At 36.2% G+C, this 144,179-nt stretch overlaps 1 protein-coding gene and 2 pseudogenes across 2 annotated transcripts; all 3 read right to left on the bottom strand.

The window, feature by feature from the left end:
• Positions 1 to 34,432: 34,432 nt before the first annotated feature.
• Positions 34,433 to 38,914, bottom strand: LOC101970038 (COMM domain-containing protein 2 pseudogene; annotated as a pseudogene).
• A 5,719-nt stretch (positions 38,915 to 44,633) lies between these two features.
• Positions 44,634 to 46,937, bottom strand: LOC101970626 (endoplasmic reticulum chaperone BiP pseudogene; annotated as a pseudogene).
• A 30,609-nt stretch (positions 46,938 to 77,546) lies between these two features.
• LOC120890846 (glycogen debranching enzyme) lies at positions 77,547 to 143,910 on the bottom strand. 2 transcript variants are annotated; one of them, XM_078026806.1, is made up of 34 exons: positions 143,580 to 143,908; positions 142,859 to 143,008; positions 132,178 to 132,388; positions 131,497 to 131,663; positions 130,237 to 130,440; positions 126,886 to 127,067; positions 126,612 to 126,723; positions 122,845 to 122,968; positions 122,415 to 122,517; positions 122,229 to 122,326; positions 120,708 to 120,847; positions 119,659 to 119,846; positions 117,712 to 117,835; positions 116,949 to 117,112; positions 116,544 to 116,645; positions 116,284 to 116,439; positions 116,019 to 116,169; positions 114,455 to 114,579; positions 114,253 to 114,365; positions 114,004 to 114,138; positions 111,035 to 111,165; positions 107,431 to 107,567; positions 107,001 to 107,134; positions 106,119 to 106,294; positions 101,585 to 101,687; positions 99,774 to 99,999; positions 98,199 to 98,310; positions 91,843 to 91,978; positions 90,768 to 90,880; positions 89,873 to 90,084; positions 88,649 to 88,746; positions 86,879 to 86,966; positions 86,643 to 86,776; positions 77,547 to 80,679 (listed from the first exon to the last, which is right to left on the bottom strand). In XM_078026806.1, the coding sequence occupies exons 2-34, from the start codon at positions 142,938 to 142,940 to the stop codon at positions 80,562 to 80,564; spliced, it is 4,599 nt and encodes a 1,532-aa protein (XP_077882932.1). In that variant the 5' UTR covers positions 142,941 to 143,008; positions 143,580 to 143,908; the 3' UTR covers positions 77,547 to 80,561. The 2 variants fall into 2 exon arrangements, with proteins under 2 accessions (XP_077882932.1, XP_077882933.1); XM_078026807.1 differs by lacking the exons at positions 77,547 to 80,679; positions 86,643 to 86,776; positions 86,879 to 86,966; ... (1 more) ...; positions 89,873 to 90,084; positions 90,768 to 90,880 and adding an exon at positions 92,741 to 92,780 and having other exon boundaries at positions 91,867 to 91,978; positions 143,580 to 143,910.
• Positions 143,911 to 144,179: the final 269 nt, after the last annotated feature.

Genomic DNA, 144,179 nt, shown 5'->3' with positions numbered 1-144,179 from the left:
GTTAACAGGAAAACATCACTTTTCATCAATTAGGGTACAAGTTTCTTTCTGTTGAATAGAATAAAATAAAAGAAAGCAAGAACTACTATTGAGCCCAAGTTACTCAACTCAGATCACACTGCTGGAAGAGAATCCAGAGTATTATTAAAATGCTCAGGGGACCTGGGCGAAGTTCAGGAACTATGGGTCACAATTTATGTCCTGCATGAACTACAGAGAATACCTGGGTGCTCCGGTCGGCCTCTGGAACTGGCATCCACTTTACTGCCAGTTCTGGGAATCTCTAGTGCACCCCAGTTCCCAAGCAACCCGTGTGAACCTTCACCGTGCCAGCCCACCTTGTTCACCAGAAGCATATCCACAGCTGTGTCCTGCCAGGTGGCACAGAGCTCCTGCTGCACGTTCTTTTTAAGCATTTATTTTCCTCTGAAGAGCCGCAGCCTCTGCTGCTCCTGCTGTTTTCTCCTGGATCTGCCTTTTTTTGTTTGTTTGTACATACTTAACCTGAGTCTAGTCATAAAGAAATATCAGTCAGTTGTACCTTGAGGTACAGATTCTCATAATCCCAGCAGACTCTCTAAATGAGCTAATGTTATGAACAATTTTTGAAAATATTAAGGAATTCCTAGTTCATTTATTTATTATTATTTTTATTCTATTTTGTTATACACAATGACAGTCATTTCATATTACACATATAGAGCACAATTTTTCAAGACACTGATTGTACACAGAGTATTTTCACACCATTCATGTCTTATACATGTACTTGGGGTAATGGTGACTGACTCATTCCACCATCATTCCTACCCCCTGGCCCCCTTTCTCCCCTCCCTCCCCTTCCCAGCCTGCTTTTGAAGACCAATGTCTTTCCACAGTGAGCTCGACTTCACACACAGGGTGCCATGTCCCCAAATGCTGAGATCACAGTGGCTTCCCCTGTGCAGCTCATCTAGATCTCCCTCGCAGGTTTTGCCCTTGTTAGGGGAGATTGAAGACTTTGGATGAGAACATTCTAGAAGCAGGGCAAACAGGAGGCATGCTCAGGTACATTGAATATGAAACATTTTAGCAAAAAGAAAGAAAGAAAGGAAAAAACCCTCCCCAACCAGCGGTACTGGCTCTAAGTAATAAAACAGTGAGAAAGGTCTATGATAATTGCTCCCGAGAGTCTCAAGCATTCTCTCACATATTCACTTCTGTTTGAGCTTTTAAAAACCACTTCATAAAATACAATATAAAAACAAATTGGTTTCATCTTTGTTTGGTTCTGATTGGTTGTTTGTACTACCGGGGACTGAACCCCAGGGTGTTCTAACACCGAGTCACATCCCCAGCTCTTCTCAGTTTTTATTTTGAGAGAAAATCTCACTGAGTTGCCCAAACTGGCCTGTTTTTTTTTTTTTTCAGGGGTGGGGCTACTGAGGATTAAACTCAGGGACACTCAGCCACTGAGCCTCATCCCCAGCCCTGGTTTGTATTTTATTTAGAGACAGGGTCTCACTGAGTTGTTTAGTGCCTCACTTTTGTTGAGGCTGGTGTTGAACTTGGGATCCTCCTGCCCTAGCCTCTGTAGCTGGGATTATAGGCATTTGCCACCAAGACCCACACAAACCATTGTTTATTTATTTATTTATTTATTTATTTATTTATTTATTTATTTATTTATTTATTTTTGGTACCAGAGTTTGAACCCAGGGCTGCTTTACCACTGAGATACATCCCTATCCCTTTTATTTTTTATTTTGGGACAGGGTCTCACTAAGTTGCTGAGAGCCTTGATAAATTACTGATGATCTTTTTTGTGATCTTCCTGCCTCAGCTTCCCAAATTGATAGGATTATAGTCATAAGACACAGCACCTGGTGAAAAATGTTTTTAATATATATTATATGACAGTAACTACTTTTAAAAACTCCATGATAACTAGATTCATTTATTTACTTACTTATGGTACTGGCATTTGAAATAAGGCTTTTTTAGTTTGGCTCTGCCTCCCCAGCCCCCACACTTTTTTTCTTCTTTTATTTTAATTGACTTTTAAAAAATAAATGACAGTAGAATGCATTACAATTCTTATTACACATATATAGCATTTTTTTATATCTCTGGTTGTATATAAATTATGTTCATGCCAATTCGTGTCTTTATATATGTAGTTTGAATGATGAAGTCCATCTCATTCCACCATCCTTGCTAATACCCTGACCCTTCCCTTCCCCTCCTGCCCCTCTGCCCTATCTAGAGTTCATCTATTTTTCCCAAGCTCACCCTCCCTACACCACTATAAGTCAGTCACCTTATATCAGAGAAAACATTAGAATGGCATTTGTTTTTTGGGGATTGGCTAACTTCACATAGCATTATCTTCTCCAATGCCATCCATTTACCTGAAAATGCCATAATTTTATTCTCTTTTATTGCTGAGTAAAATTTCATTGTGTATATAGGCCACTTTTTTTTTTTTTAATTCCTGCTCCAATGCCGAGGCCCGGAGCCCTTTGCGGGGTCACAGCCCTGGTGATTTCTGTGGAAAGCAGCTGTTTAAGAGTCCTCAAACACTCTCTGAAATGCAGTATTCCAACTAGGTGAGATCTGGATCATGGACCGACACAGAATTCTGCCGTCCTCTAGCCTGCCATCTTCGTTCTCTCCACCCTTTTTAAATGCTGGTGATGGAACCCAGTGATGCTTTAACACTTAACTACCTCCCCAGTTCTTTCTTTTATTTTGATACAAGTTCTGGCCAAATTGCTAAGAGCCATGATAAATTGGTAAGGTCAGCCTTAAATTTGCAGTCCTCCTTCCTCAGCCTCCGATGTGGCCAGTGTTATAGGTATCTGCCACCACACTTCGCTCTGGTGGCAGATACCTATAACACTGTATCTACTTTACCAAATAAACCTCTCTCTAAGCCACAGAGAGAGGTTTATTTGGTAAAGTAGATACAAATTCTAGGGATAGTGGTGCAATCTCAAGGAATATGCCTTTGGGGTTAAAGCAAGGAATACTCACCCAAGGCAGAGTGCAGGCTATCTCCAGAGGGAGAGAAAAATCTCTGGAACTAGTTTTATTTATCACTGAAGAAGAAAGTTGGGATCAAGCATTAAATATTTCACTAGTGTTAGTTCTGGGGAAAGTGGTGAGTTAGGGGGCTTTACAGATTCCAGAAGAATCTTTAGATTCACATTTGGATTTCTTGCTGGGAGCCTGCCAGCCTTGAGATAAGCCTGGGTGTCCCAGTTCAGGTTTCTGGTGTTAGCAGAAACTTTTAAGTCAAGTTGACATTTTTTTTTCTGACTTTGAGGTCTGGATAAATTTGCCTCCGACAGTCAGGCAAGGTGGCTCATCCCTGTAACCCCAGAAACTCAGAGAAGCTGCCAGGAGATGGCAAGATCCAGGCTAGCCTCAGCAGCTTAGTGACACCCTGTCTCAGAATAAAAAAAAAAAAAAAAGATAAAAAGGGCAGAGATGTAGCTTGGTGACAGAGAACTCCTGAGTTCAATCCTTCATACAGGGGGAAAAAAGAAGGAAGAAAGGAAAGGAGGGAGAGGGGGAGGGAGAGAGGGAAGAAAAAAGAAAGAAAAAGAGGGTGAGGAAAAGAAAGGAGAAAAAAGAGGAAAATAGAAAGAAAGAAAGGGTAGGTGAGGAGAAAGGAAGAAAGGAAGAAAGGAAGGAAGGAAGGAAGGAAGGAAGGAAGGAAGGAAGGAAGGAAGGAAGGGGAAGAAAGAAATTGCCTCTGGCAGTATATGGACCAAGACCAAGCAAGATTGGTTAGGGTTGAAAATCCATCAGGAATGCAAGATTGGTTTAACCTTTGGAATGCAAATCTCCTTTGATATTTGAATAACAATTTCATTGATTAACCATATCAATGGAATAAAGCAAAAAAAATCATCTTAATTGACACAGGGAAAAATATTTGTCTGCCAGGTATGATGGTGCATGCCTGTTAACCCCAGCTACAGGAGACTAAGGCAGGAGGACTACAGGTTCAAAATTAGCCTCAGCCACTTAGTGAGACCCTGTCTCAAAATAAAACATAAAAAGGGCTGGGGACATGGCTCAGTGATTAACTGCCCCTGGATTAAATCCCAAGTATCCGGCCACCCCACAAAAAAATATATGGGAGATTCAGAGAGAAAGGAGGGAATGCTAAGAAAGTCCCCTAGGCAGGAATGAATTGGTGGCTGGGTGGGGTGAGGTGTGGAGAGTGAGAAAGGTTTTTCTTTTTTATTATTTTCTTTCTTGTTTTCAATGGAAAATTGTTTCTAAATTGGCAAAAATGATCTATGAGAGAAGATGAAACAAGATTCAAGAGAGATAAAGCTAAAAACAGGGAGAAGACATCAAGAAGCCAAGAGGTACCCATGCTTGGAAACAGGATGAAGGGCAAGGCCAGGGAAGGTGTCTGCATTACTGCACCTTTTACAGGGAGAATGTGGTTGTGCATTATATTAGGGAAAGAACATACAAAAACCGAGTGAAGGTTGCCCACATGGGGGGGCCCCTTAGGATTGCTGGACTTTCATACACACACACACACACACACACACACACACACACACACACACGTGCACACACATACACACACATACACACACACACTCACACACGCACATACATAGTGATGACAGCCTCAGGTTCCATGCTCAGCTCCAAGGGAGATGGAGACACAGCTCCTGCCCTTCAAGGGGCAGCTCCATCTATCAGGTGAGATTGTCCAGTAAACAATAGGAAAACATCCTTAGCCCATGATCCAGTCCTGGAGCTCCAGGTATTCACCACATGAGTGAAGCTGCCCCGGGGGTCGGGTGGGGACCCCAGCTGCTCTGTTCAGTGGCACAAGATGTCCTGCAGTTGGGGAATGGAAACACACACAGTGGTCCACACAGCTGTGAAAAGATGCAGGGGACCTTAAATGCAGTCACCAGGGAGGGAAGCCAACCAAGGGTGGTGTACTGTAGACATTCCTGAAGACAGAAAACCAGGGGCACAGGATGAAGCCCAGTGGTTGCCAGGTTTGGGTGGGAGAGAGGGCTGAACAGCTGGAGCACCAAGGGACTGTAAGCTGTGAATTATTCTGCGTGACTCTATAATGGTGGATACAATGTCGGTGGGCATTTCTAACCCCAGAAGTGTAGACTCTAGAACCGGAGTCAACTACGGACTTCACATAACACTGATGTGTCATAGTAGAGGTGTAATGCCAGATTCGAGGAACCCCAATAGACCTCCAGGAGCTGAATCCGACACAGTCACACAAGAGTCTTTATTGCAAGCTAGAGCCTGGACTCACAACCATTTCCAATGCAGCTGTCCCAAGAAGTGAGTCCTGGTCTTTTGTTCAGTGAGATTTTATAAGTTTTGGGAGATATTCTATGTATTACAACATCACACAGCAAATCATCACACACCGTGGGAAAATCAAACAACTCTTAATACTTAACTCTTAACACTGGCAGGAACAAATTGGGTAGGAGTGATTGGTTAGTTCAAGAGGGGGATTCCTTTGAACTGATTGGTTTAATCCATGAGGGGTGCATGTGCTAAACTACATGGTTTCCCAACATGTTATCAACCACCAAGACTACTGGGGGGTCTTCTGGCATTCCAGGTATTTTCCCTCTCTCATGCTAATTTGTGGTTGCTAGGGGGTTGCTATGGGTTCTCACCTAGCCTAACTGAGTCAGGGACACCTGGTGCTACAGATCTCTCCTGTTACTTGAAGACAAACAACTTAGCGGGGTGGGTATGTGCTTAGGAGTACTTAGTGGGCTTTTCCAAGGACAAGGGTCACGCCCCCTCCCTCTGGACAGGCCTTGAGGTCGAAGCTGTTTTCAAAAATGGAGTCACATCTGTTTCTCAGAGGCATGAATTGCAGCAAAGGTACCACTCTGGTGTGAGATGCTGGTCCTGGAGGAGGCTGGGTAGGCAGAGGGATTTGGGAACCATGGAGCTTCTGCTCAGTTTTGATGTGGTTTTAAAACTACTCTAAAACAAAACAAACAAACAAAATCCAGCCTATGTTTTAAAAAGGGGGGGGGGATAGGATTCCAGATCTAATGTTGATCTCTCCTTCTGTTTACCGGGGAATCCTTGCTTCCCCAAATGCCGAAGTATAATGCCAGAGAGGCACATCCAGGCAAGGATGGAGGGGACAGTGGAAGGTGATGAGCCCAGCCTAATTCCATCTTAAGTTGGAAGCCATCTTGTCACAAAGACATGAAAAGGTAATTTCTGTTTTACTATAAATTACTGTGATTTCTAAACTTGCTTGTAATGCCTGCCCGTGCCTGGAACTCACTCATGCCTGGCTTTCCTGACCATAATACAACCCTCTCTGAAACCTTAGTGGTGCCTCATAAATTCTGGTGTTGGGATCTAAATTTACTCCCTAACTTGAAATGTTGAGCCATGTAGATCATTAACCTACTACCTGCCTTTGTATTATGCTTGTGAAAATCCTGTAATCTGTAAGTTTCCAAGACCCTCCCCCACCTTTTGCAACATTTTGTGCTATAAAACCTTGTTTCTAGAGAGCTGGGGGACTGTCCTCTAACCCACAGGTTTCAGGAGAGACAGTGCTGGCTGGCCAGAATACAAGCTTGCTTTAATTTGATATAAAATTGGAGCCGGGGGCCTTCTTTGCCTCAGACTCCCGAGTTGCTGGGATGACAGGCATGAGCCACTATGCCCAGCTAACATTTTACTATTCTGAATGCTTATTTAAAGAAATAAATCTCACTCATTTATGTCTAAGATTATTTTTTTAAGTTTTGTTTGCTTTGAGAGAACAAATCAAGTTAGAAAATTATTTTAAATATCCTATTGTAGTATTTGAAAGTACTCATTATGGTTCGGATCTAGAAATGTTCCCCTAGAAGCTCACATTTTGAAAAAAAAATGTAATCCCCAGTGCAGCAAGTTTGGAGGTGGGGCTAAGGCAGTGATCAGGGCTGCAGTGCCTCATAGTTTAATCTACTGGATGGGCTACCAATTTGAGTGAGTTACTGAGCTGTAACTGTAAGGGGGAGGGCATGCCTGGAGCAGGTAGGTCACTGGGTAGCTGGCCCATGGGGGGTTGTATCTTGTTGCTGACTTTTTCTTGCTTCCTCTGCTTTTGGTTTCCAGGAGCTGAGCAGCTCTGCTCCACTAGGCCTTTGGGCCATGTTGTTCTGCCTCACTCAGGGGCCAGAACAATGGAGCTGGCTAACCCTGGCTGAGGCTCTCCACCTGTGAGCCAAAAGAAATCTTCTGCCTTTTTTCTTTTCTGGTACTAAAGATTGAACCAGGGGTTCCTCCACCATTGAGCTACTCCCCAGTCCATTTTTATTTTATTTTTTAAATTTTGAGACAGTATTTCACTGAGGTTCCAAGCTGGCCTGGAACTTGTGATCCTCCTGCCTCAACCTTCTGAGTTTACAGGTGAGCACTTTTATGCCCATTTAATTAATTAATTAATTAATTAATTAATTAATTAATTAATTTATTTATTTATTTATTTGGTCGTGAGGTTCCAGGGATTCAACTCAAGGGCACTCAGCCACCCAGTCACATCCACAGCCCTATTTTGTATTTTAGATACAGAGCCTCACTGAGTTGCTTAGTGCCTCACTTTTACTGAGGCTGACTTTGAAGTAGTGATCCTCCTGTCTTAGCCTCCTGAACCACTGGGATTACAGGCGTGTGCCACCCTGCCCAGCACTGTTTTAAGTTCTTTATGGTCAGGCATTTTGGTTACAATAACAAAAGCTAACCCAGTACTAAATTTCCCTTACAATTTTGAAACCAATTAATATTAACATTATTTAAAAAATCACAGCACAAATATTTATACTCAAACATCATTTTACAGTACTGGGTTTTGAAAAATACCACTCAAAAATAGTCATGTCACAAGTTCTGAGCTACCAGCAGGTGGCGTGTGAAATCTATTACTTGGAAAAGTTTATCTTGAGATCACTGCAGGTAAACAGTCTTGAGCTCCTCAAATCCATCCTCTTCTGGCTGCTGAACGCTAATTTTCCTTAAAACTTTATTTTTTTATTCTTTTTTGGTATTGGGGACTGAACTCAAGGATGGTTAATTACTCAGCCACATCCCTAGCCCTCTGTATTTTTTATTTTGAGACAAGGTCTTGCTAAACTGGTTAGGGCCTCATTGAATTGCTGAGGCTGGACCTGAACTTTGAATCCTCCTGCCTCAGCTTCCTGAGCTGCTTGGATTACAGTCATGTGTCACCATGCCCAGTCCATTTATTCATCTTTCATTCATTTTTGTGGTCCAGGGAATGAACCCAGAGGCTCTCTACTACTGATCTATATCCCCAGCCCTTTCATTTTTATTTTTAAACAAATTTTTGGTACTAGGGATGAAACCCAGGGGTGCTCTACCACTGATCCATATCCCTAGCCTTCAACTTTTTTCAGACAGGTTCTCACTAAGTTGCTGAGAGCCTGGCTAACTTGCTGAGCTGTGAATGCAGCTCAGGGGTACTGTGTTTACCTAGCTGGCAGGAAGCCCGAGTCCTATTCCCCACCCCAGGAAGGGGGAAATCCTTCACCTCAGTCTTTTCCTAGCTACCCTGAAGCCAGGGTTCTGTGTCCTCTACATTTGCAGCTACATGCTAAGTTTCATTTCTAAGTGCCCAGAGAAAAGCTTTTCCTATGCACCCAACTGGGAAGCACACAGTAGTGGCACAGCTGCTTCTTGACAGGTACCTGGGCCATGAAACATCCAGTTCCACCAGGTTAAAAGGAACCTGTCTGCCCAGTAAGCACAGGAGAGGGTACAGGCCGAATGTCCCTCAGTATCCCCATCAGCTTATCACAAAGCTGGACAAAGCTCCAACGTGGAGAGTAGGACACTGATTGGTCTATAGAGGGGCAGCACACACGCTCTAGGCTTAAGTGGCTCAGCCTGGCAGAGTGCAGCAGGTGGTTCTCCAGGATTGACATGGGGAGGCACCATAGAAGCTGAACATGGTGAGCTGGGAGCATCGGTTCAGGGAAGGGGTGTGGCATGGAGCTGTGAGTCCATGACCTCACAGTCCTGCAATTCCAAGGTCTGCAGAGTAGCTACAACTTTCTGTAGAACTTGGAGGGGCACAGGACTTCAACTGGATGATTTTGGAGGAAGGGGAACTGGAAATTGAACCCAGGGGTGTTCTAACACAGACCTATATCCCCAGTCCACTTCCTTTTTTATTTTGAGACAGGCTCTTGCCAAGTTGCTGAGGATCTAAGTTACTGGGGCTGGTTTGGAACTTTTGATCCTCCTGCCTCAGCCTCCTGAGCCACTAGGATTAGAGGTGTTCACTACCACACCTGGATTTAAATTTTGATGCCATCAAGATCCATGTGCTTCAGCTGACTGATACCCAGGCACAGGGACATATGCTTCAACTCTGATTCCAAGTACAGGGAGTTAGTAATTGAGAGGGTCTGGTGGGAAGGGTTGCCTAAAGAGACACCAGGCAGTTAGTTCTGAGGAGCAATGTCAAGGTGGGAGAAAACAAATTGGCCCAAGCCCAAGGTCACCCTGACCCTCTGATGATGGTCAACACCCAGGATTCTGCCTGTTGCAGAATCTGCTCATTCACATTACCCATTTCAGGGTGAGCCTTACACCAGGTAGGTCCACCATCTGCAAGGCCTCCATCCCTGCTCCTCACCCTCAACTCCGAATCACCACCTGAGGCTCAGAGCAGCCTACCCCAGGGGGGCATTGGAGGTAGCTCCTCTGCTCCCTGCTGGAGAGCACAGAGCTTTCCTGTTGCAAGGTACAGGTGTGGGGGCTTCCCTCCTCCAGCGCCTTCCCCTCTACCCTGCTGCTCACCACCTTTGCTGGACAGGCCTCCCAGGGAAGGAACCTCATACTCACCTCACTAGCTCCTCTCCCCACCACCTGGCTTCCCAGCAGCGTTCCACTTCCAGACCACAGACCCCTGTTTAGCCCTCTAATTCTGTGTTTGTGGTGATGAGTCCATCCTTCCAGACTGAACAGGGGACCACACTCAGGTCACTCGGTCACTCTCCAGCATCTCTTTCTGTGACATCACCAGCGGCCGGGGTACAGCCACTGCAATTTATTTGTTTATTTATAGTGCTGGGGATGGAACCCAGGGGTGCACTACCACCGAGTCATATTCCCAGCCCTTTTTATTTTTTGAGGCAGGGTCTCCCTAAATTGTTGCAACTGGCCTTGAACTGATGATTCTCTTGCCTCAACCTCCTGAGTTGCTGGGATTTTAGTTCTGTGCCATTGCGTCAAGCAGCTCAGGCAACTGACCCTACCTCAAAATAAAATTATTAGAAGGACCGAGGTTGTATTTTAATGCTAGAGAGCCTCGGGATTCTATCTCAAGTACTGAAGAAAACTTTTAGAGTGATGTCGGAGACCAGCTCCAACAGGGGGTCTCAGGAGACGAATGGATGGTGAGGAGTCGGCGAAAGAGGGGGTGGAGAAACAACACAGACACCAAAGTGAAGGTGTTGATCCCAATCTTTACTTGTAAAGTTGATCATATATACTTTTCATTTTGGCAGGTTTACAGTACTTTGTGGTTACAAAACAGGAATCATTATTAAAACAAAACAAAATATTATGTAGCTACAATTAGAATAGAAGAATGTATCTTGGCTTATGCATAAGCAAGCATTTGTACTTTCAGTTAGCGTTTTGCTTTGAGCTGTTCTGCTTAGTTAACTTTTAATAATAGTTACAAATGTCCCAAACTATTGGCCTATACCTTGACTATTCTTTCTTGACTTACTGACTGGAACCGGTGCCATGGTTACGGCAAGTAGTTGATTTGTTATTACTTTTAATCAAACAAAAGTAAGAGCACAAACCATTGTGCACAGGAACAAGAACAAGTTGCCCAGTACTAAGCACTAATCTATCTTCTTAACATTAATTTTTCTTCTCTAGATTTTAATTTAATTTCTCAAAAACTTCCTTGACAGGAATACAGGGAGTTTTTCTTTAGACATTAACAATTTACACTCCACAGCTAAATCATTGCATTTAGAGCAAACAGATCTATGCTTTAGAAGTAGTTGCATTAATTGGGAAAGTCATGATTTTTCCTTCATACTTAATGGTCATATGAGAAATCGCAACCATACTTATTAAAGGAATACAAAAACAAATCAGCCCATTCCCAGAAACATACTGCACTCCTCCAGAAGATGGATGCCTTGCGCCATCCACCTCAGTAGGGCCTTGCCATTGCCTGAGTCAGGGGAGGGGCGCAGCAGAGTGAAATTTTAAAAGCTGGGTTACAATATCAGAGGATTTGGATCTTAGAGATGAAAGGGAAACCTCTTAATTATCTCAGTTCTGGGTTTAGGGAGACCTAGGATGTCTTTTCTTCTTCAGGTAAGAGGGAAATTTTCTGCATAATCAGAGCATAACCTAAGTAATAGACTTTTTCTTTTTTTGGGGGGGTGGTGTACCAGGGTTTCACTCAGGGGTACTCGACCACTGAGCCACATCCTCAGCCTTATTTTGTATTTTATTTAGAGACAGGGTCTCACTGAGTTGCTTAGTGCCTCACTTTTTGCTGAGACTGGCTTTGAACCTGCAATCCCTCTGCCTCAGCCTCCCGAGCTGCTGGGATTACAGGAATTTGCCACCACTCCAGGCTGTAATGGACTTCTTCTGCAGAGAACTCAAGTTAATCCAAGGAGGTCTTATGGCTCTCATTCGCCACCTGCTGTTAAAGGTGAAGAAAAACTATTTTAGAATCCTGTGCCATAGGAGACCATAAAACAAATCATTTGCAAATTGAGTGAGAGGCATTTCTAGGACATTGTATGGTTGAGAGGTCTTGGCATGATGCCGGAGAGGGGTGATGTAGGGTTTCAGGGCACACTTGTAGATTCCCAGACTGGGTTTATTGCTGATTTTTCAGAAGGCAACAGTGTTGGCTCTGCTTATCACCTGGGTACCAGAGACACCAGAGTGAAGGTGTCTGATGTGAACCATTTGGAGTCTGCAGGCCCATTAGATGACAGGTGCTGGAGTTTGGAATTGCAGGAAATCTTGCTTTTATGATTTTATCTATTGCATCTAACTCTTGGGTACATGTCCAACCTCGCTTTGGGTTTCTTGACTTATGGGTTGTTAAATTTTACAAGGATTTGTAAGTCGTATTCTATGAAGTTCTCTACAATAGTAGGGCACCCTTGGGTTCAATCCCCACCCCCCACCCCCACACACACACATTGTATTTTTCCCTGAACCTCAGTCCTTGTGGATACAGCTGTGGTCCACTATGACCTGAGTAACTCAGATAGAAGTCTCATATTATCCCCAAATAAACTCTTTTGGAGAGCAGGTTAGTGTTCTCACTTCTGTGGGCAACCACAGGCACATTACCCCAATTAACAGCAACATGCATTGGAAGGAAAGACACCCAGAGAGAAGTAAAGAGTGGAGGGTATACTCAGAATGGCCCTGCATTATTGTGATTCCATGAGGTCCTTGGCTCCAGTGTCACTGATCAGCACTGATCAGCCACTGGGTCAGCTTCCTGACCTTTAAGCTGAAAACCCTGGAGGACAGCAGAGGCTCTGCCGCAAGTTCCCCAAGTCGCTCATTTGCAACCATCCATGCAGGTGTAATGCCCTGTGTACCTCTCAGCACAAATATACTTCCAGAAATTCAGATACCTGTTTCTGACTCCTAAGACACATGGCCCCATGGGTCCCAAGTCTCCCGATGGGAACCAAGCCCCTGTGGCCCAGGCCTCCTGCATCAGCTTTTTTGTTCCCATTCATGTTAAGCAGTGCCCTGGCATCCTGTTTCTAGTTCCAGTTGGAGAGACACTTGTGTCTTACCATTATTTTCAAGTGCACAGGAGAACTTTTCTGATATATGCATCCCACTAGGCAGGCAGCCAAAAGTGACACAGACTGGAGTGCAGGTTATAGATAAACCAGTTGCCACATCTATGGCAGGGTTTAATATAGAAAAGGACACCTGTTGACTCTCTCACATCCCTCAGTATCCCCATCAGCTCATTGATGAGTTGAAAAAGTCTCCCTGTGTGGATGGCAGCCTGGGCATCATAGCTCTCCAGAGGGGCAGGGTATCTCTCTAGATTCAATGAGGTCAGCCTGAAAGTGTGAAGCAGCAGGTTGCTAGGATCCACATGGAGATGTCATTCCCACTGAAGCTCAAGATTCTGAGCTGGGAGCAGCAGCTCAGGACAGGTAGATGGCCTGGAGCTGGGAGTTGGTGATCCCATAGTCATGCAAGGTTAGGGTCTCAAGGGTGGCTGCAGCATTCTCTAGCAGAATTATAAGGGGCTCAGGACTGAAATTTGTCAATTTGCTGTCCCACACCATCAGGTGTATTAGCTGATCAAGGTTTGGAGACCCAGACAAATCATTCCAGTCTGGATCTGAGAGCTGGCAGTTGGTTATTGAGAGGGTCTCCAGGGGGGTCTTCAGGAGTGTAAGCAAAGATCAAGCAGTTAGTTCTGAGGAGTGATGTCAAGGTGGGAGAAGACAAATTGGCCCAAGCCCAAGGTCACTCTGACCTTCAGATGATGCTCTCTATACAGGAGTCTGCCTGCTGCAGAATCTGCTCGTTCATGTCACCCTGTTTCATGCTGAGCCTTTCACCCCCACTTGAGTGACCAGGTGGGTCCATCATCTCTAAGGTGCCCCTCCTCACTACCAAGCAGAAAGCCACAGCTGTAGCCAGAGGGGGTCAGGGTGAGACATGCACAAATAACAAACCCAGGCAAGATGGAGCAACACAAACTGGGGTTGTCCTCCTGTGGGGCTCACACCCTGTACCCTCCACCCCTGCTCCTCACCCTCAAGTTCAGAATCACTACCCAGAGCTCCAAGCAGCCTTCCCCAGGGGGCATTGGAGGCAGCTCCTCTGCTCCATGATGGAGAGCACAGAGCTTCCCTGTTGAAAAGTGAAGTTGTGTGGACTTCCCTCCTCCAGCACCCTGCCCTCTACCCTGCTTCTCACCACCTTCGCTGGACAGGCATCCCAGGGAAGGAACCTCACACCCACTCACTAGCTCCTCTCCCCCCACACCTGGCTCCTCAGCAGAATTCTGCTCCCCAGACCATGGATCCCTGTTTAGGTCTCTGCTTCTCTGTGGAGGTTTATGTGAGACCTTGCTTCAGAACAGAGTAGAAACAAACACTTCATTAATTTTCTAACATCTCCACAAATGTTAAGTCACCATGGCTGGCACAAAGCAGGTGCCTACTGAAGTTTCATGTAACAAAGAGTTTTCTCTCATCTCCTAAGAAAGTTCCCTCTGCTTCCTCACCTGAGCACCTGGCACAGATGGCCATCTAGGAGAAACAAACCATCCAGGTACAGCCTCTTGCAGCTGTCCACCTTGGCAAACTGTGAGGTAATATCATCCATCAACTGATCTTTCTCCTCCTGGGAAACATAGGCAGACACATAGGGGAGAAAAAGAGCTTCCTCAGGTTGCTCATCTGCCCCCAATAGGTAGCAAAAGTAGACAAAGTAGACAGTCTCCAGGAACACTATATGTCCACTTGCTGGATAAAGTCCAGATCCAATCTCTCCAAGATCCTCTTGATGCTATAAATGGGCAAAGAGCACCTCTGCAGACCCTTCCTCTCATCCACCCACTGAAAGAGGAAGGAGAGGAATGCATTCAGGGGTCTTTGCTGAAAGCACAGGTTTAGTAACACCTTCAAGGGCAGAGTTGGCCCTGTGTCTAGAGAGGCCATCACTGTTTGCCTCTCCTTCATGATTCCTGGTGACCAGGCATGGACCACAGCTCCAGACCACATTCTCCAGAAGTTTCCATGAACCTTCCGCACATCCAGCAGCTGCAGTTTTCACCTCCTGCGGGGACGACAGCAGAGTCTCAGCCCTGAGGCCCCTTCCTTCACCTCTCAGCTGCTGCTCCCTGCTCCATCTCTTCCTTCTGTCTCACTTTTCTCTACTTCTTGCCCCTCCAATCCAGCCTGGTGCCCCCACCTGTACCAGCTGAGGAAGGGGCAGGTGCAATCTCCTTAAGGGGTCATGGCAGCTGCCACAAGCACCCTCCACATTGGGAAGCCACTCCCAGGTGGGGCTCAGCATGGCCAAGGCCTCTCCAACCCTCCTTGCTGGCAGCACAGGAAGCCTGTTGGGCACACTTCAGAAACTACTCTCCCTGCCCATAGCCATCACTTCCCTGGCCACCCAGGGCACTCCCTTCCAGGGTTCCCTCTCACCTGGGGCGATCCTGCTGAAAAGCCAGCATATCCAGCCCATCCAGTGCCACTCGGATCATATCCAGCTGTGGCTTCTCATCAGAGACCCCAAGGGCAGGCAGGTGAAGAGCCAGGCCTGCACCATTTTCTTCAGGACCTCAGTGTGTCCCCCGCTGAAGGCCTCCATAAAGAGTGGTGGGAAGAGCTGTATGGGCAGGTCCTCCAGAGCTAGGATGGCCCTGGACTTGTCCTTCAGGAGGCTGCACCCTGCCCACTCCTGGATCGAAGGTGTGGCCAGCTGCTCATCCTCTGGAGTCTGTATGAAAAGCATCGTGGGGGAATGCCCTTCCCAAACACTTCATTCACAGCCAAGCTCTGCAGCTCTACCTTATACCCATCCAGAGGAAACAACTCAGCCGAAGTGGCTGTTTTGGCAAACGATTGATCCAAATTCACCCATTGGGTGCCAAACCAGACCTGGTGGTTCAGGCCTGTAACCCCATGGCTTGGGAGACTGAGGCAGGAGGATCATAAATTCCAGGCCAGCCTAGAACTTAGTGAGATCATGTATCAAAATGAAAAATAAAATAGGATTGGGCATGTAGCTCAGTAGTAGAGTGCCCCTGAGTTCAATCCCTAGCTTCAGTAAATAAATAACTAAAGTGGGTATCATCAGTTTTCATTTTTAAAATGAGCAATTTTTAAATTAATTTACTTGTACTTTTCTTTTTTGGGTAATACTAGGGATTGAAGCAAGGGGTAGCTTACCACTGAGCTACACCCTTACACCTTTTGGTTTGTATTTATCTACTTATTTATTCACTTTGTGGCACAGGATTAAACTCAGGGTGCTTTATCTTTGAGCTACATCCTCAGCCCTGTTTGTTTTTGATAACCAAAGATTAAACTCAGGGTACATAATGACTGAACCACAACCTCAACTCTTTATATATATATATATATATATATATATATATATATATATATATATATATATATATATTTTTATATTGAGGCTGCTTAGGGCCTTGCTAATTTGCTGTGGCTGGCTTTAAACTTGTGATCCTTCTGCCTTAGCCTCCCAAGCCACTGGGATTACAGACACCCTTCACTCACCACACCCGGCTCCCAACCCTGGTTTATTTTGAGAGAGGATCTCACTAAGTTGTCCAGATAAGTCTCAAACTCATGATCTTTCTGCCTCATCTTCATGAATAGCTGGATTACAGACAGGTACCACCATGAACAGTTTAAATGTAAGCAATGCTAAAAGCCACATATAGTATTTGAGAGCATTTGGAAGTAAGAGATGGAAAATGCAAACTCTGAGATGAGGCTTAATTGTCATGTATATCTTATACACGCAACAGCGTGCCACGTTGTAGTGCAGTCCAAAGAAAGAAATAGATCAGAATAGAGTGCAGCCTATGAAAAATATTGTGTAGTTCCAGGTTTGGTGACCTGCAGTTGTAATCCCAGCTACCTGGGAGGCTGAGGCAGGAGGATTACAAGTTCAAGGCCAGGTTCAGTAATGTAGTGACAGCCTAAGCAATTTAGTGATATCCTGTTTTAAAATAAAAATATTTAAATAAAAAGGGTTGGAGATGTAGCTCAGGGGTATAGTGCCCCTGGATTCAACCCTAGAGACAAAATAAAAACAAACAAAACAAAAAATAGAAAAAGAAAAAAAAATTCTAAGTTGTTGAGAGCCACAGTCGAAGGGGCCCCAGCAAACTTCCAGCTGCCAGCAAACTTCCATCTGGCAGCTGATGATTGGCTCACAGTGGCCCCAGCAAACTTCTAGCTGCCAACTAATTGGCTCCTCTGCAGTGATGCTCATTGGGCTCTTTCCTTGCCCTTTCAGACCATGGAGCTGCTCATTGGGGGACTTTTTTGGCTCCGCCCATGCAACCCAGCCAATTGGCCTCAAGATTAGGAGGGGTGGGGGAGGTTGAGAGGCTTGTGGGAAGCCGGTGGTGGCAGTTGGGCTCTGAGGGAATTCCTGAAGAGCTGTGTGGTGCAGTGTGTATGTTCTAAAAATAAAGTTTGTTTCTTTTGACAAGTGGCTCCTGAATTGTGCCAAGCCAGACTGTGGCATTTGGTGGCCAGTACGAGGAACGAACCCACGACCTTGGTGTCATCAGCGCCATTTAAAAGGAATTGCCCCATAGGAGGAGGGTTTAACAAAACTAGGTATCAAAGGAGTAGAATACTGGGTATTTGCACATGATGCCATAGAGGGAGACATTGGGCTAATGAATGCCGTTCTCAAACCAACACAGAGGGTACTCCATTATCAAAAAATGAACAAGGACCAGGTGTTTATCCACGATATTGTGAAGAAAGACATCAGGCTCCATTGCCAAAAAATGGACAGGGGGGCCCAATGCTCCGGGGCCCAAGACCACAAAAATACAGAGCACTGGAGGAACCCAGCAACCCTATCAGGGTAGTGCCAAGGACACATTGTCCATTAAATCCCCCACTAGACAAACCAGAGGTGGCACAGGATTGGACATCTGCACCTCTGCCAGAAAAGTACTAACTCCAGAGATGGGAGTTCAAATCATTCCCAGAGGGGTAAAAGGACCTCTTCCCAAAGGAACAGTAGATTTATTATTGGAACACAATTCTTCTACTCTAAAAGGACTTATGATAAGTCCTGGGGTAATTGATCCCAATTATGAAGGTGAAATAAAAAATATAGCCAGTTCTCCAAAGGGTATATCAGTAATTTCACCAGAAGATAGAATACCACAGTTACAAATAATACCCAACCTAGATGATAAATTTTCCAGTCATACTGTAGAAAGAGGTTCCCGGGGATTAGGCTCCACAGGTGTAGATTGGGCTATGCTGTCTTTAAATTTAGATTCTCGCCCCATGCTAAAACTAAATATTCAAGGACATGAATTTAATGGGCTACTGGATACAGGTGCATACCTTAGCATCATCTCTCGTCAAGAATGGCCAAAACATTGGCCATTACAACAAGCCACTCAAACACTTCGAGGCCTAGGAGTGGTGACTAATCCCCATAGAAGTGCAAAGGTATTAGATTGGAAGGATCCTGAAGGATGTGAAGGAACTATACAGCCATATGTATTGGATCATCTTCCCATTAATTTATGGGGACGAGATGTCCTAGATCAATTAGGACTAACATTAACAAATAACATCAATCCAAATGCGCCCACTATTATGGTTAGACAAGGATTTAGGAAAGGAAAAAGATTAGAAAAACAAGAACAAGGTATAGCAGCACCAATACAAATAGATCAAGGAACAGACAGACATGTGTTGGATTTTCAGAAGGGGACACTGAGACAATAAAAATTACTTGGAAATCAAAAAGACCAGTATGGGTTCCTCAGTGGCCCCTGACTAAAAAAAAGATACAAGCAGCTCATGACCTGGTCAAACAACAATTAGTGGAGGAACATATACAACCTTCTGTATCTCCCTATAATACTCCCATTTTTGTCATCAAAAAGAAATCTGGTAAATGGAGATTATTGCAAGATTTAAGAGGTATTAATAACGAGATAGTTATTATGGGACCTGCTCTATTGGGGATTCCTCAATTGTCTGATTTGCCAAAAACCTGGTATGTTTTAGTTATAGCTATTAAAGTTTTATTTTCTATTCCAATTCATCCTAAGGATAGTCCACGTTTTGCATTTACTGACCCTGCGTTGAATCATGAAGGTCCTGATCAGACATATGAGTGAAAAGTACTCCCTCAAGGGATGGCTAACAGCCCAACTATGTGTCAAATTTATGTTAACAAAGTAATCCAGCCACTTAGGAATCAAAATTCTGAACTACAAATATTTCACTATATGGATGATGTATTATTAGCACACAAAGATAAAAACACATTGCTAGAATGTTATGCCACACTTACAAACTTATTAAAAAATTATTATCTAGGGATAGCAATAGCTAAAGTACAATTAAATTTTCCAATTAATTATTTAGGAGTTCTATTATTCTCAACTATGGTCCATCCACCAAAAATTCAAATATGAGTAGATCAACTCAAACCACTTAATGACTTTTAAAAATTATTAGGAGACATAAATTGGATAACGCCTTATCTAGGTATACCAACAGGAGAGTTGGGACCTTTATTTGATATCCTAAAAGGTCCATCAGATTCAAATTCACCCCCCATGTTAATGCCTGAAGCAAGAAAGACATTAAAAATCATTGGAACATACATGAAAAATATGCATTTGGATAGAATTGAAAAAAGTTTGCCTTTATTATATATTGTACTACCAATAAAAAATATTCCTACAGGAGTATTTTGGCAAGAAGGTCCATTATTATGGATACATTTATCTTATTCTCCTAACACTATTCTTACTAGGTATCCTGAGGCTGTAGGACAATTAATACTCAAAGGAATAAAAGCAACAAAGGGAGTGTTTGGAATTTCTCCAATAAAATGATTACTCCATATACTATGAATCAAATTGATGAGTTAGCTAATGAGTTAAATACTTGGGCAATAATCACATGCAAATCTAATTAGATGGTAAGTGGTTTCATTTGATAACCACTTACCATCTAATTATTTTTGTCTTTTTGGTCATTGCATCCTGTAATTTTTCCAAAAATGACAAGAAAAACACCTATTATGAATGCTCCAAATATATTCACTGATGGGTCAAATAACGGTACAGCAGCAATAGTTACACTTGATCAAAATTTTAAATTTTTAGTACCCAAACAATCAGCTCAAAAGCTAGAGCTTAATGCAATATTACAAGCTTTTGTGATGTTTAAAGATTCTGTACTTAATTTATTTTCCAATAGTCAGTATATAGTTAATGCTATAGTTTCCCTTGAAGTTGCTGGTAGGATTTCCCCTTCCTCTACTGTTTTCTCTTTGCTTTCCACTATACAAAGTCTAATCTGGGACAGAAAAGATCCATTCTTTATAAGACATATCAGGGCACATACAGGATTTCCTGGAGCCCTTAGTTTGGGCAATGATTTAGCAGATAAAACTACACATGACATACATATTTTCTCTACACTAGAAAAAGCTACAAATTTTCATAAAAGGTTTTATGTCAATGCTAACACTTTACAAAAGTGTTTTAAAATAACTAAGGAACAAGATAGACAAATAATAAAACAATGTCAAAATTGTGTGACCTTTTCACCACAAGTTAATCTTGGAGTCAATCCTAGAGGACTGATACCTAACCATATTTGGCAGATGGATGTCAGACACTTGCCAGAATTTGGAAAATTAAAATATTTGCATGTTAAAGTTGATACTTCTTCCGGATTTTTGATGAGCTCCCTTTATGCCGAAGAAAAAACTAAAGATATTATAGCTCATTGCTTACAAAATTTTGCCACTGTGGACATTCCAAAACAGTTAAAAACAGATAATGCCCCTGGTTATACTTCTTCCTCTTTTAAACAATTTTGCTCATCATTTGGTATTACTCATATAACAGAAATCCCATACGATCCATAGGGACAAAATATAGTTGAAAGAGCTCATCAAACTATTAAAATGTGCTTATTAAAGCAAAAAGAGGGAATTGGGAAGGGGTATATATTCCCCAAAGATAAACTTAAAATAACGTTTTTTACTCTAAACTTTTTAAATTTGGATTCATCAGGACTTAGTGCAGCGGAATAGTAATTTGGAAGGATATTCTAATAGGACAATGTAAAAGTTCTGAACCAGTAATTGTCTGGAGTCGGGGGTCTGTTTGTGTGTTTCCACAGGGAGAACAGCAGCTGATTTGGATTCCAGAGAGATTAACTAAAGCGATTTCTACAGACCAAAAACAATATGATTTGGCTCAAATCCATAACAGCTAATATTCAGAACTCCAGTTTGGCTATCCTTACATCTGTGACAGAACCAGGATGCTTTTTTTAATATCTATTTTATTATTACCCTTTCCCACATCATGAAGTTCTATTTTGTTTTTTGAGCTCATACAGACCTAGGTTAATGTTTTGCTGATCAGTTCTATTTTTTGACTAAAGAGTTTTTAAACATTGCAATGGAGATTTCACCTGTAAAAAGTTATAAGGCCTTTACTATTATGTGTTGTATGTATTATATTATGTGTGCACACTTGTGTTTTATGTTGTATGTTTGTATGTACATATGTCCATATATCATATATGATGAGTGCTCATGAAAAAAATGGATCCAAATACTTTTTTTTATTCATGTGATTTAAATGGTTTAATTTAAATTGGGTAAACAGCTGTTGAGGATTGTTTTAATATGTGAACAAAAAAGGAGGTTAATAGATCTGTTTGTTTACTTTCACCTTTCCTTTTCATTATATTTAATAATTCTGTTAAGATAATGTAAATTGTTAAAAAAATTGTTTTCTTTTAGTGCCTTCTGGAATGTTACATAATTTTTTCTTTAGCCATTATTGCCAGAATTCCTATCTTCATCCCAGTGCCAGTGAAGACAAAGATAAAACCAACCTACAGCTTCTGCAATAGCTATCACTGAACTGCTTGCAGTACTTGCCTGGACTATGTATCACTTGTATGCATTGTGAATTCACTTACATGCATTGTGAACTATCTGTTGGTACAGCGAATTGTGGTAGTGTTGGGGTATTTTTGCTGATGGTGTCATTGGTGGTACAATTTTTCCAAAAGGAGCCATCACTGAACTACTTGCAGAACTTGCCTGGACTATGTATCACTTGTATGTATTGTGAACTCACTTGTATGCATTGTGAACTATCTATTGGTGCAGTAACTTGTGGTAGTGTTGGGGTATTTTTGTTGATGGTGTCATTCAATTTTTCCAAAAGGAGCTGTCAATTGGCTTGGTGTATCTTCCTCCCTTCTGCTTGTGATGGTCGTTCAGCTAAAATTTGGGGGCCAACAGAGGTGAGGCAAATAACCTCACCCCCGCCCCCCGCTGGTACAAAGACCTATCCACAGGTGTGGCTATATGCTGGACCAGTAGTCAATGATGGGTAAGATCCAATTGCAATGGTACCAACCTAAGATAGGAGGCTGATGCCTTGAGGTCAGCTCATCCAATGACAGGTAAGGACCATATGTAGTATTGGACAACCTAAGGCAGGCAGGGTCTCTAAGCCACATGCTTGTTGTTTAAACAGAGAGGGGGAGATGTTGAGAGCCACAGCCGAAGGGGTCCCAGCAAACTTCCAGCTGCCAGCAAACTTCTAGCTGCCAACTGATTGGCTCCTCTGCAGTGATGCTCATTGGGCTCTTTCCTTACCTTTTCAGACCACGGAGCTGCTCATTGGGGGACTTTTTTTGGCTCTGCCCATGCGACCCAGCCAATTGGCCTCAAGATCAGGAGGGGTAGGGGAGGTTGAGATGCTTGTGGGAAGCCAGTGGTGGCAGTTGGGCTCTGAGGGAATTCCTGAAGAGCTGTGTAGTGCGGTGTGTGTGTTATAAAAATAAAGTCCATTTCTTTTGACAAGTGGCTCCTGAATTGTGCCCAGCCAGACTGCATCACTAAGTGAAGACAACTAAGCCCAAGCATGAGAGTGTTAAGAAACTTTGAGGTACTGAGTGGCTGAATGTTAAATAAGAACATCAGTGCTTTGTTCTGAATAAGGGTTTCCTTACTCTTCATTCATTCAACAGATATTTACTGAAATGCCTGCTCCAGTCCAGCAACCATTAAAGATTTGTCAAATTATTTAAGAAGAGACTTGTCTTATGAGTATAAGACCCAGAGAGAAGAAAGGACAATTATGTTTGAAAAACTGCTGTAGCCATTTCTCTGAGTCCCACCTACTTTTTGAGTCTGTTTCTCTAACTGGAATCAAAGTTACCATGAAGATGCAAAGGGAGAAGTATTTTGAAATTAAAATTGATAAATAGATGGAAATTCATTTTTTTAAAAAAAGAAAAACATAAGAAAAAAAATTTAATATGACCTAAACCAAAGCAGAAATCAGAATTATTGGGATTAAGGCAAAACTGCATTTAGAAACACAAAATGCAGACATCTGATCTTTTGGAGAGACAGAATATGATACCCTCTTTGCCATCACAAACTATGTGTCACCATTTTTTGTTTCTTTTTTGGTACTGGGGGCTGAACCCATTGGTACTCTAACACCAAGCTACATCTCCAGCTCCTTTTCTTTTTATTTTGAGACAGGATCTTGCTTAATTGCTGAGGCTGGCCTTCAACTTGTGCTTCTCCTGCCTCAACCTCCAGAGTTGCTGGGTTTACAGACATGTGATACCTCTCCTAGGCTGTATATCACTGGGTAAGACTGGCTGAGAGTAGACCCCATAGAGTTTCTGTTTTGTGTTCAGTTGTCCAAGCTCATCTTGAACTTGTGGGCTCAAGCAATCCTTCTGCCTCAGCCTCCTGAGTAGCTGCAATGAAAAGTGTATGCCACCAAGCAGCCTGAATGGGGTCTCTGTGGGGTTTGGTGACTTACCAGAGCTGGATGATTGGCAGGGAGTTCTGAATCCTAGCAGTGCCAGACAGTGACACAGGGCTCCAGGCTTCTGTGTTTCTATGGCTCCTTGAAGCTTTTATGGGGTCTTTCTAATCCCACCTCCTCTTTTCAACTCCTGGCTCCTATCAGTGTTATCTGGTTAAATACTTGAATCTCCACCCATTTAATCTCACTAAACTTCTTTTTTTTTCCAAATTAACTGATTTAATCAAATGTCCATACCTGAAAGGGAATAACTGAAGAGTAGGAACACATTAATTGTTCACTCTATATTATTGATTGATTTTTATTAGTATTTGACTTTTAAGTCCTGAGTGTGAGACAGGAAAGAGTTAAATCTGTTTTGGGTCTTAGGGAAAAACAACTGAATGCATAATTCTTGGGATTTCTTTGGCTATGCCCCTCTCTCTCATTCTCTCTCTCTCTCTCTCTCTCTCTCTATATATATATATATATATATATATATATATATATATATAGATAGATAGATAGATAGATAGATATAGATATAGATATAGAGATAGAGATAGAGATAGAGATATATAGATATATAGATATAGACATACAAATGATTTTTTTTCGGTACTGAGGATTAAACCTTGGGACACTTTAACAATGATCTTCATCTCCAGCTCCTTGTATTTTTTTCCAGAGACAGAATTTCACTCAATTGCCAAGGCTGGCCTTGAACCTGGCATCCTCTTGCCTCAGTCTCCTGAGTTGCCAGGATTATAGGCATGCACCACCATACCCAGCTGGCCACATTGAATTTACACAAATATGTCAGAGTTACTCAGTGTATTAACTCTCACTTGGGTTTTATTTTTCCTAAAATTTCAGCTCATGTGCCCACTCAGGGAGGGAGAGAGAAACCCCTAAGGACATGGCTGATCTTCTAAAACTTGGTCCAGAGGATTAGGCTGCAGCTATAATGGGAGCAGAGCTGGGGACTGGGCCACCAAGGCTGTGTGTGGACACTGGAACTCTGGATCACCAAGGCAGTGGTAAGTACATGCAGCTGTTTTTGGTGCCTGCCTGGGGCTTTGTTTTGGTAGGGTGCAGTTCTCTTGGGTGGAGGGCATGGAAAGATTAAAATATCTGTTTTAGAAAGAGTTTAGAGATCAGAAGGGAAGTAGCTACAAGAGGGACAACAGAGACCCTTCCATCTCAGTGCTGTCTTTGAGATCAAGGAGGGAAATGCCTTCTTTGATTCCCCAAGAAAGAAAAGGGAGTCTCTATCTGGGATTAGCACTGTAAATTTGCTGGGCAAGATTAGCTCCAAAAAAGTGAATTGACACAGAAAGCCAGAGATCAGTTTCATGGTCAGAACCAGGGGAAGAGAATCTAGACAAAAAACTACCAAGAGCCAGACATAGTGACCCACACCTGTAATGCAAACAACTCAGGCAGCTGAGATTGGAGAATTGTGAGTTTGAGGTCAGCATGGGCAGCTTAGCAAGTCCATACCTCAACATAAAAAATGAAAAGGACTGGGCATGGAGCTCAGTGGTAGAGCACTCGCCTAGTGATCCTGGGTTCTATCCCCTGTACTGAGACAGGAAGGAAAGAAGCAAGGAAAGAAAGATAGACCTGAGTGAACACCAGGAGTGAATGATGGACTCTTAGGAATGCGAGATAGAAACAGGGCCAAAGGCATCTGTCCCTGTCTCCATGGTAGCTGTCACCTGGAGCCTTTTGGTTCTTCCCAAAGTGGGGTATTTCCCAGGCTGCATCAACCCTAATCAATTTCTATGTCTCTTGAGCCCATAAGGGAATTCTCTGTAGCATAATGAAAGGTGAGAGTTTGAGTAAAAGCCAATCAGGAATTGGGGAGCATCAGGGTTAAAAAGTTGAGCACATTCATGCAACCTGTCAGACGCAAGTGCCTATGGGAAAATGCAAAAGAGATCTTTGTTGGTGTGTGTTGGTGTTGCAGCTCCAGGAATTGAATCCAGAGGTGCTGTCCACTGAGCTCCACCCCCAGCCATATTTACTTATTTATTTATCGGACCTATTTATTTATTTATTTATTTATTTATTTTACCTTCAGTAAAATTTTATTCTAATTCTTTGAAAATTGACAAAACATATCATATTGTAAAACTCAAATCACCAAAACATTCTTTCCTGTTCCCCATATCTCCACTCTCTGTTGTCTCAGTTAAATGACAGTCTCCATAATGAACCTCAACTAACTAGAACTTTCTTTCTTTAAGTATCTACCTATTTATTTACTTATTCTTATTAGGCATATATGACAGGAGAATTCATTTTGATTCATTGTACACAATTGCAGCACAAATTTTTATCTCTCTGGTTGTACAAATGTATGTTGCAGTCATATATGGCTACAGTCCTTTTTAAAATTTCAGATAGCCCTGGATAAGTTGCCAAGGCTGGCCTGGAAATTGTGATCCTCCTGCCTCAGCCTTCTGCATTGCTGGGATTACAAGTGTGCACCACCAAACACAGATAGTTGCTTTTTTTTGTTTTTGTTGGTTTGGGCTGGCTTTTTTCTTAAGTGTTTAGCAGAAATAACCCATTTTCATTTCACTTATGTTTGCAGTTGAAGCATGCTTAGGATTATTTTTAAGATATAAATGAGGGTTTTTGTTGAGAAATGTTTGAAGCCCAGCCTTCAAATTTGACATGTCTTTACCTCTTTCTTGCTTTGGGGCATCTCTTGAGGCAGCTGAGCAAGAGGGTTGAAATGGCAAGGTGTCACTCTCGGCTGCCACCCTTGACTTGGTGCTTGGGACTAGAGAGAGAGGTAGATGTTTCTGCCACCCAAATAACAATAGAGTGGCACTCCAAAAACTGACTTTAGAAGGGACAGAAAATGCACAACCCCAAGTAAAGTCAGGCCCATCCAGGAGGCAAAGGAAGATAGGGTTTCAGAGGCTGCATAAGGTGCTTTGAAACCATTATCATTGGCTGCAAGGATTTAGTAACAAGGGTGGCCTTGGTCCAGGATGACAGGGACCTGCTGCATGGATATCTTCTCAGAAAAAAATAATTGTGAGCAGGATGCAGTGGGAGGCAGAGGCAGGAGGATTTGAAGTTCAAAGTCAGCCTGAGGAACTTATTGAGGCCCTAAGATTTTGCATAAGGCTGTGGTTCTGTGAATCTTTTGTGATGGCTCCTGTTAGCAGGCAGTTGTGGTCCAGGATGCCCACTTCCTAGCACCCTGCCATCCCTGTTGTGTTGGAGTGGTGTCATTTTGTTGGAAAACTTTCACCATTAGCTTCACCTGTAAGTACACAGGAGATCCCGGCTGATAGACATCCTTAGCAAGGACACAACCAGTATTAGTTTCCTTGAGTTGTCTGAAACTGATGGCAATAGTTTGGAGTAAATATGGTTATAGGAAAGTATTTAAAACTCTTTAAAACCAGGAAAGAAGCATGGGGACTATAAAGGACCACTGGCCACTGGCCTAGGGAAAAGTATGCTCATCCTGCTTTCTTGCTTATTTATTTATTTTTTGTATCAAAGATTCAACCAGGGGGGTTATACCACTGGATATCAAAAGCTCTGTCCTTCACCCTGATGACAATTCAATAACAAGGACACAGTTTTGAGAAAAAGAAAAAAGAATGTTTATTACTTTGCTCACAAAAGAGGAACACAGGGGACTCCTGTCCCAAAGATTGTGATTCTGCCCATCAGCAGGAACAGGTTGTTTTTAAAGAGGTGTTTAGAGAAAATGAGATTAGAGAGAAACCAGGAAGGAGATCATAGAAAAGAAGATCATGTTGGGAAACCATGTAGTTTAGCACGTATACCCCTCATGGTCTAAACCAATCAGTTCAAACAAATCCCCTTTTTGTACTAACCAATCACGCCTACCGAACTTGTTCCTGACATTGAATGTGCTAATCAATGTTAAGAGTTGTTGTTTGACGTTCCCGTGGTATAAAATAATTTGCTGTGTGATGTTGTGACACATACAGTATCCCCCCAAAACCTACAAAATTTCACTATACAAAGGATGAGGACTCACTCCCTGGGACCACTGCGTTGGGAATGGTTGTGAGTCCAGGCTTGAGTTTGCAATAAAGACTCTTGTGTGATTGCATTGGATTTGGCTCCTGGAGGTCTATTGGGGTCCCATGAATCTGGCATAAAATTAGCAGTTTTAAGATCTCTTAGCTCATTCAAAATCTCAGAATGACACTCTTGTTCTGCTTCTTTCCAACCCAAATGGCTGTGCAATCTTAGGTAAAAGGCAACTTCTTTGCTGTTTTCCTAACCTCCTAAGTCAGTTTGCCTTGGGGCTCAATTCTTGAGCTCCCTGTGTAAATCTTTCCCTGAGACATTGTTCAGTCTCCTAACCTTGGATGCCACATCTAAAACAATAACTCTACGCCCAGGTTCTTTTTCTAGCCCTATTTTTCCTCTCAGTCTTTCTTTTATGGAGTATTTTCCATCCTCCGATCATGACAGAAAATCTTCAATAGGAAATATCACAATTGCCTTATTTTGTAGATGAGGAAACTGAGGCACAGAGAGTAAGAAAGCTGAGTGTAAAGTCAAGTGAGAGCCCCAGGTCTGTATTCTTAACAAATGTACCAATCCACCCAATATGGCCAGTGAATGTCTTAGGAGAGGCAGTGATTAATTCTTTTTAGTTGCTGGGTGTTGAGGGCCACAGCCCAGTCGGGATGAAGCATGGCATTTTTGCCAGAATGGAGTGGTTGAGAGGTGATGCCAGCAAGCCATTGAGATGATGATGGATATGTTAAGCTGTGTATTCAATTGCATATTAGACCCTTCGGTCCACCTAGGCCTGCTACTTTTGGAGTTCTCTTGGGGATTCCTGGGTAGTTTGCATTGGTTGGGGAAGTTCCGGAGGAGGTATTTCTGGAGGAGGGATTTTCTAGTTGGTGTGCTGTGTCCTGGAGAAGGCTACATGCATGGCATTCCTGGGAGTTCAGAAATAAAGTTTGTTCCTGCTTCAGTGGCTCGTGATTTGTGCTCAGCCAGACTGCAGCAGCTGGGAAGTGATTTTCCTCTCCTCTGTACCACCACCCATTTGTTGGCTTTGTCCATTCAGGAAATAATTTTCAATGTTGACGTTTGTTTTGTGGAGCTTGCATTTGCACTGTACTTTTTAGTCTCCAGGATGATCTTTTTTTTTTTTCAGGGAAATTATTACAATTATTTTTTATTTTATTTTATTATTATTAATCTCTTTTTTTAGCTTCTCATTTTTTAAAATTTATTTTTATTGACTTTTTAAAAAATAAATGACAGCAGAATGCATTACAATTCTTATTATACATATACAGCATAATTTTTCATATCTGGTTGTATATAAAGCATGTTGACACCAATTCATGTCTTCATACATGTACTTTGGATAATGATGTCCACCACATTCCACCATCCTTGCTAATCCCTTGCCCCCCCTTTCCCTCCCATCCCTCTGCCCTATCTAGAATTCATCTATTTCCAGAATGATCTTACTGCATTTTTCCAACAGATCCTAGGGTAGGTAGGGAAGGAATTGTGAGTTTTTCTGTCATTTCCATTCTAGGAGGTGTCTGAACCAGCTTGGTATTCCTCGACCCTCTCAGGAGCTAAAGGTACCTAAGGAGAGGCCTGGGAACTCTGCTTCCCTAGGAAGGCCTCACGCTTCTCTGTTTCTCATCATGGTCCACACCTCTGTCCTCTAAACCCTCACCAAAGACTCTCAGATCACCTCTTGTTTTGCATTCTCCATGCTAGCCCCAGGACAACCAGAACTTTGGAAGGTCCCATTCCAGCTCATGGACAGATCTCTTCCTGAGAAGCTGCCTCCATCAACCTCTCTCACTCTTACATGTGTCCTCTCTGCCTCAAAGAAACAAAATCTAACAGCAAACGATGCACACACTCACCCCTGACAGGCAGAGTTGGGGCTAGAAGCTGGGTCAATTGAGAGTCTTTGGGGGCCTTTCCAGGAAGATCTCCTGGAGCATGGTCCCTGATCTGTGCCAATGGCAGATGTTGCTTTACCATGCAAGACATGGCTTGCAGCCTTCTTGCTTAGGTAGCTGGATTTTTATTACATTTTTATTTTTAGAGCCAGAGTAGACATGATCAATGTAATTTCAATGCTCTGATCATAAACCTCCATGTTAATATTTCCCCTTTAAATTGAGTATTTATGAGTCCTTTAAGAACCACCTAGATATTCTATCTTGAGGTCCCAAAGTCATTTAGCTATAAATTATCAAAATTCTCTTTTTTTGATAAATTCTCTTTTATCTTTGTCTTACCTTCTGGAAACATGTGCTGGCCTCTCACCAAACTCCATGAGCAGTGCCTGGTGATATCTCTTAAGCCAGTTCCTTATAAACATATTTAAATGTGGTATGTAGCATGGTCCCAAAAACAATGTGGGCTCATCTTTACCTTCAGAGGTCAGGACAGTTGAGTTTTGCCAGGCTGCCATGTAGCCGTCTCTACAACCTGGTGTGACTCAGACTCGCTCTTGTGCTGGAGCCAGGCCCAGGCTCTCATCCCTACTACTCCTGACACCTCCTGACATGCCTGCCTTCACACAGCTCTTCTGGCAGACTGAGCAGCTGCAGATACTGGTGCTGAGTCCATCAGAAGGTGCAGGCTGCCAAAGCACAGTTACAGGGAGGCGAGAGGCAGGGAAACTTCTGACTGGGCCCTGAACTTTTCTGTTCTGAGCTCTATTCCAGAGCCAGTGACCTGACAGAGCAGTGGCCCAGGCAACCATCTTCTCCTCATATGATCTCACAAACCAGAGATGCTTTTCCTCTACTCCCAACTCCCTTAAAAAATCCTGACATATTTCTGAGCTTAATTTGGCAAATATTTGTGCTTGGGGCTGCGGGGGGCCCTGGAGCCAGAACTTGCAGCTCTTCACCTGGGTACCTGTCCATGTGCTGTCTAGTCAAGCTGCAGCTCTTGAAGGTTGTTTCCCACCCCCTGGATTATTCCTCCTCCATGCTAAGGATCTTAAATAAATCATCAGCCAGGAGGAGATGGGAAGTCCATAATAAGAAAGCAGAAAAGAGTGAAAGGAAGTCTTTAAGCCTCACCCTGCCTCCAGAAAAGGAGGAGAAATTGGAAGATTTGAACTGCAAGTTAGATTTAGAAACTTTTGCTCTTCAGTTTCTTTCCAAATAAAATGTGATAATCTTCAAAAGACGTTTTATTGAAGTCATAATAACTAGGCTTTCTATAACTATGTCATGAATTAATGAAAGATTAAATTTTTAATTTGATTTTAAATCATCATTAGATTTATTAATATTAAAATTACTCTGCTCATGAATACCTTTTAGATGGTTTGCTGTGACACTGTGAACTAAGGGGAAAAATGTTATTTGCTAATTACTTTATGTGACAATTCAACAGATCCTCACTTTTTGTTTAAAAACAGATAAAATAAAACCAAGAAGATGTTCATGGGACTACACCAGCATTTTGGAAACCTGAAGACAGAGGTGAGTGCAACTGGCCCCATGGAACAACTCATGAGAAGTCTCTGGGTTTCATAGTAAGCATCAATCCTGCTCTCTAGAAAAGCTGTGCCACCAATAGACATGGCACAAGGAACCAGAGAATGAGAAGCAAAGTTTCCTGAACAGCCCTCTGGGAGGAAACACACAGATCACCCATTGCTTTTATTTAAAAAAATTTTTTTTTGAAGCAAGGGTACCAGGGATTGAACTCGGGGTCACTCAACCACTGAGCCACATCCCAGCCCTTTTTTGTATTTTATTTAGAGACAGGGTCACACTGAGTTGCTTAGCATCTCACTTTTGCTGGGGCTGACTTTGAACTCAGGATCCTTCTGCCTTCTGAGCCAATGGGATTACAGGAATATGTCACCACACCCATCATCACTCATTGCTTTTAACCTTCTCTCAAGCCATCTAATGATTAACAAATATTTTTCTGCAGCAAAGAGTTCCTAGGTGCTGCAAAGCTGGCACATCAAAGGTCCAGGGGTTCCAATCTGCTCACCATCACTAATTATCACAACCTACCTAATCACCAGCTTGAAATCCTGGGTCCCACCAGACACCCCTGAGCATCTTTCCCTCTTGGCCTCCACACCCCACAGTCAGCACATTTGCTTCCAAATGCCTCACCTTTCTCCAAAGCCACCAAGAAGGGAGTCCAACTGCCTTGCAACTGCCAGCCTGTCTTCTTGATCATCTCTCCTCTACCCTCTGCCCTGTACTCTTTGTACAAAGCAGATCTGGTTGTGCTCTTCACTTGCTTGAAACTAACTTTAAATAAGGGCTCAGACACCTGCAGCCTGAGAGCATCCTGTCCCGCAGGGAGTCCCAGACCTGTACTGAGAACCCCTTGGTGAGCCTTCAGATATGTCCTTTCCTAAACTCATTCTAAGGCCAATAAATTTGGATGTCTGGGGGTGAGATCCAGGTACTAAGACTTCCAGGTGACTCCAGGGACAGCTAAGATTCCACAGTTCTGTTCTCTGGTCAGATGACTGAAAAATGAGCACAGGTGTGGGAAAGTGCCTCTCCTCAGCATGTGGCCTTTGTTTTCCTCTTCCATCCCCATCCACTGCCACCAGAAATCCATGCACATCATTGAAACATTGATTACTAAATTTCTCATGTTTCAAAAGATATCAGATGCCAAAGATTCAACTTCATATAACTCACATTGATAACACACTTACATTGTCCATACTGGCCTGCTTTTATAAAGTTTTTAGTTATTTCTCATAAACCTATCTTGAAAATTCAAGTGTAACAACTTTCATGGAAGTATACGCTTTCCCCTGCCTCCTTTCACCTTTAGGAGTCCTTATGCTCTCACTTTCTTTGAAGTTTTATTGCAGCTGTTAGTATTCCTAACATTATATGTGTATGTGTATGTGTTTGTGTGTGTGTACAAATGCATATAAATGTATAACATTTTAGTGATCCTTTAATTTAACAAAAATATTCTGTTGAATGTATCTGCATTCTGTGTAGTCCGGGAAGAGATAAAGAGAGAAAGAATGGGAGACAGATTAGTTTTGATGTGTTGTTTCATATTATGGGAGCAGACCATCTGAAATCCATGGCACTTGTCAGCAGGCTGGAAATTTAGGAAAAAGTAGATGCTGCAATCTGGAGTCAATTCCAAAAGTTAGCCGGTTGGAAACTCAGATGAGTCTTCTATGTTGCAGCCTTGAGAAGAATCCTTTCTGCTTTAGGAACCTCAGTTCTTGCTCTTAAGGCTGTCAACTGATTAGATGAGGCACATCTACACTATAAAGGGTGGCCTATGTTACTCAAAGTCAATGTTACTCATAGCTGAGAAATATTTTTCCACATCTAGACTGATGCTTAACCAAACAACTGGAACCATAACCTTGCCAGCTGGACCCATAAAAATAGCCATCAAAGAGTGGTGGTCCTTAAACTCACCCATTGTGCTCACTGGTTTTGACTGGAGTCAGCCTTTAGATGTACCTGGTTGCCTTGCTCACTCTCCTGCTTATGCACTTTTGAGAGGTCTTCAGGTTTTTGCTGCTCCAAACCTCATTGCTACGAGCTTTAGACACAGGCCTCCCTTGTGTGGGACTGTCCCTGGTATATGTGCTGGGAATGTGGCTGCTGGTCACAGGGCATATGAGAGGTCAGTCCAGGGGTCACACCCAGCTCTCTTTCTAGAAACATCATCAGTTACCACAAGTGTCAATCACATGTGAGATGCCCTTGGTCTAGTCTCCTTGGAGGTGTCCTGGCACTTTCTCATAGTCTCTTAGCTTTTGGCAATAAAACTTTCAGAAGCTATTTTATTATGAGGTCTATACTTATTGTCATTGATAATGTTACATTCCTTTTCTGTGTTTGATAGTCATTTGTATTCCTTTGTAAAATTTCTGGACATATATTTTGGTCATTTTTAACTAGACTAATTATATTTTTCTTACCAATTTGTAGGTTATCTTTACATATTTTTAATTTTCAAGTGTGTTAGTTATATTGAAACTCTATCAGTTATGTTGAAAATATATTCTTAAATTTATAAACATTTTTAGTTTAAGACATCTTTTTCCCCCAGATAATCAAGCATTGATTACATTATTCTTGTATCCATTATTTATAAATGTAAATGACAGTGTGTCTCTTAGTTGCTTTGGGTATATGGGAAAAATTAATCCTTTTGAAAATATTATGAACAATCACACAAAATTGAGTACTACTTAAGTCAATGAACCATAAGTCAAATTTCAGCAATATGGTAAAAACTACTTATCTTTACATTCAAAGAAAAATGTATGAACTTCCTATAACAATATGGGCATATAATTTAAAAAACTCATACTCATTTTACATTATTCTGTAGCTAGTAACATTATGAGATTCTTTTAAAAGTCAGAAATATTGTACTATTTATAAATACTCTGAATAGGAAAGGAATTAGATGTAAATTTTATTCTCAAAATTGATCAATAAGGAGGAAAATACTAGTTAAGCAGACAAAAATGTACCAAAAACAGGATATTGCTCATATATACAGAAGATATGAACAGTATAGATTCATTTCTAGTTGATTCAATCCTATTTACACATTTAAAATACAAAATTACATTTCAATCTGTCAAGAAGCTGACCACATTTTGCACCAGAAAAGGAACTTGACTTTAGCTTCTGATCATAACCTCAATATCCTGGAATAGGAAAAGGAATTTCATGGAATCTAGATGCATTTATCAACACCAATTAATAAAAATTAATTCTGAAAAGTAATTCCTGAATGTCATCCATTCACAAATGAGTCAAAGGCATTAGACCTTAACTTGAAGTTGTGAGCTACTCTCCTACAGTGGTTTGTTTTTATCTCCTCCAAGGATTGTTACAGTTGCTGAACTAAATGAAGTAGGGTGGCTGAGTCTGTCTGCGGAACTTTGGTGTTGTGGTCTCCTTTCTAATTTAGGTGTAGTTTTATAGTTACTGCTGGCTGAATCTGTTGCCTGAGACTTCTGCTTGCAAGCTGTACATCTAGTCGCCACTCAAGGACTGAGAAGGCTGGGTGCCAATTCACCCAGAATAGTCCTGATCTCTTTTCTGTTGTCCAGGTAAAGCTGAAGCAATAATGTGTTCAGTTCTTCAGAGAATCCCAGAACAAAAACAGAGTCTTGGAAATCCACTTCAGAAATCATGAGCTTGGAGCTCTTGGTGAGCAGGTAGGTCAACCCTTCCACACCATGCTGGACAATGTTGCTGCTCACGTTGAGCTTTCTGGCAGCATCCTTGGGGATGGTCCTGCACCTCAGAAACTCCACCCAATCCACCCAAACTCCGCCACAACTTTGGCAGCAAGGCCAGGTGCTCCTTATGCTCTTCCGACAAAGTCCAGCAGCATCTTCACTGGGCACACTTTTTAACCCAGCAGCACCCGGGTCTTCCTGTTTAAGACATCTTTGGACATACAAGATGTCTTTATTTTTAAAAAAAAATATATATTTTTTAGTTATAGTTGGACACAATACTTTTATTTAATTTATTTATTTTTATGTGGTGCTGAGAATCAAACCCAGCACCTTGTACATGGTAGGCAAGCACTCCACCGCTGAGCTCCATCCCTAGCCCTAGATGTTTTTAATTTTATGTGCTCAAATTACTAATCTTTTCTCATGTAATCATGTGTTTTCATGCGTGCATTCTTAGGAAATATTTTGTAAGATCAAGTTTTAAAAGCTATCCACAATATTTTCCACTAATCTTTTTAAAATTTCCTTTAAAATATTAACATGATTAACATATCTAGAGTTGGCAATGCATATGGAATGATGTAGGAATGCAAGTGTGTATTTTATTTGTGGAATGTCAATTCTCCAGTCCCATTTGTTAAATAATTCTCTCTTTTCCTACTTCTCTATGATGCCATCTCCACCATGAATCCAAGTTGTCCATGTGGACAGTTCTGTTTCTGGGATTCTTAAGAATTTGTTGATAAACTTCTGTTTTTATTCTATTGATAAATGATTCTTTCTACATCGGTTGAGAATGTTTCCTTCCACTACAGAGTAAAAAGAAAAAATATGATAATAAGACATCCACTTGTATAGAAGGGTAATAATAGTAACCTGTGTGATAGAGCTTTCCTTGGGAAGAATATATGTTGGACATATTTTTTTTAATGTGGGAGTATCAGAACACTGCTTATAGAATCCACTCAACATAAGGTAGCAATGAAGCAGAGACCTGTCCCCCTACCAATGAACAGCTCTTTCTTTTTTTTTAATTTATTTTTTTTAATTTTTTATTTTTTTATTGGTTGTTCACAACATTACAAAGCTCTTGACATATCATATTTCATACATTAGATTGAAGTGGGTTATGAACTCCCAATTTTACCCCAAATGCAGATTGCAGAATCACGTCGGTTACACATCCACAATTCTACATAATGCCCAATTAGTAATTGTTGTATTCTGCTACCTTTCCTATTCCCTACTATCCCCCCTCCCCTCCCCTCCCATCTTCTCTCTCTACCCCATCTACTGTAATTCATTACTCTCCTTGTTTATTTTCCCATTCCCCTCAATTCTACAATATGTACTCAGAAAAAGAGAAATTATATCCCAACTACGTATAATATATCAAAGTATATAAGTGCATTCCACTGTCATGTATAACTAATTAAAACAAATTAAAAATTTAAAAAAAAGAGAGAGAGAATTGTGGCTTTGACCAATAGCGTTGCCCCTGCATCTCCCAAAAGAGCAAGAGTGCATGGCTCTTGGAAAACTCGCTCTGCTGAGAAGCCTCGCTTACCTTCAGTCTGGTCCTCACAAGTAACCTCTTACACTGTTACCGAGAAAGCCTAATGTGTGCATGGGCATGGGTATGTCATGAGGAATAGAACATTCAGACATTTAGATTGTATATTGCTTCCATTCTGCATTCTTCTTGCTCACTACCCTAGTGTGTAATTTTGGAATGAATTTCCTCTTGCATTTTACTGAACATTTTTAAATTCTTCGAAAACTCTGTAATTATAGAATGCTGAGTTGTTTTGTGAGCCTCTGTGTTTTCATGCAAAATGGAATGTCAAATTGATAGGGGTTGCTGTTATATCAATGTAGTTTTGTACTTAATGTAATTTCTACATCTGCACCAGCATTATACTATTTTAATCAGAACAACTTTATAATGACAATAGCTTAATTTATAATAATAATAGCTAAATAGTTAATTGATAGGCCAGACCCACTCCAGGTTCCTCTTTAGATTTCATGGTGTTTTAGCCTTCAAAATACTTTTTGGTTTTTTTGGGGGGGAGGATGTGCTGGGGATTGAATTTAGGGGCACTCTACCATGGAGCCACATCCCCAGCCCTATTTTGTATTTTATTTTAGAGACACGGTCTCACTGAATTGTTTAGTGACTGCTTTTGCTGAGGCTAGCTTTGAACTCATGATCCTCCTGACTCTGCCTCCTGAGCTGCTGGCATTACATATGTGCGCCACCGCACCTGGCTACCTTAAAAATACTTTTAAAAATTACTTAGACTAAGTCTTATATTAACAAATGTAGTATATGCCTTTATGTGTTTATGTTCTTTTGAACATCCCCTAATAAAATTTTATAATTTGTCTATAGAAGTTTTAAGTCTATTATTTGATTATTTAGGCAATTTCAGTCTCTGATACTATTGTAAATAGTATATCCTATTCAATCACAATTTCTAATCATTTGCCACTGGAATATAAAACTTTAATTTTACTTTTATACCTCCAGCTTTTATTCAGGAACTTTGACAATTTCTATAGGTATTTCCAATAATCTTTCTGAAGATTACATTTTTTTTTCAAAATAAAAATAGTTTGGACTGGGGATGTTGCTCAAGTAGTAGTGTGCTCGCCTGGCATGCGGGAGGCACTGGGTTTGATCCTCAGCACCACATTAAAAAAATAAAATAAAGATATTGGGTCCATCTAAAATTGAAAAAATAAAAAATATTTTAAAATAGTCATTTTAAAATAATGCAAGTTTAAGTTTTCTATATTTTAGTATTCCTTTCTTCTACATTCTTTTATTCTCATTATATTTTACTCATGAGGATCTCCAATACAAATTTGATTAAACATGGTGATACCAGGTATGATTATTCTGATTTTAAAGTAAATATTTCTAGGGAGGAGCAATGCTAGCAAGAAGTCTGACTAGAAGCCCTACCATCCTTCCTCCCACGAAGACAATTCCCAAAATAAGCAATGCATTTTGGTGAGGGTAAGTGAAGAGAGCCTCAGAGCACATCTAAGGATCAGCAGAAGCCAGATAGAGCATGGGAACCTGGGATGTTCACACAGAGAATAGGACACACTTAGTGTCTGACATGCCATCAACAGCCAGGAGCAGCTCAGAACAAGGGAGACTCCTCCCTGTGTGGACTAATCAAGCAAGAGGACCCCAGCAGCTCCCACCCAAACCTTGGACACCTTCCATACTCACTACTAGAACTCTTGTATTCTCACGCCACTCAGCTCTCCTGAGGGGACTGCCTGGAGTCCACACATCTGAGCTCCCAGAAGATAAGGAGGTGATGGTGTTTCCCCACTCCTGTGGCCAGCACAGCTATTAGATCATGGCACCTGTGGACTGGAAATACTGCTGGATTGTGTCTTGCTCAGGTGACAATCAGCCATGGCACCCCACCTTCCCTGAGACTTAGGCACTGCTAAACCACCCACATTTGGTGGCCTGCCACTCCTGAGCTCAGCCCCTGTCACAGCCTACCCCATGGGGCCAGGCTGCAGTGAAGCCACACATCAGTGCTCCCAGGCTCTGGTGCAGCCTGCCTCTCAGAGCCTTGGCTGGGACTGTAGGCTGCCTCCTGGAAGAGGCATCTGAGTGCCCACAGTAGTCATAACCCACGTCTGACTAAAGTTTCACATCACTTCTTGGGACCTAGCTGAGCAGCTAGACTTGCAAGGGCTGAGATGAATGTATTGCCATGGGTTCAGAAAACAGAGCATTGGCTGAGCTGAGTCCTCACCCTACAGGTCAGAAAACCCTACAACTCTGGGTAAGAGCCAGGACCCTGCAATGCTGGAACTGTGTGAGCTTCCTAGACCTTCCAGTCCTAGAACTGGATAGGCCTCTGTGGGGGGCTGTTGCTCTGAGTGACCAGCATCTTCCTTCCCTGATTGGTTACAGCTCTGTCAGTCACTTCCAGTGTGGCCAGATCACAGATGGCTGCCCTGATCCTGGAAGTAGCAGAATGTGTCTTCATGCTTAGGCGTGCCTTCCTATAACCTCAGGGGTCGAATTACCTTACCTGTCCTTGTAACCCTGACCCTCTTGACATTTTTGGGATGGAATTTTCTAAAGAATGAGAGTCTCCCCAGTAAAAGTCCACTCTTGGACATGCTCACTCTCACCAGCCCCTCGTGACATTCTTTGCTCTCCCATTTGGGGAGCTTGAGGCAGAGGAGCTGTCCTGGGTGTTTTATTTGGTGTCCTAGGAAATTCACTGGAGCAACATTTAGTTTGGCTGCCTGCGCTGCTGGGGGCCGCAGGCCTCCCAAGATTCTGCAGTCCTGGAACTGGATAAGAATCCTAGACCCTACAATGGAGTGATCTCCCAGAACCCTGCAGTTCTGGAACTGGATGAGTTTTCTGGACCCCCCCTCCCATTCCTGGAACTGGGTGACCCCCAAGCTGCTGAGCTGCTGAGCCACTCCACTCCCTAGAGAGGAGTTATTATATTTGTTTCTCTTCCCTTGGAAGTACAGCACTATGGGAGTCCATCCTTGAACTGACTGAGTTTACTCCCTGGCTAGGTATGAGATGCTCAGACACTTTTAGTGTGGAAGAGCTCTCCCCACCCTTCTTGGGTTTGAGAGTTTTTCCGTGTGGAGGCGTGTCTCACCACTGCCCCAAAGATCCAATCATTGCACCTGACCTTTCCACATTGCCCCCCCATTGACCTTCATTGGATGAAATTTTCCCCAGAATTTTTTGTTCCCCAATAAAAGCTTTATCCATAGCGTTCTCTCTCTCTCTCTCTCTCTCTCTCTCTCTCTCTCTCTCTCTCTCTCTCTCTCCCTCCTCTTTAGTAAAACCTCACTGCCCCCCTGGGGAGCTGGAGACTGAGGGTTCAAGGACTCATCTCAGAGCTGGTTTAAAGGTAAAATGGTGTCTGTGTCTTTAATTTAAACTCCCTAAGGATTTCCCCATGTGACCAAACTGTTCACACCATCTGCACTGGCCTTGGACTAAATAGCACCACAAACTCTTCTTGCAATCACAGAATGAGAAAGGGCCAACTCTTATGCAGATCAACTAGGAGTTCCTTTGAGTTTGTTGAGATGAAAAGTGCTTAGAACAGTACCTGACCTATTAAATTCTCAGTACACTTCACTACCACCTGGTTAAGATCAACATTTCTTATTGTGTACTATATATCCTGAGATAGTGGAACTGTGTGCCTTGCCAATGGTCTGATGGCTTTCCAATGGCCCTATTGATAGCCCATGGTTCTCATCCCTGCCACCTGCTCCTTCTCCCACATCCTTGGGCAGTGGTTTGCAGAAAGGTGCACACCAGCATCACTTGAAGGTCATCATTTAATCTGACCTCCTTCTTCACCTGAGGCTGCTGGCCTTTCTTCCCTGGTTCCCAGGCAGTGCTCATGTGGTTTGCTCTCCTGGGCCCTTTTCCACATTGATAGAAGGGAGCTGAGCCATTGTGGTTGGATGGTAAACACCAGAACATATTTACAGTCCTGCAGAACTTCTAGCACCATGAAGAGTTCAGGCTCTGCAGCCAGCTGCCTGGGTGCTGGCTCAGCTCCTGCTCCAGTTCTGCCCTGGGCAAGTCAACTGCACTAGCCCTACCTGCCTTCCTCTGTCAAGAATGACTCCTATGTGGAGATATGTTGGCATGTGGTCTTAATGATCTACTAAGGAACAGGCTTAGAATTACTTGGTATGTAATAAGCAGTCAAAATGAAAAATTTTAATTTATCTTTTCTTAATATTCCTCATTAGGAGCTCTAGATCTTGGGATAGTAAAATTAATGGAAGCTAGCTGGGTTCAAATTCTGACTGAAGGACTCATTGGGAGCACAATTTGGAGCACATTATTAAACTAAGATCAGCCTGTTAGGCTATAGGTTTAATACTACCTACTTCATAACACACAGTTGTTACAGAAGTAAATAAAATAAATGGAATTAAGCACTTTGTATAATGCCTAGCATGTAATAAATAGGAATTACTAAACTTCAGTGCAGTGGTTTTTAGACTTTATGATTACTGATACCAGATTTAAGATCAAAGATATTATATAGGACCCTATTTTCATATATCAATTGGAATTTAGCTCTACTAGTATCTAGAACTTCATTAGCAAGAAGTAGTTTTTTTAAATCAGTGTTTATGAACTCTTACAACAAAAATATATTAGAAAAAATTGAGTGAAATATAGTTAAAAAAGTATATTCACATATGTATATTCACTAAAGGCAGACCACAGTCAAAAAAAGTTAGAAAATTCCTTATGAATTTCAAAAGTCTAGTTTGATCCCTATTGAGCAGTTAGTCAAGAAAGAACTTTCATTGTGTTAACACACCCCTCACTTGGCTTTGTTTCATGGAAGAAGTTCCAGTCTAATATTTTAGTGCTGTGCTATTATGCATTAGATAAACTAGTTTTCCTGGTTGGTTTTCTATTTGTAACATTCAATTGATAATCAACCCAGATTTGTATACAAGTGTTGGGACTTTTAAACTCATTATGATGCTTTTTTGTATATACACAGCAAAGAGGCTATTTTCCAAATGATGTTATTTTGCCAACATCATGAATGAGATGCTGCCGATTTGACTGCCTTGTTAAGAAGGTCCTTTTTTTTTTTTTTTTTTGTTTCAGGATGTCCTCTTGTAGGTCACAATTTGCTAAGTTTTTTTTTCTTTTTAACATGTATGGTGTTTAATTTTATTGAATATTCTTTAACACTTCCATAATACCAGTATCTTGATGTGATGCTTCCTCTTTATCAGTGTTGTCCAATAGACCTTTTTGCCATGACAGAAATATACAGTATCTGCACTGTACTGTCAGGTTTGATAGCCACCAGCCCATGAGCCCATGTGGTTACTGAGTTCTTGAAATAAGTGGTGGGACTGAGATACTGAAATTTGATTTTGTAGAATTTTAATTAATTTAAATAGTCATACAAGGGCATTGGTTCCTGTATTGAATGACTAATATGTAGGTTAGCAGAAGACCTTTTAATTGGTGTTCATTATAATTTTCTCTTCCTGATCTTTTTCCTTGCCTGCCTTCCTTTCTTTGTTCCTTCCTTCCTTCCATTCCTTTTTCCTCCCTCTCTCTATCACTTTTCCCTTTCTCTTTCTCCCTTTCTCTTCTTCCCCATTTCTTCCTTCCTTCCTTCCTTCCTTCCTTCCTTCCTTCCTTCCTTCCTTCCTTCCCTTCCTCCTTCCTTCCTTCCTTCTTTCCTTCCTCCTCTCTAGCACTGCAGCTCAATCCCAGGGCCTCAGCATGCAAGGAAAGTGCTCTACCACTGAAACACATCCCAGCCTTCAGAAGAGTTTTAAATTAAAGTCTTCTGAAAGAAAGCTGGGTGCACAAATATAATAATTACAATTTTAGAAATGGGAGGTCTATGCCTTTAATCCCAGTGGCTTGGGAGTGTGAGGCAGGAGGATCATAAGCTCAAAGCCAGTCTCAATAAATTAGTAAATCCTCAGCAGTTAAGCTCCCCAGGGTTCACTCTGCAGTTCCAAGGGGAAGATAAGAATTTTACAAATGGGAAATAACATTTTTGAAATAATACAAGTTACATAATTTTAGCTTCAATTTAAAAGTTTACTCCTATTCTCAGACTTTACTTACAGGACTTTCTGCTATCTTTTTTTGAAAACATGGTATTTAAATAAATCTGACTTTGTCAAATGTGAAAATAGAATCCACTGAGAGTTAGCTGCCAATTCCTGATAGTATTTAGTTGTAAGTTCCACAAATACAGAAATGTTTTTTGTTTGTTTTTAGTACAGGAAATTGAATGCAGAGCCTCGCACATGTTAGGCAAGCATTTAACTGTGAGCTTTATCCCAGCCCAGAAAGTGTTTTTAAAGATTGTCTTGTCTCTGTTATATAGCATGGTGATGGTATATTGTAATTAAATATCAACAACCTAAAGCTTTAAACTACACAAAAGGCCTTAAATCCTACAATCCAATAGTGAAATCAGTTTATGTTAGTAGCAAGATGGAGATGGGAACCAGGGCCACAGTGCAGTGATCCCTGGCTGGTAGTTGAAATCTCAGGATGCAAGCTCTATCAGCACAGGGCACTGCCATGTGTATGGACGCATATTTGAAAACAGCCCACTAGACTCAAGGTCTATTTACCCTATAGTCTTAGGTTTAGAGTTAGAAAGGACTTTCCACATGATTTAAACCAACATTCTTTCCCCAGAAGGATTTCTCTTTACCGTGTATTAAACATGGTTGCTATGGTCTGAATATGTTCTTCCCAAATGTATATGTTGTGACAATCACTATTGTGACACCAGCAAAAGGGACAATGAGACTTACTATACTCTCAAAATCAACTTAAATGAATTATTTCTCATTTCTAATGACATATACGTTTTCACTGGTTGATAGTCCAGATAGAAAAAGTATGTAAAGTGATTTATAAGTCAAAACCTTTCATACAAAAAGATTTTTGGGAGGGTTACTGGAAACTGAAACTAAGGGACACTCAACCATTGAGCCGCATCCCCAGTCTTATTCTGAATTTTATTTAAAGACAGGGTTGCTAAGAGTTTCGCCATTGCTAAGGCTGGCTTTCTACTTGAGATCCACCTGTCTCAGCCTCCCAATCTACTGGAATTTCAGTCATACATCCAAAGGAATAGTTTTAACCAAACCCTCATAATGTCAAGAGAAAATGCTTTGAAATTAAAAATATCTGAAGCAAGCATTTTTAAAGACCATTATAAAAAATACAAAAAAGATTAAAAATGTCATAAAGTAAATTTTATACAGATAAAGGTAAGAGGTTAAAAACTATCAAATGTATTAAAATCATCTAAAGTCAAATAAGACATAATTTATCTATATAATTTAAATTATAATATTATATAAATATATTGCATATTATATAATACATATATAATATAAATTAAATACAATATATTTATATAACATTCTAATTTATATTATATTATATAATACATTTATTTTATCATATATACATATAATAAAAATAAATAAATTATATATATATAAATTTTATGTATATTAATATATAAATATATTATATATTCATATTATATATTCAGAATATATATATAATTTATATAATATATTTACATAACATACTTATATATTTATATATAAATTATATATATTAATATATAAATATATAAGTATATATATTGTATAAATTATATATATTACATATCAAAATGTTTATGATTTATATGTATTTAATATAAATTATATATAATATATGAAATACATGTATATTATATACATATAATAAAATAATATATAAATTAAATATATAAATATTATTTTATTATATATAACATATTTATTATATATCATATAATATATTTATATTTTTATTAATTTATATTATATTGCATATCATTGTAATGTAATTATATAATAATGAAATTTCTATTATTAATAAGATAATAATACAATTATTATATTAGTATAATTAATATTAATGTAATGTATAAAACATGGATAATATTATAATTATATACACACAATTTATATCATATAGATATATGTAAATCTATAATATGTAGTATATAATATACAATACATAATATATAATATATAAATATATTATAATTTAAATTATATAGTTTAGTTATTTGGCTTTAGATGTTTTAATGCCTCTGATAGTGTTTTATCCCTTAGCTTTATCTGTACAAATTTTTATTTTATGACAGTTCCAAACTTTTAGTATCTTTTTTTTAAATAACAAACATTTTTTGATGTCACTTATGGTAGAAAAAAGTTCCTACACCAGGTGTGCATGACCCAATCGTTAAATAGAACATTTCTGAGGTGAACACACATCCTGACCCACATTTTTATATCCAGTTTTTAAGATAGCCAATTCCTCCTCTCTCTCTTCCCCAAAATATGTGAGCAACTGCTAATGGAAAGCAGTAAACAGCCACTTGGGCTATAGCATTTTCAACTCCACTCTGAGGTGAAGATTCCAATTACATTCGAGACTTAAGATCTCTCAGTTTTCTCCTAATGAAAGTTTCAAGTCCAGTATTTACAATATTACAGCACTAGAAGATCAGTGTCTTCAACTCCTCCCTTTCTGCTGTATCCTCTTCACCAGTTGGGGGAGGGCCTACACTTTCATTGAGTTTGCTGATAATTGGCTGAACAATTTCTTCTAGTTCCTTCTTTTTAGTTTTGAAGTCTTCAATGTCAGCTTCTTGGTGGCTTTCCAGCCATTCAATCTTTTCCTCTATAGCTTTTTCCGTGGTCTCCTTATCTTCAGAGGAAAGTTTGCCTCCCAACTTTTCTTTATCTCCAATCTGATACTTTAGAGAGTAGGCATAGCTTTCCAACTCATTCCTAGTATCAATGCACTCCTTGAGTCTTTTGTCTTCCTCAGCAAACTTCTCAACATCATTAACCATCTTTTCAATTTCTTCAGGTGTCAGGCAATTTTGGTCATTGGTAATTGTAATCTTATTTTTGTTCTTTTTACCTTTATCTTCAGCTGTTGCCCAAAGAATAACATTCACATCTATCTCAAAAGTGACTTCAATCTGGGGGACCCCACAGGAGGAATTCCAGTGAGATCAAATGTACCTGGAAGGTGGTTGTCTTTTTTCAGGGGTTCTATATCTTCATAGACCTTGATTGGAACAGTAGGTTGATTATCAGAAGCTATAGAAAAGATCTGAGACTTCTTGGTGGGTACCACAGTGTTCCTTGGTATCAGTTTGGTCACGACACCTCCCACAGTTTCAATACCAAGTGTCACGGGACATACATCAAGGAGAACTAGGTCATCTGTATCTTGATCATCAAAGAGTACACCAGCCTGGACAGTGTCACCATATGCAACAGCCTCATCTGGGTTTATGCCACAGGATGGATCCTTGCCATTGAAGAACTTTTTAACAAGTTGCTGAATCTTTGGAATTTGAGTAGAGCCACCAACAAGAACAATCTCATCAATATCAGACTTCTTAAAGTCAGAATCCTCCAGTACTATCTGAACAGGCTTCATAGTAGACCAGAACAGGTCCATGTTTTCTCTTCAAATTTTGCCTGAGTCAGGGTTTCAAAAAAGTCTTCTCCTTCATAGAAGGACTCAATTTTAATTCTTGTTTAATGTTGAGCAGACAGGGCCCACTTGGCCTTTTCTGCTTCATGCTGGAGTTTCTGCAAAAGCTCTGTTTTCTTTCCTAACATCTTTGCCAGTCTTCTTTTTGTACAGCCTGATGAAATGTTCCATAACACACTAGTCAAAGTCTTCTCCACCCAGATGAGTATCTCTATTGGTGGCCATGACTTCAAAGACATCAATTTGTCAATGGGGAGAAGAGACACATGGAAGGTTCCAACACCCAGATGTTCTTCTCTCCCTCCCTCTTATCCAGGCCATAAGCAATAGCAGCTGCTGTAGGCTCATTGATGATTCTCATAACATTCAGGCCAGCAATAGTTCCAGCATCTTTGGTTGCTTGCCAGTGGCATCATTAAAATAGGCTGATACAGTAACAACTGCATAGGTAACCTTCTTTCCCAAATAAGCCTCAGCAGTCTCTTTCATTTTAGTGAGAATCATAGCAGAGATTTCTTCTGGAGCAAATGTCTTAGTTTGCCCACCTCCAATATCAACCTGAATGTATGGTTTATGTTTATGTTTCTCTTCAAACATTTTGAAAGGCAAGAACTTGATATCTTGCTGCACAGAAGGGTCATTCCCAGTGCTGCCAATGAGCCGCTGGTCATCAAAGACTGTGTTCTCAGGATTGGAGGTGAGCTGATTCTTGACTGTATCATGGATCAGATGTTCTTCTTCAGGGTTGAAGGCCACATAATACAGCCTGATGCACTTGCCCTAATCGTTGGAGATGATCTCCAGTGGCCATTCTTTAACACCCTAATGCAGGAGTAAGTGGTCCCCAGGTCGATGCCGACCACAGTACCCATGTCCTTTTCTTGTCATCCTCCTTAGCCGTGCTGCACAGAGAGAACCGTGGCCACCAGAGAGAGCTTCATCTTGCCCAAGCTGTTGGTCACTTGCTCTCCTCATCAGACAGCCAGAAGTCGCAGGCAATCCAGGAATAGGCTGCAGCTGAGAGCAGTGAGGTTACAGGTCTCTTACACTTGAGATGCCTCAACTCTGTCCGTTTGTGTTGTCTTTGCCAATGTCTCAAACTTTTTAGTATTGAAGTGCCTTTTCTTTCTACAATTGTATTAATTACCATATGTAAAAACTGACAAGTAGAATGCTAGTAAACACAGATTCACAAGCTTTTAGGCCACTATGTAAATATTTAAAAAGTTAAGTGCATGCTATAATAACACAAGTGGTCAAAGATGCACTAGAACATGTGGGGAAAAATATATATCCATAGCCAATCAAGATTTTTTAGGCACTTGCATTCAGAAGCATTTTATGAATCAGCACCAGGTTTGCTCCAAAATAAAGCTCATTTTCCCCTACTGACCCTATTTGTTGAGAACAATATTATACATTAAAGATGCATTTACATGAATCATTTTATAGAGAAAATTATTTTAAATTTAAAATTATAATACTTATTTTATGCATAACTTCAAAAACACAGAATTTAAAGACAATACCAGTGAGCACTATCATTCTATATGACTAAAACACTATCATTCTATATGACTAGCAAACACAATACAAGGCCAAAAGGCAAAATATACACTTTAGCAATCCTATACAAATGGGGTTCTGTTGCAACATTCTTTCATAAAATTAACACAATACATAAAAACGAAACAAGAAAATGAAAAACTGAATTTTGACAACCTACACAAACTGCGGCATTTCAAATTCAAGGTCTTGTAACTCTTCCATTTGTTTTAGCCTGAGTCCCTGGCACATTGGATTCATGTCAGGCAGGCCTAGCTCCTCAGAGTTCTCTTTAGGCTCAGCAGCTGGTTTCAAAGCATAAGCTGATGTGCTGTCTGCCTCTGGAACAGATCTCTCCACATGACTCAGGGGAGTAAGAGCTGTGCTAGGAGGCACTGCTGCTGAAGGCAAAGCTGGCCTCTCCTCAGTCCCCCTGACTTTGCTGGTCGGGGTAGGTGGTTTGTAAAATGTCCCAAGATGGGGTTGCAGTATTCTGGGTGCTCTTGCAGGAGCAAGATGGTGAGAATGAGAGGACCATCTCACTGGTGTCTCTCTTGCTGAACTGGCTGGTGTGTTGGGCTGTGTGGCACTGTTGGAATGGTCACCACTAACCTTGATGTTCATTGTCACTTTTTCCTGGAGTACACTTAGCACAATCACTGCACTCCTGCCAGTTAAGTTCTTTAGTTCACATTGTTGTTCCTGAGTTTTTTGTGGAATCTGCTTATCAAAACCATTAATTTGGGAGCTAACAGTACTAGAGGTATCTTTTCTATTAAGTCCTTCAAAGGTAAGATTCTAGCAAAACTTGTGTGAATTGACATTTCCCACATTTCTGCTGTTTTTCTCATTAGGAGAGCTTGCAAGATGGATCCTATCTACAGGCAAACAGAAACATCTGATCTTGGAGCTTGGGATAATCCTCTGTATATCATTGGTTGTCACATCAGATTTCAGACTAAGTGGTTTCATGGTTGTACACATATTGTCCATATTTTGTGATGATGATTCAAGTTCTTTGTGATCTGAAAAAGAAGAGTTTTTTTTTTTAACTTCATGAAGCTTGGTTAATAAGGAAGTGTGGTTATTTATGAATGAGCATTCTCTCAAACAACAGAGTCTTACATATTTTTTCCAACATTATTTTCTCAGTCATCTATGCAGAGGAATTAAAAATCCATATAATATTAAAGGCACATTTTTAATTAAAGCATTACTTTTTAAAATTTATCTTAATAGACCAAATAGTCACAAAGCACATCAAATTAAAAAAAAACACTTCCTGTAGTAACTTGTTTTAATATGCTACCCATGAATGAATATTTTCTGTGTTAAGACTTTCCTGATTTCAATAGGCAGGCAATGGTAACTCTAGAACAGTAACACTATTCTGTACACCAACAAACGCCATGTCCTGAATCCCAAGGACTTTGCCTGTCACTTAATCTGCTTTCCAGCTACATTCTGTCCATTCTGAGGACAACACACCAGAAAGTGCTTGGATGCTGTCCCAGCTGATCCACTAATACATGGCAACATCCTCTGGACAAAGTAAGGTTGAAGAGCTGTCAAAATTGCCATTGTGCTACTGGTCCTGGAGACTCCAGATTTACCTCCTTCTCTTTATCCTCTAGTCTGGTCCCAAGGTCCCTGTTTTCTCACCTAGAACCCTAGCATCTCCCACTCTGTCTTTGCTGCATGTACCCCAGAAGCTCTTGTTTCTAGAAACGTACAGCCATCTGGCCATGATCCTCGTCTCCCTGTTGAGAAACATAAGACAACTGTGTGCCTTGCCACTGGTCTGATGGCTTTCCAATGGCCCTATTGATAGCCCATGGTTCTCATCCCTGCCACCTGCTCCTTCTCCCACATCCTTGGGCAGTGGTTTGCAGAAAGGTGCACACCAGCATCACTTGAAGGTCATCATTTAATCTGACCTCCTTCTTCACCTGAGGCTGCTGGCCTTTCTTCCCTGGTTCCCAGGCAGTGCTCATGTGGTTTGCTCTCCTGGGCCCTTTTCCACATTGATAGAAGGGAGCTGAGCCATTGTGGTTGGATGGTAAACACCAGAACATATTTACAGTCCTGCAGAACTTCTAGCACCATGAAGAGTTCAGGCTCTGCAGCCAGCTGCCTGGGTGCTGGCTCAGCTCCTGCTCCAGTTCTGCCCTGGGCAAGCCTAGTGCACCAGCCCTACCTGCCTTCTTCTGTCAAGACAAACTCCTATGTGGAGATATGATGGCATGTGGTGTTAATGATCTTCTAAAGAAAAGGCTCAGAATTACCTGGTATGTAATGAAAATTTCAAATATTTTTAAATTATTTATTGTTATTACTATACCTACCTGGTAATCCAATTTCATTGGACAGTGAAACAAGGTTACATTTAGGAATGAGACAGGATGAGGTTCAAATCCTGAATCAACAATAATTTAGGGACATTACCCTTGGCATTATTTACCTTCCTCAGACTGTTAGCTATGGCTTAAATGAGGCCAAGTTTTAAGGCAAAGAAGTGCTAATAAGATCAAATCAGATAAATGGAATCAGTGAGTCCAGTGCTTTTCTTTGCAGAGAGGTAATGGACTGTCTTTGTTTTCAGACTTTCTCTGGCTACACTCATTGATATTTCATTAATTTTATATATCAAATTTAACATTTATAACTATATATTGAAAAATTCGGATTTAGCTCTACTAAAGCAGTAACGAATGAAAGGTTTTCAACCCCCTTACCAGAAACCATTCACTGAAATAAAACAATCAAAAAACAGTGAGCAAAAAGACTGGAGCCAAGAAAATGGAAGCCATGTGTGCTTAATGTGCTAAAGTTAGGCCACAGGTAAAAGGACATCAAAAAACTTTAGGAGTCTATTTTTTTTTTTTTTTGAGTTTCAGGAGTCCCTCTTTTTTCTGTTTTGACTTTAATTGATGACAAAGAAGTAAAAGTGAAAACAAATCTCAGCAAGAGAACAAAAATAATTTATGAATTTCAAGATATCTTTTTACAAGAAAGAAACAAAGCATGATATTAACTTAAATAACATTCATTAAACTTTCTCAATGGCTAGAAAAGTTAACTAATAAAACCTTGAAGTTTGAACTTACCTCAACTTAATACACCTTGTTTTTTTTAAAGGATGAGTATTGAAGATGGACATAATATTTTTATCTTTATTTATTTGTTTTATATGGTTCTGAGGATCCAACTCATGGCCTCACACATGCCGAGGCAAGCGTTTTACCACCGAGCTACAAGCCCAGCCTTCACCTTGGTTTTTAATCAGAACTTCTTGGCAAGGTTTGAAATATGCAAAGATAGATGTTACATGACCACTCACCAATGAGACATGCATCCCATTTTTCCAATGCATTTTGCTTGCATTCTGATTCCTCAAATGATGTAGCCAATTCATAATTTTTAATTTCAATATCTGCAGTGTGAATATCCTATTGATACAAGAAAAGTTTTAAACTAAAAGCAAAACACATCTCAAAACAAACAGTTCAAAGACTATTAACTTGTTAACATAAACATCACAAATTTAATCCAATTCTGTAATGGTCAAAACTCACTTGCTTTGTAGAAAAATATTGTGACTTTGTGGAATGTTCTGTTGATATTACGGGTTTGGAAGGAGGGCTTTTATCCACCTCAGGTGCAACAACGTCAGTACTAGATGAAACATTTTGTGGCTCTAGGGACCCATCGAAGATCATCTGTGTATTGGTAATGAGGAACTCTACCAACAGGGCCTGATTGGCATATGCAACAAGGGAGGAGGTACCAGGAGTGGTTGTTGGCCTGGGCCTCATCAGACAGGGTCCAAAGACCACCCCCAAGTTTTTTGAGTTCATCAGGTTTACTTCAGAATGGTCTACAACCCTGAAAAGAAGAACACATAAAGTGTATGAGATTTGACTAATAGATGTCCTTAATGGTAGTTTACTATGACTTGAGAAGGTTGGAGAAAACTCGAGCTACAGAAGACTACAAAATGTTTGTCAAGGGTCAAGTTTGGTGGGTCTAGGGAAAGAATCCTTTGTTTCATTATGATACTTACCACACACCAAACTGAGTTTCAGAGTACTATATTAGGATAAAATGCATGTAAGCAGAAGGAAGAAAAACACCTCTAAAAATTGCTCTATCTTTGTATGTGGGATATACTCCCCGTTTCTTATACTGGAAACTGAAACAGCACTGTCAATTTCTCTCTCACTGCCCAGTTAGTTTTCTTTTTTAAAAAATAATTTTTACCTAGAGATGGACACAATACCTTTATTTTATTTATTTATTTATTTTTATGCAGTGCTGAATATCAAACCCAGGGTCTCACATGTGCTAGGCAAGTGTTCTATCACTAGCCACACTCCCAGCTGCCCACAGTTAGTTTTCTAGCCTAGATGATTCTCTCTCCTGAACATCTCTCTGTTCTATTGCCACTATCAATGTTCTGGTTTTACTTCAAACACACTCAGCTTGTTATTTCTATGATTATCCAAAGAAATCTGTCTCTGCCTGGTTTAGCTATCAGGATGATACTAGATTCATCTATGGGTAAAAAAGCTGTGAGATATATATATATATATATATATATATATATATATATATATATATATATATATATATATATATATATATATATATAGTGAATGGGGTAGTTTTGCTATTTGTCTTTCAGAGGATTCATCACTGATGCATAGAAATGCATTTGATTTATGGGTATTAATTTTATATCCTGCTACTTTGCCAAATTCATTTATTATTCTAGAAGTTTTCTGGTGGAGCTTTTTGGATCCTCAAAGTATAAAATTATGTCATTGGCAAAGAATGGTAATTTAAGTTCTTCTTTTCCTATTTGTATTCCCTTGAATTTCTTTCATCTAATTGCTCTGGCTAGAGCGGCAAGAATTATGTTGAACAATTTTTAGATGGAATGCTTCCAGTTTTTCTTCATTTAGAATGATGTTAGCCTTAGGTTTAGCATAGAGAGCTTTTACTATATTGAGGTATATTCCTACTACCCCTAGTTTTTCTAATATTTTGAAGATGAAAAGGTACTGTATTTTGTCAAATGCTTTGTCCGCATCAATTGATATAATCATAGGTTTCTTCTCTTTAAGTTTATTGATGTGATGAATTACATTTATTGATTTCTGTATGTCGAACCAACCTTGCATCCCTAGAATACACAACATGATCATGGTGCATTGTTTTTTTTTTCATATGTTTTTGTATGTGATTTGCTAGAATTTTATTGAGAATTTTTGCATCTATGTTCATCGGGTAGATATGGGTCTGAAATTTTCTTTTCTTGATGTGTCTCTGGCTGATTTGGGTATCAGCATCGTGATACTAGCTTCACAGAATGAGTTTGAAAGGGTTTTCTCCTTTTCTATTTCATGAAATAATTTGAAGCCCTTCAAAATATGAATAGTTAAAAAACTGTGGTATATATACACAATGGACTACTACTCAGCATTACAAGAGAATAAAATAATGAAATTTATAGGTAAATGAATGAAGTTGGTGAATATCATGAAGTAAGCCAATCCCCCAAAATCAAAGGCCAAAATTCTCTCTGATAAATAAATTTTGATACATAATTGGGTCTCTGGGTATGGAGGAATATTGATTGGACTCAGGAGAGGGAAGGAAGAGGAGGGATATGGGGTAGGAAAGATGGTGGAACGAGAAAAACATCATTACCCTAAACATGTATGATGGCACATGAGGTATGACTCTACATCATGTACAGAGAAATGAAAATTTGTGCTCCATTTGTGTACAATGGATTGAAAAGCATTCTGCTGTCATGTATGACTGATTTGAACTAATAATTTTTTAAAAAATTTTATTTTATGTATTTATTTGTATGTGGGGCTGAGGTTCAAACCCAGGGCCTTGCACATGCGCTACTGCTGAGCCACAATTCCAGCCACAAAAAATAAATTAAAAATTTTTTTAAAAAGGAGAACTTAATTGCTGTCATAAAGGTCTAGCAGGAAAATCTGAATATATAAAATTCCTGATTCCAAGTTCTTTAGTGGGTATAGAAACAACATGGTCAACTAATCTGCCAGGGAGGTAAGATTTTTATCAAGTCTCTAGGAAAGGTAGCACAGTTCCTGCTACTGCTTGCTATATTGTAGCCTAATGAAATCAAATTTTCTAAATGCAAAATGTCTTCTTGTGTCTCCATGTCTGTTTCTCTCTGCCTTGTATGCTCTTCTGCATATTCACTACCAAATCATCACTCAGTTCTTAAAATCAGACACAAGGCCTTTTGCCTCTTCTGCTCTATTCCTACCCCCCAAAACTTCCTCTGCATGCCTACAAGCTGTGCACATCTACTAGAAAAAGGATGATGGTGAACTGTGATTATATATAGATCTGTAACCCAAGAGGATAAGCCCACAAATAGCAGAAATCCTATATTTCCATCCTAGTTTCCCCAGCCAGAGCCTGGCACACAGGAATCATCTGAGGGAACCATGTTTGCTGCATGAACATGTATTCAATGTCTCCCTCTCCCAATACATAATAAAAACATCCTAAAAATCATTTTTAAAACCATAACACAAGAATATAAATGTACTGAATACTATTGCCCTGTTCAATTAAAAATGGCTAAGATGGTATAAAAATTCTTACCTCTTAAGATGGATGATAAGGTAATGTAAAGTGTTAAAATTGGACAGTGGCAATTGTCTTAGAAGGTCCTTGATTTTGAGAAAAATTTGGTTGATTTCCATACACATATTTGGAGATGTGTTGTCTTCAGAGTTGTCCCTTTTGGTGTCCTGTTCTTGGTTAATATGTTGGATAACATTTGCAAGCTCCATAAATTCCTGGTACCATTGGAATAAAACCAATGGTTCTGGTAGCTAAAAAAACAAAATTATATTAAAAATACATTTGGGCTGAGGTTGTGGCTCAGAGGTAATATGTTTGCCTAGCACATGCGGGGACCTGGGTTTTATCCTCAGCACCACATAAAAATAATAAATAAAATAAAGATATTGCATCCTGCTACAACCAAAAAATAAATATCTTGACAAAATCTTCTGCATGTTTTCTTTGTTAAAGTCAACTATAAGTGAGAATTACTCAAATAATTTAGCATGTCCCTTTAGATTAACAAAATTTTCTAAAGTCAATCTGTATTTATTGATATATTTTTTAGTACTGGAGATTGAACCTAGGACCTCAAGCATGCTCTGCAAGCACTCTAGTACTGAGCTTCATCCCTGCCCATAAAATAAAATATAGATGTTTGGTAGAGAAGTGACTTAGAAAGCAAATAAAAATCTTGACTATAAATTATATTTATGTTAATAACAAATTAATAGATAATGAGTGAAATTCTAAACTTTAAATGAAGTTTAAGCTTTAAGCTTCATTATGGGATTTTAAAACTCTTCATCTCTATCCTAAACACGTTATATTCACATCTGCCCCCCCAAATAGCATAATCTTCAACTGTTTTACTGGAACAAACATAGAATAGTGAACAAAATCTATAAAATGAATCAGAAACCCATGGACTTTATGAGTAAGGGGTAAAAATATCAAAGTGCTAAAGGGCACAGATTTTACTTGGGCAAGAATGAAAATCAGCACAAGATAATATGACCTACAAAAACATACTGTCAACATCTCATGAAACTTTAAAACAGGCTGATTTTCCATGAATAGATCAAAAGAAGTAGTTCTTACAACAAATATCCACTGCCATAATGAATTTCAATGTTTCTACTGATCCACAATAGAAAATTCAGTGAACCATTAGCTACCTGATGTCCTATAATATATGTGGGAAGTTAAGGTGTTGCACTGTGATCAGTTTCTATCTTCACCACTCTGGAATCTGAAGCAAGTCACATCATCTCTTGGAGCTTTAGGTCAATGAGTCAGATAAAGGCTACTCTCTAACACTATTGCAAGAATTGAGCACACTTTCCCAAATGAAAGTCTTAGACATACAAAATTCCTCAACAGAATGCAAGTTGATTGTATTGGACCCAATTCATCTCCTCTCCCTGACTGACTAAAAAAGATTTAGGATGACACATTATGAGACTTCCAGTCATTCAAAGGTATCAACCTCCATTTCTCAGTTGAGGGGTCTGTAGAATGTAATTAAAGGGTTTTCAATGCTTTCCTGGGCTAACATTGTAGATCCAGCAATTTATACTTAATTTCTTTCCCTCCTGCAATTCCACTAAAATACAGTAGGCTCATAAGGACTAGGAAAATAGAGAAAACAAAAAGCAACAATTCACAAGTAGAAGAGCAGATGAATAAGTCCTGATGCAGCATTTCCAAGAGAACTGACCCTTTGTCACTCAACATGATTTTCAGAATCCTAAAGGGATGTGGACAATCACTACCAGGTCCTCTGATCTTGGCTTAGGTTGCAGGTGGGCCAGCTGAGAAAGCTTAGCTCTCTATAGAATCCTGTCTCCACTCCATGTACTAGGGCAATCTCCTTTCTAAAACTCTGGAAAATTTTTCTCTGGGCAATGGGATACAGAGGCTCTCTGAATTGAGGAAATGCCAAACATAAGGAACAGAGAGGTAACTGTTTTCAAATAGGGATATGTTGGCTACATGCACACTGAAAGAACAGATCCTACAGTCCTAGTAACCCTGGTTCCCACAGTATTGGTACTGTATCTCTAGGCAAGGAAAAAAAACCCTTTCCTGGGGGACTGGGGTTGTGGCTCATGGTAGTGCACTCATCTGGCATGTGTGAGGCACTAGGTTTGATCCTCAACACCACATAAAAATAAATAAATAAATTAAAAGTATTGTGTCCATCTACAATTTTAAAAAAATGCCTTCCCAGGAGGATCACAGCAGTGCCAGAACAGGGAATTAGAGACATGTAGTTAGGCTTATAGCAAACAGTCCACCTAGACCACTTGATAGTAAAGTTCAAAGTTTTAAAAAGCCTTGATATGTTCAAGTGCTTCCAAAGTGATTTGAAGTACAAACTTTAACATAACTAGACACCATGAAAGACAAAAATCAAAATGGGTGGAAGAACAACAAAATGAAGGTCTAAAATGATGCTGTCAATATGCTGGCAACTAGTCAGATATGGTGAAAAAATACTGGAAATGCAACTGATCTAAATTGAGATGTGCTCTAAATGAAAAATAGATACCAGATTTCAAAGAAGAAGAGCTGCAATACAAATAAATAAATAAACAAAATACCTCATAATTTGAAAAACTAGATATTCAAAATGTTAAATGATATATTAAAATTCGCTTCACTTTATTTTTAATTTTTATGTTGCCATAGAAAATTTAATGTTATATATGAGGGTCACATTGTATTTCTACAGAGGTTAGAGGCCAAATAGAGAAAAGAACCCTTAATGAGAAAAAATCTATGAATATCCACAATAAAAGAGCATCATATAATCATTTAAAAATGTTATCAAAAGAATAGAAAATCAGACTTCTTGAATATTAAAACATGATCTCACAAATGGAGTAATTTACTTATTCAAGAAGAAAAAGACAAGGAAATGTCTTAGAAAGTTTTTGAAAAAAAAAAGAACAATAAAGAAAAAGTAAGGGAACTGGAGAACAAGTATGCTTGCCAAGAAAGTGCAAGACCCTGAATTTTTAATCCCCATGAGTACAAATAACAAATTTATAAATATTTATATGTGTGTTTGTGTATGTGTACACACACACATCTAAAAACAAGAGCTTCAAGTACAAGGGAGGGAGAATGGCAATAAAAATCAAGAAAAGTTCCAAGAACTAAACCTGATGGAGCTCGTGGAGTGGCCAGAATACTGGATGGAAACATCTCCACATCAAAGTACATCATTATAAAATCTTAGAATAATGAGGGGGGTGATGACATAGTCTATAACAATGAAAAATATGAAATATAAAATATTTTTGCTCTTTGCATTTGATGGTAGGTTTAGAATAAAACTTTAACCTGTTGAAGGTAAAATTTTAACACATCACAGATATCGTGTGAAGAAAATTCGGACAGATCTACTAAATGCCTTCTGTTTTCCAGAGCTTGACACAGTATTGCGATTTTTGCCTTGTTGCCACTGACTCGATAAATTCCCTTGAAGAAAAAAGAAAAACAGAATGCAATATTTTACTTTAGCACAAAGGGCTAAATGCAGAAATCTAGACAGAGTTGATGTATCTACTTCAATTTTTATTAGTATTTAAAAAATACAAGTTGAAGTCAAATAAATTAACATTTTCCAAATAAATGTAAATAAATTTAGTTATTACAAATAGAGAGTGCTGATTTTCTTAAAATCTCCTTTTCATTAAAACAAATCACAAAGGCATTTATGTTTTTAGAGTTTTAAGTGTAAACAACATACTTGTAAACACAAGGCAGACTTTTCAATTTCTAAAGTACACATTTTGATTATGAAAGGAATGCCATCTGGCTCCTTTTTGGAGACACAGGACAATTCTGCTCCAAATAAGTGTATTTTCCCTCGAAGTTTCCGATGTCCACAGAGGATGGTTAAGTTTGCCATGCATTTTTTATGGCAGACAAGAAGACACTATAAGAAAATGATATTTGAAAACTGATTGACTCACCTTAAAATTATTCACAACTAAGAAAAGTAGAGGCCGACTAATAACAAAAAAATAAGTTAAAAAGTACTATTTGTGGTTTGTGAATTATATTTAACAAGAAAACTATAGAAATAAACTGTGGGACTTTATTAAACATGGACTGGCAAGTCAGGTGTAATGGCATATGCCCATGATTCCAGCTACTTGAGAGGTTGAAACAGGAATTTCACAAGATGAAGGCCAGACCAATCTAGCAAGAACCCATTTCAAAACACAGTTTTAAGAAAGAGTAGATGGGCTGGGGATGTGGCTCAAGCTGTAATGTGCTCGCCTGGTGTGCATGGGGTGCTGGGTTCGATCCTCAGCACTACATAAATATAAAATTAAAAAAAAAGATATTGTGTCCACCGAAAACTGAAAATAAATATTTAAAAAATCTCTCTCTCTCTCTCTCTCTCTCTCTCTCTCTCTCTCTCTCTCTCTCTCTCTCTCTCTCTCTCTCTTCTCTCTCTCTCTAAAAATATGGCATAAAAAAAATAAAAATAAAAATATGGCATGTGCAAAACCCTGAATTTAGTTCCCAGGAGTACAAACAACAAATTTATATATATTTAAATATGTGTTTGTGTGTGCACACAAACATCTCTAAATAAGTAAAATCATAACAAAAAAAGTATATAGCAAGAGAAAAAAATGTGATTACAAAAAGATCTTACCTCTTTGCATTTAAAACCTCCAAATATGACACTGCATTCACAGTATCTACATCTTGCTAGAAATATCCATTTTCTGAACTTATGGGTGGCAGCTGCTTTTGCCATTAATGATTGCTGAAATGTTCCAAGGGAGCTGGGTCCTTATAACAGAAATGTTAGTATGTAAGAAGGGTAAAATGACAAAAGCATATACCACATGATATTGTACTTGGAATAATTTTTAGACTTTGAGATTACTTATATATTACAAAAAGCTATTATTTTGCATTTCTAACATAAAAAAGCATCTCATTTATTGATCTCTTATAAAAAAAACATTTTTATCTTTTTTCATTTACTTATGACAGTGGAATGCATTACAATACATATTACACATATAGGGCACAATAGTTCACATCTCTGGTCATATACAAAGTATATTCATACCAATTCGTGTCTTCATACATGTATTTGGCATAATGATGACCTTCTCATTCCACAATCATTTCTAACCCCATGTTCTCTCCCTTTCCCTCCTACCCCTCTGCTCTAGAGTCCTCCCTTGTTGCCCCTCCCTACCCCACTATGAATCAGCCTTCTTTTATCAGAGAGAACATTTGACATTTGTTTCTTTGGGCTTGCCTAGTTTCACTGAGCATTATCTTCTCCAACACCATCCATTTATCTGAAAATGCCATGATTTTATTCTCTTTTATTGCTGAGTATATAGGATTTTGGAAGAACCCTGCACGTTTTTATGCAGAAATTAACAAGTTGATTCTAAAGTTTATAAAAAAATGTTAAAGATATGGAAGAGCCAAAGAAATTTTAGAGAATCTAGACTGCTTGACTTTACAATTTACTGTAGAGCTACAGGATTCAAGCCAGTGTGCTTTTGGCCTAGGAAGAGACATGCAAATCAACAGAATAAAATAGAATTTAAAGAAGACTCTCTTGTATTTAGTGAAGCTATCTCTTTTTAAAAAAATTCATTTAATTTTTTTTAAATACATGTCAGCACTGGAATGCATTTCAATTCTTATTACACATACAGAGCACAATTTTTTGTATCTCTGGATATAAAGTATGTTTACGTCAGTTTATGCCATTATATATGTTCTATTTTTTTGCATTACAATTCTTAATACACATATATAGCACAATTTCATATCTCTGTTTGTATATAAGGTATGTTGACACCCATTTCAAGTCTTCATATATGTACTTTGTATAATGATTTCCACCATCCTTGCTAATCCCCTTCCCTCTCTCTTTCCCTCCCACCCCTCCCTAGAATTAATCTCATCCTTCCATGCTGTTCCTCCCAACTCAACTATAAGTCACCCCACTTATAGCAGAAAAACATTTGGCGTTGTTTTTTTTTTTTTTTTTTGGAATTGGCTGACTTCATTTATTTTTTATTTTTTTATTGGTTGTTGAAAACATTACAAAGCTCTTGACATATCATATTTCATACATTACATTCAAGTGGGTTATGAACTCCGATTTTTACCCCAAATACAGATTACAGAATCACATCAGTTACACATCCACATTTTTACATAATGCCATATTAGTAACTGTTGTATTCTGCTACCTTTCGTATCCTCTACTATTCCCCTCCCCTCCCCTCCCATCTTCTCCCTCTACCCCATCTACTGTAATTTATTTCTCTCCTTGTTTTTATTCCCATTCCCCTAACAACCTCTTATATGTAATTTTGTATAACAATGAGGGTCTCCTTCCATTTCCATGCAATTTCCCTTTTCTCTCCCTTTCCCTCCCACCTCATGTCTCTGTTTAATGTTAATCTTTTCCTCTTGCTCTTTCTCCCTGCTGTGTTCTTAGTTGCTCTCATTATATCAAAGAAGACATTTGGCATTTGTTTTTTAGGGATTGGCTAGCTTCACTTAGCATAATCTGCTCTAGTGCCATCCATTTTCCTGCAAATTCCATGGTTTTGTCATTTTTTAGTGCTGCATAATACTCCATTGTGTATAATCTATTCACCTATTGAAGGGCATCTGGGTTGGTTCCACAGTCTAGCTATTGTGAATTGTGCTGCTATGAACATGGATGTGGCAGTATCCCTGTAGTATGCTCTTTTAAGGTCTTCAGGGAATAATCCAAGAAGGGCAATGGCTGGGTCAAATGGTGGTTCCATTCCCAGCTTTCCCAGGAATCTCCATATTGCTTTCCAAATTGGCCACAACAATTTGCAGTCCCACCAGCAATGTACAAAAGTACCCTTTTCCCCACATCCTCACCAGCACTTGTTGTTGTTTGACTTCATAATGGCTGCCAATCTTACTGGAGTGAGATGGTATCTTAGGGTGGTTTTGATTTGAATTTCTCTGACTACTAGAGATGGAGATCATTTTTTCATGTACTTGTTGATTGATTGTATGTCCTCCTCTGAGAAGTGTCTGTTCAGGTCCTTGGCCCATTTGTTGATTGGGTTATTTGTTATTTTTTATTTATTTATTTATTTTGAGTTTTTTGTATACTCTGGATATTAGGGCTCTATCTGAAGTGTGAGGAGTAAAAATTTGTTCCCATGATGTAGGCTCCATATTTACCTCTCTTATTGTTTCTCTTGCTGAGAAAAATCTTTGTAGTTTAAGTAAGTCGCATTTGTTGATTCTTGTTATTAACTCTTGTGCTATGGGTGTCCTATTAAGGAATTTGGAGCCCGACTACACAATATGTAGATTGGAGCCAACTTTTTCTTCTATCAGATGCAGAGTCCCTGATTTGATATCAAGCTTCTTGATCTATTTTGAGTTAACTTTTGTGCATGGCAAGAGGAGGGGATTCAGTTTCATTTTGTTGCATATGGATTTCAAGTTTTCCCAGCACCATTTGTTGAAGATGCTATCCTTGCTCCATTGCATGCTTTTAGCCCCTTTATCAAATATAAGATAGTTGTAACTTTGTGGATTAGTCTCTGTGTCCTCTATTCTGTACCATTGGTCCACCCACCTGTTTTGGTACCAGTACCATGCTGTTTTTGTTACTATTGCTCTGTAATATAGTTTGAAATCTGGTATCACTATACTTCCTGATTCACACTTTCTACTTAGAGTTGCTTTTCCTATTCTAGGTCTTTTATTTTTCCATATGAATTTCATGATTGCTTTATCTATTTCTACAAGAAATGCTATTGGGATTTTGATTGGAATTGCATTAAACCTATAGAGAACTTTTGGTAATATCACCATTTTGATAATGTTAGTTCTGCCTATCCATGAACAGGGTATATTTTTCCATCTTCTAAGATCTTCTTCTATTTCACTCTTTAGGGTTCTGTAGTTTTTATTGTATAAATCTTTCACCTCTTTTGTTAGGTTGATTCCCAAGTATTTTTTTTTTTGAGGATATTGTGAATAGGGTGTTTTTCCTCATTTCCGTTTCATAAGTTTTGTCCCTGATATACAGAAATGCCTTTGATTTATGCATGTTGATTTTATATCCTGCCACTTTGCTGAATTCATTTATCAGCTCTCATAGTTTTTTTGTAGACCCTTTTGGGTCTTCTAGGTATAGGATCATATCATCCACAAATAGTGATAATTCAAGTTCTTCTTTTCCTATTTTTATGCCTTTAATTTTTTTCGTCTGTCTAATTGCTCTGGCCAGTGTTTCGAGAACTATATTGAATAGAAGTGGTGATAGAGGGCATCCCTGTCTTGTTCCAGATTTTAGAGGGAATTCCTTCATTTTAAAGAAGAATTAATACCAATACTTTTCAAGTTATTTCAGGAAATAGAAAAAGAGGGAGCTCTTCCAAATTTATTCTATGAGGCCAACATCACCTTGATTCCGAAACCAGACAAACACACCTCAAAGAAAGAAAACTACAGACCAATATCTCTAATGAACCTAGATAAAAAAATCTTCAATAAAATTCTGGTGAATCGGATACAAAAACACATCAAAAAAATTATGCACTATGATCAAGTAGGATTCATCCCTGGGATGCAAGGATGGTTCAATATATGGAAATCAATAAATGTTATTCACCACATCAATAGACTTAAAGATAAGAACCATATGATCATCTCGATAGACACAGAAAAAGCATTCGAAAAAGTACAGCATCCCTTTATGTTCAAAACATTAGAAAAACTAGGGATAACAGGAACTTACCTCAACATTGTAAAAGCTATCTATGCTAAGCCTCAGGCTACCATCATTCTGAATGGAGAAAAATTGAAGGCATTCCCTTTAAAATCTGGAAGGCTGACTTCATTTAGCATTATCTTTTCCAACACCATCATTTCCCTGTAAATGCCATGATTTTGATTTTTTATCATGCTGAGTAGTATTCCATTGTGTATAAATGCCACATTTTTTTTATCCATTCATCCACTGAAGGACATCTATGTTGGCTCCACAGTTTAGCTATTGTGAATTGTGCTGCTATAAACATTGATGTGGCTGTGTCCCTGTAGTATGCTGTTTTTAAGTCCTTTGGTAAAGTGAGAGAAGAGGAATAGCTGGATCAAATGGTGGTTCCTTTCCCAGATTTCCAAGGAATCTCCATACTGCTTTCCCAACTGGCTCCACCAATTTGCAGTCCTACCAGCAATGTATGAGTGTACCTTTTTCCCCACATCCTTGCCAACACTTGTTTTTGTTTCTATTCATAATAGCTGCCATTCTGACTAGAGTAAGATGATATTTTAGAGTAGTTTTGATTTACACTTCTCTGCTTGCTAGAGGAGATGAGCATGTTTTCATATATTTGTTGATTGATTTTATATTCTCTTCTGAGAAGTGTCAGGTCAGGTCCTTGGCCCATTTATTGATTATTTGTTTTTTTGGTGCTTAGGTTCTTGAGTTGTTTATATATCCTAGATATTTGTGCTCTATCTGATGTGTGAGAGGGAAAAATTTGCTCCCAGGATGTAGGCTCTCTGTTCACCTCGAAGATTGTTTCTTTTGCTGAGAACAAAATTTTTAGTTTGAATCCATCCCATTTATTAATTCTTGTTTTTAATTCTTGTGCTATAGGGGTCTTATTAAGAAAGTTGGGGACTAATCCCACATGATGAAGATTAGGGCCTTCTTTTTCATCTATTAGATGCAGAGTTTCTGGTTTAATTCCTAGGTCCTTGATCTATATTGAGTTAAATTTTGTGCATGGTGAGAGATAGGGGTTCAATTTTATTTTGTTGCATATGTATTTACAGTTTTCTTAGCACCATTTGTTAAAGATGCTCTCTTGTCTCCAGTGCATGCTTTTGGCTACTTTGTCTACTATAAGGTAATTGAAATTTTGTGGGTTAGTCACTGTGTTCTCTATTCTGTACCATTGCTTTACCAGCCTGTTTTGGTGCCAATACCATGCTGTTTTTGTTACTATTGCTCTGTAGTATAGTTTAAGGTCTGGTATAGTGATACCACTTGCTTTGTTCTTCCTGCTTAGAATTGCTTTAGCTATTCTGGATCCCTTATTTTTCCAGATGAATTTCATGATTGCTTTTTTCCATTTAAATGAGGAATGCCATTGGGATTTTGATCAGAATTGTGTTAAACCTGTATTAAGCTTTTAGTAATATGGTCATTTGATAATATTAAGTCTGCCTATGCATAAGGAAGGTAGATCTTTCCATCTTCTAAGGTCTTCTTTTCATTTCTCTCTTTAGGCTTCTGTTAATTTCATTGTATAGTTATTTCACCTCTTTTGTTGATTCTCAAGTATCTTACCTTTTTTTCAGGATATTGTAAATGGGGTGTTTTCCTCATTTCCTGCTAAGAGGATTTGTCACTGATATACAGAAATGCTTTTGATTTATGGGTGTTGACTGTATATTGTGTGCTGAGGGCCATTACCAAGTAGGAATGACGCATCGAAATTTCCTTACCAAGCGTACCCCATGCTGCTTAGAGGACATTTGATGGAACATTGCATGCATGCTTTAATAAGGTGACCTTGCTCAAGGACCAAGGCGGATCCGGGTTTAGAGCTGATCAGGTTTGAGGAAGTAACCGGTTCCTTGAGTTTAAGGCGTTGCCAGTTTAAGATAATGGGTTTTAGGGAAGTTAGAGGTTGAAGATTATTGCTGGGATTAGGGTGTTTCTGCTGCTTGTTCCCGTTGAGTTCTCATGAGATTAAAATGAGATTTGGAGATAGCCTCGTGGAGTAGGTGAATTGTGCGGGAGATGGCAGAACGGGATTGCCCCTGGACCTGTATGGAGGCGGTGTGAGAGCGGGAATAAAGAATTGCTGTTTGAACCTACCAAGCTGTGTGGTGGCTCGTGATTCTGGTGCCAAGCCGAAACCTTGGCAATTGTGCTACTTTGTTGAATTCATATACTATTTCTTGAAGTTTTCTGGTGGAGTTTTTTGGATCTTCCAATTATAGAATCATATCATCAACAAATAGTGCCAGTTCAAGTTGTTCTTTTCCTATATTTATTCCTGTAATTTCTTTCATCTGTCTAATTGATCTGGCCAGTGTTTCAAGAACTATGTTGAATAGAAGTGGTCAGAGAGGGCATCCCTGACTTCTTTCAGATTTTAGAGGGAATGCTTTCAATTGTTCTCCCTTTAGAAAGATATTGGCCTGAGGCTTAGCATAGATAGCCTTTATAATGTTGAGATATGTTCCTGTTATCCCTGGGGTTTTTTTTCCTAAAAAAAAACTGGGATAACAGGAACATATCTCAACATGATAAAGGGGTGCTGTCTTTTGTCAAATGCTTTTCTGTATATATCAAGATGATCATATGATTCTTATCTGTAAGTTGATTGATATGATGAATTGCATTTATTGATTTCTGTTTGAAACAACCTTACATCCCTGGGATCAATCCCACTTGGTGCACAATCTTTAGGATATGTTTTTGCATTGGATTTTCCAGAATTTTATTGAAGATTTTTGCATTTATGTTCATTAGAGATATTTGTCTGAAGGTTTTTTTCTTTGAAGTGTCTTTGTCCAATTTTGGAATCAGGGTGATATTGGCCCCACAGAATGAGTTTGGAAGTTCTCTTTTTTCTATTTCCTGAAATACATTGAAGAGCGTTGGTGTTAGTTCTTTTTTAAAGATCCTGTAGAATTCAGCTGTGTAGCCATCCAGTCATGGGATTTTCTTGATTAGTAGTCTTTTGATGGCTTCTTCTGTTTCCTCACTGGATACTGGTCTGTTTAAGTTATGTCTATCTTCTTGAGTCAATCTGGGCAGATCATATGACTGAAGAAATTTTTCAATGCCTTCACTGTCTTCTATTTTATTAGAGGATAAGGTTTCAAAATAATGTCTAATTATCTTCTTTATTTCTGTAGGGTCTGTTGTGTTATTGCCTTTTTCATCACATATGCTAGTAATTTGAGTTCTCTCTCTCTCCTTCTCTTCGTTAGCATGGCTAAAGGTGTGTCAATTTTATTTTATTTTTTTAAAGAACCAACTTTTAGTTTTGTCAGTTGTTTCAATTGTTTCTTTTGTTTTGATTTCATTGATTTCAGCTCTGATTTTAATTATTTGTTGCCTTCTACTGCTTTTGGTGCTGATTTGTTCTTCTTTTTCAAGGACTTTGAGGTGTAGTGTGAGGTCATTTATTTGTTGACTTTTTCTTCTTTTAAGGAATGAATTCCATGCAATGAATGTTCCTCTTAGTACTGCTTTAATAGTGTCCCAGAGATTTTGATATGTTGTGTCTGTGTTAAGTCTAAGATATTGTGTTATTGAACTCTGTAGTTTCTTTATTTAACTTTTGTTTGGAAGATCTGTCCAGTGGTGACAGAGGTGGGTTAAAGTCACCCAAGATTATTGTGCTGGGAAGTCAATTTGACTATAAAATTTGAGAAGAGTTTGATGAACATACCTGCACCATTTTTGTGGAATATATATTTATGGTTGTTATGTATTGTTGGTCTATGGTTCCCTTGAACAGTATGTAATGTCCAACTTTATCCCTTTTGATTAGCTTTGGTTGAAGTCTACTTTATTTGAAATGAGTTTGGAGACCCCTGCTTTCTTCCTCACTCTATGTGAGTGGTATGATTTTCCCAACCTTTCACCTTCAGTCTGTGTATATCTTTTCCTATCAAATGAGTATCCTGTAGGCATTATATTCTTGGATCTTTTTTAAAAATCCAATCTGCTAGCCTATGTATTTTGATTGGTGAGTTTCAGCCATTAACATTTAGGGTGCCTATTGAGATATGGTTTGTACTTCCAGTCATATTTTTTATTTTTGTTACTTAACGTGACTTGGTTTTCTCTTTGATTAGTTTTTCTTTCAGTGTACTACCTTCTTCTGCTGGTTATTATTGTTTTTCATTTCCTCTTCATGAAATATTTTGCCAAGGATGTGTTTTAGTGTCGGTTTTCTAGCTGTAAATTCTTTTAACTTTTCTTTATCATGGAAAGTTTTATTTCATCTTAAAATCTGAAGCTTAGTTTGGCTGGATACGAGATTCTTGGTTGGAACCCATTATCTTTCCGGTTTGAAATATGTTGTTCCAGGATCTTCTAGCTCTCAGGAAATGTGTTGAAAAATCTGCCGTTATCCTTATTGGTTTACCCCTATAAGTAATCTGATTCTGTTCCCTTGCGGATTTTAAAATTCTCTCCTATTTCAGAATATTGAGCATTTTCATTATAATGTGTCTTGGTGTGGGTCTGTTGTGATTTTGCACATTCATTGTCTTGTAGGCTTCTTGGATTTTGATTTCCATTTCATCCTTCATGTCTGGAAGTATTTCTGATATTATTTGATTGAATAGATTGCTCATTCCTTTGGTTTGAATCTCTGTGCCTTCCTCTATCCCAATGACTCTTAAATTTGGTCTTTTTATGCTATACCATATTTCTTGGCTGTTCTGCTTGTGGTTTCTTATCATTTTTGCTGTGCTGTCTACATTCTTTTCAAGATGATATACTTTGTCTTTGTGGTCTGATGTTCTATCTTCTAAGTTGTATACTCTGCTGGTGATGCTCTCATTTTTGTTTTTAATTTGGCTCATTATTTTTTTTCATAGACAGGGACTGGGAAATGGCGTTAGCAACTTCCTCCCTGGCCTCAGTGGCGGAGTACACAGGTCCCAAGCTCTTCAAGGAGCCCAGTAGAAAGTCCAACAAGCCCATCATCCACAACGCCATCTACCACTGCTGTCTGGCCGGGAAGGTGAAGGAGCCTCACAAGAGCTCCATATTGGAGGATTTGGAGAAGTGTGACGCCAACCACTACTTCATCCTGTTCCCTGACACCGGCTGCCAGTTGGGGGCGCTGTACTGCTACTACCCTGACACTGAGGAGATCTGCAAGCTCACTAGCATGGGGCCCAGGAGAATCACCAAGAAGATGATCCGCAAGCTGTACAAATACAGCTCGGGTCAAAACAGTTCAACCTGATCCAGCCAAGACCATGTCTGTCAGCATGGACGCCCTCTCCGTCCATAACCACTGTGGCAGCCCAAGCGGGCCGCAGTGCCAAAGAAGAACCAGACTGGTAAGTGATCCCAGTGCAGCCTGAGGTCTGAGGACGCTGTTGGGATCCATAGTTACTGTTTCCTCTACTGGGGTACGAAGCGTGCAGAGACACTGACCTTTTTCAGAGGCATTTAGACCACAACACAAGCCCTCTATCACCTCCTTGCATGCACAGGGCATGCCAGGAGGGCCAGAGCGGGGCGCATGGGCCCTGTTTTCAATAGCAGCTGCGGTGGTGCCTACTGACCACCTGGGCCCTCAGATCCGGACATCGTGCAGAGAGGTCTCCAGCGCATGTCTCCCTTGCTTGCCCCTCTAAAGGTTGCCTGCCCACCCTCCTGTTGGCCAGAGGCAGGTGTGCTCTGCAGTCAGGTGTGTGAATGTCTTCCTGAGAGGAGCTCATGTGGAGTCTTTTTATTTGAGAAGTTGTCTATTTATTGATTGTTTCTACTGCTAACCTCTATATTCAGTTCTGGGATGTCTGAACAAGTCCTTGTTTCTTGCTGCTCAGAGAAGTTTACTGAGATTTTCAGTCCACTAAAGGCACTGAAAGCAGCAGTCGGTCTCTGTGGCATCCCTTTACAGGTATGGAGATGGTGACTTCAATAGGCGGCCATGAGGATGGCAGGGGTACTACTGGCTGGTGATGGCCTGCTGTGAGGTGGCAGCTGGGCCAGCAGTGGCTGTGCAGGTGAAGCTGGGTAGGGGCTGGTGGTCTGTTCACTTAATAAAGGCAGATTTTGGTAAAAACAAACAAACAAAAATTTAAATTGAAACCAGCCCACTACTCTGCCCACAGTAGAGGGCAGGATTTTCCACACAGGTCTATATTACTTTCTCCATCTGCACTCTCAAAATTCATCTCAGAATGAGAGAAAATGACTATGGAATGGGTATATAAACTAATCCCCCCCCCAAGAGCTCCTGGCCTGCACTACTCACTGAAACAAGTAATGCCATTTATCCCAGGACAGGAACTGTCAGAAAAACAAAACAAAACAAAAAACAGAAACACAGGTGGTGTGTCTGGGATCAACAAGCTAGGACACAGAAAAATGACCTTATAGGGAGAAACTGAAAAAGCCAAGGGGAGTGTGAAAAGTGGACAGAAAATGTGGGTGTACATAGAGAGAGAGATGAAATGATGGAAGGCAGTAACAGGTGAAGGCAAAAAGAAACAAAAGGAGAAAGAGACTCTGCACTTAGAAAAAGGAGGCCAGCATGATAAACCAATAAGTTGGGGTGGTGAGATAGGAAAAACCACTCACTGACAGAGAACAGGACACTTCTTAAATAATAGAAACATCACAAGAAAAACAGTGTTGAGGAAATAAAACAAATTTGGTCCCTTGAGTACTACTTAGAAAAGATAGAAATGAGGCTCTTTGGTTACTATGTGAGTTCTGTGCTGAATTTTTCAGATTCACAACTTGTCCCTTCACACCCAAACACAATAATACCAAAGTTGAGCCACAAAAATTCAGGAAACCTCCAAACCAAACATCCTTGTAACTACTGGAAAATAAAAGCACCAAACACTCTTTATATGGAAACTCATGATGCTTGAATTGAAGCAATCTAATAAGAAGACAGGAATTATCAGAGGCTGGAATGGAGCAGCCACAGTTAAATCATAAATAAGGTTTTGGGGAGGAAATGTGGAGAAGTTCCTTAACCCCAAACACCCTCTGAAGTCTATTTTAAAATGCATTAATTACTTATGCATTTATCCACCATTCCCTTTAATAAAGATGATGGTGTTCCTGATTAAAATGGAACTGGCTATGTCATTAACAATATCATGAACAAGTTTCTGATGAAGAGAAATCGTGGGTGGAATGGGGAGCAATGGTATTTGGGAGACAAAAGCAAATAGAGACAGAGGTATGGAAAGGAGAGGAAATTATGAAAGGAGAAGAAAGAGAAGAGAATAAAGTAGACCAAATGAGACAGGGGAAGATATAGAAAAAAGTAGAGTCAGGGAAAGAGAAAATAAGATGGAGATAAGGAAGATAGAGAACAGGGGATAAAGAAAGAGAGACACCATTCATTTCTGATAGAAAAAGAAGGAGAAACACTTCTCATATGCAAAAAAGTTCTGGTGGAAATGAGGTCAATTTGTCCTTAAATTACCTGGAAATGATAAATAGAATCTGTATCCACAATTGTTTTTCAGATTTGATTTTTAAAAATTTACCCATAGGCTTAAACATACCTGTTCCCAAATCAATAGCACTAATAGTACTGAAGACACCCCAAACAAACATTCCTTCAAAAACTCTAGAGGAATGATGCACCATGTACAACTCATGAAACCCCTGATGACTCAAAACTGAAGGATACCAACAGAAGGGGTAAGGATTCTGAAAGTCAATCACCAGGTAGAGGGCAACTCTCAAGAGTTCAAGGAAGCAAAGTTTGCCACCCTATCTGCTCCAGGTTATTCTCAACACCCTCCACAACAGGGGTGCCTTTAAAGCATCCTCAAACAGCCAAGTATTACATGTCAAATCTGATACAGAGAAGGTTTTTGAAGAATTAGTATTCACTGGTTAAATTATAAGTAGGATATTCTTTCAATCTGAATCCTCCTCCTAAATCCTTTAAACATATTATCTGTCATCCTGCATCCAGATAATGAGGTCACGTGCAAAGACAAAGAAAAATCGTAGTTCATTTTTAAATTTTTATTTTATTTTATTTATTTATTTATTTATTTATTTATCTATTTATCTATTTATTTATTTATTTATTTTGGTACTAGGAAATGGACCCAGAGATGATATACCACTGAGCCATCTTCAGATCTTTTGGTTTTCTATTTTGAGACAGGGTCTCACTAAGTTGGTCAGGGCCTCACTGAGTTGCTGAGGCTGGCATTGAACTTAGGCTCCTCCCCACTCATTTGGGATTACAGGTGTGCACCACAGCTTCCAGCTCTCTTTTAAATTAAAAGCATAATTTTATTAATCTCCCCTGACTTGTGTTGTGTTTAAAGTAATTTTATAGCACACAAATCAATTTTAAGCATGAAAACTGCATTACTAAAATAATACTTTTCTGAAAGACCAAAATGCTTGGTTTATAATAAAAGTAGAAAGTGCCTCTCCAAAATAAAAACCATCATTATATCTATTGTGTAAGTCCAACATCTTAAGTTGTTCAACAAGTCTTAGAAAAACACTTCTGGAAAAAGAAGTTTCCAATAATGGAAAAGAATTTTCCATCATGGAAAAGAAATTACTTGCGTTTTTACTATTTTATTTTATTATTGTCTCTAATATTTTTCCTTCTCAAAAGGAAATTCACATTCTCTATATGTTGCTTTTGAGTCAGCCATTCTGTGCAGGCTTAAATTAAATATTCCTAAAATCGTGTTCAGGTGTTCTCTTCAAAGTATCTGTGGTTCCAGACCTAATGATCTTTTAATTGCAGTAGTGACATCAACCATATTGTTAATTTTGTAGTACAAGTAACCTACTTTTCACAGCAGAAAATAGGTCTTCTATGAAAACATTTGACAAGATCTTGAGACCTGGGTTTTTGTTTGTGTTTTTTTGTGGGGGATGGTGGGGATGGAAGATTGTGATAGCTAAGGGGGCTCTACTGACATCTAGTGAATAGACGCCAAGGATGCTACTAAATAGCCTACATGCACAGGAAGCCCCCATTCTCAACAAGGAATTATCATCCCCAAATGGTTAATAGTGCCAAAAGGTTCTAGATCCAACTACCACTTTGTAAGCTTTAGGACAGAGAAATATATTAAATTATGCCACACGATACATCCAACAAAACTTGGACTGTGGGCCATCTATTGGACAAACAACACAATTTCTTCAACAAATTAAGTTGCAAGAAAACAAGTAGAATAACAAATCTCTAAAATTAAAAATCAATCCTTAAAAGATATATCAAGTGGGAGAATTAATTAATTAATAATTTCATAATTATTATTTAATATATTTAAATTTATATTTATTAATTTATATATTATTAAATATATATTTAAGTATATATATTTAGTTGTACATGGACACAATACCTTTATTATTTTTTTAATGTGGTGCTGAGGATTGAACCCAGTGCCTCAGTGCCTCACATGTGCAAGGTAAGCACTCTACAGGTGAGCCCCAGCACCAACCATTAAATGTGTTACTTTTATTTAACTTTTTTTTTTTTTACTTTTATTTGGCTCCTAAAATCAACAGATTATTTATTTCTATTCTTTGAAAGTTGAGAGTCATTTTGTTATAAATGAGCTAGAAATTTACAACATGAGTTCAAAGGAGGCATGAGTTAGCAATTCTTGTACAGTTTCTGGTAAATACGGAGTTTTAAGCTTCTAGTGTAAGATTCACCATCCAATTTTTTGTTTACGTGGATCCAAAATATTTGTGGGTTAAGTGACATATCTGGTGATGATAAGCTTTCTGGGAGGTAAAGTTTCTCTCATTTTATACAAAAATATTCAAGTAAAATAGGATTGTTAAAAATCAATATCTCTCAGGTTTATAAGGCAAAGACAAGGAAATCATACTTTTTATAGTTTGCACTACGGGAAGGAAGGAGAAAATAAATAATCAAGCAAAATCAAAGTAGGAGGAGACCACTATTAATGAAAAGAAGAGAAATCCTATGAATTTCACAAAACTTGCATAAGAATGATATGCTTCATACATACCCATTATATATAATGGTATATATATATATATATAAAATAACCTTTATATAGGTATCATGTAGGTATTGATATTAGTCTGAACAAAGATGTTATATAGGAATACAGGAGAGATGATAATTATTATCACAGTCACATGAAAATCGAAAATCTTTAGAAATATGAGAAGAATGAGAGAGAGATGTCATGAAAAGCAGAAACCCTATTTGATAACAATAAGAAATTAGTGTGAAGGCATGTGGGACTAAACAGAGGTTTCAAACTATCCTTACAAAATCTTGACTGGAGCTGGTTTCATGCTCTGGTATCTGTGGGAGTTGTGCAGGGGACCAAAAACTGAGCCATGGGATGAGTCTTGACAGAGATTATGGGAACCCATTGAGAAGTAGAAGGCCAATGGTAAGAAACGGTCTTCACCAGTATATGTTATCATATGTGTGTCAAGAACAATGCACCAATGAAGCTTACTGAGCTCTTTCAAGACAGCTGTCCTTGTGCAAGGCAGGTGCTCCTGATCTGGCATGACCCTTGCCTCCTTTTGCACTGAGGGTCTAATATCTAAGATGAGGGCGCCACCTGAAGTGAACACCAGAGAGTAAGATGATCCTGACCCAGACGAAGTGGCCTTGCAGGGCTGAAAGCTCAGTCTTCACACCTGAGCAAAGTGGACCTTGGTTGAAAAGGACACTGAGGACATGGCCATGGAGACAGATGGAGAGGATGGACTGAGTGTGGAATCATCAGGGAGACCAATCTGTGCACTTTCTTTTTGAGGTTGTACTTTATTTCAAAGAGAGTGGGGAAGGAGAAAAAGGAGCTGGATATGTCATGACACAGAGTTGTGGACCTAGGATTTATACACTGTTACTGAAAAAATGTTCTATATCAGATGAAAAAAATTTCTAGACATCATTTTGTTTTATATTGTCAGAAAGACCTACCGACATGATATTACATAGTGAATGCTTTAATTGGACAATATGTTTACTGAATTATCACTATGAAAATTATTTAATTAATGATACTACACATGTATAAATGTAGATATTATTTATCAGGTCTCTGAAATAAGGTAATTGAGATGTAAATACTTACAAAATCCACATGGACAAGGACAGTCCAGGACCTGAGGGCAGTTCTGATACTAATCCCAATTCTGCTCACCTCATCATATTGGAGAATCTCAGATTTCAGTCTGATCCTAAGAGAACATGAAGAGGCCTCAACACCCTGACAACCAACACTAGGATTTGGGCTTCCTCTTCCCCTTTCCTTCCCTACCTTGGAAGAGCATCCATTATTTTGAAGAATTAGTATTGATCATAAAGCTCTAGTTGGTGCAGGAAAGGTTCAGGCTGACTTTGCTATCACCATCAAAGTGTGGATCCAGTTGCATTCCAAGACAAGTTTTCCTTTGGGCTCTTGACTCCATGTGTGCATGTGAGGCTTGCACCTCTGGCATGTTGGGGCTCACCTCTCAAGAGTCCATGGGGACAGGCCTCCTGGGTGGGGAACTGAAAGAGAAAGAGGGTCCAGTACTGATCCCAGTTCTCCCTCTTCTAAGCACTTTGAGAACATCCATTTTGATATCACCACCTGTCAGTGAAACCATCTAGTGACCAGGCACAAAGACAGACATCAGCTATCAGAAAGAGATTTCAACTTTCCTGTGTATGTCTGGAATGTTTAGATGGCAAGTGCTGAGATGAAAATGTTTCCTCAAGCCATCCTCTTGAGTACAGGATTTGGGGGGGTCGTCGAAGAGGCAAACTATTAATATTAGCTCTATATTGTTAAGTGTAGTTGACATCCCTAGAGAGAACATGCTCTAGAGGCTCCAGACATGGAAAGAACAAAAAAGTTATTGGTGTCTATTCACAGGGATCAATAAATAGAATCTCCAGGTTTGGGGATACCATGAGATGGGGAGTTAAGTAACTGCATAACACATTCTATGTTAGGGGAACTTTACATGATTTTGAAAGTCTGTGAATTCCCTGTTGTCCATGGGGCACCCATACCTACACATATAGAGTCTATTGACATCTGGAGGGTGTTATCTTCTTCTAAGCAAGGTAGAAGGGGCTATCCCTTATTGTAACTACAGGGGTCAGATGTGCTACACATTCTCAATGTATAGGTCCTTAGAGATTTAACAGGTGCATAATCCTTCTATTATCACCATCTGTTTAGAAGGGTCTTCTCAGTTCTCCCTAATAAAATTATTTGGACAGATCCAAGATGGCAGAATAGAGGTGGTCCTGTTTCTGGCTGCTCTGTAGCATGAAACCAAGAAAGCAGACAGGCAGCTTCTCCACAAGGTCTTACCTAAATGGAGGAAGCTTCTCCTCAAGGTCTTACCTAGACGGAATACAACATCTCAGAGAGTATGAGAAGACTCCCATACAGTGGATTTTTGCAGTGTATTCATAAGCATCACATAAAACAATTTCCTATTTCAAAACATGTTTATATAAGATTTGATACATATTTTCAAGCATACATTCTTATGAATATTGATGTTTCTCAATATACAGATTCATTCCCCAACCCTCTACCTTAACTCAACACAAACTAGTATTAAATCTTACCACTATACCTAAACCTAATTATACATGTCAGCATATATAATCATATGAATATTCAGTATATTTGAGTTCTATGTTAAATTATCAATGTATATACCAAAGGTATATACATCATTATATATTCCTAGATACAATTTATCCTAAACCTAAACTTCATTTTACATAAAAGCATATATTGTAATATAAATATTATGTGTATTTTCTCATAACAATTATCAATGGTATATTTGCATATATATTATTATATTCCTATATATACATTCATCACCGAATTTAATAAGTGTATTCATATGACTCACATTAAAATTTTCCCTAGTTCAAAACATATATGTGTATATATGTGTGTGTATGTGTGTATGTGTATATACACGTATTCTCATACTTACTTTCACGTGTACCTTTTCAGCCTTATATTTGAATTTCTTATTTTGACTAATAGGCTATCAGTTGAACTAAAATAGCTTTGAACAACCAAAACATGAAAATTAGGAAGAATTGCAGCAACCAAAAGCAAACAAACAAAAAACTAGATCAAACAAAAAAATCCCAAACATTCTATGTTCTTACATAAAACTAAATATTGTAATTATGTTAGTTCTTATTAAATGTACTTAGTGAAAAAGACTAATAGTTTTTGGATTTGAAAAATACATAAGAATGCCAAGTTGGGAGTATATAAGAAAATTCTGAAAAATGAAGAGTAGGGAATTGGTTAGAAAGTAAGGTGATAAGAAAAAAAAACTAATAAATATTAAAACAAAAACTACAGTAGTTATGTGAATGTGTAGGCAGATAACTTCAACAATAATCCCTAAATGTAGGTCCCACTATTAAAAAAAATTCAATGACTAAAAAAAGGCATTACCATAAACATGCTCAACTTGAATTTAGAGTGCAACAATTTTTAAAAAACCAAAGTGATTTTTACCTCATATCAGATATAACTGTTAAAAAACCCATAAGCCCAAAGGAAAATAGAAGGAATGTTTATTAAATCGTGTGTGTCTGATTAAAATTTGAAGGGAGAGAAGAGATAAGTAAAAATTAAAGATTTGATTAAAGAAAATTTAAAAGCCTTTGTGAGTTAAACAAAAAATTCTCCTAGCCAAAATAACAAAACCAAATATATTAGGAAAACAAATATTAGGAAAAAAGTTGGGGCTGGTGGGGATGTGACTTAAGCGGTAGTGCGCTCGCCTAGCATGCATGTGGCCCGAGTTTGATCCTCAGCACCACATACAAAGAAAGATGTTGTGTCCGCTGAAAACTAAAAAGTAAATATTGAAATTCCCTTTCTCTCTCTCTCTCTCTCTCTAAAAGAAAAAAAAAAAGTTGCAGCCGAAATGACAAGATTTCAATACTGCTTTATAATTTTATAATTCAAGGTCCATACAAATAGAAAAAAAACAAAAACAATAAACCACTAAGCAAATTCCTTGAGTTCATTATATCAACACATTGAGGATTTAAATAAGTAAAGTTAGCAAGTTTGATAAGTTAACCTAAAACCATTTGATAGTTACAGGTTTAGATTTTTAGGTTAAGACCTTTTACCTAAAGATAAAGGTATATATCTGCATTAAAAAAATGAAGCAATAGTACTTAAGACAAAAGTTAAATATATCAATTTAGGTTATACATATACACACATATATATTATTCAGTAAAATAATATAAAAGTGACAAAATCATTATTGGTTACTTCAGTAGAAACTATGTATGTATGTCTATTTGGCATGTAGTATTTTCATTCAATAAGTGGAAAGGAAAATAAAAAGTTCATGGTATTGAAGACATACAAGAGGAGTGCATAGTTGCTAATAGGTCTATTTATATATCAAGAGTTTAATTTGCTCCAAATTTTGACATGACTAATTAAATTATCAAATGTCTTAAAATTCGTCTTTCTCTGTCCCCACACATCCTATCAAAAAGGTAAGCACCCAAATAAGTAAGTACTTAATAAATGTCAAGTTAATTGGAAAATGATGTAATGAAATCAAAACACAGTCCTTTAGAAAACATTTTATTTTCTTGGCACACAGAGATATAAATGACATTTGCCCACTAGATACAGCAGCATAGGACTAATATCAGAATGGATTACAATTCATATTACAATTTTGATACATATGATAAGTTTCATGTTTCCTTAATTACCTTTGAAAAGTTACTAAAATATCACAGCACACTGGTAAAAGTGGCAAGTTTCATTCTCATTTTGAAGGGTTCAGATTGATTTGGATTAATGAAAAACCAAGTATCAGACCATTGTCAAAATGTAATATAATAACAGCTTATCCAGTGTTGCACAGGAATGAAGCATTCTACATAAATATCCTTCAGTCAAATGGCATTTATCCTTCTAAAGTCTAAAAGTGTTACTTTAACTACCATGGATGGAATAATGCAGAACATGCCTTCTTCTTCTTCTTTGTCTTTTCCCCAATGTGTGTGTGTGTGTGTGTGTGTGTGTGTGTGTGTGTGTGTGTGAGAGAGAGAGAGAGAGAGAGAGAGAGAGAGAGAGAGAGAGAGAGATATGCGGGGGATCTAACCAAGGGGCCTTGCAAATTCTAAGCAAGCACTCAACTAGTGAGCTACATCCCTAGCTCACAACATGCCTTTTTAAACTTTAAAGCAGACCATGCATAATATGGCAATGTTCTTTCATTAATACTCCTAATTAAGAATGCAATATCCGAAAGATTTACCAAGATGGGTATTTCCCCTACAGTAGATAAACTAGCATATCTATTTTTTAAAAATCATCAACTTGTTATTTATTTGTTTATTTAGTCACATTTAACTGTAGCTGTCAGTTCTTGCTTTAGTTACTTATGCAGGTTTTCTGTTACCTTTCTTATTTCCTGTATTGTTAGGGTAGAGCAGCATAGCTACATAAACCTTGGATGAACTAATAGTTCCCTCAAGGAAGGTCGTTCTCCCCCGCCTCCGGTACTGGGGATGGAACCCAGTGGTGCTCTATCACTAAGCTACATCTCTAGTCCTTTTCATTTTTTATTTTGAGACAGGGTCTCACTAAGTTGTCTAGGCTGGACTTGAACTTGTGATCCTCCTGCCTCAGACTCCTGAGTTGCTGGGATAACAGGTATGGTTTTCTAGGCCTGGCTAAGGTCATTCCATTTATCTCCAAAGTTTAGAGGAGGTTATATACTGAGTAAGGGAGGGAATAAAGAAAAAAGGAAAATATGGAAATTCTTGTTTTTAAATAGTGGTCAGATAACTATCACAAGCTTCCTTGAATTTGTAGGACTTAATCTGCTCTAGGTTAGGTACCAGAAAATTAAGCTAGTGAAAACTATTTCTAAAGCAGGGTCAGCTTTGCAGAAGGGTGGGTAGGTAATCCTGCAGTAAACTGCATGAGCCTTTCAACATGGGCATTTGACATTTGATGCATTTATAGATTTTGGTACTAGAAGTTGTGCCTTGAATGCCTATCCTTATTTTCATTTCTTAGGTTGTTAGGTATATGAACTCTTGAGAAAAGTTCTACTGTATCATTATTTTATATATAAAAATACATATCCCTGAATAATATTAAATAGTAATGAAAGGATTTTTACAACTACTTTCTCCCAAACAAAAGTATAATGATATAATTAATTTACTCTTGAGAAAAAAAAATAGTAAAAAAAAATTCCATCTAGGAAATAAGTACTACTCAAAAATGTGAATTCTTATAAATGTTAAAAACCTTTTCACTTTTATGTCATTTTCAAGTTTAAGGTATCTTAAAATATGTTTCAAATTATTTTATTGGATTCAAGATAACTACTGAATTTGTATCTATACTTTTATTATATTAAGATTGTTGTCAGCCTGGGAATGTGGCTCAGTGGTAGAGTACTTCCCTAGTATGTATGAGGTCCTGGGTTTGATTCCCCAGTACCAAAAAAAAAAAAAAAAAGATTCTTCTGAATACTGAACTTGTCAATGTAGGCTTTCATTAACAGAAACCAGTATTTATTATGCTCTGTCAACAGACTTTTGCACAGAAACTAGAGAGAGCTATCAAGTTTTAAAAATTAATATAACATTCTTTTCTTCTTGAAAGTTCTCATAAATATGTCCAACAATTTCTATTTTGAAAATGTAAGTCATCTCATATAACAGGAAACTGGAACTTGAGGCTAATTTTACAACTGTTTTTAATGAAATCAATTTCTTAATGCTCTGTTTTTTTCCCATTCTATGTATCATTAGCACAGTCAGTTGTCTTTAATAAACTATTGACATTCATAACATTTGAAAACATATTGATACAACAGTGAAAAAATATTATCACAGTTTGAACGTCTGTGCTTCATTTATGAACATATACTGTAGAAATGTTGATAATTCTACATTCATGAAGCACTTCTGAAATATATATATTGAATAAGGTATTAAGAAGGCAGTCATAGGCCGGGTGCAGTTGTGCACGCCTGTAATCCCAGCAGCTCAGGATGCTGAGGCAGGAGGATTGCAAGTTCAAAGCCAGCTTCAGCAAAAGAGAGGTGCTAAGCAACTCCAGGAAACCCTGTCTCTAAATAAAATACAAAACAGGGCTGGCTCAGTGGTGGAGTGCCCCTTGAGTTCAATCCCCAGTACCAAAAAAAAAAGAAAGTCATAGTACATGGTGAGAATGTTAATTATCCACAGCCTGTTCAGTATGTATTGTTCCTGAATATATACAACAATTTAAAGATACTTTTCCATTTTCACTTTTGTAGAAAATTAAGATTATATAAGTTTTTTTCCTAACTCTGGATTTCAAGGAATACTTAATGAACTCAAAAGAAAATTCTGTTAGTAATCATATTTTTCTCTTATTCAAACTGAAAGCTATCTTCATACATTAAAAAGAAAAAAGATAAATCAATGCTTTTATAATCTTACCTAATAGGGCATCAATATTATAGGAAATATTTTTTTAAAAAACTTGAATTTGTATACATAGGCATTTGCATTATGATCTTGCATTGCATAATGGAGTTGTATATTTATTAAATATATCTGAACCAACTATAAATCATAAAGTGTTTCAAGAATAACAGCAATTGACCAGGCTTGTGTCTCACAGCTGAAAGGACAATACTGGCCATTCTCATTGGTCAGTTCTGGAAGTCCTTTCCAAGGGGATCTGAAAAACAGAAAGGATTTTTTATGAGACATAATCTAACACATTTTAACAATATAGTTAATAATTCATGTTTTTTGCCTTTTAGTACAGAAACAATCACTTGTAACAAAATAAACCAGAATATCCTAAAGATGTCCTTTTTCCTATTCCATCCTTGGGATTTATAACTTTCCAATGCAAAGGATCCTTCGACCTATTAGAAATATAGTAAACTCTCACCATTCCAGGCAATATAGGCATATTCTTTATTATAAGACTCAAGTTGTAATTATGTAGATAGTATGTGTGATTTGTGTGTGTGTGGTGCTGGGAATTGACTCCATGGCCTCATACATGCTAGGCAAGCACTCTACTTTTGAGGTACATCCCCATGTGTGATCTTGATATAACTGTAAAACTAAATAAAATAATAAACACTAGGAATTGTCACTGAGAAAAACTGACCATTTTCATTTTACTAAATAACAAATTTATATAGTATACACTTATGTTATAATATTTACTAATTTATATACATTACCTCATTTAATGCTCACCGTAACCCTATGATACATGAGCTAGAATTACTCCTTACTAATATAGAATTAAGCATTAATAAAGCTTAAAAAATGTGTTCTAGAACACAGACTATTATTGTATCTAATTTATTCTTAGTTTCAAAATACATCCTTAAATATGAAGCAAATTTCAAAAAAATAAAAATACAGAAATTTGTAATATTTCTTTTTAATTTTTTTTTGTTGTAGATAGACACATCTATTTGTTTTTTTATGTGGTGCTGAGAATTGAACCCAGGGTCTTGCACATGCTAAGTGAGCACTTTCCAGCTAATCCACAACCCCAGCTCATAATGTTTCTTTCTTAAGTGGGGATGTGAGAATATATTAATTTCCTTATTTTTCATTGGAACTCAGCTGTGTTACAAATATTCTTCTGTACATAGGAAATATTTCATAATTAAAATAGGAAAATAATTACATGAGATGGGTATGAGTTATTTTTGATAGGTATTATCAAAGAAGCTAGGTATTATATACATTTTTTAATAAAGGTATATGTACATGAACATATACCTTTATTTATTTTTATGTAGTGCTTAGAAATGAACCCAGTGCCTCACATGTGCTAGACAAGCACTCTACCACTGAGCTATGACCCTAGCCTGATATTATATTCCTTAAAAAAAACTATCAAATAGAAATGTAAAATATAGAAAAATTATTTAAATGTCTACAAGTATTAAAGTTACTTCAGAGCGAAATGCCAAATCTCTGAAGTTGGATAGTTGGGTAATCTGTAAGTGGTTGAACTATATTCCCCACATTCATGATTAGTTATTAGCAGATATGATTAGTTAAGATGAGGTTATATTGGGGTAAGGTGGGCCCTAATCCAATATGACTGGCATCCTTATACAGGAGAAATTTGGACACCAACATGCACACAAAAGGAATGTCCAGTGAAGACTGAAGGTTTGCTGTCACAGCCCTAATGACTTCAGAGAGAGAATGGCCCTGCCCATGCCTTGATTTCAGATTATTGGCTGCAGAAATTGAGACAATATCCTGTTGTTTAACAGCTTCTGTGAAGTCACTCAGTTTGTGGTGCTTTGTTATGGCAGCCCTGGCCATAACAAAGTCCTACTGATATTATGAAACAAAACAAGGTTATAAAATTACTAAAATTATAATATTATAAAACTATGCTGCTCACAATTAAATGTGCACACTAGTACATGGAACATACCCACACTAGTATAAAGAAGTCTCCTTTAATGAAAAATTCATCCCTAAATTCATTAGGAAGGCAGAACAAAGGGGGTATCTACAATAAGAGAGAGGAGGAGAAAAAAAGGAAAGGATAGTGTTATGGTTTAGATTAGGTGTTCTCCAAAAGCTCATGTGAGAAAATGTAAGATTCAGAGGTGAAATGGTTGGGTTATGACAGCCTTAACCCAAACAGTTAACTAATCTCCTGACAGGGACTAACTGGTAACTGTAGGCAGGGAGGGTGTACCTGGAGGAGGTTGGTCACTGGGAATGTGACTTTGGGATATATATTTTGTCCTTGAGGAGTAGAGCTCTTTCTCTGCTTCCTGCTGTGATGTCTTGAACTGTTTTCTCCACCACACCCTTTTGCCCTGATATTCAGCCTCACCTCAAACCCTAAGGAATGGAGTTGAGCCCCAAGGAATAGAGCCAGCTGTCTATAGACTAAGACCTCTGAAACAGTGAGCCCGCAAATAAACTTTTCCTCCTCTCTGCTGTTCTTGTCAGGTATTTTTGGTCACAGCAGAGAAAAAGCTGACTAAGATAGATTACAAGTACTTCAAAGCAAGATGTCAGCACTCAAGAGGTATAAGGTAGGAGGTCACAACAGGTGTGGCGGTGGTTGAGAGTAATCTGAATTCAAGTGATGTAAGGAAGGCACTTTCATGTAGAGGTTGCCTAGTGTGGAGTGTAAGACAATATGGGAAGGACATTTATGTCTCAGGACATCTGTTCAGGGGATGTCAGAGCCAGAGAAGGCACAGATAGTTTGAAAATATAAGGATGGAAAAATATATGTTGGTAACAAATAAAAGAAATCTGGAGTGCTATATTAATATTAAAGAAAGTAGACCTTGGAGCAGAGAAGTATCAGTGATAAGGAAGGTGATTTCATAAATGTTTATATACTTAATAATAGTGTTTCAAAACACCTGGAGCAAAAACATATACAACAGCACACAGAAACAAGTACAGCAGGAGATTGCAATATTCCTTTGTAAGCAATTCATAGAACAAGGAGATGGAAATCCCTTAAGGAATTTGAACATCAACCAACTTGAACCAACTTACATTTCTAGAACACGCCACCTAAGGATCGAAGAATATATATTCTTTTTTTTTTTTCAAGAGAGAGAGATTTTTTTTTAATATGTATTTTTTTAGTTTTTGGTGGACACAACATCTTTGTTTTGTATGTGGTGCTGAGGATCGAACCTGGGCCACATACATGCCAGGTGAGCACGCTACTGCTTGAGCCACATCCCTAACCCCAGAATATATATTCTTTGCAACTGAAAACAGATGAATTACCTAGACAGAAAATTCTGAATCATAACTATTATAAGTTTATAAGGATTTGAGTCACACAGAGTATATTCCTTAACTACAATAGACTCAATTTTAAAACCAATAATAGAAATAGCTCTGGAAAATTCATGAACATTTGAAAACTAAATAATAAATTTCTAAATAACCTATGAGTAAAAGATGAAATCAAAGGAGAAAACAGAAAGTACTTCAACCAAACTTAGAATAAAACCATGATTGGACCCAGTTATCCCACTCCTCTGTATATACCCAAAGATTCTGAAAAACAGCATACTACAGTGATATAGCTACCTCAATGTTTATAGCAGCTCATTTCACAATAGTGAAGCTATGGAACTAACCCAGGTGCCCTTCAACAGATGAACAGATAAAGAAAAGGTGGTATATACACACATGGAATATTACTCACCAAAAAGAAGAATGAAATTATGGAATTTTCCAGGTAAATGGATTGAGCTAGAGACTTATCATGCTAAGTGAAATAAATGAATCCCAAAAAATCAAAGGCCGAATGTTCTCTCTGATAAGCTAACACACAATAAGGGGTGGGGGAATAGAAAGTCATTGGATTAGACAAAGGGGAATGAAGGCAAGGCAAGGAGGGTGGAAATAGGAAAGACAGAAGACATTCCTTTTCTATGTTCATATATGAACACAACCAGTGTAACTCAACATCATACACAACTATAAGAATGGAAAGGTATAATCCATGTATGTATAATATGTCAAAATACATTCTACTGTTAAGTAAAACTAAAAAGAAAAAAGAAAAAATTTTAAGAAAAGGAAGTACTTCAATAAATGAAAATAAGTATACAACATATCAGAATTTGTAGACTATGATAAACTGATACTTAAGTGGAAATGTATATCACTAAACACCTGTATTAGAAAAGACAAGAGGCAACCAGGGTACACATCTGTATCCCAAGCTACTAAGGATGCTATTGTAGGAAAATCACAAGTTCAAAGCCTGCCTGGGCAGGGGATGTAGTTCACTGGTAGAGTGTGGCCCTGAGTTCAGAAATTAGTATTGCAAAGCAAAAACACTAACAAGAAATAAGCAAACAAACAAAATCCCTCGGATTTTTAGATAATGAGCATATTTAGGTGCTGGAAATAAAAGCCAGAGAAAGAGTAAACAGAGTTACTAGTGCAGTTAAGAGCACAGCCTGGAGGACCTGACTGCCTGGATCTTAGTAAAAGCTAAAGTAGATTACTTGCTGTTTGACTTTGTCCAAGTTACTTCACCTTCTTAACTTTGTTTACAAAATGAAGATAATTAATGATAGCTCATATCTGTCTTATTATCTTGTCTATATAACATATGTTAATATACCAGTCCTTGAAACAATCCAATCTCCAAAGATCCCATCTCACTCTATACAGATGAGAAAACCAAGCTTTAGAGAAGTTAAACAACTTCCTCATGGTCACACAGTAAGTAAGTGGACAAGTGGATAACAACAGTAATATGTGGTGGTGGTGGAGATGATGATGATGGTAATAGTAGCAATTTTACATAGTTGTTTGCATTAAATGAGTCATTTTACATACATACATTTAGAATAATGCCTACAACATGGTTAAGTGATCAATGAATATCATTTGTTGTTATTACCATTAGTTCTACCCTGTAAACAAGGGAAACCTAACACTGTTGGTACCATAAGATTTTTCAGAAAAAAGGAAAGCAATAGCCAGCTCAAAGTAGAGAATGTAAAGGAAGTCACGGGGTCTGAAAGGAGGAGAGATCTTGTTGAGTGGCTTTGCCAGAGTGGTGAGGGCGAAAGCCAGATGAAGGTGGTAATAGACTAAGTGGGTGGTCAAAATGGAGAAAGAAAAAAGAGGTTACTCCCAAAGGGGACATGGGCTGGTAAGAGAGACAGGACCAGGTTTGAGTTAATAACTATAGGAAGGGATTTTGTTTTAGAATGGGCTGACAGATATCTCTGTAGCTTCAGTAGAAAAGATACAGTGGAATACCAAGAGAAGATAATTAATTACTGAAACAAGGTCTCCTAACAGGTCTGAAGTGATGAGATGACAGGTAAAAGTAGAATGACCCCATGCATGCCAGATAGTCTTACTTTTAACAAATAAAAGGGAACAAAGAGAAAATAAATGCAAAACCCCCAGAAATAGTACAGGGCAATGACAGAGTTGGGCTTTCTGTGAGTATATTTAAGCTAATGAAAACCAATTTTCATGCAATATTTGCTGTGATAGTTTGAAGTCCCTTATGTTCTTGAAAGAGAGGGGATACAATTTATAACAATTATGTATAATTAGTCTGAGCAATAAAATGAAGGCATAATCTAGAATTTGAGAAATTAAGATAGACTTGATGAAATTTGTACCATTTTAGAAAAATATGTAACTCTGACACTGTTAATCTGCTAATAATTAGGACAAAGGAGGTGAGAAACTGTTTTTGAAATAACAGTTAAAAGGCCAATTCCAATATTTTAACTATAATTGGAACGTTTTTGAAAATTGTTTATATATATATATATATATATAAACTAGTTCAAAAGGCCTGATTCAAATATTTTTGTTTTTTGTATTTATACTTTGCTAATCACATTCTAAAAATACGAGCTAAATTTTGAAAATCAAAGACTATTCCATATGTTCAAATCATACAATATCAAATCCTTAGCTTTAAGTAACTTACTACCTAAAGTAATGAAGGGAAGGTAAAATTTCCATGATGGACTCTCACATGTTAAAGAAGAAAGGTTTCAAGCTTAATTGGGATACCTAGAGCACAGAGAAATGAATCCTAAGGAAACCTAGCTTACCTAATATCTAATGAACTGAGGACACACCAGTTATAGACATTACATGCCCATGACAACTTACCTCTCAAGATGAACATAATGTCGAGAAAGAACGTTTTTAACCAAAAACATTGTCTTTGCACTACACTCCGGACCCATCAATTTGGAAAAATGTAACTTTGCACGAAGAAAATATCCAACAGGCCATAGCCATTCCTGAAAAAAGATAATTTAAAAGTAAAGGAAAGAAAAAGAACTGTGAATATCTAAAACTATTTGAAAAATAACTGAAAACTCAGAGAAAAATGAAATTCTTACAGGTCCTTGGTGATAATTGAAACCTCTAGCAAGATTGTAGTTGTCATTGTCTAAGGCATTGTCATATATTCCACAGTAAACCATATCACTGCAAAATGATTGGAACTTAAGTTAAATAAAAGAAGCTCAGATATCATAGAAAGCATTAAAACATTTCAGTAGCAATGTTAAGAGAAATAATCATGTTATCTTCCAATTCATAGAATAAGCTCAGAATTAAAACATAATTTAACCTTAAATAAGAATATAATGAGTCCAGAGGACTTTAGCGATGTGTTCAGAAATGATTAACAAATACTGACTAATATAAAAAATATTAAATATTCAGGTATCTTGCCTTCCAGGAGTTAGCTTGACACTAACCATTGGTTTAAAGTCAAGTATTTCAAAAGGTCTCTAATATATGAATAATAATTGAAATGGCCATATAATAAATTGAATTACTAAGTATTATAGATAAGGTTTTACTGGTTATAGATTATAAAGGTTGTTTTTGAAACTTCTCCATGAAGTTATTTTAAAATCATATTTGGCATATCATCAGACTACAAATAGCAATTCAACATACATTCTGATAGTATGTAGAATTTATAACATATTTATGCAGCAAATAATATTACAAAATTATTGCAACAGATAATACAAGGGCAATGTATACTTGATTGAATTTAAATACAAAGGTTTTTTTTTTAAGTAAGATAGATGTGGCCACGAAAATAAACTTTGTGTTTTAGTTTTGATCAGTGCTTCTTAACTACTCTGAAAATATGAGAGTCTCAGAATTTAGTTAAGAAAAAACATATAAAATTTTGCATCTCGTGATGGAAATGAGTACATAGTAAAGTAGGAAAATTCTACAAAGGTGAGGTTCTGTCATCAATTCATACAGAAAGCAAGTTGATAACAACTATCAAGTTTTAAAGAAAAATCATAAAGGAAAAAGAGCAGGGTTATTAGAAACTCGAGGAAAAAAAACCAAAGTTGGAAATGACAAGAAACACATGATGGCATAAACCCACAACTGTAAAATAAAAATGAAATCATTTATGGATATAAGTAAAAAGAGTAGTATAATTACAAAGAAAGGATGGAGAAGACTAATATTGAGAACAGAATTAAATCCTCACCTGTCATCACTATATGTGAATAATAGCTAATAATTAAAATATCATAAAACAGCAGCATATACTTTTTTTTTGGAAATGTGGAAATAGCTATTAGTAGGAACAATATAAAAAATAATGACCACCTTTCAGGAATAGAATTGAGGTGAAGAAAGGAAGCAAGGGAATGATTTTTTTTTTTCTTTGTGTGGTGCTGGGGATTGATCCCATGTAATGTTTTGCATAAATTCTCTCAGGTATATGCCCATATGGTCCAAATTGTACAAAAATGCACAGATAGATCAGATGATAATCATGCTTACTTCTAGATAAAGGGGTTTAAAGTAATTTCATGTTTTTCTTTATATATCTGTAACTTCTAATGTTTATAATAATCATTTACCACCTTTATGATAAGAAAAATGCACATCAGAAAATATTCATGGCATTAGTTTAAAAACTAAAACTCTAATTGATTATTGAATACAGAATAAGACAGAGGCATTCTGAATATTGATGCTTAATGAAAGTACAGATGATGCTTTTAAAAACTCAGTCTGAATAAAATTTTGGAGATGTTATCGATAAGAAAAATTAATAGCTGGTGTTAATATATTTGGATTAAATATAATACTAACAACATTCTTAATATTACATTCCAACTTACTCTGGATCTAAAGTTTTCATGCCAAGGGGACCAAGTAATTTTTTTTCTGCGATCTCCAATGCTCTCCATGCTTTTTCTGTAGTAAACAACTCAGGGGCCTAATGAATGTCAAAAACAAACATACAACTTTTTCACATCACAGAAGAATTACTTTCCACCTACATATACAAATCATCATCTGGGAAAAGAATGAATATATTTAAAAATACAGTGTGGGCAGAATTTAAGAGTAGATGCCTAACCAGATTTATTTCCATGAGGCTAACTTGGAAGCATTGTTCTAGGCCTTAGAAGTTAGGAAAATGTGTGGGTATTCTTCAAAAATGTACTAGATCAATAGGAAGTTGCCATAGTTATTAGGAATATAGAACTCACTTCAACTCATGTAATTGATTCTTTATAATACTTACAAGAGTTTCCTTTAAGGTATATCTGAACCCACTTTCTGCTTCTAGGATCATAATAAAATGTAGAACAGAGTAAAGTTACTTGTGATACAGAGAAGAAGGAGAGGAGGATCTGCATTAATTTTGGTGGTTGACCTACAGTTAATGTTAATAATTAATAAATCAAATGCACATTGAACCAAAGTTGTTCTGTGTGCCTGTGTGTTTTTCATTGTACTGTAATTTATAATACCATGTTTAGTTATGTTTTTGACAAAATGGAAACAGGTAGGCAGGCATGGACAAAAACAAACCACTATTTTATTGCCCTCATAGTTTAGGCAGAATTTAAAAAGGAGACACTCTAGAATCCTTGGCTATACATAATTTATTAATTAAGTTATTCCTGGTAATTCACTACTCCAGAACTTCCCATTTAGCATGCTGAGGCACTGGTTGTGGCACAGATGACTGGAAATACAGACATCTTTAGCTTTCAGGACAAGTGGGTGGGTGAGGGGCTCATTGAAGCGGCTGGATTTGGCATAAACAGCAAAATCCAAGCACAGTGACTTGCACAAATATCATTTTCTAAATGTATTCAGGATGTAAAAAATACATCAAGAAAACACTTCATTGATCATCTTCCATTGTTTTCTATTTTTTGATACTGATTGGTAAATGTTAAAGGTGATAAGCAGACCTTTTTAATTATAAAAGACTATATAAAACTAGTAAGCAATATCCTTTTCTGCAGTTCAACGAAAACAGTATAAAATAAAAAAATAAATTAAGTAAATTCTATTACAATAAGGACAGTAACAAACACTTCACTTACCACGACCATTGCTATGGTAAAATTAGGCCTGAGCTGGTAGTCACACCAAGGACTTGAAGCTCCATAACTGTCTTTGTATATGCCACGTTTGTGAACTAGATTTGGATGCTTCTCATTAGAATCAGAAGGATCTTCTGAAACATGAAACAGTTTTTCAAAGTTGTCTTGTATTTTTCTGTTCCATTCTTCATATGAGACTGTTACAACTTTCCCTGGAAAATGATGAAAAGACATGGCAGTTTCAGACATTTAAAGCAATTCAAACTTCTAATAAGAGCCAAAAAGTCGTATTTAGTACACTTATTACTTTTTATCTACTAGGAAGAAATAAATTGTCTACTTTTTGAAAATGTAGCTAGCCTAAATTGAGATGTGATATAAAACATTTACTGGATTTCAAAAACTTAGTACTTCCCAAAATATAAAATAGCTCAGGAATAATTTTATATTGACTACATATTGAATAATATTTCACAAACATTATCTTAAATGAAACATAATTAATTTCATCCATTTCTTTTTACTTTTAACAAATGAATTAGAAAATTTTAAATTATTTATGTGGCTCAAATAATATTTCAATGGGACAAAATTTTCTCAAAAAAGATGTAAAGATTTCAAAATTGTTCATGAAAATAGAACCTGTTCACAGTCACACTAAGATAAAAGAAAAGCACAATAAGGCAGTAACTATGTTTTCTTACCTCAGTTTAAACTGCTATCAAAAATATGGTTAGTAACTAGATTTGCTACAATTTCCATAGAGTAGATTAATGATTTTTCTTCTTGAAATTTATGGTTTTCTAATATTAGCTAACTGCATCAAATGATGAGTACATACTTAAAAATACAGACAGTATTAGAAGTTTCTTTGTAAAGAAAAGGAACAGCTTACCATGTCTTTTTACTCTAAGTTCATGATAAGGAAAAATATTTTTTTTGGATAATTCCAGCAACCAACGAACGGCAGATTTACACAAGCCCACAATTTCCACAGCAGACCCATCTCTAAAATTAAAAGTAAATTTTATTCTCTAATTAGGATTCATTTAGGCTCTATTTTAAGAAGGTATTCAATAAACAATTCTGATGAATAGTATAACCATTTCATTATAAAAGCAACTATCTACTAAGAAATCCTAACTTTATAAGGAATATATAATTTTGCTGGGGACTGCAACCAGGCCTCACCCAAAAAGTGTTCTATCTGGAAGCTACACCCCTCAGTCCAGTAGCAACTATTTTAAAATTATTTTTTAGATAATTCTGACTGAAGATAAAATTTGAAGAAAAGAGCTTCTCAGCTTAATATAGTACAAGAAGCTATTTGTTGATAGCTTCTGAAATAAAAAAAGAAAAATGACAAATTCTGGGACAAAAGTTTAAAGAATTAGGAAGAAAAAAGATTCCCTTTTTATGAAGTGAAAAGACTTCATAAAAGACAGAACAACTGATGGTTGCTCATATTTACAAAAGATATGCACAATGAAATATTGACCATTGGAATAATAGATCATAAGACTTGATTTTGAAGTACTTGCAGAAGCTAAAACTTTGATAATTTCTAAAAAAAAAAAACAGAGAGCTTTGTTATATAACTTCTATCAAAAGGAACATATCTGCATGACAAGGAGAAAGAAAGGATGAGTCAGAAAATAGAAGAAAGGAAGAGAGGCAGATTTTTATTGATTTACTATGAAGAATACATCATTAATAGAGTAAAAGATTCTACAAGTATGTGTTTTTAAAAACTAAAATGGTAAATTAAAAGGGCATAATTAGGGGCTGGGGTTGTAGCTCAAGTGGTAGAGTGCTCCCCTAGCATGCCTGAGGCGCTGGGTTCGATCCTCTGCATGACATAAAAATTTAAAAAAAAGGTATTGTATCCACCTACAACTAAAATATATATATTTAAAAATATTTTTTTAAAAAAGGGCATAATTACAAAAGCACTTTAAAATAAACAGTACCTTGGAGTGGCTGGGATTCCTCTGTTTCTAGCTCTGTCACTTTCTCCCATTTTATCCATCCATGTGCCACAATTTAAGCGATTTCCTCCATAAATAAATCCTGTTTTGTCATCAACCCCTACAGTTATATTAAAACCTAAAAAACCCAAAACATGTATAAAACAAATGTTCTATAACTGGTACATATTATATATAGCAAATGAAAATTAATATTTTATTTAAAATATTTATACAATTTATAGGAATATAATAAACCAGGACAACTATTCTGAAGATCAACTTGGTAATATCTTAAAAATTAGAGACGTAAAATTGAACAGTAATTACATTTCTTTCTAAATATACTCTAGGGAAATCCTTACTTCTGTGTACATGGAGATGCTTATAAGAATATTCATCATTACATTGCTTTTATCAGCAAAAAAATAAGCCACTCAGTAGAGGAATGATTAAATGCTGTTTATATATGGGGAAACACTCTATATCATATAAAATTAAAGAAGTAGATTTATGTGAACAAAAATACCCAAGACAAAATAATTGAGTAAACAAGTCATAAAAGGAGATGTATAATAAAAACTTTTTCTGTAAAAGCTTAAAACAGATAATACTAATGTATACAACTATTCATGTCTATCTAGTCTATGTGAAACTCATGAAATTATCCACGTATTTGTGTATAATTTTAAAATACATCAAATATTTACACAGTGTATATGTTATAGTACACTGAATATATACAACACAACATAGATCACATGTACTTTGCATATACTTGAATACACACAAAAGTCTAAAGCATTAAAAATATACATGAAAATAGTGAACCCTGATTATAAGATAGTCATTAATTCTAGAGAGGAAAGGAAGAAAAGGAGAAATGAAGCTTTGGATATACCTGATATGGTTTATTTCTTTTCAAACAAAAACAGAAAGATCTGAAGAAAATATAACCAAATGTTAATATCTGCTTAATTTGAGTAATAAGTTTGAGGTAGAATTTATACCACTATCTGTAAGTTGAAATGAAAAATGAAATTAATTCAAAGATATCACAAAATATGTTCTTTAAATATAAAATCTATTTCTATTGATTTACTGAAGGATAAAAGAAGGATTAAAGAACTATAAGTGATTGTTAGCAGCTAACTTGGGTTAACAGGGTTAACATTTGAATGTTACTGCTAGAAATAATAAATTAATGATTTTAAATTAATATATAAAATGTAATTTTGAACGTACAATATTTGCCAATGAGTTTAGTGAGTTACCTAGAAACTCAAAGGTTCATTACATTATATTAAAAATGGTGCCATTATATTAACATATTAATATATTTAAAATGTAATATTATATTTTAAAATCATAAATTATAAAACCATAATCATATTTTAAAATCAAGACATATATTTCCTTCTAATATTTTTATACACTAATATTTTTATAAATGGCTTATATCCAAATATTTTTATTTACTAGATTTCACATTTGTGTGTCATAGGTATAATTTTGTAATTTTTTTCATTTTGGTCAATATAAATATTTTATGTTAATTGTAAAGGCTGTTTCTTCCTTTTATATAATTATAAATGATGGTATGATCAATATCATATAATGTGACTTTTTTGTGTGTTTTAAATTATTTCATAGGCTAGATACCTAGGATCACATTAAATTAATAAAAACATAAATATTTTATATCTCTTTTTTATTTATATGACGCGGAATGCATTACAATTCTTATTACATATATACAGCACAATTTTTCATATCTCTGGTTGTATACACAGTATAGTCACACCAATTCATATCTTCATACATGTACTTTGTATATTAATGATCATCACGTTCCACCATCATTAATAACCTATGCCTCCTCCCTTCCCTTCCAACCCTCTGCCCTATCTAGAGTGGGATAGGGAGCAGGAGCATGGGAAGAATATTTTATATCTCAATAAATACATTTGTAAATTTTCTTTCTTTTTTTTTTGGAGAAAGGGTCTCACTAAGTTACTTAGGGCCTTACTAATTTGCTGAGGCTGGCTTTCAACTGACAATCCTCCTGCTTTAGTCTCTCAAGCCATGGGATTATAGGCATGCGTCACCATGCCTGACTGTAAATTATTTTAAAAAAGGAATGCCATCACAAATTGGTGTGAATTTACTTAGTATACAACCAGAGATATGAAAAATTGTGCTCTATATGTTTAATAAGAATTGTAGTGCATTCCACTGTCATATATAAATAAAAAAATAAAATAAAAAAGGAATGCCATCAGTAGTATATAAATACTTCTCAAAACTAAACATTTTTGTTTTTGTTTGAATGGATCCCTCCCCACAAATTTAAAAATTGTAATCCTGGCCTCCAGTGCATCTGAATGTGACTTTATTTAGAAACTGAACTTCACAAAGGTAATCAAGTTACAATGGTCATTAGGGTGGACCCTAATCCAATCTAACTGGTATTTTTATAAGAGGAGATTTGGGCACAGATATATACCCAAAGGGAAGATGATGTGAACTATAGGAAGAATGCCATGTGAACATGAAGATCCCATACTAAATAAAGAGAGAGGCTTGGAACAGATTTTCCCTCACAGCCTTTTTGAAAGTTGCCTTTTCTCTTCACCCTTGAATAGATCCAGTATTTGATGAAACTCATGAAAGTGGGTGGTAACTGTTTTGCCCCTTCTCTTTTCTAGGGTGCACTCTACATGTGACTATGATTTCCAAGGAAATTTGTTTGCTATTTGCTGGGTTTTTTTGGGGGGAGAGAAAGAAGGGAATTAATTTCTAACTTCTTCCACTGATAAATAAACCACATGGATTGAGTTTGTAATTAAAAAACATTTTTTGCCTGTCAGTCATTGTCTTATATACTTAGCACAGATTTGCAATTCAAAAATGTATGGCCTTCTTGGAACTCAGCTGTAGACTTGGCACATAGCGGTGTGGTGCCAGAAGACAGATGCCTACAGAACGACTGGCAACCTTTCAGGTTTGAGAATGTAGGCCTGCTTCATTAAGAAGCCAAGGATGTAGAGAGAATACTTACCAACACGGGGAACAGCCAGGGTAAGTCCTTTATTTCTGTTTGGCATATAAAGACCCTCTATCCCATTGAGATTCTCTAATGAAAATCATGGAAACAGTCTGGAAGAGAATCTCTGTAAGTTTTAAGAGGTTTTTTTTTTTTCTTCCAGCTTATTTTGGTTGTAATTTCTAGTTTTGAAAAATGTTAGATGGAAAATTTCATTTTAGAATTTTGAAATTCTGATACACATACAACATGGTTGAACCATAAAAAAATTATGCTCAATGAAATAAGCCAGAAACAAAGGGCAAATATATTATTATTTCAATTATATGAGGTACACAGATTATGATTTACATGTGCTGGAAGCTTTAAGAGGTGTGGCCTGATGAAGGTGGTTGAGTCACTGGAGACATTACATTGGAAAAGATCAACGACGCCTTTCAGAAGGGGTTAGGTTCTAAAGAATAAGAATGATCGTGACCCCTAAATCTCTGCCTTTCTTTCTTGTCATGAGATCTCCCACACACATAATCTCTCCCACTATGAGGTTATCTGGCATGATGTGATATAACCAAGAGGGTCCTCACCAGAGGCCAAACTCAACAGGACTGCTTCAGGTTATACTTTCGGCCTCCAAACCTTTGAGCTAAAAAAAATATTTTTCTTTATAAAGTGGCCTGCCTCAGGTATTTTGTTATAGCAACAGACACTGGAGAAATACATTCAAATAATTAAATACATAAACACAGAAATTAGAATAGCAATTTTTAGGAGCTGGGGAATGAGTACTTATTGTTTACTGGGTAGTTTCTGTTTGGGATGACAAAAAAGTTCTGGAGATGAATAGTAATGATGGCTACACAACAATGTGAATGTAGTTAAAGCCACTGAACTGCACAATTACAAATGGCTAAACTGGGACATTTTATAATAAAAATTTTAAAACAATATTTTTTAAATGCTTAACAGTCAAAAAACCAGTAATCCAATTAGAAAATAAGCAAAAGACACAATTAGGGAAGATCAATGGCAAATAAGTACATGAAAAGATGTTTAATATTAGAGAAATGCAAATATTGTATAGCAGTCTACACAACCATTAGCACTTCTTTGAAAACAAAACAAAACAAAACTCCATAACAACAAATGGTGATTCGGTGTAGATGAAAATCAACCAGAATGGTACCATTCTGGAACATTGTTTTGCAATTTCTTATAAAAAAAATCAGGCACTCATTATATGACTGATTCATATCCTTGGGCATTCCCTGAGAAATGAAACATATGTGTCATGTAAAAATCTACATATGAAATATTAATATTAGTTGTATTAGTAAAAATATGGAAGTACCTAAATGTCCTTCAGTGGATGAATGGTTAAATAAATTCTGATATCCCTAAGAGGGAATACTATTCAGCAACAAAAAGGAATAAACTACTAATGCATGCAACCGCTTAGATGGATCTCGGGGGCATTATGATTAATGAATAAAACCACTCAAAAGGTTATATGCAGTATAATTCAATTTACATAACATTCCCAACATAATAAAATCATATATAGAGAGAACTGATTAGCAGTTGTTACAGTTCAAGTGTGGCAGTAGAGTGGGTAGGTGTTAACTATAAAGGCGAACAGACACAAAGACTTTTGTGGTGATGGATTAGTTCTGTATCTTGATTGTGGTAGTGGTTACATAAAGTTATACATGGAGTCACATTTCACAGAGCTACATGCATACATATATGCAAGTGTGAGCATATATGCACAAACAAACAGACACACAGATGAGAAAATGTAAAAACTAGAAATCAAATCAGGTTTAGTTAACAGTTAATAGGCTAGTTAACAGTATCACACTAATGTCAATTTCCTAATGGTACCATACTTCAGTGATATAAGACATCCCCATTGGGAAAAGCTGAGGGAAACTGGGAGAATGGTTCATGGTTCTCCATGTATCACTTTTTTGCAAACTTTTATAAATCTCAAATTCTCTGTAAACTATAAAGTTAAAAAATTGATACGCATGGCATTTGCTATTAGATGGATAGAGCTGGAGAACAGCATCTAAGTGAAATAAGACCGATCCAGAAAGTCAAGGGTATACTGTTTTCTTTCATATGCAAAAGCCAGAAACAAGGAAAAAAGAAAAGGGTACAGATCCCATGAAAATTGAAGGGAGATCAGTGGAGCAGAGGGGGAGGGAGACAGGATGGGAGAGGAACAGTAGAATGCAATTGACCAAATTATGATTTTCACCTTTATGTACATCTATAAATCACCAATTAAAACTATATAAATAAATAAATAACCAGTAGAGTAGAGGAAAGGGAATATGGCGGCGTGAACACGAGTGGAGGGAATAGGGGAAGAAAAGAAGAAGTACTAGGGACTGAAGTGGAACAAATGGTTGTGTGACTATCTCAAAATGAACCCAAAATTATATATAACTATAATGCACTAACAAAATATTAAAATGACATATAAATAAAATAATACATGTTTTATAAAAATAAATATACAATAAATGCATTAGAACGATTCTCTAAGAGAAATAGGGGGAAAATGAAACAATTAGCCTTGCATTGGCTAGTAGTGATTGTGTACTATAAAATAAGGAAGAAGAAGTTAAAAGTTTATCAATTTTAACTTGATATACATATATCCTTTTTGTAAAAACTGTTTTATAGGAGTCTAAGCCAAAGAGAGAGACCAGGGAAAAAATCGTACTTTGCCACTTAGTAGCTCTGTGGTTCTGGGCAGGCTACTCTTCAGTTTTCTCATTTAGTAGAAGTGAAAACAAAATAACTTGTTCCAAATGTTCTTGGGAGTATTAAATTGGAACAACATAGGTTAAGTAGTTAGCACAATGCCTACCAGATAATGATTCAATTCATGGCAATTAATATTGATATTATTGGGGCTGAGGATGTGGCTCAAGCCGAGGCACGCTTGCCTGGCATGCGTGCCTGGGTTCAATCCTCAGCACCACATAAAAATAAAAATAAAGATGTTATGTCCACCAAAAACTAAAAAATAAATATTAAAAATTCTCTCTCTCTTTAAAAAAATATTGATGTTATCATTATAAATTGTAACCATCAATATTACTGTTAATATTGGCTGATTAGAATGACATAAAATTTCATATTTCCTCTAGAAACTAAAAACTAGGTGAGATCAGAAACAGTATTATCTTTCTCATTGCTACATCCTAAGGTTTTTCACCCATTACTGCAAAGTGAGAGAATGATTACAAGGTTTAATTTCTCTGTATCAGTGAATATTCACTATGGAGTTAAAATTCCATACCTTCGTCCTTCATGTTTCGATCTATCTGTGGTCCAGCATTCCTTTCTCGGAACTGTATACCTTGCATGTGTCTTTGCATGGCTTCCTGTATTACTTCAAACAATGGCTGATCCTGTTTGAGACAGAATGGATGTGACTTCTATTAGAAACTACATACTTATCGTCTCCTAAATCCCACAACTTACATAATATGAAAACACATACTTTTCTTTGGAGGGAGAAATAAGGATTGGAGTAGGCCCAGGGAAAGGCAGCAGCTCCCACTACACAAAATAATACAATCTGTCATATGAATATTTAACATTAGTAGTTTTAACTATTCAGGCCTGTGACAAAATAATTTGTAATTTTGCAGATAGGTGAAATGATGAGCTTGAATAGTTTCTATCAGAACAATAAACAATAGTGAGTTTAGCTTGTCATTTATCACCTAAATATTCTTACTCCTCTGCACACATAGGTAATAGTGATTAAATTATGTGCAAAAGTGGTACTCTCAAACATGGGAATCTATGATGACTTCAGAAAATATCCCAGTGAATGTAAAGAGTCCACAGATAATTTTCTCTGTCCATATTAATAATAAAGTAATACTTAGGATGACATATAGGGAGATATATAATTATATTTTTAAAAAATAAGGTGAAGCATATAAACTAAAAGTGAAATTTAGAGTCCTTGTATATTTGATTATACTTTATACTTTATTTTTTAAAAAACCTGTAAATAAATCTGAATCTATCATATAAAAATTCTTGATATAGTTATAAAATGTATGAAGCACATAAAAATACTGTGCAACTTTTACCAAATTTTGAGAAAATAAATAGATCTAAAATAAATACCTACTTGACAACATTAACCCATGTAGGACAATGGAACATAGATAAAGAATTATTTTTTGACATGTGTTTTTTGAGTATTTCGTGATAAATATAAACATCATGGGGACACAAACATGCTAGCCCTGAAGCAGTTTTCACCACCCCTGAAGTCTTATACTGAACACATGATAACAAAAGCAGATCAGAAGTGACAAAAACATAGTATTATTGTACATTCCCTATTGGGGAAAAACACTCAAAAATGTTTATCAGTTCAACATCGTTCACAAGATAGACTCTGAACTACCTGGATTGGTTGAAAAAGCCCTCTACACCTGATTCACCCTTTCCATATTCTCTCACTACCCTCAGGTGTTTTACACAGAAATTGAAAGTAGGCTGAGCAGTATGTCCTAAACTGTCCTTCAACTCAATATGCTTCACTGTACCTTTCATCTTTCAAGTCTTCCCATAATCTCCCACAAACTCTCCTATAATCCTACTCACATTTTAAGAGTCCATTTAGGTGAAATTTTAGCTACTTTATAAGTCTTCCTCCCTGAGTCCCACCTACTACTCCTCTCTCCCTTGTATGAGACTGCATAGTACTACTTGTCCATCTTTGCAATGACCAGGTTTATGTGGACACATCATCTCTTCTACCTTGTTAGGCAAGGAGCAGTTTTATGTTCACTGTATATTAGGAAATAAGTCATATTTCAAGAAAAATGTTTTAATAAATTCTCTTTACCAGTGTGCCAGCAGGCAAAGGAGCAGAATCATCTGTTGGATACATTCTGGAAACTGGGCACTTGAGAATGTCTACACCATTTGGAACCATTTTACAGTAATCCTGAATACACTGGAGCCACCACCACACAGCATCCCGGCAATTGTATCTGGCATAAGTTCCTTCACCGAGGAGATTAGGAATGAGACCATGCCTCAGGGTACCAGCAAACGCTAAAATAATATTCCTAAACAACAGAATTGAATGGATCATTTGAAATGAAAACATACTATTAAAAACTGAAGACAAACATGTTCACTTTTGGTGACTGTGTCATGGAAGTATTTTCTCACTTGTCCTTATTTCTTTTTGTATATATTTTTAGAAAGCGATCATAATATGATAAACAAGCACTGAATTGAAAGTAAGAGATTTTGGTTGCAGCTCTGGCTTTTTCTCTAACAATTTGTGACTTTCCCTCTTTGGAACAGTTTTTTCATCTGTGTAGTCAGGGATTGGGCTATGTGATTTTAAAGTTCCTTATAGCTCTAGATTCTACTTTTGAAACCCATAGTATTTCAAAATCAAGTAATTATTAGGCACAAACTTTTATTTTATAACATTCCAAAAGCAAAGCAAATATATAAGAAAACTGATGGCTAGAAGCTGACTTTAAAAAAACTACTCAATTTTAAAAATTGGTATTTAAAATTTAAAATAGTATTCTACTATCATACACCAAATGAGTTGTAAGATTTGGTGTATCTCATTTGTAAGATGGAGTTTTGTTCTGGAAAGATCATAAAATTAAGAAATAAAATGGCTGAGGTCTAAATCCTAGCTTTGCCAACCTGTATGATCTTGGAAAAAGCTATTTAAAAATATCTAGTCTCTTTAACTAAAACATTCAGAAATTTTATTAATTCTATGTTTCAGTTTAATGTTTGTCCAGTAATAGTACAATAGGAAAGTTTTGTTTTCTAAAATACAAGAGGGTCCGTATGCACATGACATTCCCAATTAATAAAAGATGAGAGTTCTAGCAATCTTGACTATCCAGATAAATGTCATACACATGAAAACTGAATAAAAAGATTTCTGATCCATGAATACCTCTACAAAGAGAGGAAGGAAAACCACCCCTGTGGTACAGATAGTCAAAATAGTTGTTCCATTTCGCATATCCTAACCAGACTTCCAGTTGGTGATTTCTACTTAGATGATGTCAATACAGTTTCTCCTACCAACCTTGCCCTCTCCATCCCCAGGTTAAGATTCAGGGGGTCTGCCATAGTCACAAAGAATAGGCATTTCTAACAAGTTCTCAGATGATGGTGTTAGTACTGGTTTGTGGAACATTCTGAATCACACTGCTGCAGAATTTTCTTTTCAACCTCCAATAAATTCATTTATATTATTGTGTGACATAAGAAAAGATCATTTGAATCTGGAAACTGGAGCTTACAAGCTTGCAACAAACAGAAGGAAAGCTGCTATCTTAATTTTTTTTTCTGTAAGACTCAACAAGCCAGCAGTAACTTCATTATAAAAGACATAAAATGGTCAAAAATTTTATCTTATAAAAATAAACTTACAAATTCTGAACATAACCTAACCTATAATGTGAATGAGTAGAACTTGGTAAATTCAAAGAGTTTTCCCTCCTTTAAATTTTTCTTATATTTTTCAATGAACATTTATAAAAATACTATTGAAAAATTTATGGAAGACATACCTCTCAAATGTTGAGATTAGATGGATCAGAAGAAAGGTTTGAAGAACACATAGAAAAGACATAAACTTACATTGCAACTTTTTAGATGATCTCTTACCTGGCTTCTAAATATCGTCCAGTAACCAGCAGTAAACCTTTAAGTGCAATAAAAGTATCCCTTCCCCAGCAGCGGAAAAGACCAGAAGAAAAGTGAGGTAAGCCTAACAGAAAAGATAAATATATGTAAATATAAATATAATAAACTGTATTATCACACAATAGTTACTCTAAACATGGGGTAGAAGAGTAAGTTACAATGTGTCTGCAAACTCTCTAAAATTATCTGCAAAATGTATGCCTGGTATGTCAACTTTTATGGAATGAAATTTATATATATATATATATATATAAAACCACTGAGCCAAATTTCCAGGCTTTTTTATTAATTTTGAGACAGCATCTCACTACATTCCTTAGGGTCAGCATGCCTTAATTCCTGAGGCTAGCTTTAAACTCATGATCCTCCTGCCTCCAACTCCTGAGTCAATAGGATTATAGGCATGTGCCACCACCCCCAGAGCAATTCTTCTTCTTTTTAAAAATATTTAGTTTTTAGTTGTAGTTGGACACATACCTTTATTTTATTTATTTATATGTGTTGCTGAGGATCAAACCCAGGGCCCCACACATGCCAGGCAAGTGCTCTACTGCTGAGCCACAACCCCAGCCCCAATTCTATATCCTTATCAGGTTATTTTTTGCTTATTTGTTGGAGATAGGCTCTTTCTATGTTGTGCAGTTTCAGCTTCCAATGCTGGTGTGTACCACCACATCTGATTTACCAGATTTTTAAAAGATCCAAAGGAGATTAGAAAACAGTGCTAGATTTTTTTTTTTTTTTTGAGGTTCTGGGGATAGTACCCAGGGACTCCTGTATGCGATGCCAGCACTTTACCACTGAGTTACATCCTCTGCCCCAAGAACAAGTGCTAGACAATTGATTTTAAAATTGCTAGACAACTGATTTCAAGATATCTTTAAAAAGACAAAAACCTTTATTTTAATAAACTAAAAGCCAGAAATCAAATATTTAACATATAAAGTAATATAATATGATACGAAGTACATGCTTTAAAGATTCTACTGTGCCTTTAAGGATAAAAAATAAATCTAAATATGAAATGATTACCTGAATGATAACCAACTAAATACATATATTACTCTATATTCTGAAGTCAAAGATTACCAAATTTCCTATTAATTTAAAATAAATTAATACTGTTACACTTTGTATACAATAAATAAATATAATGTTTGTCAACTGAAAATAAATATATTTTGGCTGGGTGTGGTGGCACAAGCCTGTAATCCCAACAATCTGGAATGCTGAAGCATGAAGTTCACGAGTTTGAGGCCAGTCTCAACAATTTAGCAAAGCCCTAAGCGACTTAATGAGATCCTGGCTCAAAATTTAAAAAATAAAATAAAAAAGGGCTAGGATGAAGCTCAGTTATAAATCACCCCTAGTAGCAACCTTCAGTACCTGCCCCCTCATAAAAGGAAAAGTAAAAATAAATGAATTTTTTAAAAGTGTTATACTTTCATAAAAATTTTTTGCAGATGAAAACGGGATTTTGCATGCTAAACAATGAACATTCCTGGTAATTACAACTTTTATGTGTAAGATAAAAATAGGATATGTAATAGGAAAAAATCTAAAATTTTACTTTTAAACTGATTTGAGTTTCTTTATATTTTTTTTTTCCCCTGTGATTCAGGGGATTGAAGAAAGGTCCTTGTACATGTTAGGCAAGTGCTCTACCACTGATTTACATTCCTAGTCCAGTTGGATTTTATAAAACATTTGAAGAAATATGATTGTCAGCTGTTATTTGTACTAAAAAAAAAAGTCAAAAAATGGTGAAGCAGCCAGGTACAGTGGCACAGGCCTATAATCCCAGAAATTCAGGAGATAGAGGCAGAAGGATCACAAGTTCAAAGCCAGCCTCAGCAACTTAATGAGGCCCTAAGCAATTTAGTGAGACCCAGTCTCAAAGTAAAAATTAAAAAAGGGTGGAGATGTGTATCAGTGGTTAAGCACCCTAGGTTCAATCCCCAGTGCCAAAGGGGACCCCCCCCCCCAAAAAAAGGAGAGAAAGAAAAAGAGAAAGAAGAAAAAAAGAAATATTGTTACAAAGGGCAACATTAGACATTTTTTTCTATGCTATCTCCAAAATGATAGTACAGAGTTTCCCTAAATACACTGTGTTTTTTTTAATGTTTTTTATTTGTCAATGGACTTTGTTTATTTATATGCAGAACTGAGAATTGAACCCAGTTCCTCACTCTTACTAGACACAATCCCAGCCCACACTGTGTATTTTTAAATAATGGTTGATATACATGATTGATGGCTACAAACTTTGATGATGATGACAATGACAGCAGCTAACATATAGGTAGCAGTCTGTGTCAGACAGCATTCCTATAGTTTAACCTATTCAACATTTTGTATGAAACCTAGATAGAGAGATTCAAAGGTGACTTTAAATTTGTATATCCTAAAATACATACAGTCTGTCTTTGTTAAAAAGGAAAGGCTATAAAATCTGTATCACTGATATGTGGAAATATTTATATTAACTTTTTTAATTTGTTCTTTTTAGATATACATGAGAGTAGAGTATATTTGGACATATTATATACACAGGGAATATACTTCCCATTTTTATGGTTGTACATGATGTGGAGTTACACTGGTCATGTGTTCATAATGCACACAGGAAAGTTACTGCCCAATTCATTCTATGGGCTTCCTATTACCATCTTTGCTTCTGTTCACTTCCCTTTGACTAATCCAACAAACAAACATCTATTCTTCCCTCCCCACACACCCATATTAACCTTTTCATCTCTGAGAGTATACAACTTATAGAACATATATCTTTGGAATAATTTCTGCTTTGTCAATTATTATAAAAGTTTATAATTATAACATGTTTTGCAATACTGTCACCAAAGAAATAAATTCCCAGCCATTTTAAAATGAACCTCCAAAAAACCTACCTGCAAATCTGAGTTTATTCTATTTTTGCCAGTAAGCACTAGGCAAAAAATTTCATGCTAGAAGAAAATACCAGAATTTCTATTTACTTACTATACTATACTTGGATGTAAGTGTATCAGGTACCATTAACATATATTGGTATACAATTTATAAATAAATGCATGTATTAGGGGTATTTAACAGCAACAGCATACAATCAAAAGACTGAGATTACTATTTGATGTAATAGGCTTCTATGAAATAAGCTAAAACCTAAAATTCTTCATATCAGCATGTTTTTTCCCCACAATGGCTCAGTTCAGTTTCATGAGTATTTGCATGGATTCTTTGGGAAATGACAGGTACTAGAAGATCAAACAGTCAAGTGAAAATATGAAACAATTATAGAACTAAACCAGAGTTTTAATTTCATTCTTTAATAAAATTGTTTTTATTTTTTTTATTTTTGTGGTGATAGGGATTGATCCTAGGGCCTCACACATACTTGGCAAGTACTCTACCCCTGAGCTACATCTCCACTCCCAAAAAAGCGTTTTATGATTTTTTTATGATCATTCTAAATGAAAAGGTAATTTTTATTATAGTTTTTGGGTACCATTTGATCTGAGCAGATATAAATTTAAAGAAATTTAAATTTAACAGAAGGAGACATGAATATATAATACTTTCTACAATTTCACATATTTCAGGTTAGTTTTGAGAATTCTCAATTTCAGTGACCTCAAGTATTAAATATTTTCCAGGAATATGATGGAAATTTATTTAAAAAGAAAGCCTGTTCTTTATCCTATTTTGCTTACTCATATTTGTTATTTGATTGAATTTTTTAATGTACTTTCAGGAACAGATGCTAATAAGCATGGAAGTATTTTATGTCCAATTGACAGCATCTGGATGCATAATAATATTAATTTCTTAAAACTTTTATTACTTGTGGCTGGGGCTATGGCTCAGGGTTAGTGCACTTGCCTGGCATGTGTGAGGCACTGGGTTAGATTCTCAGCACCACATACAAATAAATAAAATAAAGGTCTATCAACAACTGAAAAAAATATTAAAAAAACTTTATCAGATGTTGATAGACCTTAAATTTATTCATTTATTTATATGCAATGCTGATAATTGAATCTAGTGCCTCACAGATGCTAGGCAAGCATTCCACCACTGAACCACAACCCTAATCCCCATATAATAATTAGGTAAAATCAGTTTTGTGTTTTGTCACTTATAGGACACCTTTAAATGATCTTTAGATAAGTTTATTTTAAAAAATGGGAAGAGATATAGGAAAATGGGTAATAAAATAATGATTTAAAACATATATTTTAAATATTATTTAAAATAATACCATGAGCTGGAAGAAAAGGATTAACCAGATACAATAAAAACACACATAAATGCCTATACACAGTTATAATTAAATAATAACATGGTTAGTATTTTAGGAGTATCTATGAAATTTTACTAAGCAATAATATACAGTCTTGGATAACTTCATTAATTATTTTTAAAAGTCTTTTTCTTGTAAGTTTTCCTTTTGAATACTACTGACCTATACATTTAAACCTTCTACAAAATTCCTTACCTGCAGCTAAAGAAGCACAACACTGCTGCTTTTCCTTTGTGATCTCATTCAACCTATACGGTACATCCAGAAGGGAAGGTGAAAGAAGTGGCAGAGAAGGGAATTTTCCTACTCCACACATTTGGACTGAACCCAGTGAAAGGTGTTTCACAAAGGTTGAACCATTCTGAACAAAGCTGTAATGAAAGTTGAAAGTGATATGATCTGTAAAAATACAAAACTTTTTAGCAGTTTTATTCTGTTTTTCCCCTTCAAATGATTTCTCCACACAAATGTATAAAGATAGTAATATAGTAGGAAAAAAATGTTCAATTTGATTAGATTTCAGAACTGCTTTCATGGCATCCATTATTTTAGCCGGCTTTAGTCCAGGCCTTGTTGTAACACAAATGCAGAACTGAAGTGCTTTTTCTTTCTGAAAAATCTGAACACATGCCCAAATCAACTTGCTGGCTCTCATAATTCATTTCCATTTGTAGTTTCATTTTAGAAAATTTCATTGTAAAAGGCAGATTTCATTCATAATAATACCAGAATATTTTCTTCTTTTAATTGATGAAAGTTAGAGAAAGAACTCTATGTACATATTCTAAACATTATATCAATTAAATTTAACAAATCAATAAATAAATAAATAGAAACAAATAACATAAAACAAGTTAATTTTTCCCAAACATATTTTATATAGAACAGATTTTAAATGGGTTTGTTTTTGTATGTTTCAGACTAAAGGATGTTAATAAATTTACTCTCCACTTAAAAACTTTTCCAGCTCTAAGTCTCCAAAATTCATGCTTTGGTCTTTTAAGAGCATGTGTAAAGTGACTCTGTGTATAGTTTCTATGCAAACACACCTATTTACATAAGCTTTGTTGCATATACCTTGACATCTGCTTCCATGCTGCATCCAGAAGAGTGGTGTATGCACCAATTAATATAGCATCAAAGTAACATGGGATAAGGTATCGTGGGATCTGCTTCAAGTAGAAGAACATAGCCTGCAACCATTTACCAACCTGTTGTACAAATAATTTAAAAAGTTAATTTGGTGTGTTCACAGGCTATGCATATTTTAAGAGATAAATCATAACATGAAACTGTGCTATCCAATAATTCATGAATCAAATTTCAATGTATTAAAACTAGAAACACAAAAAGGGAGGAAAACAGGTAAATATTATATATATATATATATATATATATATATATACACACATATGTATATATATAATGTATATATCTATATATAATAATTCTTATTGTGCCTTTGCTTATTTTAGACTAGAACACAGCTTACTTATTTAATACTTACTTCAGCAATATTTCCTGAACGTGAAATAAGCCGGCCACTGACATAATCGATCATCCAATCTCCAGATCTCAAATTTTCACAGAAAGGATGCCCCAAGTCATTCTTCGGTCTTATTTCTGCCAATACGGACATTAGCCCTGAAAATTCAGATATACCATGCTGCATTACTGATAGAGTCAAAATGTCCCATAGTTGAGTTATGGCTAGTCCTGATGATTTGACGTGAACAGAGAAGCAGACAAAATAGCCACTTAGTCCACAATGGCACTCAGCATAGTAGGAGGAAAGTGTGGCGGTATGGACTGGAACCAGGATGCAAAGGCGTGTTGATGGAGACTACTGCCACAATTCATACAAAGCTTCCCAAAAGTTATAACTTGTGGCACTGGTCTACTTTTTTTTTACTGTTATAATATTCAAAGTCAATTGGCATTTTTATTTTTGCCTTAAGGCATAAAGGAGAAAAAATTGATAATCCGGTATCTTTTCATGTTAAAAAGTGGTAAATTCATTATTATTCAGGCAAGATTTAAGAAAATCACAGAACTGGTCTCGGAGAAAGCAAGAATACCTATGGTGATAAGAAGAATAAAGCTTGCTTTAGAGGAACTCTGAGGAGGCACTTCAAAGTAAGCAAATTATCAAAGTGACATATAAGCAAATTCTCATTTAGGCAAAATTATTAATTATTAGGCAAAATTCTCAAATAGATGCATTAGAATGTCTATGTGTACATAGCAGAGTCTGTTATTCAATGAAAGAACAATTGCATTTCTTTTATCATTCAACAAGATAATCCATAGCTTAGCTACTGTGAATTATACTGCTATAATGCCTGCATGACTGTAGTATGTGATTTTAAATTGTTTGGATATATGCTACGGAGTGGGTCAAATGGTGGTTCCATTCCTAGTTTTCTAAGGAATCTCTCTCCATACTGTATTCCATAGTGACTGCACGAATTTGTAGTCCCACCAACAATATATAAGTGTACCATTTTCCCCATATCCTTCCCAACATTTATTATTGTTACTTGGATTCTTGATAATTGCCATTCTCACTGGAGTGAAATGAAATCTCAGTGTGCATCAAAAGATGAATGGATAAAAAAAGTGTGGTATATATACACAATGGAGTATTACTCAGCCTTTATGACATTTGCCAGTAAATGATGAACCCGGAGACTATCATGCTAAGAGAAATAAACCAATCCTCAAAAACCAAAAGTTTTCACTGATATATGGAAGCTAACCCACAATAAGGCGGGGTGGTGAGAAAACAGAAGTTCAGATTAGACAAAGGGGAATGGAGGGAAGGGAGGGGGAATAGAAAAAGAAAAGGTAATGAAATTAATCTTACATAATTTTGCTATGTACATGTATGAATACCCCACTGTGAATCCCACCCAGGTGTACATCCATAAGAATGATGTCCTTAATAGAATAAAATACATTCCCTGCTTATATAGTTACATCAAAATATACTCTACTGTCATGTATAACTAAAAATAACCAATAAAAATTAAAATTAAAAATTAATCATTCCCACCTTATTAAAAATGTTATTTTGGTTTCATTGATATCAACTAAATTTAGTTAGAATTTAATGAATCCATGAACTGTGTATATGATATATTCTGAGAAATAAATAAATTTAAGATAAACTTTTTCCTTCAAGGGAAGGAAAATTTGGGAAATAAAGCCTAAATACAAAAAATCTGGAAAGCAAGACAGTATAAAATAACATTCTACGTATGTCCTAAAACTTTTGTGAAAGGTGAATGTTGCTCAGTAAATATTGGTACCACTGTTGAACAATGAAATATGATGGGAACAGTGTTTCAGGAAACAGATCTGATAGTGACCAAAGGGATGGAATTAAGTGTGGAGGAAGGAACAACAGCTAGAGTGAAAATGGAGTAGGGTAAATGCTTAAAACAACTAACAGATACATTTACTTACTACTCATAGAACAAAATACTTTGTTTTGCCAATAAATACAACAGGTCTCAGAAAAATTTACTAGAACTTATGTGCTTGCTTTAGTAGGAGGTATAAAAGCTGAAGACAAGAACCACAAAAAAGTTACATTCTTCTTTCTCAAGTTATAATCTTAGTAGAATTTTAGAGTAAATACTTCCTAAGTGCTCATTATGAACTAATAAGTGCTTATTATACACTTATTGTCTAAGTGTATTAAATGCATTAACTCCCTTCATTCTATCAACAATCCCTTGTGATACTATTATTAGCGACATTTTTCAATGAGAAAACTGAACCATAGAGAGTTTAACTACTCTAAGGTTATGCAGCTACTCAGTGGAACCTAGGTCTAGTTTTAGAGCCTGCTTCTTAAATACAATGATAAAAATTCATAAAAAATTATAAGTACCAAAATAAGGTAATATATTCCAGAAAGTATAGTAAATGAAGGTAATGGGTGTCTGTCTGTAGAACAAAGAAATTACTGAAGAAAGCGATAGTTTGTAAAAGTTCAGCTGGGCATGACGGTACACACCTGTAATCCCAGCAATTTGGGAGGCTGAGTTTGGTGGACTGCAAGTTCAAGGCCAGCCTGGGCAACTTAGTGCAACTCTGTCTCAAGACTAAACAATAAAAAAAGGCAGGGGATGCAGCTCAGTGGAAGAGCATCCCTGGGTTTAATCCCTGGTACTGCAATGAAAACAAAATGCTAAAAAAATAAAAATACAAGGAAACGCTTTATGGAAGGTGTAAAAATGAAACTCGTCCTTAAAGAAGGGTTAAGTGACAAAGAAATAAAGGTCAAAAAAGAGGCATGACAAATGGGAAAATATATGAACCAGAAATATGGGTTTGATAAGCCAAATTTCTTATACAAAAATCTAGGAAAATATTACCAACCAGACAGATTAATATTAAACTCACAGTTAAATATTTGGTTTCTATAACCCATCTTATAAATACTCTAACTACATAATATACTAATATAAGTTTGTTCCCCACTCCCTCTCTTAGATGCTGGAATCAAACCCAGGGCCTTCAGCATGCTAGACAAGAACTCTACCACTGAGCCATGTCCCTAGCCCTGTAAGTTCCTTTATAGGAGGAAACAAATATGCAATAAGAACAAAAATCCAATTAGTCCAATTAGATGAAGAAGGAAGAAGAACGTGTTATATTTATAACTCAGTTTCTTTTGGAGACTAAACAAACATATTCTGCTTTTTGAACATAATAAACCAAGTCAAAAAATATTAATTAAGGTTAAAGTATATTTAAGAATTCTAAATTATTTGAACGAATGACACAGGACCAGTAATTCTAGGTAGCATTTACTGAGTGAATACCTTGTGCTACACCCTGGTTATAGTGTTTTACTTGAATGATTTTATTTACTCCTCATGAAGCCTTCTGAATTAGTCAATTTATTCACATCTTACTGAGGCAAGAACTGGGGTACAGAGAGATTATGTTACTTGCCAAAGGCCAATGAGTATGGAGAAGAGTCACAGTTTGAATCCAGGCAGTTTGCACTCTCAGCCCATACTTCTATTTATTTAAAGAAGACATTGTATGTCTGTAAAAGAAAAATGAAAAGTTTGTCTATTCTTATACTTGCTTACCTTGAAGACCTGCATATTTAAGGGAAGACCAGTTTGGTATGTCATAGCAACCTCCACCATCTTCCTGTTCTTCTGATTCACATCGGTAAAGTATCTGATTTAGCTCAGTCAAAGTTAATTTAGAGGCAATACTAAGAATTGAGAAACAAAGATAAATGGTTAAATATACTGACTTTTACTTGCTTTTAATAAAAGCAAAAGAATAAAACCTGCATTATAAAGTATCTTAGTAATGTACATTTTAGGAACTCAGTATTAAAATAAACATCATATATATGTTATAAATAGTAATCAAGATGCTAGAAATTAAATTACAACTAATATTACTCTAAAACCAAGTACATGATTAAAGTACCAAATTTTATTGATTAAAGCATATGGAGGACTTAAAATCAGCATACTACAGTGACGCAACCACATCAATGTTTATAGCAGCTCAATTCACAATAGCTAAACTATGAAACAAACCTAGATGCCCTTCAACAGAGGAAAGGATGAAGAAAATACATACACACAATGGAATATTACTCAGCCTTAAAGAAAACTGAAATTATGACATAGGCAGGTAAATGGATGGAACTAAAGAATATCATGCTAAATGAAATAAGCCAATCCCAAAAAACCAAAAGCTGAATGTTTTTTCTGATAAGTGAATGCTGATCCATAGTGGGGTGGGGGATAGGGAAAAATGAAGGGACACTGGTTTGTGTACAGGGAAGTCAAAGGAGTCAGGGGAAAGGTATGGTTGTGGGGAAAGGAAGAACAGTAGAAAGAGACAGACATTATTATCCTATATATATGTATGATTACACTACTGGAATGACTCTGAACCATGGACAGCCAGAGGAATGATGCTCCATTTGTGTACTATACGTCAAAATGTATATTCTTCTGTAAAATTAATTAATTAATTAATTTTTTAAAAAAAGGCATGATAGAGCCAGCTGTGGTGGCACACACCTAAAATCCCAGTGGCTGAGAAAGCCAATACAAGAGGATCTCAAATTCAAGGCCAGACTCAGAAATTTAGCAAGGCCCTAAGCAACTTAATGAGACCCTGTCTCAAAATAAAAAAAAATAAACAGGCCTGGGGATGTGATTCAGTGGTAAAGCATCCCTGGATTCAATCTCTAGTACTGGGGGTGGGGTGGTAGAATACAAAGATCTTTTGGTTTTTTATATACTTTATATTATAAGTCTATTTGTTAGTTCTTTCAGTTAGACTTAGTTTTTTCCCTGATTAGTGTGACATAAAGAACTTTATATGCTGTTTATCTTAAAAACTTGGACTACCTATCAAAGGATCAATAAAGGGATAATCAAAAGTCAAAGTTAACCACCTAAGAAACAACAGTCTCTGCCTTTGTATTTCTCTCCCGGCACCATCTTTCGTATCAGGTTGCACTGCCCCTCAGTTCCATCATTCAAGAAACCAGCATCTTCTCAGAAAAAAAGATGCTTCTTGATAATAGTCAGAGGTCTTGATAAAAGTCTAAGTGTCTCAGCCTCTCTCCTCACAGCTATATTTCATGAATCAAGACTAACCATTTGCAGACTTAATACCAACTTTACTTTAGGGCATTATTTTCCAACATGTAGCCAGTGGACTCCTTCCACAAGAATAACCTTGAAAGCTCTTTAGAAGGCAGATTTCTTGCCCTTGCCCTGAAATAATCAGAGTAGGTTCAAGGGGGAATGTGCTTTTATAAGCATTCTACAGAAACATACATCTATTGCAGATTGTTTTTTTAGCAGCTACTTTGCTAAGAATGGTTTGAATTTCTTAATTCTTTAATTCTTTAATGTCATTTCACCAGATAAATACAAACGGACAAAAAACTTAATTAATATGTTGAGATGTTATTTTAAAGTACTTTATACTTCATATTTACCAACTTAATTAGTAATAACTAACATTTATGATCATTTACTGTGTGTTAAACACGATGTATTTTATATGAGTAATTCTCACAACTCTCCATTAACAGGCACTCATTCTTATTTCTTATAGCTAATAAGAATCCAAAAAAAAAATAATTCTTACCTAGTCTGGGTCTATACTCAGCTTTAACGTACTGCATTGCAATAATACATATTCAGTATTGGTAAGGATGGACACTCTAACACTGAGCTGAATATTCTCATTAGTACAATCTTCCTGGAGAAGACTTGGCAGTATAGACTGAAAGACACAATCTTATAATACAATCTAACCCCAAAATTTAATTTCTGGAAACTTATCCTAGTAAGAATGAGAGCAAATACATCAAGCCATCTATGTGCTAGTCATTCTATTATAAGTGGTTTGTATTTGCCCAATTTAATCCTTACAAAACCTAAGAGGTAGATTCTATTTATTATAAGCCCTTTTTCCCAGATGAGGATTGAGCTGAAGAAAGTTATTAATAACTTGTCTAAAATCATATTGATGGTGATGAAACTATAATTGAACCTACATCTAAGCTTCAAAACCCATATTATTCGGTATTAGTGGAACACATAGAAAGTGAATAATTAAATATTTATTCCAAGAAGAATGTACAAAGACATAAATAATAGGGAATAATTAGAAGCATTCTAGATGTCCAAAATGGAAAATGATTGAATAAATCATGGTATAGCCATGTAATAGAATAATATGTTAAAATTTTTAAAAAATGATGTAGTAAGGAGTGTGATATATAGAACCTAATCTCAGTTCAATAAAATTGTGTGTGTGTCTCTGTTTATGTAGACATGTATGTATCTATATCTAAAAAAAGACTTCACAAGAATGAGAAAGCACCCCTGTGAATACCCACATGAATGATAATATAATAGGATAACAACAGCTGATGCTGACATTGTTGGTTCCTGCACCACACTTTGAGTAGTATGGACAGAGAGGACCCTTAACATGTTTAAATCAAGACAGCAACAACACACCAGTTATTAAAATGTTAAATCTCTATAAAATAAGACATACTTACGAAGCAAAGGGGATTTTTAATATAGGATCTGCGTTGTCAACAACAAGGCTCCCAGATTTAAAGTGAGGACTGAACTGTGTCAGATGATTTCGAAGAATTCCAACAGCAACTTGTGCATGTGGATCAAGACTAACTCTGAATGATGTTAATAAAATAATGGTTGATTTTTAGGAGTGATTTATTCAAAGTTTACAGTTAAATTGTTTTAAATATAAGTAAAGTCAATAATTTGAACTCTAATTAACATACCTGAATATTATAACACTTCCTGGAGACAAGTTTTCAAATTCTATTTCTTGAATATATTCATTGGGCCCTTTTGTGGCAACTCCAGCTTGTTTAACAATTTTACTTTCATTAAGCTTGAAAAAAATTATGAAAATCCATTCAACAAATAATTCTCATGACCTTAAAATATTCAACATAATAGAAAGAGTTGAATCCCAAATACCTGAATATGTTCTCTAATTTCTACTGTGATATTTGGTAACCCATTGATTGAATTCTCATCCTTCTTATAAGGTTTTGTATTTCTCTCAATAGTTCTAGCTTCAAGAACTACTTCTTCAATTTTGCCTACAAATATATTAAAAAATTAACAAAAAATTGTTCCTAATGTACATTCAAAATTTAAATAAGAATATTACCAAACATAGTAAATTTTATTAAAAACTAAATGACAACATACGAAATACACTTAAAATCACAATTTGTAGACTTAACAGATGGAAATGTTTTAAGAATCATTACTGATCAAAACAAAACCTGAGATAATACTGTACAGTGATGGAGTTCTATAAAAGTAACTATGAAGGGATGGGGCTGGGAGCACGGGTTAGTAGTAGAGCAGGTGCTAAGCATTCAGGAGGCCCTGGGTTCAATCCCTAGCATCAAAAATAGAAAATAGGGCTGAGGTTGTGGCTCAAAGGTAGAGTGCTCACCTAGCACATGTGAGGCACTGGGTTCAATCCTCAGCACCACATAAAAATAAATAAATAAAATAAAATCATCGTATCCACTGAAAACTAAAAAAAATAGAAAATAAACACAAAAATCTATGAATATTATTAAAGATTCAATGAGATTACTGAATATAAATTTAACAGTTAAGGAAAGTAAGGAATATTTAACATTAAAACTATTCAGGTTGATAATATTTAAAGATTGGAATTATGCATATTTAGCAATCAGCAATGAACACCTATAGAATGTGATTATTTTTATGAGACTCTCCAAAGTCGTACTGTTGCTGCTTACACAGAATCATGCTATACTATCATATACTATTTGTAATAACAAGAAAATAAAATATACTTATCTAGAAAAAAGTCTAGAGATAATAACATATCTCAGGGATATAGTTTATAATTAAGTATCGAAAGAGAGACATAGAATATGATTGTTATATGTTTAGAAAGAAAAATCACTGAGTATGTATAGGTTTTTCAAAGAGGTGGAACTTTAGTCCTTGAAGGATATAAATCATATACAGATAGAAATAAGACTTCTTAGGAAACAGTGAAAACATCTATTTGGCTGAAACAGTAGAGTAATGCAGGGCTAGGATAGTAGATGAGGATGGATTGCAAGGAATCTTAAGTATCATGTTGGACTATTTTCCATTTTTGTTTATATATGTGTATGTGTGCAAATGCAATACATACTTATACACACATATATAAATGTATGTCACACATATAAAAAGAAATATTTATCTATGTCAGAATATAATACAAATACATATTCATTATATACATATTAAGGGAAAACAGAATGTATTAAGATGTAAACAAAACATTTTAAAATTCAAAAAAAGGTTAATATTTGAGTGTATTTCTGTCCAGATTTTGTTCCATGCAATAAAAATGTAAGTTATCCAAAATTTGTAATTCCTCTTTTTAACTACATTCACACTTGCATTTGTTATACAGAACACATAATGATGATGTATATGGCATTATAATATAATTTAATACAATGATATAATTACAATAACAATTTTTAGATTACATTACCTGGGATACACATTTGAGGCACTTCCTTGCTGTAAAATGAAGTTTTGGGATTCCTGAAAGCAGTTCTAGATACAGCCACAACAGACTGATGGATACTGGGTGAATGTCTGGTTACGGCCACTATATCTTCATCAACTTGATCCACATACACCTGAAAAGTGAAAAAAAGCACTTAATTAGCACTCAAATTGGAAATGAGTGCTCAAACTGATAAGTCTTCCCCTGTAAACTTTCAGAAAGACATTTAGGAAACTTGGTCTCTTGCCTGAATAAAGCCCTTGGCTCCAAGCTCTTGATGAAGTTTATTGATAGCATGCCTGGCTGCAATAATTCCACTTTGGAAGTTGACATCACCGGTATTTGATGGGGATGCTCCAGGATTCCACTTAGTATAAAACCGTTCTTCAGAAACCACTGATATCTGGAGAACGGTAAAACTTGGCCATGTATACTTTTAATTACAATGAGAGTTTTTTGATAAAAATGCTAATCATATGAATTTTAAAAAACAACACATAAACAAACCTGATGAGGTACTAGTTCATCATAGCCTCGGGTACTTCCACTAGCACAACATGCCATAGAAACAATTGTGGCACTTGGGAGAGCATCATAGGCTGATCTATGCTAGGAAACAATTAAAAAGCAAAATATACTTTCTTTCAAAGGAAAAGCACTGTATCATAATAAAATAAATAAGTAAAATTCTGTATCATAATGAAATAAAAAATAATTACACAAATATATTCTATAAGATACATTAATTTGTTCTACAACAAAAGAACATCTTTAAAACCATAAGCTATAATTGCTTTTAAATCTAAGATACTATTTTGAAGTATGTGGATATTCATGCGACAAAATATCAGATAAGTAAATATCAAAATATCTAGCAAAATAAGTAAATACAAGAAATGGAATGATGCTTACCACAATAGGACACTCGTTATCATGGGTAATATCCATAAACAGAGCATGTGCAATAGCCGGCATTAAGGGTCTCAAGCAGGGCTGAACAAAAGATCCAACAGGTTCGCCTCCATATCGATAAACTAACCTGCCCTCTTCATGACTATTATATGCACTCATTGCCTCTGTGGAGCATTACAGAACATTTTAACAATCTCTATTACTTATGTCCAAGAAAAGGTTAAATTTCACAACTGATTTTTAAAATAAAGAACACATCAGTATAATCAAAAATAAAACTTTTTAAAGCAATTTCCTAAGTAATTAATGATAATTACTAAAGGTCTACTAGTTTAAGTGACCAAAGCAGTCTTTTATAACTTAGGGGGAGAGATGGCTCAGATAGAAAAAAGGAAACCTCAGGTGTTTATTGAAATGTTAGCTATACAAAAATCTATAGGAAAAAATCTAAAGATTATATCATATACCCAGGTAGAAAATGAAGAACAGATTTGTATATTTTTAACAACAAAAAATGGTTTTGATTGTGAGCCATTAGATCATCCTGCCAACCTTGTGATTTGAAATGAGATCTTTTACCCCAAAGTAGAAATATTTACTGATAAAAATAGATTTAGATTGGAAACTCTCCATAGGCTATCCAAAAGAATATTAATTGTATTGAAAATTATTAAGAATTACATTAAAAAACTACTAAATGTCTTTTAGTACACTTAAACAAAAGCTGAAGTTTTAAATGGGAAAGATACTTCAACAAGCCTACCTCTTATTAAGGAACTAATGCCCAGTCTAGTAACAAAGATATTGTCCAGTTCTTCGTTTCCCGTGAACAGTTCAGCTACTACATATAAATTGGGTTGTAATTTCCTAGCAGCATCCAACATGTACTGAAAAAAGCACAGTCACACATGTAAAAGAGAGAAAAGTGAGACAGGTAGGAAGGGAGGAGACAAGACTAGGCATGGGTTTAACACAAGAAGATATATATGGTAAGACAAAATGAAAATTCAGAAAGAATTCCAAATGAAGTTTGATGTACAAATGTGACAAAACAACAAACAGAACCAACAAACATAGGGAATATGAGAATATGTAGAGTAAAGCAGTTAAAAAGAAGTTTAGATTTTGCAGAGATAGGGACACAAGGGAGAAAAGAAGAAGAAAAATGTTAGTGCTTTTAAAAAATGTAACCTGTATCACTGCAATTCTGCTAGTATTTCTCTCTGCTTCTTGTGTATATATTTTTTAGTTTGTAGTTGGACACAATACCTTTATTTTATTTACTTGTATGTAGTGCTGAGGATCGAACCCAGGGCCTTGCTAGGTGAGTGCTCTACGGCTGAGTCACAACCCCAGCCTTGTTTGTTTGTTTTTAATATCTAGTCAGACTGTTAATTTCCAGGTGGTTTCCTAAGTAATTAATGATAAATTCCTTCCTGGTGAATTATTTAGCTATTGTAAAATTTAGGTCTGACTGACCAAATTGAAGCCTGCAGATAACAAACTCTTAAACCACCGAGTGCCATTTTCAATTCTGTAAATATCCCAATGAAATTGACATGGGTACATTAAAACAGGTAAAAAAAATCATAATCTAGACTATGATTACATATATTAATCAAATTTATATTATTATATAATTAACCATATTATATAATATGTATTCTATGTTGTATACTCTATTTAAGTTTTTATATGCATTCCATATCTGGGATTATAGGACAAAATAGATTAAACTCGTTACAATTTCTACCTCTGAGATTTATGATCTACATTGATGCTACACAGAATCAGAAAATATTAGTTTATAATAAAAAAATTAGATTGGTTCCAAAAATGTTTTAACATATCCTTACATAAAAGATAACAAAATACCTGGAATCCTAACAAGCACAATCCTAGAGGATTTTATAACTTAAAAAATTAAGTGAATTAAGTTAGCTTTAACATTTAGTTGTGCCATAATGTTATAAGTATATATATGTGTGTGTGTACATATATGTATATATTTTTTTGCTATTGTTAAAGCACAATATGAAGACAAAGAGCTGCCATTTGGGGAGGTAAATAATGTTCTATCAGCCAATATTCTTATTTCATGTTTACTTAATTAATTTTTACTAAATCCCTCAAAAATCAAATCAATTTTTCATCACAGGACTTGAGACATACATATTATAGAAAATTATTGAAATAGGTATTTTTCAGATAAGCACGTATTTCCAAAAAATTGTTGCTAGGAAGCTATCAAGGATCTTATTAGCAAGATTAAAATTATAAGTATTTATGTACAAAGTTGTATTAGGTAGAATATCTTCTACCTAATTATAAATATTGGCATTATTATAAATATTGGCATTATTCAAAAGTTGCTTTAAAAAGAACAAAAGAGGAATAGACAATAGTTATATTTACACTTTTGTTTTCATAAATAATTGATAAAAATGGAATTACTGACAAACATGATCGCTCTTCCTGAATTAAAATTTAAAAATTAACTTGCTAAACATTTTATAACCCAGTATTCCTTAACAATTGCATTTAAAGATTTTTAGAATTATTCAAATTATACAAAAATATATTTCAATGCCAAATCAATGCTCGTGTTCAACTAGCCGAGTGAAACGGCTATCTGTATAGTCTACTTGAGGAAAGCTGGGAAGAAATCTTGAATATCTTTGCTTAATGTGGATGAATTGTTTTTCTATACCTCAGCTACATGAAGAGGTGTTGAGTGGCAGTTATCAAGACGCACTCCCTGGAAATAAGTTGCAGTTATTTCGGTATATTTTTTCATATGTGCCCAGAGATAAGGGCAGTCCTCTGGTTTATTTCCATAGCGTAATTTAACACTGTCTCCCCAACAAATCAGTTCTCTTCTTAAATAAACATCTGAACCTGTTAAAAAATAAGTTTGTTTTCAATGGCTTAAGAAATAGAATAAAAACATTTACTTCAAGGAACTATACCATTTTAAAACTGCATTATTTCTACCATAAATGATATATTGGCTAAAATCATATCTAAAATGATATAGGACAAAGTTTTCTATCTTATATATATGTGGCAAAAATTACACCTTATAGTCTCTTCTAAAAGTTTGAGCTCAATTTCAAAATTACAAGTTATTTCCTGAGGAAAAATAGTGATAGTATTATCATAGACTCTTATAACTATAGTTCTACCAAAACATTTTAAGGCTCTGTTTCCAACTTACTACTCAATTTTGGCAAGAGGTTATATTAAATTTATGGCATATAGAAGAATTTCTTTTTTTCATTTAGAATGGTTAGAAAAGAAAGGGCAGAAATACTTAAGCCTAAGGTCATATTCTTAAATAACAGCATATAAGATTTCTGAATCAATTCTAAGGTCACAATAATAAACTACTAATTCTAAACTGTTGAAAAAAATACATATCAAGGTGATTCCTATAAAATTCTTCCTGGCAATAACATGGTTGTTGAAAACAAGATGCTAGAGTAAGTGAGGGGAATCTAAAAAAAAAATTAGTTTCTGGTATAACTGCCTTTCAAATACCTTAATACCTCTCTGGTCAGTGGTTGAAAATCTCTCTTATGTAGATGTAATTATAACAGCATTAGTTTCAAAGTTCTACCTCCTTTTCTTCTCTCTCAAACTGGTGAAACAGTTTAAAAACCTCTAGCCAAGTGGGGAAACAAATCAAAAAAAAACAGATCACATTGAACTTTCTATGAAATTTTTTCCCTATCCATTGAGAAGTCAAAAGTGATGTACCTGGTTCAGCAAAGTTTCGAAGAGGATCATCTCCCATCACCCATCCATTATGTGCCATGAAAAAACAAGCTTTATTTGGAAGGTGAATCATAGATTCTTCTGCAGATAAGGCCATTTCTTCAAATGGGAAAGTAAAATACCTATAGAGATAAAATTAAATATTAAATCCACACAGAGAAACTGCTTGGAGAGAATACAAATTAGCAACATTAAAAATTAAACTTTCCTTATGAGTATAATATATAAAATTAGTGTGACACCATTTACAGGAAAAAAACTTCAATATAGGTAAAAAATCAATAAACATTATTTACCTCCCCAAATGGCAGTAAATCTAATAGGATCTGACGAATGGAGTTAACATTGTAGCATATACAATGCTAACATTTTAAGGAATTTTTTAAACCTCTCTTAAAATCACAAGAAAACAATTGAGATATTGATGCTACTTCTCAAAGGCTTTTACTATCTTCTAGTTGCCCAATTTATGTTACATTTTATCTATAAAGAACTATGGAGTTGGGGTAAAGAACTATGGAGTTGGGGTATAGCTCAATGGTAGATGGCTTGTGGAGCCCCTGGGCCCAATCCCCAGCATTGTCAAAAGTTTAAAAAAAAAAAAAAAAAAGAGGAGGAGGAGAAAATAAGGATCTAAATGCTTGCTCAATTTGATTAAAACTGTATTTATCACTAACTGCTATGGTTTGAGTGTGTCTCCCAAAAGTTCATGTGCTGGAATCTTAATTTCTTAATGTGAGAGTGTTAGAAGATGGGCATTATTTTTAGTACTTGGTCATATGAGTGGAGCCCTCATGAATGAATTAATGCCTTTCTTGTGGGAGGAACTCACACAACGGACTGGATTAGTTATCAAGAGAGTGGGTTGTTAAAAGTAAGACTGCCCCTTCCTGCTTTGTCTCTTTCATATGTGTTCACTTGCCTTTCCCCTTCCTATCATGAGTTGAGGCAGCTGGAGGCCCTTACCAGAAACTGAGTAAATGCTGGTGTCACACTCTTAGACTTCTCAAGTCTCCAAAACCTTGAACAAAACTAAATCTTGTTTTTTTTTAATATTTATTTTTTTGTTGTAGTTGGACAAAACTACACAACTATTTTATTTATTTATTTTTATGTAGTGTTAATGATTGAATCCAGGGTCTCACACATGCTAGACTCTACCACTGAGCCACAACCCCAGCCCTTAAACCTTGTTTCTTATGAATTACCCAACATCAAGTATTTTGTTACCACAATATAAAACAGACTAAGACACTAAGTATGCAAACCTCCAGAAACATTAATGTAAGTAAAACAAATATCAACTATAAATTTGCTCATATGGATGATCATTTTTCTAACTAAAGATTTGCCTAACACAATTAAGCCTAATTCCAAATCAAAACTCTCGTAGTCTAAGAAATGTACTGAAGTTGTGCTTTAAAGGAAACATTTAGGTTAATTCACAGTTAAAAACAAATTTTAGTTTTTAATCGTTCACAAAAAGAAAAGAAAATGGAATACCTGGTTACTAAAGGATATCTTCTAGTGACAGGTCCTAGTTTAGGACCATGGCCAGCCAGTCGTTCATAAAACACATTTCCCAAAAGGCAATTAACTGCCTGGAAAACATTAAATTATATTGCATCATCATCAACAATAAAAAAATAGTTTAAAAACTCAAAGAAAAGCAATAAATATAGGTAAAACCTGTTCCTGATGATAATTCATGAGTTGATGCTTCTCTGAATTCAAGTCATCAATTCTATTACGGAACCAATTACAGCATTCTTCAATCGCAGCTGGCCCATCGCTAGAGCAGATAAAGCAATACAAACCTATTTAACGTTTTTTACAAAACTTACATATAAAATTTTTCTAACAAGGGTCACAGAAATCTTAATCATCAGAATCTTATTATGACTGAAAAACTTTTCCAACAGTAAAGACTATTACATACATGCACAGGAATATGACCTGGCACATATAAAAAACATGAATATGTCATGGCTGAAGTAGAATTATGGTGCCTATTTCATTTCATATGAAGAATTTCAATAAGCTTTTTGAAAATTATACTAGCCATAATGGTTTATAAGAAGTAGCAGTATTTATTTCACAAAGAAAACAAATAACATACTCATGTGGTATAAAAGTCGCTAGTGCAATGTTCATATCCACAGTGCAGCCAAGCCGTCTGTATTCAGGATCCTGAATAATCTTCAGATGCTGCTTTGGATCAGACTTGGTTACTCTCCTATTTCCTGAAAGAAGAAAAGATGGGTGCTTAAATGCAAATATTCACAGGGAGGTTATAACTGTCACTGATTTTAATTTTTTTTAAATATTTATTTTTTAGTTGTAGTTGTACACAATACCTTTATTTTATCTATTTTTATGTGGTGCTGAGGATCAAACCCAGGGCCTCAAATGTGCTAGGTGAATGCTCTACTGCTGAGCCACAACCCCAGCCCCTGATTTCAAATTTTAAATGTACAATTATTTCATAGAAAATAAAACAAATATTAATTTCATAACCATCTTCCTACCCCTCCATCCTCCTGCTTATCATCTCCATACCACATACCATACACATACACACAGTGGGTAGGGGTAACACACAGAGACAAAAATATCATTATAAAACAAAAAACAAACAAACATAGGGATTGTTATCAGTTCAACTCAAGTCCCACTTTTTTGCTCTCAGTCAATGTCCACTACTACTATTGCTTCTTCTTTTTTAACACTGCTGGGAATCAAATTCAAGGCTTTATGAGTGCCAGGAAATACTCAACTCCTTCAGCCCTACTTATTAAACTTTATGACATCTGGACTTTGGTAGTAGCATTTTCTTCTCAAGTGCTACCAAATAGTCTAACCTCAGGAGTTGTGTTTCCTCAAAGATTGCTTCCAATTCTAAAGTAAATCTTATTAAAAACTTGACTTTCTTTCTCTGAAAGAAGTACTTGTGATGGAAGGCGGGAATGAATGGTGGGCACATATGAGCCAACTCTAAACAGAGGTAGGCCCTTTGGAGAACACTTGGTGCAATTTCACTGATCTGAGACCACTCCATTGCTTTTGCGGATGTCTGACTCAGAGAGAATTCTGTTATACTGAGGAATTTATTGGGTGAAACAGCCCCAGGTTCAAACATAACTCCCGGGAGATGGAGAGAGATACCAGTGCCCCAACTAGTCTTGAGGTGCCAGCTGCCTCCAGGAGGAAGAATTACTGGGCAAGTGGTAAGTTACCAATTAGGCTAACTTCCCCACAGCCTCCTGCTTCTTGTTTTCCTTTGAAGAACCCTTCCTCACAATAAATTCCTTTGGCCTGTTTCTTTATAAATAAAGCAATTTGTGGGCTTTTTCCTTTGTTATATACTAGGCTTAATTTTCCATTGATTAATTAATCTGTCCTTGTTTTATTCTAAAGAGACCTTGAAATGGCCTACAAAAACACAAGCAATAAAATAAAACAGATTCTTAAAACCCAGTTTCTAAGGGTCATCTTGAAGAGTAAAACTGCTAAAAAAATGCTTGAGAAAGAAAAAAACAAATCTATTATTATTAAAAATAAATAATTTTTAGTATTGGTAGAATTGAAGGCAGATAAATGGAAAACACAGATAAAAGCCTAAAGTATATTTAGGATATGGCTATACACTAAGAAGCATTAGTGTATTTCAAATCAGTGTAAATTATGGATTATCAATTTAACATTTTAAAAATAAAGCTAAATACCTTTTTCATGTGATACACATAAATTGTAGCTTCATAAAATATTTTATTGGAAAATATGAATAATATCATTAGAAAAAACAGTATGTTTATGAAAAGCCTTTTCTAAACATGATGTGAAAAGCCATAAAAGAAAAGACTGACTACATTGAAAATAAACAGCACCATAAGCAATAGTTAAAAGATCAACAGCATACTAAGAGAATATATTTAACACGTATATAATAAGGAACCATCAATAATAATCAATTTGAAAAGGACAAACAGTCCAATAAAAAATGGGAATAAATACTGACACACAATTAATGTAAGAAATGTAAGTGGCTAATTAACATGAGAAAAGATACTTCATTAACATAAAAAGAAATATCAACTAAGACAAGATATTTAACCATACATACCAAGATGATTTGCCTGATTGAAAAAAGATTTTAAAGATTATTGGTATCACATGTTGGTGAGAGTTTTTCAAAACATGTGAGTAGGTATAATTTTAAAAAAGCAATTTGAAGATATCTATTGTATTTGAAATTTGCATATCCTTTGACCTACTTGTTTCACATAAAACAATTTATCCTGTAGATCTACTTATATAGCAAATAAACATACATATACAGGGTATATTTTAGATAGTACTGCTTATAAGAATATAAGTTCCACTAGGGCAAGGTTCTTGCTGTTTGCCACTGAATTCTCATGCCTGAGTGTCCAGCACACAGTAGGTGGATCAATAAAAATGCATTGAATGAAAGAATTACAAAAAAATTGGAAAAAAAAGCTAGTTAAAGGTACTCTTTTTATTTTTAAACATTTGTTTGTCTGTCTGTCTGTTTATTTATCTATCTATTTTTTATGTGATGCTGAGAATGGAACCCAGTGCCTCACACGTGCTAGGCAAGCACTCTACCACTGAGTAATAATCCCAACCAGTTAAAGTACGTTAAAACAGTGTATTGCTACTTGGGAGTTAAGAGAAATAACTATAATAAATTCATATTGTCAGCTAATGAACAAATTAAATAGTCCATGCTTTAGTTTAATGTATGTAACATATATACAAATATAAAACGAGTGTATATATAGTTTACAGAGAGAGTTATGTAAAACCAAATGTAAAATCTGAATTTCTTTCAAAAATAATCTGAAAGGAAACACAGAAACTATTACTTGGTAGTTCCCTCAAAGTATGTTTTGTATAAGGGGAAGTTGCACATTGTATTTTATTATATTCTGAACTATTTGGGGCTTTTTCTCTTTATAATGAGCACACATATTACATATAAATGATACTACTTATAAATATTAAAGGAGAGAGAAATTTTTGGTGAATGAAATATGAAGCAAAATCAGGACTAAAAGTTCCTGTATTAAGGTGATACATACTTGTAAAAGTTGATGCCTGAATCCAACTGAGTTCTTAAATGTAAAGGCTAACTCATTTCTACTTCAAAGGCAGTATATTTGGGTCCTATTCTAGTTTTGGTCTCTGGACAAGGAAGAAAATTTCTTATTTTAAAAGAACCCCTCCCGAGTCCCCAAACATCCTCCCTGCTGGGCTGTCCCATACTACTTGCAGATACTTTCTTCATAATCCTTTCCAATTTGTCTCCTAAAAACCTCAAGTTCTCTTTGAGTATGTTTTTTCCTCTTATTTTGTTAAGGGGACACTGATTAATAGATTAGTTACATCCTTAACTGAATATTTATTTCTTTACCTTTTAATTATTAGCTAATATCTAACTTCAGTCTCACTAGTCGTAAGGAGGGTGTTTGTGGTGAGCACCATCAGTTGGAAGTCCCTCTTGCATAGTTAAGATTCTTACCTTAGACAGCAGAAGATTCACATTTCTCTTGTTCAAGCCTTTCTCAGCTGAAGTAACCTGCTCTACCTAATTCCCATTCATGCTTTTAACAAATATATGCTGAGTTTGACTATATTCTGAGCATTCTGCCAACAATAAAATAAAAATTGGTTTTATTATTAGAGCATGCCCTTTAGATGTTTCAGCTTCCAGAATCAGTTTTCAAATACCAAATATAACAAAAATATTGTATCAAAACAACAGATTTAATGAATATTAACTAAGAAGAAAAAGAGTTATCATTTTAAAAGTAATATTAAATTTCTTAAAATTGATAGGAACAATCTACTGCATCTATTTACCTTGTGTTAGAAGTCTTCTAAATTGTTCAACTGCTTTGTGAACATCTACTTGGAAAAATTCCCAGAGTTGGATCTTTGGAAAAATATCCTCCCAAATTATTTTTCGAATACACTGAAAAATTTTAACAGTTAAAACATATTTTTAAATATTTCACCAAATATTGTTTAACATATTAAAACACTGATTATAAATAATTTTCAGCTATATATTTAATTTGTACTTAAGAAATTTTGTTATTATGATTTAGTGTGGTATTACTGTATAAATACTTACATTCATGTGTTGATCATTTTCAATCAAAGCAGGTATTCCTTTTTCTTTGTATTTCCCTTCTGCAACATCACAGGAAAAATGCCAGAGTGCTCTGTCTAAGACCCAGGCAGGTTTTAAGTGTGGAGAATTCACAAGATTATATGCAGATTCTGGATGTTCCTGGATCCATTTACTATTAGCAGCTTAAAAAAAATAAAAACAAATAAATTTGAACAAAAGAAAACTTATATCTTATAATTAAATTGAAAATGGTATCTATGTTAAGTTTAAAGATGAAATATCAACATCTACCACCCACTTCCTTCTATATTTAGATATCGATATTTTATACTGATTCTGTTTTATGAAAGAAAAAAAAAACTTTGGTTTTGGTATCTTCTCATACACTTGTTTTTTAACTTAAATATTGCTTAGGAAAATACAAAGGAAGAAAAATTAGTTCTTTCACAAGTAACATCTTTGCATAGCTAATCCTAAAGGGTAAAATATGTTGTTTTTATGAGATTGAGAAATTGCTAATTTAATTTTTTAAATAGACAAAAGTTAGACCCAATTTGTTTTATGTTTACAATGGACTAATGCCCCCTGAATTCATACTGAGGAATACAAGTGGTCAGAAAAATGGAAAGTAATACCTACTGCACACCCAGAATTGTTCTATGCAGTTAAATACACTTTGTTATTCTTCATTTCCTCTCACACAATACAGAACATACTGTTATGTTCCTCTCATAGAGGAGGAACTAAGGCTCAAGGGTTGAGTAACTTGGCCAGAGGAATTAATGTAAGTCTCTCTTCAGAATCTGCAATTGTGACCACTTTGCTGTGCTGATGAGATGACCATGTTTGTGTCTTATTTACTCAGTGAGCACTCTTACAGAATTTTGGAATCAGTATCATTTTTAGTTTCTGTCATTTATTTAGTAAGCAACTTAGTTACTATTTATTTATACCCACAATAAATAAACACTTAGGTGAAGTCAGGATATATAAGGAGCAGAGATCATATAATAAAAGTGAAATTAAAGCCCAGTTTGGTGTGCACATCTGTAATCTTAGCTATGTGAGAGGCTGAGACAGGAGGATCAAGAGGTGATAAGCCAACATGGGCAACTTAGTGAGACCCTGTCTCAAAATAAAATAAAAAGGGCTGCGGATATAGCTCAGTGGCAGAATAACTTACTTAGAATGCACAAGGCCCAAGTACTACCAAAAAAAAAAAAAAATAGTTAAACTGATAGTTCTCCAAATTGGTACCAAGATACTGCCCCCTAGATTTATCATCACATTCACTGAAATTCAAGTTAAAAAGACAAAATGTAGTCATATTTGTATCCCATTAGGATTTTCACTTACTGGTGATGTAACCTAGTGGTAGAGTCTCATGAGCAAGGCCCTGGGTTTGATTCTGAGGACTGTGCATGTGTGCTTGGGCACAGGCGCACACAGGCGCACACGCACACACACACACATACACACACACAGATATGTATGTTAAGGATAAATGCCAAGGATATCCTGATTTTTTTTTCTTTTGATATGTTGCCCTAACTGGTCTTGAATTAGTAAGCTCAAACAATCTTTCTGCCTCAGATTCCTAAGAGGCTGGCCATCTTCATGTCTGACTCTACCCAATTGTTTTTAAGGGTAAAATCTTAAAACTCTATTTCTTTTCTCAATATTTTGATACAAAATCAAGTGGTAAGTGAAAGAATTCTAAACATTAGGTAGTGTAAGTATTTTTCTAATTTTACATGAAAGAGAAATCCACTCTATAGACTTCTGGAGTGCAGTAGTATAGAACTCAGCAAATACTATCCCCAGCAAAACAATTGGTGAGAATTATAAAATACAATCATCTAAAGTCTCTGAAAATTATCCTGTGAAAATTTAGCATATGGAGAGCATTTATCTAATGTAAGAACAGTAATTGTCTCGCTATATGATCAATAGTAACACATATACTAGACCATGCACTTAGAAGGCATAGCTTCCCTTTACCATCTTCTCTGGGTGGGATATGACACAGAAATTGGAGCAGCCATGTTTGATTAAAAGCTGTAAGCAAAGCAATGGAGACAGCAGAGCTACAAGAGAAACAACCTCCTTTCCCTGCACCATTGAGCTAGTACTCTAGTCCTGAAATGCCTACCTAATCTTTTGTAAAATCTACATACAATCTCAATGTTAAGTCACTTTTTCTGTCTCTCTGTTACAGCTACCTAAGCCATATTCTAACTTTTACCATTTGTAACTAATACAATGCCATCACATGATTTGATGAATTTGACATAAATAATATTATAGATGTCTAAGTAATTACCAATACTGTCAATTTTATAAGTAATGAATACTTAGTTGTTAGATTACAATGGCTTCACTGTAGACTTTGAAACCTGGTTTCCAGGCACACAAAGAAACACCAAATGTTAGAATATATCTATTTTTTCAACCTAATTTTGCTGCTGTTGTTGGAGATTATCATCTATATTGATGAAATAGATCAATAAATTTAAGTATCTTCATAATTCCTATGATTACTTGAAAAATACCTCATGAAATTTCTTGAATTTTTGAACCACCCAGAATTCCTGTTCTATACATATGCAAATTAGTGGTTTCCACACTCTTCAACATTGTGGCCCACACATATTTTGTAAGGTATAATGGGTTAAACTGAATACATGCCCAGAGGCATCATCAGTCCAGACTCAGTTGCTATGACAAGTAAGAGGAATAATTATCTCCTTGAAGATCATCAGATGAGAAAATTTGGTACATTTTATAGAACTCTATATAGCAAAGGTATCTTGGGAACAAAAATAGTCTTTTTTGGTGCTGGAGATGATCTAAAGCTCTTTTAATATGTGAAGGATATAACTTCTGAGAGTTTACTGATAATTTTCTCCCCAGTAGTAGAAATTATGTAGTTCTTTTCATACGTGCTATAGTACCAGATATTTTGCTATACAGAATATGTTTGTTAGTCTGGAAAGTATTAATACTCTATGTTGAGATATGATTATTAGGTCCTTTCTATCATGACTCTTTTTATAAACATCACATACAAATTATATATTGACTATATCCTCAACTAGCACTGTTTTCTTGGAACAAAAAAAGTGATACTATATACAGTGATATTTGAAGTTGAAAGACATTATCATCATGTATGTCTATAAAATTTACATTACATAAGGAATGAGGATGTGTCTTGATAGTGAAATGCTTGCCTAACAGTTTTGAAGCCCTGAGTTCAGTTCTCATCACTGAAACAAACTGTTATATAAAATATCGAGGAATGAAATAATCAGAATTTAATATTCTCATCAAAATTAATGAAGTTCATACCAGTATGATTGTAGACAACATCTGTAATACAAAGAATATTCCATTCTTTTTTCAGTTTTTCCACGACCTGTCCAACATCATGCCATGTATACTTTTTATTAGGTCTTGAGAAATCAGGATTTAATTCTAACTGATCAGCAAGGGAGTAGCACGACCTAGATAGTCCGAGTGTCTGCAGTGGGGTGAAATGAATCATGTTGTAACCTGAAAAGCAAGTCAACAAAGACCACTGTAAGAGAAAACAAACAAAACCAACCTAAAACTAAGAAAAATATCAATATAAACTTTCTTAAGTAAAATAAAAAGGCTACCATGCTATTGGAAATGGAGTCAACGACTTAGGTTCAAATTCTAGCTGTACCAAAAGAGACTTTAAGCAAGTCCACTTATATCTTTCAGAATATCAGTGTCCTCATCTACAAGACCAAGGTAATAAAATAGTATACTAGAAAAAAATCACAAAACAGTGCTTAGTTATTATTAGGGATTCAATTTCTATTTGTTGAATAGATATATTTATATACAAAAATATCAGTATATACTCATCTCCTAATTTTAATGTTTCACAGTACTTATAGTACATAGTTATGCCAGTGAACTTTTCATTCCTTTCTTCATCCTACATTTAACTTGAAAATAGAAAATTAATATTACTCCTATTTTATGTAAGAGTAAAATAAGTTTTATCTTGCTCTAAGTATTGTTGACAGCTCATGCCTTCCATGTGGAAAGTCAATATTTATTAATTAAAATAATATAATACAAATCATTCATATTTGTAGATTAATTTATTTTTTTTTGGTTTCAATGTTGTTACTGAGTTACTTAGGCTATTTCTAAAACATGTGCTAAATATCACATGGAACTCTGTCATCAAAATTTACTTAAAATTTTTTATTATACAGTAAAAAAATAAATAAATAAATAAAGTAAATAAAATTATATAATAATATATTTCCTCGACATTTTAATAGTTTGCTACTGGTTTTATATGTCAAAGCAAAAATCTCAGAAATAACAATGATCACACTTTATCATATATGTCCTTAAGTTGAACCACATAACTTGACATTTTTATGGATTAAAAAGGGTCAACTTTAAAAATTTTCATATGGTTCTATTTTCATATGGTTCATATAATTACTAAATATATTAGGAGGTGAAATTAGAAGTAGGAACAAAACCTCTGAAATCTGTATTTCAGAGGATAATTACACTTATTTTTAAAAAGAAAAGGAAAAAAAACCAAGCTGACATCACCTGACTCTTTTGCAACCCTCAGTCTGTCTTCCCACTCATCCAAAGGTCCTAAACACTTGGCTAAGAATGTCTGGAGAGTAACACAGTCCAAGGGTAACACGTGATCATCACTGCCAACACGTAAAACAGGGTCCACAACTATGTAACCTCCACCACTTTTCTCATTTCTAAGGGAAAAAAAGCAAAATTAAAACTTGCCATTTAATGAGAGGGAAAAAGTGAGATTTTTCTAGTATCTGAATAACTGGAAGGAACTATCCTATTTAAAATTATATTATTTCTAACACATACAATAATTTACAAAGTTGCAACAAAACTTAATGGAAAGCAATTTTTTACCCATTCTGCATTATTACACAGTTAATACTACATTGCACAATTACTATATAATTATACCACATACAATATACATAATATCTAATAATGTTGTTTTAATGAAAAACAAATGTACTAGAATTTATCAGAAATAGCCAGCACACTTAAATATCATCCTATAATCAGGTTGTAGGAAAAGACTAGATAATCTCATAGAAATTGAAGAGCCATATTCTATTTGTATCTCAAAAAGCAATGTAAAAATTATACTGCAATGGTTGATAACTTTTTATAAATTACGTAACTTCAAGTTTTACAATGAATTAACTTTTTTTCCCCATATACAGAACACCTAACTTCACTTACCCTTGAAGGAAGTAATACTGAAATGATCCCGATTGTTGCAGATTAAGTTTACAATATTTATCAGAATCATCTTCTCTTTCTGTCGGATTTTCCCAATCCAAGGAACGGAATTTTTCTCTATTAAATGTTTCTCCAGGAAATGGGTAGTTTGTATACACAGTAACTGCTTTACCCTGCAAAGTTGGGCCTAATCGGAACTGTAGTTCAAATCCTAAATAAAAAACATATTTTAAAAAATTATGTTAAAAATACTGTTTTATTTAAAGAATTATAAAAACTAAGATTCTGATTTAGCTGCATTTTGTTTTACCAAGTATAGTAAACATTGTGGAACCATCTGCTTCACAATGTCCTGTTTCTTTCCCTGTAAACTGATTCCTATTCACGTAGTTACTTTAAGATGTGAAAATTCTTACATCCTTATTTATATTGATCTTTCAATCCCTCACCCCTAAATTGACTTGTGCAGAGGTGGGCATCTGAGTGAAGATGTTCTCCAGTATTTTTCAAACTGCAGCAGAGAAAGTGAGTTTCTCTATGGTGTCAAGAGTATGGGATTGTATATAAAACTTGGGAGGTATACTGGGACAACTTTCCTACTCTACAAAGAAAACAAGTCTTCAGTGAAAGAAGTCAAACTCAAAAGAGGCAGAGTTTGAACTTTTCAAAATTCTGAAAGCATGTGAGCCCCATATTGATATCTGCTGAATTACAGTGGTATGCTAACAAAGATGTACCAAATGGCTGGGGTGGTGGGAAACACTAACTTGTAGTACTTGTTGACTTCTTGATAAGAACAATTCCACCATGGATAATCTAAAGCTATTGAAGCCACATCATTGAATGTGGAATCAGAAGGGAAGTACACATTGGTTTTTCTGAGTGAGTACATGAACCTCCACATGAACTGCTATCCCTACTCATCATGATTTAGTTATTAAAATCTTTGTTGGAATCCTGACACCCAAGATATTCCCATTCTTTCCCAAGTCATACTATTTCTATTAAACTATACCTGAGACTAGTATTACAAGTACTTATCATTAGAGGCAACAACAACAAAACCCCATTATAGATAAAACTTTACTGTTGAAGAGTTTTGGTTGATTTAAGGAAGACTTTGAATTTTTGTTGCAATTGTTAGAATGTGAAAGTTTTGACTACACTCCAGTCTGTTAGGAATATAAAGCTTCTAAATATGATGTATCTCAATTAATGATAGGCAAAAAAACTAAAGGCAGCAGGAAATTTAGTTAAGTATAATTTTTAACACTTAAGGAATATTTTTGAGAAGATAGGAAATACTAATAGTTATAATGACTGATTTATTAAATAGCCAATAAAATAATAAAACATTAAAGACTGAGCACCTATAGGAAACAAAATAGAAAATTATTCCACCCTTGCAGTGCTGGAGTTCTAGAGAAGAAAGAGCATAGCAGAATACAACAATTACTAATAGGGCATTATGTAAAACTGTGGATGTGTAACCGACGTGATTCTGCAATCTGCATTTGGGGTAAAATTGGGAGTTCATAACCTACTTCAATCTAATGTATGAAATATGATATGTCAAGAGCTTTGTAATGTTGTGAACAACCAATAAAAAAATAATAATAATAATAAAATAAAAATAAATTAAAAAAAACAATGAACTTCACAAATAAATAAGTAAAGGAGGGGACATATATTGAGAAAAAAAGGGGAAAGAAGCATTTTAAGGACAATGGAGGAGAGGAAAGATGTTAATGTGGTGGCAGAAATTTTAAATAGGATGGTAATTGAGAAGCTAAAGGGTTTGAAAGAAGTAAGGTAATTGGTCACATCTCTATTATGACCATCTAGGGAAAGCACTGACTATGTGAAGAAAACAGCACAATAAAACTAGTATTTAAGTATGTGCTGGTTTCAGAAATGACAAGCAGCTTAGTATAACTGGGTTGGAATAAGGTGAGGGAAAGGAAAAAGAAAGGAAACAGGTAATTAGATCATACAGACCTTCTAGGCCACTGTAAGTATTTTGGCTTCTCTTATCAGAATAACATAAAGAAAAAATTATTGAAGGAAATTATTAGTGTTGCTTCCATGAATAAGTGAATAAAGGAGGAAAATAGCCTTAATGCTGAATATGGAAAAAAGATTTAATGGTCTGAATAGAAGATTAAATGAGCCACAATATTCCCTTCAGCAAAAACCTAGTCCAGAGCAAGACCCTAACTCTTTTCAATTCTATGAAAGCTAAAGGATGTAAGAAAAGGTTGAAGTTAGCACAGGTGGGCTCATGAGGTTTAAGGAAAGAAGATATCTTCCAAATATAAAAATCAAAGCAGATTCCAAGGTGGTAGCTGCAGTATGAAGATCTAACTAAGATTATTGATGAAGATGAAGGTGGCTACATTAAACAGATTTTACATGTAGATGAAACAGTCTTATAGTGACATCTAGGAGTTTTTCATAGCTACAGAGAAGTCAATGCATGGCTTCAGAGGCAGGCTGACACTCCTAGGGCTTATGCAACTGGTGAATTTATGTGGAAGTCAGTACTCACCATTCTGAGAATCCTAGGGACCCTAGGAATTACACTATATCTACTTTGACTATATTCTATAAGTAGAACAGCAAAGCCTGGATGATAGCACATCTGTTTACAACATGGTTTACCGAATATTTTTAAACCCACTGTTGAGACCTATCGCTCAGAAAAAAAAAAAAAAAAGTTTCTTTTCAAAATATTACTGCTCATTGACAATGCACCTAGTCATATCAGAGTTCTAACGCAGATGTACAATGAGATTAATGTTTGCATGCCTGTTTAAAAAAGCATTCATTCTGTAGCCCATGGATCAAGGAAGAATTCTGACTGTTAAGTACAAAAATATGTATGTAATGAGTGGTACTAGGGATTGTACCCAGGGAAGTTCTCTTAGTGATATTCCCAGCCCTTGCTTTTAAATTTCTGTTTTGTTTTGAGACAGGATCTCACTAAGTTGCTCAAACGGGCCTCAAACTTGTGATCTACCTCTTGCTTCAGCCAGCTGAGTTTCTGGAATTAAAGATGTGTACAATTGTGCCCTGGTAAGTCTTTATTATTTAATAAATACATTTTGTAAGACTAAAGTTGGCATCAATAGTGATGGATCTGGGTAAAGTAAACTGAAAACTTCTCAAAAGGATTTGCCATTCTAGGTGCTTCTAAGAACATTCACGATTCATGGAAAGAGGTCAAAATATCAAGTTTAAAAGGCATTTGAAAAAAGTGTAGTTCAATCCTCATGGACGACTCTGAGGGCTTAAGACTTCAGTGATGTAAGTGATTGTAGATGTGATGAAAACAGCAAGATAACTAGAATTATAAGTGGAGCCTGAAGATATGGCAGAATTGCTGTAATTTATTTAAAACTTTAATGGATGAATAGTTATTTTGTATGATGAGCAAAGACAGTAGTTTCTTGAAATGGAAACTACTGGTAGATGCTGTGTACACTGTTGAAATGACACAAAGGATTTAGAATCTTCACAAATTTGGTTGATAAAGCAATGGCAGGGTTTGAGAAGACTCACTTCAGTTTTGAAAGAAGGTCTATTGTAGGTAAAATGCTAGGAGTGTCCCATGCTATAGAAAATTTTTGTGAAAGTCGATTGAGATGGCAAAATTCAATGTGACCTTATTTTAAGAAATAGCTATAGCTACTCCAACCTCCAGCAACCACTGTGCTGATCAGTCAGTAGCAATCAACATTGAGAATTGTCATTAAGGCTCAGATGATCATAAGCATATTTTAGTGATAAAATATTTCTTTCCTTTCCCTCCCTTCCTTTCTTTTCCCAATGCTAGAGATCAAATCCAGGGTCCTACACAAGTGAGGCAAGGACTGTATCACTGAGCTACACCTGTAGCTCTAATAAATTATTTCTTAATGAAGGTATGTACATTGTTTTTTTTTAAGACAGAATGCTATTTTACACTCAGTAGACTACAGTATAAGGTACACATAACTTTTATACACACTGGGAAACAAAAATACCATGTGACTTGCTTTATTGTCTTGGTCTGGAATGGAGCCTGCAATATCTCTGAGGTATGCCTCTATTGTTAGCTTAGAATTCTATACCTGGTAAAAATACCTTTCAAAAACAAAGATTATGAGAATCAGGTTTTTCACTGTCAGAGAGGGTTGTTACAAATAAACAAGGGGGAAAGTTATAGTGAATATTATATTGGATATAATTCAGAGGTAACAGTATAAATTGCTGTTTACAGTCAGCTTGGGCCAAGTGTGATGGGAGGATTAGCAACTTGGGAGGCTAAGACAGGAGGATTGCAAGTTTGAGGCTAGGCTCAGCAACCTAGTAGGGCCCTAAGCAATCTAGTAAAAACCTGTCTCAAAATTTTAAAATTGATGGGTTGGGGATATAGCTCAGTTGGTAAAGTGCTTGCCTTGCATGCACAAAGCCCTGGGTTCAATCCCTAGCACCCCACACACACACACAAAAAAAAAAAATTGAAAAAAAATAGTTAATCGTAATAATAGGGTTGGTGATGTAATTCAGTATCGGAGGGCTTATCTACTATGCTGGAAGCCCTGGGTTCCATTCCCAGCCCTGAAGAAAGGAAGGAATAAAGGAAGGAAGGAAGAAAGGAAGGAAGGAAGGAAGGAAGGAAGGAAGGAAGGAAGGAAGGAAGGAAGGAAGGAAGGAAGGAAGGAAAGAAGGAAATTTAGTATGGTTCAAGGCAAATCCTGACACTAAGAACATGTTGGTATGTTCCTCTCAAGTCTAAAATTATCCTTTTGTAGCAGTAAATTGCCCACATTGATGTTCAACAGGTGGTAAATTTTTCTACAATACTAAATAATGGGAAAGATATTTTCTGTAAATATTTCAGTAAAACACGATAGAATACTAGACTCTTCGAATTTACTCTAATCCAATCAAATTCTATGACTGCCAAGAGAAATATAGCCTGCTTTCATACTGTAGTATGAATAATGTGAGTAAATAGAAGTTCTAACCATTTCTGAAAAAAGTTAGTAATAAGAACTGTTAATTACATTCCTGAATTGAAATAAAATATGGATATAAATTTATTCATAGTAAATGGTGTTAGTAAATCAAAACCAAATTATCCAAACAGTGTTATTAAGTAACTAAACACCCAGAGACTCACTTTTCACATTGTACCATAAAACCAAGAATTTTTTCCCCAAGGAACTACGGAACTACATACACAATTTTTTCTACAAATTAATATAGCATTGATATATTAAGAATTTATATACATTATATATGTGTGTGTATACAAATATATGTGTGTATGTGTATGTATGTATGTATATATATATATATATATATATATATATATTTTTAGTTGTAAGTGGACACAATGCCTTTATTTTTATGTGATGCTGAGGATGGAACCCAGTGCCTCACCCATGCTAGGCCACAACCCCAGCCCCAAGAATTTTTATTGTTTTGACCTAATAATTTAATGTAGGTATATATCTTTTTGAGGAAATAGTGATGCAAACATAGGTCATGTATTAGGATATTTATCATAATCTCATTTACTATGATTAAATAAACTGAAAAAAACCTAAATATCTAATAATTGGAAATAATGAAATCATTTATGATATATCTATAAGATGGAATATCACAAAGCCATTTTAAATCATGGTATCAAAAGGTATTTAAACAGCATTTAATACTCTGTTAAATTTTATGTATCTGAAATCCTTTCTGGAAAAAAGTAAGGCTGAAACAAGGTAGTAAGGAAGGTAATATACACTCAATAACATTTTAAGCAGTTACAAAATTGTTTAAACAGTATGATCTCAATATTTTTAAACAAAAAGCACAGAAAAAAAAACATCTTTTTATACATTCTTATAATTGGTGAAAGTCATTAGAGCTACAACATAAAAGAATAGATTAAGAAATAGTTGCATGTAGAATTAAAACATGAAATAAAATACTTAGTGTCTATGAGAATCATCTATATACCTTTACAAGAATGATTACATTTATCATCAGGGAAAATGGTGACATTTTAAGCATGTGCAAATATCAGAGACTAGCCAATTGGACATATTTAAACAAACTGCCACCCATTACATTTATACAAATATTGTTTTTCTAATTACACAAAGACTCAGAGAACTTGCAGTACAAAGGTTAAAACTCATCTAATATCTTTAAAACAGTATTTGAATAAATAGTCTAACTTCAGAAAAAAAGACAAGCATTCCCAAAATGAGTATTTATATAATGTACATGTAAATTCAATAAACTATGTAAATTGTGAAACACCAGAGAAAAATTAAAGGAATAAGATATAAATGAAATAAACACTCTTTAATAACTAATTTTATTTATTAATAAGTGGAAGTCTTTCAACTCTCAGTAAAAACTAATATTGATACTGTCAGTGAAAACAATGTGATTAAATAAATTTCATTATTTTTAAAGGTCTTTAATATTCTGTGATAAAGTGATTCAAAGTTCAAAGTTCTATATTTTGATAAGTGGTTTTAATGGCCTCAAAGGTGGAAAAATATTGTACAATGGTATCCAAATACAAATAAAAGACAATCTTAGTGCTGTGTTCATTAAACCATATATTAATCTTTTTTCTCAATTGTAGATGGACACAATACCATTATTTTATTTATTTATGTGGCACTGAGAAGCCAAAACCCTGGCCCCATGATATTAATCTTTAATCACATTCACCAACTGTATAAAGACTTTTGCTGAAATTCTAGTGAATTTATATTTTCTCTGACATCAGCAATTGTTTTTATAAGCTAATCACACAAAATTCTGAGGCATGATTATAATAAACTAATGATGTGAAAACCAATTGAAAACTTTTATGTGGAAGATTTTAAACAAAGGAAAATTGGTTATCAATTTTTTAAAGTGGGCATGTGTTCGTTCACATGGGTAAAAATCACACAATGATGGAAGCATTTCTAAAATATATATTCAAACACTTTTGCTACAGAAAGGAAAGTTTGTCTAGATACTGAACTGGACATACTGTAAATTGTTTCTATAAATCAAGTTTCATTGAACACAGTGATACCCATTCAGTGCCTATGTCTGCTTTCGGGTTACAATGGCATAGTTCATTAGCTCCAACGGTGCATAACCTACAAAGCTGAAAAGCTTTGCTATCTGAAAGTTTATGGGGAAAAAGTGTGCCAAACTCTGCTCCACAGTATCAGTTTCCTTCAGTAAAGCAATTAACTTTATCGTTTGTGTATCTGAAAAAGATAAATGCTTTTTATTTTTTTCTGACATTTTCTAAGTTTCATATTAGAAGGCTACTTGTCATTCCTGAAAACACAGAATCTCAAAGGGCAAGTCTCAAACACTTAAACAGTTTGTAACTCATCTTTCCCAACTTCAGTAGAGTAAAAGAGTCATTTCTGGTTATTCTTCCTCTTGTTTCAGAGTTTTGGAAAGATTGTTTTGTTTTGTGTTTGTTGCGTTGGGCATTGAACCTGGAGCTTCACACATGCTAGGCAAGCTCCCTACCACTGAATTACATTCCTAACCCCTATTATTTAACATAATATAACTTGTTTATCTACTTAACTTGACTTAAGTATGTATGTAATCCATGGCAACATACTGAAAAAAACAAGGGTTTGATTGGAAGTGCCCCCAGACCTATGACCTCAATTCTTTCCTCATAATGTTTTTTGTTTGTTTGTTTTTTAACTTATCTGACAGAAACTGGGAGTGTTAATATTAGTTCATATATTAGCAAAATTAAACATTTTTTTTTTTTTTGGTACTGGGGATTGGACCCAGGAGTACTTTACCACTAAGTCACATCCCCAGCGCTTTTAATTTTTATTTTTATTTTGAGACAGGTTCTCTCTAATTGCTGAGGGTCTTGTTAAGTTGCTGATGCTGACCACAAACCTGAAATTCTCCTGCCTCAGCCTCTCAAATCACTGGGATTACAGGTGTGTGCCACTGCACCCAGCTTAGGTTACTTTTAAAAAATTAAAACAGAAAAGCAAGCATGCAAGCAAGAAAGAAAGAAGAAAAAGTAATAGTCTATGTTGTCTTTCTGTGTCCCAATACATAGATCAGTGTATACAAGACACTCTAGACCTCTAATCCAAGTCATAGAAACTAAAATTTTTATGTACAGTAAATGAAACACTAGAATACCTGGCCTATGCCAGATTCCATAATTAATCATCATCATGCTAAAATTGACTTAGATCACAGCAATACATAGCGTGGCTATCTTATTCCTCATGCTAAAACTAGGAATACTTTATTCAGATTTGCAATACATATTACAGATTTGTAGACATAGGCAATACATATCCCTCCTGGAGACAGCTAGCAAGATGAGTGATAAAGTATTATTGTAAATGGAAATTGTTCCCTCCACATGATTTATAGAAACTGAAGTTCCTAAACAAAGTATGTTTATATATAAAATATAAAATGTTTATATTTTCTTAAAGAAGAAAAATGATAAATTTAACCAACCTATATAAAAGATGGAAGAATTCCAAATATGGAGAATACTTATTATGTTCATTATTCTGCTACTAAGTGAGATAAATAAAATGGAAAGACTCATGCTTTGGCTAGAAAATAATTATTCAGTCTTCTACTTGTTGAATTAAAAGAATCTACAGAGATGTCAGTCTTGAAAATGAAGATAAATTCTTTTAGGGAAAAAAGAAAAGAAAAATGAAGAAGGGTTTGGTTGTTTGTCAATTTTAACTATGAAAAAACTAAAAATTCCCAGTTTTTTCACTCTAACTGGTTACTAAGTCCTATGTATTTTAAAATGTCTCATTCTGTCCCCCTTTGCAACTCTGATATTGTTAAATCCTTATCTTTAACCAGATACCATTTTTAAGCTTTTTTTTAATTGGACACAATACTTTTATACTGAGTATCAAACCCAGTGCCTCACATGGGTTACGCAAGCACTCTACCATTGACCTACAACCCCAACCCCCAGACAGGTTTTTTAAAAGAGCCTACTGGATGATTTCTTGTCCCAGTGTTCCCTCTCTTTAATTCATCCTTCACATTACAAATTGTCTTCTAAAATAATATGATCACTACAAAAAAAGTGACATATTCCCATTCATAGCATTTGGACGAAATTACTGTTTTTTAACTAGAGTTACAAAGTCAACCACATCATTCTTATTTCATAAGAACTTCACAGTTCCCTCTTCAAACAGGTTAGCTGAATTTGCCAAGTTTTGGTACATTTAATCAGAGTTGTAGTGATCGATCAGCAAGTATTTATTAACTGCCCTTCTGTAGAAGGGCAGAATATCTTTATTTCACAAATAGAGGAATTAATGCTAAAAATGTAACTTGACAAAAAACACATAATTTGTTAGCAGCAGAGCCAGGAAAATGCTGATTCCTTACACTTGTCATTACACTGTACTCAAAAGCTTCCATGAAGAAAGCAAAACTCAAGGACCTCTTTTAAGGAGTTCTTGGCACAGAGGAAACAGCTGAGGCAGTAAGAATGCATAATTCTTTGAGGCTAGGGGAACAGAAAAAAAGGATTCCTAGCAGATACTTGCAATTAATTAAAATGCAGAAGGGAGTCCAGTGAGACACATTAAGTTGACAGGAATATTAAGAGGGTAAAGAGGAAAAAATAGTCAAAACCAGAAAAGTGCAGAGTCAGGAAAGCCAAAAATGGAGTAAGTACTTGGTGATCTTAAGTGCCACACCAAGTTGGAAGAAGAGGAGGGTTGGCATTGGGGGTAACACATGAGATGGCTGAAATTAAAAGAAAAATAAAATTTAATTCTTCAAATATTATAGATATTACAAAATTTCTTCAAAATGATTATCATGGTCCATTTGGTACACCAGTAAGGGGGAGCTGTATTTATTTTTCATATATTCAATTTCTATTTCACAAATTATATTACATAAAATCATGTGGAAAGTTTTTCAATGTTGAAAAATTACAAAACTTAAGAAAATACAGCATCTATGAATCTGTTTTATAGAAACACAATTTGATCTTTTAAATCACAGCTTAACTAGATTAGCATAATTTCATTGGCTATTTTTTATTTGGCAAGAAACTATTTTCAGCTTTTATCTTCCCCACATTTGAGAGCATTTTGATTAATATAAAAAATAGTTTATTATATTTTTGCTGTACTCTACTAATTCAGAGGTTCAGTAAAGGAAAAGAGTGAGCTATAAAAAAACCAAAGTTACAGATATACTCAGCAAAATTATATATAAAGTATTTTCACTAAGTTTTAATAAGAAATGCTATCAGAAATAATGTAGTCATTAATGTGGGAGTTTGCACAGAGGGAAAATTGACCTATTTTACCCTTGTTCTTACATGACAGATATAAAACACTTTTAACTAAAATCAACTATAATTAGTTTAATCTGCAGAATATTAAGATCCTAGAAAACTGTATCTAACTCAAAGTTTTATTGTTTGGCGCTGGGGATTGAACCTAAGGCCTTACTCATGTCAAGCTCAAGTTCTACTACTTTAGACATCATCCCAGTCCCTAACATAAAGTTTTAAAAATTTTAAATTGTATAACTAAGAAGAACCAATAAAATTTTTAATTGCCCATTAATGAGTTAAAATTTAAAAGACACAAAGGACCTATTCAAACAACTTGCTACTGACCTTGTTCAAGTCTGAAGAGGGTCTTTTCCAGCTTTTCCATTTCGTTTAGTAGTAAAATTCTAATCTGTTTACCGTGTCCCATTTTGGATTCTGGAGGCTTTGAAATCTTTCAGAAGAATTAAAGGAACTCCAAAATCAAATGAGTTACCCCTGTGACACACAAAAAAAGGAATTACAAAAAAGAAAATAACTATTACCTTAAACTCTCCAGGGCTGACAGCTAGCTGCACTTACATGTTCCAAATGTGGTTTAATTCTAGCAGAGCAATAAGAAGGAATTTTATAAAGAAGATCTGAGAAGGCAAATTATTTTCTCTTCCCTTAAAGCACAATGAGGAAGACTGAAGCAAATATACTGTATTGTCAATTCTTACAAATAAAACATAACAAAACCAAACAAGCTTAAAGCATTCTCAGAGAAAAGCGGTACTATTTAAGAAAGCCTGGAGTTCAAGGGGAAAAATTCCCCGGTCTCAGGCCAAAGGGCTGTCAAGTCTCCAAATGGCACTTCTGCTTACAGGAGATTAGTCTGCTCAAAGATAACAGGTGGGAGATCGCCCCATTCCCAAATTCGGTTCAGAAGCCACCAATGGGGAGATGAGAACAGAGGAAAGCAGTTGTCGCCCCTGGAATAGCTGTAATAGACATAGGATGGACAGAGCGAGCTATAGATAGAAAGAATGCATTTCTCCGGGAGGCCAGCAGCATTCCTAGCACTTACGGTGAGCAAGTTATACAGGCGACATCTGGGAAACCCCGGGTCTGGCGCTATTCTGGGGAGGGCACGGGAAGGCAAGCAAAAGGGGACAGGCCGGCTGCCCAGCCGTAGAGAAACGCCGCAGCCCAGGGAGGGCAGGGCGTGGTGAAGGGCAAAGGGAGGGGAGGTGGCGCCAGCACCCGGAGACCAGCGGGGAGCGTCTCCGAGACTCCACCTCGCGCGGGTCCCCCAGAGGCCCAGATTAGACCGGGCGAGGCGAGCACTGGTTTAGGTGGGAGTGGACCTGCCTCTCGTCCACTTCCGGGAACCTCCAGGCCCACTAGCCCAGACCGCTAGTCTCGCGAGAATGTGTTCACTGCGGAGTTTCAGGCTGCGAGAAGCCGGCTTCCCAAGCGGCTGCAGAAGGCCCTTGCCCGGAACCGCTATTTCTCCGGGCTTTAGGGGAGGTGTGGCGGCGTGGGTGCCACAGCCTGTGAACTTAAAATTCTGTGGTTCCAGGCTACGAATTAGATTGAGCCGCCCAGTAGGATGTTTTCGTGGGAAGGGATGAATGCTGGAGGCCAAGCAATGTGGCTTCCCATGCCTTTTCTACCACTGTGTGTT

This window comes from Ictidomys tridecemlineatus, chromosome 11, assembly GCF_052094955.1.
Source record: "Ictidomys tridecemlineatus isolate mIctTri1 chromosome 11, mIctTri1.hap1, whole genome shotgun sequence".
Classification (NCBI taxonomy): Eukaryota; Metazoa; Chordata; class Mammalia; order Rodentia; family Sciuridae; genus Ictidomys; species Ictidomys tridecemlineatus.
Note: the sequence above shows the minus strand (reverse complement) of the source record. Positions and strands in the feature narration are given on the sequence as shown.

Coding starts and splice junctions, on each gene's coding strand:
- LOC120890846 (XM_078026806.1), bottom strand. CDS start 142,940: ATGGGACACGGTAAACAGATTAGAATTTTACTACTAAACGAAATGGAA. Junction 106,295..107,000: donor GCATGGAAGCAGATGTCAAG/GTATATGCAACA, acceptor CTTTCATTACAG/CTTTGTTCAGAATGGTTCAA. Junction 88,747..89,872: donor TTACCATAGCAATGGTCGTG/GTAAGTGAAGTG, acceptor GACATTCATTAG/GCCCCTGAGTTGTTTACTAC.